At 34.7% G+C, this 144,179-nt stretch overlaps 4 protein-coding genes and 1 pseudogene across 4 annotated transcripts; all 5 read left to right on the forward strand.

Annotated features, from left to right (window-relative positions):
- Window positions 1-27,007: 27,007 nt before the first annotated feature.
- LOC125124554 (olfactory receptor 2M3-like) lies at window positions 27,008-52,414 on the forward strand (annotated as a pseudogene).
- Window positions 52,415-67,435: 15,021 nt separating this feature from the next.
- On the forward strand, window positions 67,436-68,383 carry LOC125124555 (olfactory receptor 2M3-like). The gene has a single exon (XM_047774629.1). The coding sequence runs from the start codon at window positions 67,436-67,438 to the stop codon at window positions 68,381-68,383; it is 948 nt and encodes a 315-aa protein (XP_047630585.1).
- Window positions 68,384-87,488: 19,105 nt separating this feature from the next.
- On the forward strand, window positions 87,489-88,400 carry LOC125124179 (olfactory receptor 14C36-like). The gene has a single exon (XM_047774328.1). It carries the CDS (start codon window positions 87,489-87,491, stop codon window positions 88,398-88,400), a length of 912 nt encoding a protein of 303 aa, XP_047630284.1.
- A 29,712-nt stretch (window positions 88,401-118,112) lies between these two features.
- Window positions 118,113-119,024, forward strand: LOC125124180 (olfactory receptor 14C36-like). Its single transcript, XM_047774329.1, has one exon. It carries the CDS (start codon window positions 118,113-118,115, stop codon window positions 119,022-119,024), a length of 912 nt encoding a protein of 303 aa, XP_047630285.1.
- An 11,622-nt stretch (window positions 119,025-130,646) lies between these two features.
- On the forward strand, window positions 130,647-131,717 carry LOC125124181 (olfactory receptor 2T1-like). The gene is given in 3 exon segments (XM_047774332.1): window positions 130,647-131,310; window positions 131,312-131,418; window positions 131,420-131,717. Coding segments are annotated over 3 exon segments (963 nt in total). The 5' UTR covers window positions 130,647-130,752.
- Window positions 131,718-144,179: the final 12,462 nt, after the last annotated feature.

The following is a 144,179-nucleotide window of genomic DNA, read 5'->3' on the forward strand; positions in this document are numbered from 1 at the left end:
CAAAAAAAAAAAAAACATGAGAGAATACTATGAACAATTGTATACCAACACATTTGACAACCTGGAAGAAATGGACAACTTTCTAGAGATTTACAGCCTGCCAAAACTGGATCAAGAAGAAATAGATCAACTGAACAGACTGATCTCTAGAAATGAAATTGAATATGTGACGCTCCCTACAAATAAAAGTCCAGGACCAGAAGGCTTCACAGGGGAATTCTACCAAACATATAAGGAAGAATTTATACCCATGCTCTTTAAACTTTTTAAAAAGGTTGAAGAAAAAGGAACACTCCCAAAGACATTCTACGACACCACCATCTCCCTAATTCCAAAACCAGACAAGGATACCACCAAAAAACAAAAACAAAAAAACAAACAAAAAAACTATCAGCCAATATCTTTGATGAATATAGATTCAAAAATCAGCCATCTGAATCCAATGATATACCAAAAAGATTGTATGTCATGACCAGGTGGGATTCATCTCAGGTGGAGATGATTCAACATATGCAAATCAAACAACGTCATATACCACATTAACAAAAGAAAAGTCAAAAACCATATGATCATCTCAATAGATGCATAAAAAGCATTTGACAAAGCCCAACATCCATTCATGATAAAAACTCTTACCAAAGTTGGTAGACAGGGACCATACCTTAACATAATCAAAGACATTTAGCAAACATCATACTCAATGGAGAAAAGCTGAAAGCCTTTCCGCTAAAATCCGGAATAAGACAAGGATGTCCACTCACCACTGTTATTCATTGTAGTACTGGAAGTCCTAGTGAGAGCAATGAGACAAACTAAAGAAATAAAAGGCATCCAAATAGGAAGAGAAGAGGTAAAACCATCACTGTATGCAGATGACATGATACTATACATAGAAAAACCTAAGGACTCAACCCAAAAACTAATTGAACTGATCAACAAATTCATCAAATTAGCAGGATATAAGAATAACATTCAGAAATCAGTCGCATTTCTATATACTAACAATGAAACATTAGAGAAGGAATGCAGAAATACAATACCTTTTAAAATTACACCACAAAAAATCAAATACCTGGGAATACACCTGATCAAGGAGGTAAAGGACTTATATGCTGAGCGCTATAAAACATTAATCAAGGAAATGGAAGAGGATTCAAAGAAATGGAAAAATATACCATGCTCCTCGGTTGGAAAAATTAATACTGTAAAAATGGATATACTACTCAAAGCAATCTACAGATTCAATGCAATCCCTATCAAATTACCCATGACATTTTTCACAGAACTAGAACAAACAATCCAAACATTTATACGGAACTGCAAAAGACCCAGAATTGCGAAAGCAACTCTGAGATACAAAAACCAAGCAGGAGACATAACTCTCCCAGCCTTCAGGCAACATTACAAAGCAACAGTCATCAAGACAGTGTGGTACTGGCACCAAAACAGACAGACAGACCAATGGAAAAGACTAAAGAACCCAGAAATAAACCCAGACACCTATGGTCAATTAATCTTTGACAAAGGAGGCAAGAATATAAAAAGGGAAAAATATAGTCTATTTAGTAAGAATTGATGGGAAATCTGGAAAGGTGCAAGCAAACCAATGAAACTAGAACCTACCCTCACACCATGCACAAAAAATAAACTCTAAGTGGCTTAAAGACTTAAATATAAGACAAGATACCATAAAACTCCTGGAAGAAAACATAGGCAAAACATACTCTGACAACAGCCTTATAAATATTTTCTCAGGGCAGTCTCCCAAAGCAACACAAACAAGAGCAAAAATAAACCAATTGGATCTAATCAAACTGACAAGCTTTTGCAAAGCAAAGGAAACCAAAAAGAAAACAAGAAGACACTTTAAAGAATGGGAGAAGGTAGTTTCAAATGATGCAACTTGCAAAGTTTAATCTCTAGAATATACAAGCAACTTATACAACTCAAAAGCATAAAAGCCAACCACCCAATGGACAAATGGACAAAAGACCTGAATAGATAATTTCCATGAAAGATGTACAGATGGCCAACAAGCACATGAAAAAATGCTCAACATCACTGATTATTAGAGAAATGCAAATCCAAACTACCATGAGATACCACCTCACACCAGTCAGAATGGCCATCATGAATAAGTCCACAAATAACAAATGCTGGAGGAAGTGTGGAGAAAAGGGAACCCTCCTGCACTGTTCGCAGGAATGTAAGCTAGTATAACCACTAGGGACAACAGTTTGGAGATACCTTAGAAATCTATACATAGAACTATCATATGATCCAGCAAACCCACTCTTGGGCATATATCCAGACAAAATTTTCCTTAAAAAAACACATGCACCTGCATGTCCATTGCAACTCTATTCACAATAGCCAAGACATGAAACAACCCAAATGTCCACTGATAGATGACTGTATCAGGAAAAAGTGGTATATATACACAATGGAATACTACTCAGCCATAAAAAATAACAAAATAATGTAATTTGCAGCAACATAGGTGGAACTAGAGACTCTCATAATAAGTGAAGTAAGTCATAAAGAGAAAGACAAATGCCATATGATATCACTCATATCTGGTATCTAATATACAGCACAAATGAACCTTTTCACAGAAAAGAAAATCATGGACTTGCCAAATAGACTTGTAGTTGCAAGGGGCAGGGGATGGAATGGGGTGTTTGGGGAACCTGGGGTTAATAGATGCAGACTACTGCCCTCAGAATGGATAAGCAATGACATCCTGCTGTGTAGCACTGGGAACTATGTCTAGTCACTATTGATGGAGTATAATAATGTGAGAGAATAGAATGTGTACATGTATGTGTAACTGGGTTACCATGCTTTACAGTGGAAAAAAATGTATTGGGGAAATAAATATTTAAAAATAGTAATAATAAAAATAATAAAATAGACTACTAGTCAGACATGCAAAGGACATTTGCCTCATGTGTACAAAATATCTGCAATATTTTGTCCATAGCTTCACAAAAAATTCTGTACTTTATTACTGCAATATTCATGTAAAGTTTATAAAAAAACACCATTATCATCTTCTATAAAGCTACAGTCATCAAAACTCTATGGTAATGGCACAAAGACTGAAATATAGATCAGTGGAATAGGATAGAAAGCCCAGCATTAAACCCACACACCTACAGTCATCTAACTTATGCCAAAGGAGGCAAGAATATACAATGGAGAAAGACAGTCCCTTCAATAATGGTGCTGGGAAAACTGGACTGCCACATGTAAAAGAATAAAATTAGAAGACTTCCTAACATCATACACAAAAATAAAATCAAAATGGATTAAAGACCTTAATATAAGACTAGATAATATAAAACTTAGAGGAAAATGGAGGAAAAACACTCTCTGACATAAACAACAGCAGTATCTTCTCAGAATCCTCTCCTAGGGAAATGACAATAAAAACAGAAATGAAAAAAAAGGGACCTAATTAAACGCAAAAGTTTCTCCACAGCAAAGAAAACCCTAAAAAAATGAAAGGAGAACCCACAAAATGGTAGAAAATCTATGCAAATTAAGTGACTGACAAAGGATTAATCTCTAAAACTTATAAAAACCTTCTGCAGCTCAATACCAAAAATCAAACAACCCCATCAACAAATGAGCAGAAGATCTAAAGAGACAATTTTCCAAAGAAGACATACAGATCATCAAAACACACATGAAAAGATGTTAAACATCACTAATTATTAGGCAAATGCAAATCAAAACCACTATGAAGAACCACCTTAAACTGGACAGAATGGCCACCATCAAAAAGTCTACAAAAACTAAATGCTTGTGAGGGTGTGGAGAAAAGGGAACTCTTTTACACTCTCGGTGGGAATGTAAATTGGTGCAACCACTCGAAAACAATATGGAAATTCCTCAGAACACTAAAAATAGAGTTACCATTTGCTCCAGCAATCCCACTCCTGCACATCTATTTAGAGAAAACCATGACTTGAAAAGATGCATGTACCCAAATGTTCAGGGCAGCACTACATATAACAGCCAAGACATGGAAACAACCTAAATGCCAATCAACAGAGGAGTGGATAAAGAAGAAGTGCTTCATATACACAATGGAATATTACTCAGCAATTAAAAGGAAAGAAATAATGGCATTTACAGCAACATGGATGGACATGGAAATTATCCTGCTAAGTGAAGTGAGTCAGACAGTTAGACACCAACGTCAGATGCTATTACTTACATGTGGAATCTAGTAAAAGGATACAATGAACTTCTTTGCAGAATAAATACTGATTCACAGACTTTGAAACACTTATGATTTCCAAATGAGACTGGTTGGGAGCTGGGGGGATGTGATGAAGTTTGGATTGGAAGTGCTATAAAATTTGGATGTGATGTACATTGTACAAATATAAATGTAATAAAATTCTTTGAGTAATAAAAAGAAATCCTGCTAGGCAAAATAGTCAGCTACATGTAAAAAAAAATGAAATTAGAAACTATTTAATATGATCCACTGAAATAAACTCAAAATAGATTAAACACCTAAATGTAAAGCCAGATACTATAAAACTCCTTGAGGTAAACTGCACTGACATTTTAAACTCATTTTCTTTTTGCTCTTCTGATTATTTCCATGATTCTATCTTCCAAATGGCTTGTGTATTCTTCTACATCACATAGTCTCAATTCAGTGATTTCTAGTGGTTTTTTTTTTATTTCAGTTATTATATTCTTAACTTCCCCCTGATTCTATTTTATATTATCCAGGTCTTTGTTAAATTCTTATGGATTTCATCTATTATTTTTCTAGTTGAGTTATTATTCTTATTACTAATTCTCTTTATTTGCTAAATTATTTATCTCTATTTCAATAGTTGTTTTTCTCAGTTTTTTTTTTTTCTTGTTGTTTCCTTAGGAGCAATTTCCTCTCTCATGTCATTTTCTTTTCTTTTTTTTTTTTGTATTTCTGCCTTTTTAGGTTTTCACCTGCAGCATATGGAGGTTCCCAGGCTAGGGGTAAAACTGGTGCTGTAGCCCTGGCCTATGCTAGAGCCACAGCAACATGGTATCCAAGACATGTCTGTGACCTACACTGCTGGTCATGGCACCATGTATTGCCAACCCACTGAGTGAGGACTGGGATTGAACCCACATCCTTATGGAGGCTAGTCAAGTATTTAATCACTGAGACACAACAGAAACTCTTCTTGTCATTTTCTATAAGTTCTTTTATGTCTATAAAATTATGTGACACAAGTACCTACCCCAGTCTTGAAGAGGTGTCCATGTGTGGTAGTGTTTCTATGCAGTCTATGTTTTCTCAGTGTCTTTGGTGGAAGAACTGAGTCAGAAAAATAGGTGCAAATTATTACATGTATAATGGATGGGCAATCTCTTGGGATATAATATGATGGGTGATGACATGAAAAAAAAGATCTCTCTCTCTCTCTCTCTCTCTCTCTCTACTCTCTCTATATATATATATATATATATATATATATATATATATATAATGGGTCACTTTGCAGTACAGCAGAAATTGACACAATAATATAAATAAGTGATACCTTAAAATACAAAATAATACAAAATAAAAAATACAAAAATAATAACAAAATTGATTAACAGAGAGAGAATGGGAGAGAGAGGGAGAGAATGTGTTGGGTTTTCCTCCAGTGTGTGCTGGCAATTCTTAGCTGGGTGGGAAGGTGGCTGGAGATGAAAAGGTTAGAGCCAGGGCTTATACTTCTATGCTCAGTGTCTGTCACTTTCCTATCATGTGCACTGGCTGATGGCTTGATAGCCAAAACACCTGTTGTTACTGATACTGCAGACAATATTTTGCTTCAGAGTGAATAGGCTTGGTCAAATATTTGACCAAATTTGGTATACATTTCATGATCAATTTTGTCCCATGGTACAAAATTGAGATTCATAGACCTATATCAGGCAAGTATTCTGTTGATAGGACACACCATGTGTTATTATTTGTATTACTCTTTGTTGATAATCTAAAATTCTCTGGATCTTCTATCTTACTAGTTTAGTATGATTCCATGAAATGTCTTCCTTGGTTGCTTCTTCCCATGTCTAGAGTTGCACTATTATGAATATATATGTCTATAATTGTAGACATATGTATATGACTATCACAAGATATCATAAATTTTATAGGAGGCCTGTTTACACATTGGGTACTGCAAGAGACAAAAATCCTGTAAAACAGACGGGACATAAGTAATGGAGTCAGAAACATTGATATAGTTATAGCACATCAGAGAGATACACAAGGCATAAATAGCTTGAAAACAGTAAGAGAGAAGAAATTAAAAAAAAGATTAGTATAACTAGTTGTAATATGGTGACAATAAGCCATCAGTTCCACAGGGGAGCCATCTGGAGAAGCCAAATACTGAAAGGATCAGGAAGACAGAAAAAGATGATCTTGTTCATCATTGTTTACAAAAGTTTACTTAAAATGCTGTAGATGATAGCAACAGGGAAACAGTATTTTTTTTTTCTAAAAAACAAGGATAAAAAGCCAGAATATTTCAGAAAAAGCCTTAACATTATAAACCAGTTCTATCAGTTCATTTAGTCCCATGTAATTAATTCCTATTGATCTAGATGAAATTCAGGTTTGCTATTATAGTTTTGTAATGTCTTACCAAGTGAAGTGGTAAAAATCTAAAAGTTATCAGTGACACTGATAGAAATGGGGAAAAGGCTTTATAGCTCAAACTGCTGAAAAGTCTTCCTCACCCAAAATCTAATTCTGAGCCTTCTTAAGTGTTTATAAAGGACAAATAGAAATCTTGTTTTTTTTTTTTTTTTTTTCACGAAGAGCAAAGCCTAAGTAATCTGAGCAAGCAAATTTAACGTATTCCAACAGTTATTTACAAACTAGTAAATTTATATGGTCATATCTGATTCATAACTAAGTTTTTAACGTGAAGCTATGAGATCTCAAGTTTTGCCTGTGCATATGTGTGTCTGTGTACACATTATATATATCAGACAATCTATCTCTGGGAAATACTAAATCAATAAATAAAAAAAAACTGACAAAAGGCTCTACTTACTTTTGAAAACTATGTCAAAAAGTTCTTTTTATGAATCTTCTTGAAGATCTTTATTTTATAAAGGCATGAAAGTCAAAGAGTTTATAAAGAAAAAAAATTTAAATGTAATCGAGAGGAAATGGATAGTTCTCTGACAGACATTATTATTATTTTTATTTTTAGGGCTGCATCCACATCATATGGAAGTTCCCAGGCTATAGGTCAAATTGGAGCTATGGCTGCCAGCCTGTGACACAGCCACAGAAACACAAGAGCTGAGCTGTGTCTGCAACCTACACCATAGCTCACAGCAATGCAAATTCCTTAACCCACTGAGTGAGGCCAGGGATCAAACCAGCATCCTCAAGGATCCAAATTGGTTACATTACCACTCAGCCACAAGATAATTCTGACAGATAATATTTTAAGATAATTAGAATTATGACAGCATAATATCAGATCATATCATATTATTAGTAATTCCATATAAATTTGGAATATCTTATGTTAATGGCATTTACCCATACTTCATAACTGAAAGTTTATCTCCAATCATTTGGCAATGTTTCCCAAGTAACATATCAAACAAATCTGATTAGTTATCATTTCTCTTTAAGATTCCTCAGGGTCCCATTGAATCATACCAGAGTTAACTGGAGGTCCAAAGTACCTTAATCAGTTTGGTAATTGTAAAGTTTGACAAAAGCATAAAAAAAGTTTCAAAACTGGTCAGATAGCATCATAGGTCACTGTGAAACAATACTTTTTATTTATCCAAAGTCACAATAGGTTTAAAAGCAAATAAAGATCATTTGAAAGCAACAAAACTCATACAAACTGTCATCAAAAGCAGTATTCTAAGAAAATTTTGTTCTCTTAAAGAGAAGAACAAAATCCAGTTGTGCACTAGCCTACTTTTAAAAACACAATCCATATCACCTTACACCAGTCAGAATGGCCAACATTAATAAGTCCACAAATAACAAATGCTGGAGGGGGTGTGGAGAAAAGGGAACCCTCCTGCACTGTTGGCAGGAATGTAAGCTGGTATAACCACTAGGGAGAACAGTATGGAGGTACCTTAGAAATCTATACATAGAACTACCGTATGACCCAGAAATCCCACTCTTTACATATACTCAGACAAAACTTTTCTTAAAAAAACACATGCATCATCATGTTCATTGCAGCAGTATTCCCAATAGCCAAGACATGTAATCAACCTAAATGTCCACTGACAGATGATTGGACTAGGAAGATGTGGTATATACACACAATGGAATATTACTCAGCCATAAAAATGAAATAATGCCATTTATAGCAACATGGATGGAACTAGAGACTCTCATACTGTGTGAAGCAAGTCAGAAAGAGAAAGACAAATACCATATTATATCACATATCTGGAATATAATATACAGAACAACAGAAAAGAAAATCTTGGACTTGGAGAAGAGACTTGTGGCTGCTAAGGGGGAAAGGGTGGGAGTGGGATGGACTGGGAGCTTGGCATTAATAGATGCAGACTGTTGCTTTCAGGATGGATTAGCAATGGGATCCTGCTGTGTAGCACCTGGAACTCTTTCTAGTCACTTATGATGGAACTTGCAATGTGAGAAAAAAGAATGTATACATGTATGTGGAACTGGGCCACCGCACTGTACATTAGAAAACAAAATAATAAAAGGATAAAAAAATAAAATAAAATAAAAACACAATCAATTTACCTAATTATATTTAATCTAATTCTAGCTTAACCTTGCAAATATCTCCTTTTCTAGGTCTACCTTTCTATAAACCTTCTGTGAATTTCTGCATTCATATTAGTTTATCCTTTATTTTTTTCTATAGAAACAACCCGTACTAGGACAAAATATTTATATCCTTTTTATTTCCCATACCTTATTTTGTTGATAACACAAATCCTGAATCCCTTGAAAACTGAAATAATTTCCTTATTCTTCCTAATTGATTTAATGACAGAATACAATTCCAACCCTTAACAATCATAATCTATAATGAATACTAATAAAGAGTAAGTAATTTGAAATTGTTTGTCTTATCAGCATTTTCTCTTTGGTGAATTGATAAATATTTCCTAACTTCTAGAAATATACAACTTCTCATAGCATAATTTATTTTCTCAATGTGGTAGAAGATGTGTAATTACCCCAAACATCTTTAGTTATACTCTCATAAGAAGACAAAGAGGTAAATTTAGGTCTGATTAGCAGTTCATGTACCAGTATCATAACTTTTTTGAAATAAACTGGATATTAAATGAATTTCCATTATTTAATTTAAATTGGCAAAGCTAAAGTCACTGAAAATGTGCAGAATCTATTTTAGGTAGTGATACCCCAAATATAGTTACTCCTAAGAATTTCACCTGCAAACTCTTACCATATTCACTTTTATTTTATAACTTATGAAGATATTACCTATTAGTTGGTATCTAAAAACTGGAGGAAGAATACCAAATGGAAGATGTAAACGATCGCATCATCAACGTACCACTCAGGTGCCAAACAAAAAGGAAACAGACCCCAACATGGACAAAGGCCTCAGGACCAGGATAATTAAAGGATCAATTAAACCTCAGAATAAACAGAGCCAAAAGGACTGTTCAAATTCACACTTAATGACATAAATCCTCATTCCCTGTTTGCCCAGCCCCCTTCCTCTTTCTCCATGAGACTAGTGACCTATCACATGAAACTGTAACTATAAAAAAGCCTTTGCCTCAATACCAGGGGGCTCTGAGTTGATCTTGCTCAGTTCTCCCAGCCACTCTAATTGTCAGAAAATCTTGCTTCATATATAATTGCTCTGGTCAATTTTCTTTCCCTACAGTCCTAATATTTTTGTGCTGAAACCCAGGAGGGTTACCTGGCCCTTCCTTTTTGAGACTTCACCAGATGCCCTGACACCAGAAAGGACAACTAAGGACACTACAGGGCTATTCTGTGGGGTGCTCTGAAAGTCTCCTCAAAGCTAAAGGACTAGTAGTTTCATCCCAGAGTGGGTGGGTGTCTCCTGCCTCTTATTCTGTTTTCCTAACTATCCTATGTACTACTGAGGCTTTCAGTGAATGTAGGGAACTCTTTGGGACAACTGAAGACTCAGGTCAGGGAAACTCCCTAGTGAGTTCCAAAGGTCTCTTTGAGTCTCTTTCTAATAAATATTTCTCTTAGGATGAATGTATTTGTTTGATCCCCTGGATACTGTCAAGCTCTGAGATCTCAAGCACACTCCACTTATTCCTGCCACACCATACCCCACACCAACCACCATTTCAAGATGAGTGGAAGGAGAGTAAATACTGTAGTCCCCCACCCCCTACTTTCTTCCTAATCCTGGTCTGATCTCATTGCCCATTTTTAATTTCCTCATTAAAATATGGATGTCCAGTCATTCAGGTTTCTATCTGATCCCAGGGACAAGGTGCTACCCCTTCTCAGGAAAGATGTTTCTTGATCACGAGCGAGCATCATTCAGATCTTAGACTTCACAAGGTGACACTCCTTGACTATATAGGTGATCTATCTCATTCAGATCCTTGGCCCTCTCAGGAGGACACCTGTAAGAGCACCTAGGTAGGTTTTTATCACCCTTATTTAAAACTTCCACTCCCAAATTAACATTATAGGCACCTCCTCCTCTAAAACTCCATTAGATACACCTTAAGAGTGTCTATTCTGCAACCTTTCAACTCTGGCACTCCACCCATATATTAAGCCCAAGTGTCTCATTTTCTTCTCTATAGTGTTCTGGACCCAATATAAGTTATATAATGGGAGTCAATGGCCCAAGAATGGCACTCTCAATTTCCAAATTCAATGCAATATTGAAAAATTTCTCCAACCCAATTGAAAATTGTCAGATGTTCCCTACATCTAATCTTTTATATATTTAAGATCTTGACTCTCTCTTTTCTCTGAGTGTAATTCATACCAGGTACTGTGGTTGAATGAATTCCCTCCTCCCTCTTCATCCTCCTAATTATTTGTCTTCCAAATCTGACTTGATCCTATGGATGCCCCAGCTCCTCCTTAAATCCCTCATAACATAATCCTCCTCCTCCTGCCCCTCCTGAAACCTCCATGACTCCTCCTCCCACTCCCTCTCTTTCTGTGCTTCCACCTTCTACAGCCCCTACACCTTTTCCTTCCATCCCACCATTGTTCTTCCTTCTCCTTCTCCCTGCCCTCGGAATCCTAATTCAGACTCCCAAAATAGAACCACCTCTTATAATAACAACCCCTTTTATTCCCCCTTCATGAGATCTTGATTCACAGTATCACCTGAGGCCCCAATACTTCCTTTAAGGGAGTTTGGATCTGATGGAGATAGACCACCTATATAGTCGAGGAGTGTCACCCTGTGAAATCTAGGATCTGAATGATGCTCGCTCATGATCAAGAAACATCTTTCCTGAGAAGGGGTAGCATCAGGGGAGTTGAGGGAATAATCAGAATTCATGTGCCTTTTTCTTTTGGAGACTTATCCCAAATAGAAAAACAGTTAGGTTCCTTCACCTCACAGCCAACTACCTAAAAAACAACAACAAAAACAAAACAAAAACAAAACAAAAAAAAAGCTCATAACATAACTTAACTTGGCAAGATATTTATGTTATCTTTAGTTCTACTCTCTCCCCCAAGAAAGGGAATGAATTTGGCTAGCAGCCCAAGCACATGCAGAAACCATACATACTCGAGACCCCACTTAAAACTCTAGTTGTCCTTTGTGTGGACCCTAATTGGAACTATCAGATAGACTCCACAGACAAATGTCAGAGGCCAGTCCAACAACCAGGTCCAGCAGCCAGGGTGTGTACGTCCCAATAGGAGATGGACAGCATCGGCATAAGTAATGGAGACAGCCTCTTTGTTCCTTCTTTCAGGGCGTGGGACTGCTCAGACTTTATTGGCATAAGTGGTTGATTATATAGACAGTTTTTCACTACAGGTTACATCATAGTGTTAAAAGTACATCGGTTAACTATTAGGCTTTGTTTTTTGATCACACGGTACAGTAGCAATACATCATGTTTTAAAATCTTTAGCCTAATTAAATTTAGTGAGTACAATTCAAAGACAAACAGACACAAACATATCGTGTGGGAAAGAGGAGACTCAGCACAAATCATCTCATGGCCAGCCAATTCCCACAAACTGAAGAGGCTATAGGCACAAATAACCTTGTCTTTAGATTAATTTCTATCTTCAAAACGTCCTTGGCAGGGAGACAGTGTGAGAAAATACAAATCAACTTAGCTAGCTACTGTTAAAAGTTTCTAAACTCAAGGACAAAACTCACAGTCAAATTTCTTTTGATCATGAATAATATATGTCTAACTTCTATAGACTTCATTAAAATCCTAACTCTAAAGTTTACTGTATAGCTAGTTAGTAGATAAACACTATGTTTTTAATTAAGTTGGATTTAAATAGGGGAAAGTCTTTCAGAATGAAATTCTTATTATATTATTATTGTAATTTTGTTAAACCACAAATCACTACAGGAAAATAAGAATGGGAAATAAGATTAATAAGCAAATAAATAATCAGGAGAGACAGGAAAACCTGAATAGCAAGTGAATAACAGAAAAGACTAAGTTATCCATGGAATAATCCCCACTCAGCAATGCAAAATGGAAATTGCTTCCTGGAAAATTCAGTTCTCCACCAGTGTCAGTGGGCGAGCCTTATTTTCTTCTGGGGCCTGTCTTCGGAATTGCATCCCCTTGTGTAGGAACCTGCCCTCGGAAATGCACCATTCAGACAGGCCCCTCTTCCTGATTAGAAGCCTGTCCTCGGAATTGCACCATTCAGACAACCTCCCTTCCTCGGCTCTTTGAGTCTTCTCGGCTCTCTTCAGACAAATATAAGAGAGGCCACCTTATCTCTTGCCTAACAGAAGGAAAGAAGAAATCCTCATTTAAAATTTTTATTTATGATAAAATTAGAGAAATAATGTAAGAACACCATGAAAATCCAGCCCTTTTTAATGTCCTGGCATACAGAGGTTATTCTTAACTATACTAACCTAAATATAGACAGCGAAGAAGGAAAAACTTATCTGAATCTGCATTTGACTTCCCAGATATTTTTTAAAAAATTACAAAAACTAAAGGATGTTCCTTTGACCCCAAAAAGGATCTCATTAAAGCTGACTTTAAGGTCTTTAACAACAGACAGGAAGAACAAAAGTCCCCCAAATTAAAGGATTCCACAAAGAAATATCAGCTTCTTACTTCTACTATACAGGGAATTCCTCAAAACACAACTGAGGTCCTCCTTCCCCCCAAGGAAAAAAGGTTATAGAATGTTCTCCCCTCTGGGGCCCTGTTTCAAATGTGGCTTAGAGGGGCATTGGGAAAATAAATGCCCTAACCCAAAACTCCTGCCAGGCCCATATCCCCAAATGGACATTGGAAGGTGGACTATGGGAAGCCAGGCAGCCCACCATCCCACAACCTAACAATGGCAGGGAAACTTAGAAGCCTGGGCAGCCTACTGTCTCCCTCATGAAACACACCTTGGAGACTATAGATATGCCCAACCTGTTGGGTCTGGCCATGGAAGACTGATGGGGTCTGAGGGCCCCAGGACCCCATATTCTCACCCCACTTGAGCCTCAGGTATCTGTAAGCAGTAGTAGGTTTCTCCTATCAGGTGGTGTCTCACTTGAATCTCTGAAGAAAAAGGAACCAATATAGAACTTCCCCCAGGAGGCAGATACACAGACAATCTTGGAACAGACCAAACGAGGCATACTTAAAGAGCTGTCTGAATTATGCCATAAAAGGAAACAACTGATAAATGCATTTTAAATTTCTTTGTTGTTGTAATTTTGTTCTGGCTTGTGGCCCTTTCTTAGGCTATAGCTACTTGTCCCTGTTTTAATAATCTTTGTGTTACCCTAGTTAACTCTTAAGTAGACATAATCAAAGTATATGAATACTTATTCTTTTACCAGATTCCTTAATAGCCTCACTTCCATTTTAACTACTTCTGATAGCTCATTGAAATCCTGCTCAAAATTGCTGCTGTTTTTTTCTCACTTCTAGTTATAGGTAGCACTTCTTCAGTTTTCCCACTTGACTGTCGTGCAGTTTTCTTTCATTTTATATATATATATTTAATTAGTTCCTCCTTACATGATTATTTCTTAACTTTAGCTGTTAACAACTATTTTCTTCACAACTACAGAACAACTAGAAATCCATCAATCCCCTGATGTACTGTCTACATATGAAGGAGAGTCAATAACCTTAATAAGCACCATCAACATCCTTAACCTGTGGACCCCATTCAATGGTAAAAGGAAGTAGAAGGTATAGGAGAAATATTTTACTCTTTCAGGAGCACATATTTTCCAAGAGAAATGCCAATTTCAGATAAAACCCAACAAAATAATCTAGATTTTTCCACACATATAATAGAGGTCACCCAGCTAAATAAAGGAAAGTTACTTCTATCTCAAACTGAAAAAAGACAATTCAGAGGACACCATTTCAATGAGGGAACTGGTACAGAGTTAAGAATTAAAGGAAAATGGTTCAGCCTTTTACATCACCACCACTTTCTGCCCACTAATTACCTCCCTATCTCACATTCCTTCCCTAAACTTTCATAAAATTAATTAATAAAATTACACAAAGTTCTACCTCCCATTGTTATATATGCCTCTCTTTTTCAGCTCTGCCCCTTTATTGGCATGGGAACAAATGCCAGGTTTACTCAAAACGAAGAAAGAAGAGGGAATTGACTTCCCTACCTTTCCTAAAACTCGTCTTAATTGGATCCTTTTAAAAATACAATTAAAACCACTTCTCTCCCACACTCTACCGACTACTGGAAGATTGGGGTACTTAGCATACCCCCTAAAAGCCCAAGCCCCTCTGCGTATATCCAGAAAAACACATAGAAACAAAATTTAGGAGATCCTAAAAGTTCATTACAGCCTTTACTCTGTAACCTGACAATTGAACTTCTTCCTCCAGGCTTCCAGGAACACCTAGAATGGAAGAGGAGACAAAACTCATTAAGAACCTCTAAAATATGGGGATCATGGTTAAAACTTAATAGTCAGATTTTTGTAAAGAAAGAGGACTAAAAATTTCAAGTGTTTACCTAAATATTAATATTGAACAAAAGTATAACTCCACCTTGTGCCATGAGCTAAATGTTCCACTCCCTCATAAGGCAAATCTCAACTTGGCTCAATGTAGAATTGATGTTCCTAATCATACATTAGACCAAAATCAAACCTCAGTTTTACAACCCTTGGGAGCTGCCCATCTGGCCATGTCAGTACTGGTTTATTACTCTGGATGAAATTCTTTGCACAAAGAACCAGAAGTACAACCATGCATTCAACATAGACAATGGTTACATTTAAAAACCTATCAGATAGCCAGATACATAGACTATAGTCAAGTCATCATCTTATCTGAAATCAATACCTATGCGCGCCTTCCCACAAAATGGATAGGATCTTGCACTGGCAATATTGCACCACCTGTCATATACACATTATGAGATGACCCCACTTCTGTCCCTGCTACAACACCATTAAGGCCAAATAGGGCCTTCTTCCTTATACCATTGTTAGCAGGACAGAGTATTGCTACAGCAATTAGCACTAAGATGGCAAGCCTAGGGGTAAGGGTACAGAGATATGCCCAAATGACTCAGGAGTTCTCGAAGGCCATAACTGAAATAGCAGGATGAATGACCAATCTACAGGATGAAATAGATTATCTAGATGCAGTAGTCCTTCAAAACTGTAGAGGACTAGACCTACTAACTGTGAAGGAAGGAGGCATTTGTGTAGTCTTACATGAAAACTGTTGTTTTTATGAACATGTATGAGGATTAGTAAGGGAAGGGATTGAAAAAAAAAAACTAAAGGAAAAAGCTACTTGGATAAAACAACAAGAAAATGACACAGGATGATTTAATATTCCACCTTTCTACGCACGGTTAACCCCTATCCTCTCTTCCCTCATATTCTTTCTCTTGATAACTGGACCTCAACTCTTTCATTTGTTTTCTAGTTTCTTGCAGTGCTCTGTGGAATCAACCAGAGATAGACAGGTCAACAATATCCTCACTCTCTATGCATTCCGATACCACCAAATTCCTCCCATCCCTGTCCCTATATGCTCATAATTAGCAGGAAGTAATTCCCAAAGAAGAGACCTTCTCCAAGTTTCCTGTAACAAAGAGGAAGGAATGTTATGTGGTATCTATAAACTGGAGGGAGAATACCAAGTGGAAGACGGAAAACAACCATATCATCAAGATCCCACCCAGACTCCAAAAAAAAAAAAAAAAAGCAGGAAACAGACCCCAGCATGGATGAAGGCCAGAGGACCAAGATAATTTAAGAAGCTGTGAAACCTCATAATAAATAGAGCCAAAAGAACTGTTAAAATTAATGACCTAAATCCTCTTTCCCTCTTTCCCAAGGCCCCTTTCTCTTTCTTCTTGAGACTAAGAAAACTATCACATGAAAACCTATCTATAAAAAAACCTTGCCCTTGTAGCCAGGGTCTCTGAGTTGCTCTTGCTCAGGGCTCCCATCCACTCTGCTGGTGAATAAATCTTGCTTGAGATCTCACTGCTCCAATCAGCTTTCTTTCCCCACTGTCCTACCATTATCATACACAGTTAAATTGTTTTATATCAAAAAATTATGTAAAAGAAATAAGAAATTATTAGTCTTCAGTAAACCTAGGTACAGTAAAAGTGTTATATATCTATCTTGATTAAACCAACAGGATTAAGACAGCTTTATTACTAGGTGCTAATTTAATGTTGAATATTTCCTAGAAGACATGAACCTAGAATTCATTCTGGTCAGTTTCCTTTATATTTAGAAAAATTACACTTGATCTTAGCCAAAATGTTGACAGTGATATACTCAGAAATATTTAATTTGCAAGTGCTAAGTCAATTAAGTAGAGCTGTTTTATAAGATTAATTTTGATATTTCCCAGAGAGAGATAGACACCTATTAGTAAAAATGTGTTCACAGTTGTATGAACATGCAAAACTAGAGATCTCATAGCTTCATTTTAAAGCTTAGTTATGAATCAGATATTACAATATAAACATATTAGTTTGTAAATAACAGTTGGAATGTTAAATTTGCTTGCTCAGATGAGTAGCCTTCGCTGTTTGTGAGAAAAGACTTTTAAATTTTTATTTGTCCTTCATAAATCCTTAAATAGGCTCAGAATTAGATTTTGAGTGGGTGATAAAGCCTTTCCAGTAGATTGAATTATACAGGATTTTTTTTTCATTTCTTGCTTTCAAGTTTCACCTGACTTATCTAATTATATTCAGTCTCAGATCATTGTGGGATATTTACACTCAAGATACTTAGATATTTGTAAGGCAAAGACAGTGGCTTTTCATTCCCCATGGAACTGGTCTGTCACATAAATGATGTTGAAAGATTGATTTATCCAACTATGTTTTAATTTGCTTTTTTATATCATAGGAGAAGTCTGTTCTGGTCCACTTCTTTGGTCACCAAAATCATTTTCTGGAAATAAAAACCAGAAGCACAAGCTAACGGCTGAGAATTATGTTTTATTCGGCAGATTTATTGAAGACTTAAGCCCAGGAGGCAGCCTCTCAGATAGCTCTGTAGGACTGCTCCAAGAGTTAAGGGAGGAGCCAGGATATATAAGAGTGTTGTAATCAGAACCAGGTTTTCTGCAACACCAAATAAGTGCTGTTAATTAAAGAAAACCAGATGTTTCAGGACAGTGAATTTATTGCTTTTCTAAATATAGGAAGACATAAGCATCTGAGCTCATTAAAATCATTCCTTTGATATGTATCTTAAGTATTTAGGCCAGTATCTTATTTTTTTTCCCTTCTTGAATCCCCTCATGTTGCACAGTCAGGGGCACCACCAGTGGCTAATATCTTGATGGCCACAACATTCTTTTTTACTGATATAGCAGACAACATTTGTGTCCACAGAGTACTCTTCCCTTGAACTTTAATATTTTCTAAAGCTCTCATTGACAGTATCCTTGAATAACCTGCTAGTTAAGTTCTTGAGGCCTTTAGGTTTTAATTTTTATGAACTTACTTTTCTATAAAAGTACATGTGATTTAAAGTGTTGTGTCAATTTATGCTGTACAGCATAATGACTGAGTCAAAAATACATGGATTTATATGTATATGCACACACACATACATGTATATATTCATATGTATTACTTTTCTGATGCCTCCTCCATCATGTTCTGTCTCAAGAAATTGGATATAGTTACCTATATCAAATGCAAATATAATATTGATATAAAATTCCAACTTAGGATATATGGAAACAATATGTGTTAAAGGAGGAATTGCATATAAAATGAAAAAATAGCTATTACATGGTATAGGAAAAATTTGCTCTCTCTAATACATTTATATTGCCATTTATATATATAAATATATATATAATGACTTCAGATTGCTTGACTATTTAAATAAGTAGTTACATAATTACTTGAACATAATATAAAATAATATGTTTCTTATGAAAAAGAAGAGACAGATTTATTCACAACAAAAAGTTGAAGGAAATATTATTAAATTATTTTAAAATTAAGAACATTAATTTCCTAAAAGACATTGAAGAAGACAGAAGATAGTTTTCATGCTTAAAACAAACCAATCTCTAAAATTTAATTATTCAAGAAATCCCTATAGGTCACTGATGTGATCTCAGATTAAATAAGCATCAGAGAAATCAAAATTAAATAACAATGAAATATCATTTTGCATTTAAAAATAATAAAAGGAAACTTCAATTAAATAGAATCAGGACAACATAATGGGGAATTTCATGCCCTGAAGTGATAGCAAAGCCCAAAGGGAAAAGAAAGTTCTCTCCTTTATTTCTCTGGCAAAGTTCTCTCCTTTATTTCTCTGGCCAACAAAAGCCATGGACTAGACTTAATATACCCTTCCCAAATTCTTTTTCCTCTTTATAAAATTATTCTCCCTCCTTCATTGTGAAGGGGCTTGTATGTGGCTTGCCGTCATTGCATTGAACTGCAATTCTCTGCTGATCCAGAGTAAACATATCTTGCACCCTATTTGTTTTATGTCAACATATTAAAAAGAACAACAAAATCTCAGAAGCTTAGTAATGTTAAATTATGCAAAAGTTATAGATAGATAATGATTTTCTGAACTTCATTTTGGGACATGGTCTGATGTTGATTTAATCACAAACTATTTATTTTTAAAATAAAAAAAAAATCCCTGGATGAGAGATAAAGTTTATGCCATGATTAATAAATGTTAATAACATTAAAGAATAAAACAAAACAAATGATATTTTCAGTGACCTCAATATTTGGTTTTAAGTCATAGAAATAAAAACCAGGTGTTCTGTAATAAATAAATTAATTCAATTAATGACTTCCGATAGATATGTTCATGTATGGAAGTTTGGTAAAAGATATTAGATGGTATTATGTATTAGCATAGAAAGAGAGTCCAACACAAGACTTGATTATGTGAGTATTGGAAATCTGCATAAAAATATGAAATTGTATTCCTCTCATTTTGCTTTCTCAGGGGATAATAATTATAATTATTCATTGAAGAGAAAATCTGAGTCACCAAGGAAAACTATCCAAATCAGTAATGAAAATGCATATTAACATAAGAGTGAGAAACTGTTTCTCACAAAACAGGTTTTTTTAAACTTGAAAAAAAAAATCAAGTGGTCTAAAATGATCTTTCAAAATGTGATGAAAGAAAATGCTCTGTTTATATAGCTAATGAAAATGTAAAATATTTCAAGCATTCTTATATGCAAGTGAGCAGTATTTTGAAGACCTAGGTATTTCCCTTTTACGATATTGTTCCTATATAGCTCCTAGGTGGGAAACACCATTAATAAGATGGGGAGTTACTAAAAGTTGAAGTTAATATAAAATAGTGGTGGATTCATGGGGTGATAATGATTCAGAGTTAGGCATGGTGAATATAAGATGATGAAAGAATATTGAAAAATATAAATGGCAAGCATATATTAGCACCTGATATTCAGTTAAAAAATATTGAATGAAGACATATAGATACAATAACATACTATGAATGAAAGAGAAAAATAAGAATAAGTCTGAAAATCTTGGGGCCTCAGATTTTTCCATGGTGGAAAAAGAAACTAAGTAAACAGTATTTGGAGTCAGTGACAACACAATCAGTACTAGAATCAAGAAAGAGTGACCACAAATGCAAAGTTTTCAAAACATGAAATAATGTGGAAATCTCAAGTATAGGAAGCTCAAGTCAAATGACTCCAAGGCTGAAACCAACTGAATCATTGGTCTGAAAATAGCGAATTTTAACATAATTCTGTTTAGTGTAAAGAAAGCCCAAAGTCAGGTACAACTTTATTTTATTTATTCTTTATTTGGCAAATATTTTTATTACTTAACATGGTACATAAAGAGAAATTGCGTTTTCAATCAGTAATTTTTTGAACATGAAGAAAATTATTGTTGAAATGAAATCAATACCATAGCCATTATGTTTGCAACAATATGTTTTTTAAAATATTTTTTTTGGTAAAAGAATGTTGTACGTATATCATAGTATTCATAATTCTCTTTTTTCCCCACATATATACACATCCATTTTTTTTTCAGATTCTTCTCCCACATAGATCATTACAGAATATTGCATAGATTCCCTTGTGCTATACAGCAGGTCCCCATTGTCCAGTCATTCTGTGCATCAATACAAAAACAAAACCTATATATATGCTGCCTATATTCATTTTATTTTTATTTAGGTTTTTATTTGTTCTATGATACTTGATTCACATTGTTCTGTTAACTTCTGCTAAAATGTGAATACAACTGCTCATTTGGCACATTGATATTTAATACACAAATAGTTTGAAATTATAAAAGGTAAAAGTACAGTGGACATAGAGTCATTAATACATGAATGAGACAGGAGATAATAGCAAAATTAGGGAACTTATTAATCTATATAAAGTGAAAAATGATCACATTTATCTTAACTATTAAGAAGATTCATACCTTTAAGATCTAAAACATTTTGTATCAGACCCAAGGAGAAAAAGTGAGTGATTCACATACATTACTATAATTAAAGACAAGGGACTGGATAGCCTGGAAGGACTGCAGATCAAAATCCCAGGTGACTTAGCAAAATTGCCTCATGTGGCCTCTCTCTGGATTATTTATTTATTTATTTATTTATTTATTTATTTGAGGGGTAATTATTTATTTTTTAAAATTGTTGTTTCCCTAACGCATTTTTTTTCCACTGTACAGCATGTTGACCCAGTTACACTAAACATAGTTCCCAGTGCTATAAAAGCATGATCTCATTGCTAATAAGAGGTCTTCTATCAAATATAACTAATATATTTCTCTAATTTTACAGAAAATAGGTGGAAAAGTTACAGGACAACATGAAAAATTACCTATGTGGGGGATTTCAAAAAGACAGAACTTCTCATACATAGCTTTTGAATGAAATTGGTTCCGTCTTATTGACTCTAGACGAACTGAGATATTTCAAAATACAGATCATCTCTGTCACACTTACCTTCTAGATGTTTCTAAGAAAACCTGGAATTACATACTAAGAAATTTAATTTAAATGCTTTTACTTCCTTAGTAAGTAGACCCTCTGGAGTCAATAAGATGGAACCAACTTCATCTTGTCCTGTAAGCTTTTCACCTATCTTCTGTAAAATTAGAGAAATAAGTTTCTTATATTTGATAGAAGACTTTTGTAAATATCAAATTAAATAATATCTGTGACAAAGTTAAGTAAATATAGCATATTACTTATAGCAGTATAATAAATGGTAATTTAAAAACCATTACAAGACTCTTCCGTGTTGTGCTTTTAATCACTTATGAGGATTTTATGGACTCTACCTGTGTACAAAAATTTTTTGTTACTAATTGCATAAAAAATAAACATATAGCTTTCTAACCAACAATATAATAAGAGAAACAAAATATTTTTAGTAATAATTGCAAGGAAGTAACAGTGGAGCTTACTGAATGATTACCTCCCCCACTACACACACAAAAAAGATGATGAGTCCAGGGAAAGCAATGGTTACTGAATGAATGCACAGTGTGAGATATGTATCCTGATGAAGAATTTTTTTAAAAATTATAATATTGTATCTTATAACAACTCTGAGTGGAGAAATGAAACAATCTCAGAGAGGTTAATTAACATATTGGTGGTACAGCAAGATTCAAAACTCAGGTTCATCTTATCTGAAGGTCCATAATATTTGCCTTTTATATAGAATGGAGATAGAGGCCACACATCTTCTGTAAATTTAATATATTCAGAACTGCTGTTTACAGAAATAAAAATGAAGTGTGAAGAAAGATGTACCTATGTTAGAACTTGAATAATGTGATTTAGAAAGGTAAAGGATTGTGGAAGAAGGAAGACATTGCAAATAAAAGAAACCCAGAAAAGAGATTCAAGCTCAGATATATGTCTTGTAACTTTAGAATCCTGAAGTAAAAATGCACAGAGATTGTATTGGGAGATCGAGAACAGAAGGCTTGACACAGAGGTTTAAATTATTTTCTGTAATACCTCAAAAACAGGGTCAATAAGATAAAATTTTTTCTGCAAAAAAAAAATTGAGCCATTGAATGAATTTGGGATGGGAGTACACAATACACAAGTGCCATGGGAAGAAACAAAAGTAGTGTGTTGGAGGATTTAGTTTTAACCATAATATCAGGAAGTACAAATGCATGTAATTTATTTTCTGAAGCACTAATAACCTTTTAAAAAATGCATCAGCAATCATTTTTCTGAGAAGTGGTTTGAAGTTTCTATTCGAAGGCGAGGATATTTTTTTGCATGCCATTTATGTATAGTGTTGTGCCTACTCTCTCTGTCTGGGTTTGCAAGTGGGAGTATCTAGGGCAGACCCTTGGGCTCAGTGACCCTAAGCTGCCTTTATCCTACACCCCCATGTCTCATTTTTCTCTCTGTTATTCCTTATTCTTCTCAATTTCTCTCCAACTTCAGGACTGTTGCTTTCATCATTCGTTGCTTTTCCATATTTTGTTGTTGTGCATTCTGTTTACTCAGGCAGCATGACTTTCTTCCTCTCTTCTGCTCACTCCAGTTCCTTTAATTTCCCTTCCATACATTAAATAGATTAATTAATTAATTAATTAATAGATACATTAGCTGTTTAGCCTCAATTGTGTTGTATGTATTTAAAGGTATTGTTGGTAAATAATAGCTCTTTATTCCATACCAACGAAGATCTGATGATATTAATAAGCTTGAGGAAAGTTTTATACAGAATATATATGTGGTGAAATAATATACATTATGTTTTTTCAGTGAATACCATTAACATCTATATGATATGATCCTTTCTCTCTCTGACTAAGGCTTTGCTTAACATAAGTTTCTTTTGGAGGAGTCTGTGTTGACTGTGTTTGGAAATAAGTCCATGACAACCAAATAACATTTTTCACTCTAGTTTCCTGCAGTAGGGCAGTAAGGAGAGTCTGTGGCACTGATTTTGACAAAAAGACAGGTTATACAATACACATAATAAAATAATATTCCTATATCCTTCTATGAATGTTCTATTAAAGTTTAGCTTGAAACAGTAGGAAACCATGCAAAAAATTATAGGACAAAATAGGCTTTACCTCTGTGCTGACTAACAAAAAATATTTTTTTGTTCTATTGAGAAAGAATTAAAAACTCCCTATCTCACTGATCAAAATCCTGAGAGTAATAGAGACTAAGCCATGCGGCTTTTCTGTATGAGGGTTCTAATATTGACTAAGCAAAGAGAGGATTTTAATTATGTGTACAGACCGTGAAGAGTAGGAGTATTAAAATGAACAAGGGAGTTCCCGTTGTGGTTCAATGGGTTAAGAACACCACATAATGTCCGTGAGGCTGCAGGTTCCATCCCTGGCCTCACTTAGTGGGTTGTGGCACAGGCCAGAGATGCATCTGGGATCCTGCATTGCTGTGGCTGTGGTGTAAGCTTGCAGCTGCAACTCCAATTGGACCTCTAGCCAGGGAAATTCCATATGCCACAGATGTACTGTAAAAAGAAAAAAATAAGGTAAATTAAAATGCAACAGAGTTTGCTAATGCACATGGGGTTATGAAATGGTGCTGTGAGAAAAAACTCAGATGGCAAATGAGATCTAATTATAGAGTCAGATCTTGTCATTTGTTAATAATACGGATAAGGGCAACACAGTGCTAAATGATTACAGCAATCCCTTAAGCAATCTCTCCTTTATACGCCACTCCAAAGTAATTTGATTTGGAGGTTGGGATGTAGAGTGAACTTCAAGATAGCAGCAACATTTCAGTTTCTCAGGTGTTTCCAGCCATATGAGTTGAACTGAGCCTTAATAGCACTGTATGGCCCGGATTAGACAGAAAGGTAAACATGAAGACAAGAGTTCCTGTCATGGTGCAGCGGAAAGGAATCCGACTAGGAACCATGAGGTTGCAGGTTTGATCCCTGGCCTCACTCAGTGGGCTAAGGATCCCGCATTGCCATGAGCTGTGGTGTAGGTGACAGACACCGCTCAGATCTGGCACTGCTGTGGCTGTGGCATAGGCTGGCAGCTGCAGCTCTGATTAGACCCCTAGCCAGAACCTCATACGCCGCAGGTACAGCCCTAAAAAAGGACAAAAAGGGCAAAAAAAGACAAATAAAGAAGTATCTGATCAATTTAGTGCCTTTGGCTACTGCATAGCTTTTTTAATCTCTTCATTATAAGTCTACAAGATAGATATTAAACCATAACTTGTGTCTAGAGGGTAACTGATTGTGCTCTTCTGCGAGGAAATCCTTTGGAAACATGGTCATTACATGACCTGCATTGTCATCACATAGGTTTAGACATGTATAAAATCTTATCCACGGTATGTTTAAAATGAATTCATTCCAAAATATGTTTCACTTCTATAAGTATATAAAAATATCAACAGCATAATATCACCATATGGTACATAACCATCCATAATAAAATCAAAATGCACATTTACTGATTATAGATTGAATGCAAATATGTACACAGCAATATATTTTATGCCATAGATATTTATTTCATTATTTTCTATAAGATATTTTCTATAAATTGTTCACATATATGCATATGGTATGGAGGTTCTTGTGGCCTAGAAGTTAGGGATTTGATGTTGTCACTACTGTTGTTGAGTTCAATCCTGAGCCCAGGAACATGCCATGGCTGCAGCCATAAATAAACAATTAATTAATTAATTAATAAGTAAAACTTTCAGCTTGCCAAATTTTTTTTAGTAGCATGGAATCTCTAGATCATATATATACACACACACGTACATAATAAACACATATACACACACACATCGTATTAGACAGTTGAGTAGACATAGATTGGTTGAAATAGTTTGAACGCATTAAAAAAATGCAGTGATTTTTTGAAAAATATGTCCCACACATTTCTGTGTGAGGATTACATGTTCATTACAGATTGATGTATTTTAAATGCAATAGTTTAGAATAATTTCAAGAAATTTTATGCTAATATGATTACTTTTGCAAGACATTACTACAATACAGGAAAAATAATGCAAAATAATAGTTTTTAAATGCACAATTTTAGTAATTTTGGCAGGACAACATGGGTTATTTTTTCCAAAACCGGAACCAAAATACTAGGTACTTCCCAGAGGAAGGAAAGCTTATGCAAAACAAAGAAAGGACGCCAATGCCTTCAACACTTAAGGGTCAGACAAAGAAAGAAAGAAGGAAGGAAGGAAGGAAAGAAAGAAACAAACAAACAAAGAAAGAAAGAAACAAAGAAAAAGAAAAGAAAGAACATTTGACATTAAAATAGAAAATTAAACATATGCTACTGTGTAGCCAAAGAAATCCCCTGGAAGAATTTTGCTGAAGAAATAAAAGAGCTTAATTGATATAAATTAGGGTACTCTAAGCTAAAATAAGAGGCTACTCTTTTCCATCATATTATATTTATTTATTTAAAAATGCTTATATTGTACAAACCATATCCTCAGTAATGTTTGTACATACAGTGTGATCTTATTTAGTCTCAATATAGATAATAAATATACATTAAAAAATTACAGACTAGAAAATAATGCCAGGAGAAATTGTCTAAATTTGTTCAGCTAAAACAATCTGTTCCAGGTGTTTGAACTATAGCTTTGATGCTCATCTAGTCTATTTATCCATGAAAAAAAAAACAAAAAAACAAACTATCCCAGAATATCTCATGGATGTAAGTTATTTTAAGAGATGGAGTGAGTGTTGTATATACTAATGAGCAACTACTTCCACTACAATTCACCATTATTAGCAATAGGCCTAATTTAATGGAATTCTTCATGACCAATGTTTTCTCTTTAGTTGACTAATCCAATCCCATCTCATTTCCACCAGTACATGCTTCCTTGCACACTTTGATAGAAATAATATTATTTGCATCATAGTGTGATCCACTAAGTTCCACAGGAAAAAAAAAATAGAAAATCTCATTCACTTTCCAGTAATTCATGAGTTTTAATAGGACTTAATATATGTCTGAGGGATACTTTACACCACATATGCCATCTGACTGATTGCCAAGTTTATATTTATGATTCTTGAGCAACTTCCTATGTTATAATGATGAAACCAATTAGGAATGTTACTATACACTTTATACAAATCACTCAGGCTAAAAATAAGCTTTACTATCTCTGCTCTACAAATAAAAACTGATGCCCAGAGAAATCATTTCCCTATATGTAGACATTGTATTAGATGTGGTGATTTAGGCTTGAAATCTTTGATATTTCCATAATGTAACTGCAGTCATTTCTCACATACTGTATTCTCCACAGTGAATATATTTATCATGGCATGGGAGAATCAGAGTTTCACTCTGAATGCATCCTGCTAGGAATATTTGATCACACCCTCACCCACATCTTCCTCTTCCATCTGGTCTTAGCCATCTTCACAGTGGCCTTCATGGGAAACACTGTTATGGTTCTCCTCATCTACCTGGACACCCAGCTCCACATCCCCATGTACTTGTTCCTTAGCCAACCCTCCCTCATGGACCTCATGCTTATCTGCACCACTGTAGCCAAGATGGCCTTCAACTACTTGTCTGGAAGGAAGTCCATCTCTTTGGTTGGCTGTGGAACCCAGATATTCTTATATGTGTCCCTTCTTGGAGGTGAACATTTCCTTTTGGCTGCAATGGACTATGAGCTGTGCATTGCCATTTGACACCCATTATGGTACTCTGTTCTCAAGAGCCAGAAGATCTGTTGTCTCATGGCTGTTCCCTCCTGGATTGTTGGCTTTCTTGATGGTGTAATTGTTATTACTGTTGCATTGTCTTTCCCATATTGGGGTGCTTGGGAAATACCCCATTTTTTCTGTGATGTCCCTGCCCTTCTCACACTTTCATGCACTAACACATTACTCTTTGTAAGGTTAGTATTTATTTGCTGTGTAATTATGCTTCTTTTCCTTGTAGCAGTCATCATTCTATCCTATTCTTGTGTTATTCTGGCTGTCATTTGCATGGGATATGGAGAGGTTCACAGCAAATCTTTTGCCTACCATTCCTCCCTCCTCATTATGGTAGGGATGTACTATGGAGCTGCCATATCTATATATTTGTGGCCTGCTTCTGATCATTCCCCCACCAAAGGTAAGATGGTGTCAGCCTTCTATACTATCCTTACTTCCATGCTGAATCCCCTCATCTACAATCTCTGCAACAAGGAAGTGGTCAGAACATTCATAAAGGTATTAAGGCAGGGAAAAATCTATAGAGGAAATTGCCTAATAATTTTTTTCCCTACATTTTTGTTTTATGCTTGAATTTATATATATAACCAACTAAACTTAGCACCCAACACTTACCCATCTTTATAGCAAAAGATTTTTGGAGTTTCCATTTTGGCTCAGCAGTAATGAATCTGACTATTACCCATAACGATGCAGGGTAGATACATGGGCTCACACAGTGTGCTTAGCATTCAACATTGCTGAGCTGTAGTATAGGCTGCAGATGTGGCTCAGATCTGGTTTGCTGAGGCTGTGGTATACACCAGAAACTGTAGCTCTGATTCAGCTCCTAGCCTGGGAACTTCCAGATGCTGCATATGTTTCCTTAAAAAGCTAAAATAAAGATTTATATGGAAGCATGTATTCAAATAGATTATTTCTTTTGTTATGGAAAATTTTAAATATACTATAAGTAAACATTACTCAAGATAATGTGCACAATTGTATATTTTATTTCATAAAATACCACATCAGAAATTAGAGGCATTTATCCAACACAATATGACATAATGCTGTAATTAAACAGAGTACTGATAAATATGTGTTTTTTAACATATAATAGTTTTACCTTTTGCCAACTAAAACATTTTCCTGATCCCAGTTTCATATCTTGGACTGATATTTGTTAAATTGAATGGCAAAGTTAATTAATACAAGATTATAGATTTATTTATGAGATTCTTATGAAATTAATACAATTTATCCAGAAAGAGCAGAAAGGAATTAGTTTTATGGTTAAGCTCATTGAGCCTATTTTGTAATGGAAACTTCCCCTCTTCTGGATATTTAGCATTGGGGACCTCCCATTTACATTCTCTTTCTATAAACGTTATCCTTACATATGAGGAACTGAAAAAGGAGCATGAATCCACATTGCCTCGATTTTTGTTATCCTCAGTTATTTCACTCCTTATATGGATTTTCACTGTAACTACATTAAAAATTTCAATTTTATAAATAGAAAATTCTAGGTTTTACAGCATGATATTTTCTAAAAATTCCATGTTTGACATTGCTGTACATATTGCCATAATGATATTGATATGAAATGTGGAACAATTCTGGAAATTCTTATGTATTTATGAGAAAAAAATCACTATGCCTTAATATGAAAATAACTCATATTTTAAAATGAGTTAAAATTTTAAATGTAACATACTCATTGTATTAGTTGTCCTTTACTGCATAACAAGCTAAGACAAACTTAGGAATTCTAAATAAAAATTATTTATTATGTCACAGTATATATATGGGTAGAAATTATGGCATGGATAAGCTGGGCATTCTACTTAGGATATCACAATGTAGAAATTCACATTCTTGCTGGGGTTATAGTTTCATCTGAGGATCAGGATCATCCTACAAGGTCATGTAGTTGTTGAAATAATTAATGTCTTTGCACCTACATAACTCATATCAGCCTGCTTATTCAATGCTAGGAAGAGAGTCTCTCTGACTTCAGGAAAGGTGGAAGTGGAGTGTCCATCATGGTTCAGAGGTTAGCTATTCATGAACCCCACTAGCACCCATCAGAGTGTGCACTGATTCCTGGCCTCACTCAGCAGGTTAAAGATTTGGCATTGCTTTGAGTTGTGGTGTAGGTTGCAGATGTGACTCAGATCCCTAGTTGCTGTGGCTGTATTGTAGGATGGCAGCTACAGCTCTGATTGTACCCCTAGCCTGGGAATATTCATATACCGTGACTGTGACCCTAAAAAAAATAGTGAAATAAAAAATAAAAATTAAATGTAACATATTTACTGAATTAGGTTTACTTTGCTGCATAAACAAGTAACACAACCTAGGAATTCTAAATAAAATTATTTATTATGTCACAGTATATATGGGTAGAAATTATGGCAGGGATAAGTTGGGTATTCTGCTTAGGGTATCACAAGGCAGAAATCCAGATTCTTGCTGGGGCTACAGTTTCATCTGAGGCTCAGGATCATTTTACAAGCTCATGTAGCTGTTGAAATAATTAATTTATTTGCACCTGGATAACTCATAGTAGTCTGCTTATTCAAGGTTATGAAGAGAGTCTCTTTGACCTCAGGAAAGGCCAATGTCAACTTTTAAAGGTCTCCAATGGATTAAATTAAATCAAATAAAGATAATCTGCCTTAGATTACTTAAAGTCAAATGTTTTGGGGTTTTAATAACTTCTGCACAGTCACTTTACTTTTCCTTTTAAAATTGTTTCAAAAACAAAACAAAAAAAAACAAAAAAACAAAAAAACTGTGGCTCTGGCGTAGGCCGGTGGCTACAGCTCCGATTAGACCCCTAGCCTGGGAACCTCCACATGCCATGGGAGCAGCTCAAGAAAGGCAAAAAGACAAAAAAAAATCATTATAGGAGCAACTCTAGGCAAAGTAGATCATGGGGAAAATTTAGGATCCTGCCTACCACACACACACTGAGATAATTTACCAACCTGTATCTATAAAAGATATTAAATTTCAATAACCTTTCTGTCAGTGATGTGAGAGACATCTGTAACTTCCTAATAAATGACTGAATTATTTCATCTTTTAGAAGTATTTTATATACTCTGTGATTGAGGGGTTTGTGATAGGAAGGTACCAGGTTTTGAGCATGACAATGAATTAAAATAATCACCTTAAAGAAAACCATTGACATATAAGAAAACATAGAAAGGAAAACAAAATAAAATTAGGAAAAAATACATGGCTAAAACAATACATGGATAAAATTCTATGTCTTTGTTTGGCTCGACAAAGATATATAACTAAAAGACACAAGAAGACAGAAATTCTGGAGCTAAAGTATATAACAACTGAACTGAAAACTTAATAGAGAGCTTCTATTGAAAATATAATCAACCAGAAGCAAGAATCACTGTGCTCAAAGAGAGATGTTCTAAAATCAATCATTCAGGAATAACAATAAAATGAGTGAAAGAAAATGAAGAAACCCTTTGTGACTTCAACTTATTATTAACTATTTTGAGAATCATAAAAGAGGCAAAGAAAGAGAAAAGAAAAATGCTTATTTAAAGAGGTCATGAGAGAAAATGTCCCATGCCTTAAGAGAAACATGAATATCCAGATTCATGGAGTCCAATGAACTCCAAATAAGCTCATCCTCAAGAGATGTTCACACAGACATATTAGAGTCATTTTGTCTAAAGTTAAAGGCAAAGAAACTATCTTGAAAATTGCAAGAGAAAAGCAAATCATCATATCAAAGGGTGCCCCCATAAAGCTATAGTGGAGGCCTAGCAAGACCTCCACTGCAAGCTAGGAGCTCATGAGGTGATACTTTCAAAGTACTGAAAGAAGGAAAAAGAAAGCCCCTGCCAACCAAGAATACTAGATGAAGCTCTATTTCAGAAATGAAGGAGAAATATTTTCCCCAAACAAATAGAAGCTGACAGAATCTAACATCATACACCTGAACTATAGGAAATGCTAAAGGGAGTTACATGAAGTGGAAACAAAAGTACACTAAATAGAAACCTGAACACATGAAATTATGAATCTTACTGGTAAGGACAGTATATAGTCAAATTTAGTATACTCTAATAGTGTAATGATGGTGCATTTAAGTTGCTTTTAGGACAGGTATGAAAGTTAAAACACAAATTTATTAAAAAGAACTATCTTCAATATTCAATAATTTAATCATTTTTAAATATAATAAAATGATTGAAATAGTGACATCAATAGCATAAAATATTAAGAGGAGAAAAGTTAAATTTTGTAGGCAATTAAATTTCTTAGCTTAAAACAGACTGTTTTAGTAGAGATGATTTAAGTACACCTTATGGTAATCACTAAGAAAATACATATATAAATATGTAAATATTTATAATGTAAATATCTACATAATTTATAGTAATACACATTTATATATGCATATGCATATCAATGTTTGATACACATATATACATATTTATATATTTTAAGTAGATAAATACGACTGAGATTACGGAATCAAAGCCCTCCCCGAAAATATCATAAAATCACAATGACAGCAAGAGAGGGAGAAAGGAAAAAAAGGGCACACCAAAACAGTCAGGAAATAATTAAAAGAATAAGCCTTTACATATCAATAATTACCTTGAACATAATAGATTATGTTATCCAATTAAAAAACATACAAAGCGACTGAATGGATTAAAAAAAAAAAAAAAGAGTTCCTGCTGTGCAACAGTGGGTTAAGAATCCAAATGCTGCATTAGTTTAGGTCACTGTGTAGTTGCAGGTTTTATTTCTCGCCTGGTGCAGTGGGTTAAAGGACCCAGCATTGCTGCCATTGTGGCATAGTGTGAGCCTGTGGTTCTGTTTCAGTCCCTGACCCCAGAAAATTCATATACCACAGATGTGGCCATTAAAAAAGGACAAAAAAAAAAGAGATTCAACTACATGTGGCCTAAAATAAGAGACTTACTTTTGCTTTAAGGGCACATATTTGAAGAATTAGAAAAAGATAACTCATGTAAAGGTTAAACAAACTAGAGCAACAGTGGCAATACTTAACATCAGACAAAATTGACTTTAAGTTAAAAAATGACATAAGGGACAGAAATGAATTATATAATGATAGATGTGCCATTTCAGAAAGAGGATATAAAAATAGTAAATATGTACATACAAAACATCAGAATACTGAGATATATAAAGCAAATATGTCTAAAGGAAATATAGACGGTAAAATGATAATAATAAGAGAAGACAACCCCACTCTGAACATAAGATAGAAAATTCAGACTGAAAATCAGCAAAGAAACAGCAGACAGGAACAAAGCTATACAGGAAATGGACCTAAAAGACATATGCAAAACCCTCCATCCAACAGCGGATGGGGAGATCTGCAAGCTAAATTATATGTTAGGTCACAAAATAAGTCTCATGAAATACAAAAAGATTGAAAAATACATATATATTGAACCACAATATTATAGAACTACAAATAACAAACAGAAGGAAAATAGAAAAAAAAATTACAGACGTAAATCACACACCTCTGCGCTAGCAATGACTCAAGGAGGAAATCAAAAATAATTTTTTTTAAATGTTGAGACAAACTAAAATGGGAACATGGCATACCATAACTTATGGGATATAGTGAAAAGAATTCTAAGAGTGGAGTTTATCATGATAAATGCCTGCAGGAATTAAAAAAGAAAAGATCTTAAATAAACTACCTCACTTTTTGACTCAAGGAATTTGCAGAAGAAGGAAAAGCAAAACTGAAATTATAAGAAATAAATATAAACATTAGACTAGATATAAATGATGTGGAAAATTGAAAAATGCAATACCTTACCAACAAAATACATTACTTTCAAAATGTAGATCTTTAGCTAGATTAATAAAGAGAGAAGACAAAAGTAAAAAAATAAAAATGAAACAGAAGATATTGTAACTGATGTATTATCAATGGTCATGAGATATTTATAATCAATTACATTCCAATAAACTGGAATTATATTTTATTAATGTAATGTAAACACTTATAGTCAATTAATGTAGTGTACACACTTGCATTCAATAACCTACAAGAGATGAGTTTTCTCAGAAAACTCAATGTAGAATTGCCATGTGATACCGCAATCCCATTCATGGGCATATACCCGGACAAAGCTTTCATTCAAACACACACACACACACACCCTGAATGTTCATTGCTGGACTATTTATTAATAGTGGCCAAGACATGGTGGCAGCCTAGATGTCCACCAAAGAATGATGTATAATGAAATACTAGTCTGCCAAAAAAGAGAAAAAATAATGCCATTGAAGCAACATGGATGCAACTAGACATTAGCATACTGGACTTCCTATCGTGGCACAGCAGAAAAGAATTCAAGCAGGAACCATGAGTTTGCAGGTTCTATCCCTGGCCTCGCTCAGTGGGTTAAGGTTCTGGCATTGTCATGAGTTGTGGTGTAGGTCACAGTCTCAGCTCAGATCTGACTTTGCTGTGGTTGTGGCTTAGGGTGGCAGCTGTAGTTCCAATTAGACCCTAGCCTGGGAAACTCCATATGCTGTGGGTGTGGCCCTAAAAAGCAAAAGCAAAACAAAAACAAAAACAAAAACAAAACAAGATTCTCACACCAAGTGAAATAATAAGTCTGAAGGAAAAGTGTGGATACCGTATTACGTCACTTATATGGGGAATATAATATATGGCACAAATGATTCTATCTGCAAAACAGAAACAAAGTCACAGACATAGTGACTGGACTTGTGGTTGCCAGGAGTAGGGAGCAGGCTGGATGTGGAGTTTGGAAATGGTAGGTACAAACTATTACTTTGGAGTGAATGGGCAATAGGGTCCTGCAGTACAGCACCAGGAACTATCAAATCCCTTGGGATAGAACATGATGGAAGATTGTATGAGAAAATGGATGTATATATGTATGACTGGGTTACTGCACTCTATAGCAAAAATTGACACAACACTGTAAATCAACTATACTTGAAAAAACAAACAAACATAAATCTCCTACATGCGAAAGCCCAGGAATGGATACCATCTCTGGTAAATTCTACCAAACATTTAATGAAAATTTAACATGAATCCTTTTCAAAATTTTCTAAAAATTTGAAAGCAAGAAATACTTCCAAATTCATCTCAAGATGCCAGCATCACTGAGATAGAAAAGGGAGGCAAGGAATCTTAAAAAACCTGACATTATAGACCAATGTTTTTTATGAGCGTAAATGAAAAATACTAACAAAATGGATTCAGTAACATTTTTTTTAATTTTTTTTTGTCTTTTTGCCTTTTCTAGGGCTGCTACCATGGTATACGGAGGTTCCCAGGCTAGGGGTCTAATTGGAGCTGTAGCTGACAGTCTACGCCAGAGCCACAGCAACGCGGGATCCGAGCTGCATCTGTGACCTACACTACAGCTCATGGCAATGTTGGATCCTTAACCCACTGAGCAAGGCCAGGGATTGAACCTGCAACCTCATGGTTCCTAGTCAGATTCATTAACCACTGAGCCATGATGGGAACTCCGTCAACAACACTTTAAATAATCATAAACCATGGTCAAGTGGGATTTATCCCTGTGAGTCAAGCACAGTTAAACATATGCTAATCAAATGATAAGCCACATTAGCAGAAAGAAGGATATAATATATATGATCATCTCAATAGATGCAGAGAAAACATTTGACACAATTCAACATCCTTTTATGATAATAACTCTCAATGAGCTAGATGTGGAAGGAAAGTACCTCAACATGATAAAGGCTGCTTGCAACACACATAGCTATATCTTTCTCAATGATTCAATATATTATTACTAAAATCTACTGTCAGACAAAAGCTGATCTAGGCATTGAGGTTCTAGAGGTCTATTCCATTTAAGCTGTATTTTGCCCAGTAAAACATTTGATAAAATTTACATAAATAACTCACAATGCATTCACTATGTTGCTATATATATATATATATAACAATATACATATTTATAAAACATTGTTTGATATAATTATATATCAACTAATTATTGCCAATATATTTGCTATCACTCTGTTTAACCTAGACAAAAATTCTAAACCAGTGTTTATCAGAAGTCATAATTCTGTATTTCTTTTATTAAGATATGTGTATAGTTGTCTTTTATGTAATGGAGTCCACCACATTTAATATCCCAAAGATAAATTCATATGAACAGCTTAGACTGAAGTGAATATTTATATTAACAATTATCACCTTTACTTGTATTTAATAGTAACAAAATGACTAAATGACTAAAATTTGCATATTATGGTTAATCATAAAGATGAATGAAATTGAAGAATAAATTTTAAAAAATATATGTGTTTTAGGAGTTCCCATCATGGCACAGTGGTTAACGAATCTGACTAGGAACTATGAGGTTGCGGGTTCGATCCCTGCCCTTGCTCAGTGGGTTAACCATCCGGCATTGCCGTGAGCTGGGGTGTAGGTCGCAGACGCGACTCGGATCCCGAGTTGCTGTGGCTCTGGCGTAGGCTGGCAGCTATAGCTCCAATTAGACCCTCCATATGCCGTGGGAGGACCCAAGAAATGGCAAAAAGACAAAATAAATAAATAAATAAAAAATATGTGTTTTATATCATTCCTCTTTACTAACACTATTTCATTTACTATTTCTTGGAGTTCCCATTGTGACTCTGGAAATGAACCTGCCTAGGATCTATGAAGATGAGGATTTGATCCCTGGCATTGTTCAGTTGGTTAAAGATCCAGTGTTGCCGTGACCTGAGGCGTAGGTCACAGATGTGGCTCAGATCACATGTTGCTGTGGCTGTGACATAGGCCAGCAGCTGTAGCTCTGATTTGACCCTACTCCTGGGAAATTCCACATACCACACCTGTGGCCCTAAAAAGCAAAAAAAAAAAAAAATTATTTGTTATTTTTGAATATCAGTTAACTTTTAGCTGAAAAGAGTTCTCCAAAGTGTAAAGGTTTTTAACATATTTTAAAAGAAATAAAACTTTTGAAATATGAGTATTTTGAAGCATAATTTATTAGAATTCACAGAACAAATATTATGCAATTTATATTACCTTGGCTGTTAATTTCTAATACAAAGTTAATAAAATTATGTTTTTATTAAAAAAATCAGAAAATTTTAAAAAAGCATGTGTATGTATTTTACTCTTCTATTAAAGAAAAAAATGTGGGTGCACATTAACTACCAAATGTTGTTTTCATCCATTTTGAACACACTATAAAGCTTGGGAAGTTAGAAATATCACTCTTTAGCTTACTAAAGCATTGGGTAAATTCTCTAAAACATTAGCAACAAAAGTCTATAGAAATGAGTATTGCACATGAAAAGACAGTATCTTTAATAAATGGTGCTCAGACAGCTGAACAGTTGCATATAAAGGAATGAAATTCTAACACTCTCTTACATCATACACAAAAATACACTAAAACTTGATTACAGACCTTAATGTAAGACCATACACTATAAAACTCTTAGAGGAAATCATAGGCAGAACACTCTTTGTCATAAATTGCAGCAGTATGTTTTTTGGTCTACTTCCTAGTAATGAAAATAAAAACAAAAATAAATGTGATCTAATTAAACTGAAAAGATTTGGAACAGCAAAATAAACTATTAAAATAACGAAAAAACAACCAAAGATGGGAGAAAATCTCTGCAAAATTTGCAACTGGAAAAGGCCTAATCTCTAATATATATAAACAACTCATAGAACCCAGCAATTAAAAAAAAAATCCAATTAAAAAAAATGGTCAGGAAACTTAAATTGACATTTCTCCAAAGAAGACACACAGATGGCTGGAGTGTTCATGCAAATATGTTCAAAATCACTAATTGTTAGAGAAAGGCAAATCAAAACTAAAATGAGGTACCACCTCACACCAGTCAGTATGGCCATCATTAACATGTCTATAAATAACAAATGCTGGAGAGGGTGTGGAGAAAAGGGAACCCTTCTTCATTGTTGGTGGGAATATAAACTGGTACAATGACTATGGAAAATACTGAACATAGAACTGCCATAGATCCAGAAAGCCTACTCCTTGGCATATATCCAGAGAAAATCATAATTCAAAAAGGACACATGAGAGTTCCCCTTGAGGCTCAACAGGTTTAAAACCTGTCATAGTGTCTGCAAGGATATAGGTTGGATTCTTGGCCTTGCTCAGTGGGTTAATGATCCAGCATCACAGCAAACTGAAGAGCAGATGCAGGTCAAATCTGGTGTTACCACGGGCTATGGCTGAGGCCAATAGCTGCAGAAATGATATGATCCCTGGCTTGGGAACTTACATAGGCCACAGGCCATAAAAAGAAAAAAAAAATGATACATGCCCCCTGATGTCCATTGCATCACTATTTATTATAGTCATAACATAAAAGTAAACTAAATGTCCATTGACAAAGTAATAAAGAAAATGAGAGACATATATGCAATTAAATGTTACTCGGCCATAAAAAATGCCCTGTACAGCAACATGTATGGACCTAGAAATTACCATATTAAATGAAGTTAGTCAGGCAGAGCAGGATGAATGTCATGAGATCACTAATATGCGGAAACTAATAATAATGATATAAAAGAACTTATTTACAAGACAGAATCAGACTCAATGATTTCAGAATCAAACTTATGGTAACCAAAGGGGAGACACAGGGGAGAGGGAAAAATTATGCGGTTCAGATTAAAATGTATACACTACTATATATAACACAGATAACAAGGATCCACTGTATGTAGCACAGGGAACATTCCTCAACATTCTATAACCTAGATGGAAAATAATCTGAAAATGTATGGATATAAATATATCCCAGGTTCCCTGTTTAGGGGTTGAATTGGAGTTATAATCGCTGATCTGCACCACAGCCACAGCAGTGGAGGATCCGAGCCTCTTCTGTGACCTATACCACAGCTCACAGAAACACCTGATCCTTAACCCACTGAGCAAGGCTGGGGATCAAACCTGTGTCCTTATGGATGCTAGTCTGAGTAATTTCCCTTTGAGCCATGATGGGAACTACCCAATTTTTCCTTCACTTTTGACAGTTTTAGAATGGGTATAATTGTATAGATCCTATAGATATTTATAAAATAAAGAAGTAAATAATAACTATTGCTATAATTGTATAGATCCTGTAAATATTTAGTAAAATATATGAAGTAAATAATAAAATAAAGGAAGTAAATAATAGAGGAAGTAAATAATTGAAATTAGAAAGCCAAGAATTTAAAGCCCATATATGACACATTTTCCCGCTTAATACCTTTTGAGAGATCACAAAACTTACTAAGCCTTGGTTCCCAAATCTCTTAAAAAGCACAGGGAATAAAACTCACCTTTAAAATATTATGGGAAGAGTTGCCATGCAGCACAGTGGAAATGAATATGGCTAGGATCCAGGAGGATGTAGGTTCAATCCCTGGCCTTGCTGAGTGGGTCAGGGATTCAGCATTGCCATTGGCAGTAGTGTAGGTTGCAGACATGCTCAGATCCTGTGTTGCTGTGGCTGTGTTATAGGCCTGCAGCTACAGCTCCAATTAGACACCTAGCCTGTGGCTGTGAAAAAAAAAAGAAAAGAAAAAGAGAAAATAATAAAAAATAAATAAATATTATGGGAGATTTTCCATTGTGGCTCAGTGGTAACAGACCTGATTAATATCTATGAAGTTGTGTTTTTGATCCCTTGGCTTTGCTCAGTGGGTTAAGGATCTGGTGTTCTGGTGATCTGCAGTGTAAGAAACAGAATCAGCTGTGATCTGGAGTTGCTGTGGTTGTGGCATAGGCTGACAGCTGCAGCTCCAATTCAACTCCAAGCCTGGGAATTTCCACATACTGCAGGTGTAGCCCTAACAAGCAAAAGAAAAAAAAAAGTGTTATGTGTACCAATCTAAAAACATTACATTAACTCTTTTGTTTCTTATAAAAGCAAAAAGTATCTCCTAAAAAGTGATGGCTATGTTTAACATATACGATTGTTAGTATTTTGAGGTGTGTGACTTTTGGTCAAATATCTTTCTATGGTCTTTAAGGATGATCATTGACCATTACAAGATTTTACTTGGCAGAACTCACAGGGAAAAGTTGTCATCTCTGCACCAGAATGATACACAGATAATGCTTTGCAGTCTCTCTAAAAGCTTGAGTCAATGGCCATATCTATATTTTGGCCCCAATGTATTTATTTTTACATCTCTTGTAAATGAGATCTTCATCTAAAAGGACCTTTATCAGGCTCTTTATTCCCTTTATTGAGGGAAGTGGAGAAATCTGCAAGACAATTTCCTCTACTTCTTTTACATACTTTCTAGTCCTGCTCCTTCCTTCACTTCCCCTCTCTGGTCCAGGCCCCAAATACTGCAAGAACATTTTGTTTGGGTTCCCTGGGAAGAGCTAGGACCTCCACATCTGTGCTGATTCTTCTGACCCTTAAACAATGCTCATAAAAATAGAATAGTCCATTCATGCTTTCTCCATTTTATATCTTATTTGTACCATCACAGTAAATGATTAAAGACTTAACTCTATTTTAATTTTTGGCTCACTGCTATTTAATATCTGGCATTTTAGCTTTCAATCCATCTCAGCCATCTCATTTTTCTCACTTGAACATGACATATATAAATAATTATATTCTACCAAGCCAGTGATGGAGTTCACATCATTTACACAGACCAAGGCAGACAAAAAATTGTCTGGGAATGTGGAACAGAAAAGAGAAAAAGACTGAATAGACTCAAACAAATCTGGGACAATACCCAACACCCATATTATAGAGGTTCCAGAAAGAGAAGAGAGAGAGAAAGGGACAGTAAAAAATATTTGAAAAGATAATATTCAAAAATTCCCTAACATGGGAAAGGAACCAGTCACACAAATCCATGAAGCACAATGAATACCATATAAAATAAACCAAAGGAGGAACACTCTGAGACTCATAGTAATCAAACTGACCAAAATTAAAGACAAAGTGAAAATATTGAAAACATCTAAGGAAAAGAAGGGAACCCCAATATGGTTATTGGTAAATTTTTCAGGAAAAACTCTGCAGGCCAGAAGTAAGTGGCATGAAACACTTAACATGACAATAGGGAAAAAACCTCCAAGCAAGATTGCTATACCCAGCAAGGCTCACATTCAGATTTGAAGGAGAAATCAAAAGCTTTAAAGATAACCAAAGCTAAGAGAATTCAGCAACATTAAAACAGCTTTACAACAAATACTAAAGGAACTTCTCTAGTTAGAAAAGAAAAGACCATAACTAGAAATAAAAATATGGCAAGTGACAAGGCTCACCAGTAAAGGCACATATGAAGTCAAGGTTGGAAATCTTCCATACACAAATATGTTACCAAAATCAGACATTGTGAGAAGAGGGTACAAATGCTGAACACTGGACATGCACTTGCATTTAAGTGACCAACAGAGTAAAACAATGCTGACATGGAGCAGCAGAAATGAATCCTACCAGGAGCCATGAGGTTTCAGGTCTGATACCTGGCCTTGCTCAATGGGTTAAGGATCCAGCATTGTTGCGCACTCTGGTGTAGGTCACAGATGTGGCTCAGATTGGGCATTGCTGTGGCTGTGGTGTAAGGTAGCAGCTATAACTCCAATTAGACCCCTAGCCTGGGAACCTCAATATGCTGTAGGTATGGACCTAAAACAAACAAACAAAAAAACACACAAAGAATAATTTTGTATATATATATGACTCCTGTACCAAAGCTGAAGGGTAACTGAAGAAGAAAAATATACAATTGATACAAACACAAATAGGAAAAAACAACTCAAATATGACAGTAAAGTTAGTCATAAAACCACAGCAGGAGAGAACAAGAGAAGATCAGAAGAAAAGAAAGCAACAAAAACCAATCCAAAACAGTTAGTAAAATGGCAATAAGAACAAACATATCAATAATGATCTTAAGTGTAAAGGGACTAAATACCCCAACAAAAAGACATAGACTGGCTGAATGTATATGAAAACAAGATTCATGTATATGCTGTTATCAAGAGACCCACTTCATTTCTAGGGACAAATACAAATTAAAAGTGGGAGGTTGGAAGAAGATATTCCATGCAAATGGGAATCATAAGAAAGCTGGAGTACCAATATTCATATCAGAAAAAAATAGACCTTAAATAGAGAATATCATGAGACAAAGAAGGACATTACATAATGATCAAAGGAAAATCCAAAAAGAAGATATAACTTTTGTAAATATATATGTACTAGACATAGGATAACCTCAATATATAAGGCACTACTAATACCATTAAAATGAGAAATTGACAATAACACAATAATAGTGGGGGAATTTAACACCCCACTTGCAGCAATGGACAGATCATCCAGAGAGAAAATCAATGAAGAAACATAGGCCCTAAATGAAGCATTAGATTGGATAGACTTAATAGATATTTATAGGACATTCCATTCAAAAGAAGCAGAATAAAAATCCTTCTCAAGTGCACATGGAACATTTCCTATGATTAATTACACTCTGGGCCATAAATCAAGACTCAGTCACTTTAAGATTATTGAAATAATATCAAACATGTTTTCTGACCACAATGCTATACAACTAGACAACAACAACATGAAAATGAATGCAAAAAACACAAGCATGTAGAGATGAAACAACATGCTACTCAACAACCAAAGAAACATTGAATAAATCAAAGAGGAAATTAAAAACTACCTAGAACTGAATGAAACAAAGATACAATACTCCAAAAGCTATGGGATTCATCAAAAGCTGTTCTAAGACGGAAGTTTATAGCAATACAAGACTACATCAGGAAACAAGAAAAAACTCAAATAAACAAACTAACTTCACATCTAAAGCACATAGAGAGAGAAAATAGACAAGACCTAAAGTTAGCAGAAGAAAGGAAAACATTAAAATCAGAGCAGACATAAATGATATAGAAATGAAGAAAAACATAAGAAAGATTGATGAAACTAAAAGATAATTCTTTGAAAAGATCAACAAAATTGATAAATACTTAGCCAGACTTATCAAGAAAGAGTGATAACTCAAATCGATAAAATTAGAAATGAAAAAGTAGATGTTATACAGACATTGCAGAAAGACAAATGATCATAAGAGATGACTAAATGCAATCATATGCCAACAAAATGGAAAACCTATAAGAAATGGACACATTCTTAGAAAAGTACAATTTTCCAAGACTAAACCAAGACGAAATAGAAACGATCATTGGACCAATCTTAAGTGAAATTGAAACTTCGATTAAAAAATTTCCAACAAACAAAAGTCCAGGACCAGATGGCTTCACAGGTAAATTCTATCAAATATTTAGAGAAGAGCTAACACATATCCTTCTGAAACTATTCCAAAAAATTGCAGTAGAAGGAATACTCCCAAATTCATTCCATAAAGCCACCATGTCCCAGACACCAAAACCAGACAAAAAAAGAAAATTACAGGCCAATTTCACTGATGAACAAGACACAAAAATCCTCTAAAAATTATTAGCAAACCGAATCCAACAATACTTTAAAAGGTTTGTAGATCATGATCAAATAGGTTTTATCCAGGGATGCCAGGATTTTTCAATATACTCAAGTCAATCAGTGTGATACCACATTAACAATCTAAAGAATAAAAATCCTATGATCCTCTCGATGAATGCTGAAAAAGCCTTTGACACAATCCAATCCCATTTCTGATAAAAATCTTTCAGACTTAGAGGGAAACCTACTCAACATAATAAAGGATATATATTAAAAACATACAACTAACATCACTCTCAATGGTGAAAAGCAGAAAGAATTCCCTCTGAGATCAGGAACAAGACAAGAATGTCTGCTCTCACCACTACAATTCAACATAGCTTTGGAAGTCCTAGCCATGGAAATCAGAGTAGAAAAGCATATAAAAGAAACCCAAATTGGAAATGAAAAATGAAAACTACCACTATTTGGAGATGACTTGATTGATATTTCTCCTAGAAAAATCCTAAATACTCTACTAGAAAATGGTTAGAACTCATCTATGAATTTGGCAAAGCCACAGGATACAAAATTAATACAGTGAAATTGACTATAATTCTCTACTCTAACAATGAATATCAGAAAGAGAAATTAGGGAAACAATCACTATTACCATCACATTTAAAAGACTAAAATACTTAGGAATAAACCCTCCTAAAGAGACAAAAGACCTGAACTCTGAAATCTACTAGACACTGATGAAAGAAATCAAAGATGACACAAAACGATGGAAAGACATACTCGGCTCTTGGATTGGAAGAATCAATATTATCAAAATGACTATGTTGCCCAAGGCTATCTACAAGTCAATGAAATCTCTTTCAAATTATCATAGAAGTAGAAAAAAAAAATTAAATTTGTTTGGAAGGGCAAAATACCCAGAAAAGCCAAAGCCATCCTGATAAAGAGAAATGGAGCTGGAGGAATCAGGCTCCCTGACTTAAGACTATATTACAAAGTTACAGTCATTAAAACGTATGGTACTGGCACAAAGACTGAAACATAGATCAGTGGGACAGGATAGAAAACCCAGAATTAAAACCCACACACCTACAGCCATCTAATTTATGACAAAAGAGGCAAGAATATACATCAATAAGTGATGCTGGGTAAAATGGACTGCCACATGTAAAAGAATAAAGTTAGAAGACTTCCTAACACCATATAAAAAATAAACTCAAAGTGGATTAAAGACCTAAATATAAAACCAGATATTAAAACACTTAGAGGAAAACAAAGGCCAAATACTCTCTGACATAAGTCACAGCAATATCTTCTCAGATACCCCTCTTAGGGTAATGGCAACAAAAACAAAAATAAACAAATGGGACTTAAACTTAAAAGTTTCTGCAAAGCAAAGTAAACCCTAAACAAAATTAAAAGACAACTCACAGAATGGGAGAACATATTTGCAAATTAAGTGACTAACAAGGGAATAAACTCCAGAATTTATAAAAACCTTCTTCAGCTTAATACCAAAAAAAATCAAAAAACTCCATCAAAAAATGAGCAGAAGATCTAAACAGACAATTCTCCAAAGAAGACATGAGGATGGCAAAAAAACACATGAAAATATGTTCAACATAACTAGTTATTTGATTAGCAAATCAAAACCACTATGAGGTACCACCTTACATAGGTTAGAATGGCCACCATCAAAGAATCTCCAAACATAAATGCAGGGCAGGGTGTGGAGAAAAGGGAACCCTATTACACTGTTGGTGGGAATGTAAATCGGTTCAACCACTCTGGAAAACAATATGGAGATTCCTAAGAAAATTAAGAATAGAGTTACCATTTGATCCAGCAATCCCATACCTGGGCATCTATTCAGAGAATACCATGACTTGAAAAAATACATGTACTCCAATGTTCATTGCAGCACTATATAAAATAACCAAAACTTGGAAACCACCTAAATGCCCATCGACAGAGGCATAGATAAGAAGATGTGGTTCATATACACAATGGAATATTACTCAGTCATTAAAAGGAAAGAAATAATGGCATTTACAGCAACATGGATGGATCTGGAAGCTAAGTGAAGTGAGTCAGACAGTGAGATACCAACATCATATGCTATCACATGTGGAATCTAACAAAACAATACAATGAACTTCTTTGCAGAACAGATACTGACTCACAGACTTTGAAACACTTATGGTTTCCAAATGAGACAGGTTGGGAGGTGGGGGTTTGTGCTGAGGTTTGGGATGGAAATGATATAAAATTGGGATGTGATGTTCATTGTACAAATATAAATGTAATAAAATTCATTGAGTAATGTAAATAAAAAAAAAGTCCTGCTAGGAAAACTGTTCAGCTACATGTAAAAAAAAATGAAATTAGAAATTATTTAACATTATCCACTGAAATAAACTCAAAATAGTTTAAAGATCCAAATCTAAAGCCAGATACTATAAAACCCCTTGAGGTAAACTGCACTCACATTTTAAATTAATTTTCTTTTTGCTCTGCTGACTATACCCATTATTCTGTCTTCCAAATGTCTCATGTATTCTTCCGCATCACATAGTCTGAATTTAACGATTTCTAGTGGTTTTTCATTTGTTATTATATCCTTAACCTCTGCCAAAGTCTATTTTATATTATCTAATTCCTTGTAAAAATTCTTACGGATTTCATCTATTCTTTTTTCTAGTTGAGTTATTATTCTTATTACTAATTATTTTTATTTGCTAAATTATTTATCTCTATTTCAATGGTTGTGTCAGTTTTATTTTTTCTTGTTCTTTCCTTAGGAGCAACTTCCTCTCATCCTTTTCTTTTCTTCCCTTTTTTTGTAGGTTTCTGTCTTTTTAGGGCCACACCATTGGCACATGGATGTTCCTAGGCTTGGGTCCAATTGGAGCTGCAGATGCTGGACTATGTTAGAGCCACAACAACATGGGACCCAAGCTGCATCTGTGACATATACTGCAGCTCATGGCAATACTGGATCCCCAACCCACTGAGTGAGGCCAGGATCGAACCCATATCCTCATGGATGCTATTTGGATTCATTAACCACTGAGCCACAATGGAAACCCTTCCTGTCACTTTCTTTAAATTCCTTTATGTCCATAATATTATGTGACATAAGCACCTACCCAAGTCTTGAAGAGGTTTCATGTGTGGTAGTGTTGATGGACATTCTCTTGGAATAGAATATGATGGGAGCTGATGTGAAAAAGAGAAAAAGAGAATACACACACATATACACATACACTATAACATTTTTATGTATATATATATATACATAACATTTTTATGTATATATATATACATGTATATATATACATGTGTATATATATATAACATGTATATATATACACATAACATTTTTATGTATATATATACACATATATATATATGAATGATCAATTGCAGTTCAATTGGCAGAATATTGCAAATAAATGGTACCTTAAAAATGCAAAAAAATACCAAAATAGATTATAAGAGAGAGAGTGGGAGAGAATGAGTTAGATCTTCTGCCAGTGTGTGCTGGCATTTCTCAGCTGGGTGGGATGTTGGCTGGAGATGGAAGGGATAGAGCCAGGGTTTGTACTTCTACTATGCTCAGTTGTTGTCACTTTCCTACCATCTGTACTTGCTAATAGCTCAATAGCTGAAACACCTCTTCTTTACTGGTATAGCAGACAATATTTTTCGTTCACAGTTACTAAGCTTGGTCAAAATTTTGACCAATTTGGGGAGGCATTTCATGAAAAATTTTGTCCCATGGTAATAGAGAGCCTTAGTCCTAGATCAGGCAAAGATTCTGTTGATAGGACAGTCTGTGTGTTATTTTTTGCATTAGATTTGTCGATAAACTAATAGTCTCTTGATTTTCTATCTTACTAGTTTAGCATGATTCCAGAATATGTCTTCCCTTGTGGCTTCTTCCTATGTCTAATGTTGAACTATTACAAATATATGTCTACAGTTGTAGACATATGTATATGACTATCACAAGATATCATAAATTTTATAGGAATCCTGTTTACACATTGCATACTGCAAGAGACAAAAATTTTATAAAACAGACAGGACATAAGTAATGGAGCCAGAAACACTGATACAGTCATAGTACATCAAAGAGATACACAAGGCATAAATAGTTTGAAAACAATAAGAGAGAAGAAATTAAAACCATGATCAGTGTAACTAGTTGTAATATGGTCACAATAAGCAATAAGTTCCACTGCTGAGCCAGCTAGAGAAGCCAAATTCTGGAAAGATCAGGAAGACAGAAAAAGATGAGTGTGTTCATCTTTGTTTACAAAAGTATACTTAAAATGCTGTAGGTGATAATAAAAGGGAAACTTTTTTTCTGAAAAACAAAGATAGGGATCCAGATATTTCAGAAATAAGCCTTAACATTATAAATCATTTCTATCAGTTCATTTAGTCCCATGTAATTAATTCCTGCTGCTGTAGATGAAATTCAGGTTTGCTGTTATAGTTTTGTAATGTCTTACCAAGTGAAGTGGTAAAAATCTAAAAGTTATCAGTGACACTGATAGAAATGGGGAAAAGGCTTTATAGCTCAAACTGCTGAAAAGTCTTCCTCACCCAAAACCTAACTCTTAGCCTCCTTCAGGGTTTATGAAGGACAAATAGAAAACTTAAGTTTTTTTTGTTTTTCTTTGTTTGTCTGTTTGTTTGTTTTTTTCACAAACAGCAAAGCCTGAGTAATCTGAGCAAGCAAATTTAACTTATTCCAACTGTTATTTATAAACTAGTAAATTTATATTGTGATATCTGATTAATAACCAAGTTGTTACAATGAAGCTATGAGATCTCAAGTTTTGCCTGTGCATATGTATGTCTGTGTACATATTATACATATCAGACAATCTATCTCTGGGAAATACTAAAAAAATAATAAATAAACTTTCAAAGGGCTCTACTTATTTACTTTTGAAAGCTATTGTCAAAAAGTCATTTTTATGAATCTTGAAGATCTTCACTTTATAAAGGCTTGAAATGAAAACAGTGGTGGTATTTAGAGAAAAAGTCTTAAAATATAATTACAGGAAATTTGGATAATTCTGTGACAGACATTGTTTTTTTTCTTTTTATGGCCATATCCACAACATATGGAAGTTCCCAGGCAGTGGTAAAATTGGAGATATGGCTGCCAGCCTATGCCACAGCCACAGCAAAACAAGAGCCAAACTATTTCTGCAACCTACACCACACCTCACAACAATGCAAGATCCTTAACCCTTGAGTGAAGCTAGTGATCAAATTAGCATCCTCTTGGATCCAAGTTGGTTTCATTACTGCTCAGCCACAATGGTTTTCCATCAGAGAACACTTTAAGATAATTAGAATTAACAGTAATAACATAATATCAGATGTGTCATATTTTTAGAATTCCGTATAAATTTGGAATATGTTATGTTGATGACTTTTACCCATACTTCGTAACTGAAAGTTTATCTCCAGTCACTTGGCAATGTTTCTCAAGTAACATATCAAACAATTCTTATTAGTTTAACGTTTCTCTTTAAGGTTCCTCAGGGTCCGTTTGAATCATGCCAGAGTTAAATGGAGGTCAAAGGAACTTTAATCAATTTGGTAATTGTAAAGTTTTACAAAAGCATCAAAAATGTTTCAAAACTGGTCAGATAGCATCACAGGTCACTGTGAAACCATACTTTTTTTTATTTATCCAAAGTCACAATAGGTTTAAAAGCAAACACAGATCATTTAAAAGCAAAGAAACTCACACAAACTGTTATCAAAAGCAGTATTCCAATAAAATTTTGTTCTCTTAAAACAAAGAGAAGAACCAAATCCAGTCTTGCACCAGCCTACTCTTAAAAACACAATGCATTTACCTAATTTGATTTAATCTAATTCTAGCCTATTTTTGCACAAATCTCATTTTTAGGACTCAGTTTCTATAAACAGTCCACAAATTTCTGTATGCATATTAGTTTATCCTTTATTTTTTTCTATAAAAACAACTAGTTCTAGGATAAAATATTTATATCCTTTTTATTTCTCGTAACTTTTTTTTTTGCTGAAAACATAAATCCTGCATCCCTTGAATACTGAAATAGTTACCTTACACTTTTTAGTTGATTTATTGACACAATTCTGACATTTAATAATCATAATCTTTAGTCAAAAAAAATAAGCAGTAAGTAATTTGAAATTGTTCTATGTGCATTTTCTGTTTGGCAAATTAATAAATATCATATAAATTCTAGAAAAATACATTTTCCAATAGCATAAGTTATTTTCTCAATGTGGAATAAAACATGTGTAATTAACTCAGACTTCTTCAGTTTTCCTCTCATAAGAAGACAAATTGGTAAATTTAGGTCTGTATAGCAGTTCATGTGCCAGTAATTTATTTGAAATAAACTCAATATTAAATGAATCCCCATCATTTAAATTGGCAAAGCTCAAGTTTCTGAAAATGTGAAGAATCTATTTTAGGTAGTCATACTCCAAACATATTTGCTCCTAAAAATTTTACCTGAAAGCTCTTATCTCACCTACCTTTATTTTATATCTTATGAAGATATAACCTGTAAGGTGGTATCTATAAACCGGAGGGAGAATACCAACTGGAGAATGTAAAACAACCACATCATCAACACACCTTCCAGACACCAAACAGGAAACAGACCCCAGCATGATGAAGGCCACAGGACCAAGATAATTTAAGGAGCTATTAAACCTCAGAATAAACCGAGCCAAAAGTACTATTCAAATTCATGATTAATGACCTAAATCCTCTTTCCCTGTTTTCCAAGCCCCCTTCCTCTTTCTCCTTGTGACTAGTGACCTATCACATGAAACCCTAACTATAAAAATGCACTTGCCCCAATACCATGGGGCTCTGAGTTCCTCTTGCTCAGTGGTCCTGGCCTCTGTGCTTGTCAGTAAATCTTGCTTGAGATCTCACTGTCCTAGTCAAATTTCTTTCCCCACTGTCCTATATTTTAGTGCTTAAACCTGCGAGGTTTATCTGGCCCTTCTTTTTTGGAGATTTCCATGAATAGCCGTATAACAGAAAGTATAACTGAGAACACTCCAAGGCTATTCTGTTTGGTCCCCTCAAAGCTAAAGGACTAGTACTTTCATCCCAGAACTGTGGAATTCTCTTGCCTCTTATTCTGTTTTCCTAACTGTCTTTGCACTACTGAGGCTTTCAGTGAATGGAGGGAATTCTCTGAGACAACTGAAGACTCAGGCCAGGGCAACTCCCTGGTGAGTTCCAAAGGTCTCTTTGAATCTCATTCTAAGTAACTGTTGCTCTTATGGTGAAAGTCTTTCTTTGATCCCCTGGATACTGTCAAAATCTGAGATCTCAAACATGCTCCAACAATTCTTGTCACACCATACCCCATACCAGCTTCCATTTCAAGATGAATGGAAGGTGAACAAATACTGCAGTTACCCCCACCTACTTCCTTCCCAATCCCAGTCTGATCTCATTGACCATTTTCAATTTCCTCATTAAAATCTGGATGTCCAGTCATTCAGGTTTCTATCTGGTCCCAGGTTCCAGGTGCTCCCCATTCTCAGGAAAGATGTTTCTTGATCAGGTGCAAGCATCATTCAGATCCTAGACTTCACAGAGGGACACCACACTGAATGTCTAGGTGGCCTGTCTCATTCAGATCCTGGGCCCTCTCAGGCGGATGACTCTCAGAGCACAAAAGTGGATATTTAGGCTCCTTATTTAAAACTTCCCTTCACAAATTAACACTATGGGCATCTCCTCCTCTCTAACTCCCCGAGATACAACTTTAGGATATCTTCTCTGAAATCTCTCAACTCTGGTACTCCAGCCAGATATTAAGCACAAGTGACTCATTTTCTTCTGTATAATGGTCTGGCCACAGTATAAGTTGGACAATTGGAGCCAGTGGCCCTTGTGATTTCTTAATTCAACATGATATTGAGAATTTTCTCCAACACAATAGAAAATTGTCAGAGGTTCCCTACATCTAAGCTTTTATCTGTTTAGGATCTCCACTCTCTCTTTGCTCTGAGTGTAATTCATAGCACATTCTTCGGTTAAATGAATGCCCTCCTCCCTCTCCACCCCCCTTATCTGTCTTCCAAGTATGATTTTGATCCAATGTATGCCTCAGCCCCTCCTTCGATCCCTCATAACTTAATCCTCCTCCTCCTGCTCTTCCTACAACATCCATGGCTCTTCCTACCACTCCCCCACTTCTGTGCTTCCAGATCCAACTTCTATATCCTTCCCACAATTGCTCTTCCTCCTCTTCCTCCATGCCCACAGAATCCTAATTCAGACACCCAAAATACAGTCCCCTCTTATAACAACAACCAAATTTATTCCCCCCATGATATATCAATTTGAAATACCACCTGAATCCCTGATTCTTCCTATAGGAAAGGTTGACCGATTTGAGGGAATAGTCAGAATTCATGTGCCTTTTTCTTTGGGAGAACTATCCCAAATAGAAAAACACTTAGGTTCTTTTACCTCAGACTCAACTATCTACACAAAGGCTTCCAATATCTTATTCAATCCTATGACTTAACTTGGCAAGATATTTGTGTTATCCTTGGCTGTACTCTCTCCCCCAAGAAAGGGAATGAATTTCGCTGGCAGCCCAGCCCATGCAGACACATCACATACACAACATCCCACTAAGAGTTCTGTTGGAACACTACCTGTCCCTCATGTTGACCCTATTTGGAACTATCAGGTAGACTATCCAGACAGAAGCAAGAGACGCCACCTTACCTATTGTCTAAGAGAAAGAATGAAGAAACCCTCATTAAAAACATTTAATTATGATAAAATTAGAGAAATAATAGAAGAATGCCAAGAAATTCCAGTGCTTTTTATGTCCACGCTTACAGAATTTATTCTCAAGCATACTAAACTAAATCTAGACAGTAAGGAAGGAAAATATATCTCCATATGCATTCATTTCCCATTCAGAACCAGATAATAAAAAAAATTACAAAAACTAGAGGGTGGTCCTATGACCTCACAAAAGGATCTCATTAAAGCTGACATTAAGGTCTTTAACAATAGAGGGGAAGAACATAAGACCCCAAAGGTAAAGGATTCCATGACAAAATATCAGCTTGCTTCTGACATACAGGCAACTCCTCAAAAACAAACCAAGGACCCTAATTTCCCCAAGGCACACAAGTTTATAGAATTACCTCTCCTCAGGAAGACTGCTTCAAATGTGGCTTAGAGGGGCATTGGGAAAATAAATACCCTAAACCAAAATCCCCACCAGACCCTTGTCCCAAAAGCAGTTACACTGGACATTGGAAGGTGGACTATGGGAAGCCAGGCAACCCACCATCCCCCCAACCAAACAATTGCAAAGAACTTGGGAAGCTGGGGCAGCCCACTGTCTTCCTCACAAAACCCACTTTGGAGACCACAGACATGCCCAACATGTTGGGTCTGGCAATGGAAGATTGATGATGTATGAGGCCACCAGGCTCCCACATTCCCACCACCAATCTGTAGTCTCAGGTGTCTATAGCAGTAGCAGGTTTCTTCTACCAGGTGGTGTCTCACTTCAATCGCAAAGGAAAAAGGAACCAATATAGAACTTCCCTCAGGAGGCAGAAACAAAGACAATATTGGAACAGACCAAACTAGGCCTACTTAAACAGCTGTCTGAATTATGCCATCAAGGTAAACAATTGATAAGTGCATTTTGAATTTCCTTATTGTTTTTTCTCTAGTTTGTGACCTTTATTGGGCCATAGTTACTTGTCATTGTTTTCATAATCCTTGTGTTACCTTAAATAACTCTTAAGTACACATAATCAAAGTATATGAATACTTACTCATTTGCCAAATTAATTAATAGCTTCATTTTAAATTTAACACCTTCTGCTATGTCACTGAAATCCTACTCAAACTTGCTGCTATTTATTTCTGAACTCTGGTTACAGGGAATACTTCTGGATTTTCCCCCTTGACTGTCATGCAGTTTTCCTTCATTTGATATATATTTTTTAAAATTGGTTCCTTCTTACATGATGATGGCAGTACTTTTACTGTTAACAACAATTATCTTCACAACCATGGAACAACTAGAAATCCATCAATCCCTTGATGTCCTTTCCACATATGAAGCAGAGTCAATAACCCTAACCAGCCCCATGAACATCCTTACACCCGTCTCCCCCTTTTGATGGTATAAGGAAGTTGAAGGAATAAGAGAAATATGTTACTCTTTCAGTAGTACATATTTTCCAAGAGAAATTCCAATTTCACATAAAAGCCAACAAAATAGCTTAGATTTTTCCATACATATAATAGAGATCACCCAGCTAGACTAAGGAACATACTTCTGCATCAAACTACAAAAGGAGAAGTCAGAGGACACTGTTTATAAAGAGGGAACTGGTACAGATTTAAAAAGAAAAATGATCTGACCTATTACATCTTCACCCAATTTCTGCCTGCTAATTTCCTCCCTGTCTCATTTCCCTCCCATAAAATTCTATAAAATTAATTAATGAAATTACATACAATTCAACCTCCCATTGCCGCATATGCCTCCCTTTTTCAGCTCCTGTCTTTCAGGCGCATCTGGCCACCATTTGGCATGGGAAAAAAACCCGTTTTCTCAAAATGAAGGAAGAAGATACAATTGACTTCTTTCACTTTCCTAAAATTCATCTTAATTGGATCCTTTTTACGACACAATTAAAACCACTTCTTTCACACTCTCTACCAATTACTGGAAGATTGGGATACTTAACATCCCCCTAAAGGCCCAAGCCCCTCTGTGTATATCCAGAAAAACACATAGAAACAAAATCTTAGGAAATCCCAAAGACTTATTACAGCCTTCACCCTGTAACCTGACAATTTAACTTCATATTAGGAATATGAAACAAGAATGGAATAGGGGATGAAAATCACTAAGACCCTCTAAAATTTGGGGATCATGGTTAAAACTTAATACTCAGATTCTTGTAAAGAAAGAGGACTAAAAATTTCAAGTGATTACCTAGATACTAACATTGAAGAAAAGTATAACTCCACCCTCTGTCATGAGCTGAATATTCACCCCCTCATAAGGCATGTCTTAATTTGGCATAGAATTGATGTTCTTAATCATACATCAGACAAAAATCAAACCTCAGCTTTACAATCCCTGAGAGCTGCCCATCTGCCCATGTCTGTACTGGTTTATTACTCTGGATGCAATTCTCTGCACAAAGAAGAACCAGAAGTACAAACATGCATTCAACATAGACAGTGGTAACGTGTAAAAACCTATCATCTAGCCAGATATTTAGACTACAGTCAGGTCTTCATCTTCTAATGTGAAATCAATACCTATGCATGTCTTCTAACACATTGCATAAGATCTTGCACTCTGGCTTATTTGGCACCACTTGTCATATATACATTATAAAATGACCCCAATCCTGTCCCTGTTACAACACTCTTAAGGCCAGATAGGGTCTTCTTCCTTATACCATTGATGTCAAGTCTGGGTTAAAGCATTTAATTGGCACTAAGATTTCAAGCCTAGGGGTTTGCTTTACATTTAGAAATATTTGATAGGCAAATGCTTAACTTAAGTCAGTTAAGTAGAGCTCTTTTAGAAGTTTAATTTTTATATTTCCCATAGGTAAAGACTCTAATATATAAAATGTGTACGTAGACCTACAAAAAGGAAAAACTAGAGAACTCATAGCTTCATTTTAAAAACTTAGTTATGAATCAGAGATTATTAGTTTGTGAATAATAGTAGGAATAAGTTAAATGTGCTTGCTCAGATGACTAGCCTTTGCTATTTGTGAGAAAAGATTTTAAGATTTGTATTTCTCCTTTATAAACACTTAAATAGGCTCAGAATTAGATTTTGGGTGGGTGATAAATCCTTTCCAGCAGATTGAATTATAAAGCCTTTTTCTTTTCATTTCTTGCTTTCAAGTTTTACCTGATTGAGCTAATTAGACTCAGTCTCAGATTATTGTGGGATGTTTACACTTATGATACTTAGATATTTGTAAGACAAAAACAGTTGGCTTTTCATTCCCCATGGAACTGGTCTGTCACATAAATGATATTTTAAAAAAGCACAAGCTAACAGCTGAGAATTATGCTTTATTTGGCAGATTTATTGAAGACTTAAGCCCAGGAGGCAACCTCTCAGATAGCTCTGTAGGACGTTCCAAGAGGTAAGAGAGGAGCCAGGATATATAGGAATTTCACAACCAGAACCAGGTTGTCTGCAACAACAAAAGATTGCCATTAATTAAAGAAAACCAGATGTCTCAATTTAGTGAATTTAGTGCTTTTCTAAGTATATGAAGACATAAGCATATGAAGTCATTAAAATCATTCCTTTGATATGCATCTTAACTATCTAGGCCAGTATCTTTTTTTTTTTTTTAATTTTTGCCATCTTGATTTCCCTTATAGTTCAGAGTTACATGCATCAGTGGCTAATAGCTTCATGGCCACAACATTTTTTTTTCCCCCACTGTACAGCAAGGGAATCAAGATATCCTTATATGTATATATTTTTCCCCCACCCTTTGTTCTGTTGCAATATGGGTAGACATAGTTCTCAATGCTACTCAGAAGGATCTCCTTGTAAATCTATTCTAAGTTGTGTCTGATAACCCCAAGCACCCAATGCCTCCCACTCCCTCCCTCTCCCATCAGGCAGCCACAAGTCTATTTTCCAAGTCCATGATGTTCTTTTCTGAGGAGATGTTCATTTGTGCTGGATATTAGATTCCAGTTATAAGTGATATCATATGCTATTTGTCTTTTTCTTTCTGACTCATTTCACTCAGGATGAGAGTCTCTAGTTCCATCCATGTTGCTGCAAATGGCATTATGTCATTCTTTTTTTATGGCTGAGTCGTATTCCATTGTGTATATACACCACCTCTTCCAAATCCAATCATCTGTCGATGGACATTTGGGTTGTTTCCATGACCTGGCTATTGTGAATAGTGCTGCAATGAACATGCGGGTGCATGTGTCTCTTTTAAGTAGAGTTTTGTCCGGATAGGTGCCCAAGAGTGGGATTGCGGGGTCATATGGAAGTTCTATGTATAGATTTCTAAGGTATCTCCAAACTGTTCTCCATAGTGGCTGTACCAGTTTATATTCCCACCAACAGTGCAGGAGGGTTCCCTTTTCTCCACAGCCCCTCCAGCACTTGTTATTTGTGGATCTATTAATGATGGCCATTCTGACTGGTGTGAGGTGGTATCTCATGGTAGTTTTGATTTGCATTTCTCTAATAATCAGGGATGTTAAGCATTTTTTCATGTGTTTGTTGGCCATCTGTATATCTTCCTTGGAGAACAGTCTATTCAGGTCTTTTGCCCATTTTTCCATTGATTGATTGGCTTTTTTGCTGCTGGGTTGTATAAGTTGCTTATATATTCTAGAGATTAAGCCCTTGTCAGTTGCATCATTTGAAACTATTTTCTCCCATTCTGTAAGTTGTCTTTTTGTTTTCTTTTGGGTTTCCTTTGCTGTGGAAAAGCTTTTCAGTTTGATTAGGTCCCATGGGTTTATTTTTGCTCTTATATCCATTGCTTGGGTGGACTAACCTGAGAAAATATTGATGAGGCTGATGTGAGAGAATGTTTTGCCTATGTTCTCTTCTAGGAGTTTGATGGTGTCTTATCTTACATTTAAGTCTTTAAACCATTTTGAGTTTATTTTTGTGCATGGTGTGAGGGTGTGTTCTAGTTTCATTGCTTTGCATGAAGCTGTCCAGGTTTCCCAGCAATGCTTGCTGAATAGACTTTCTTTTTCCCATTTGATGTTCTTGCCTCCCTTGTCAAAGATTAATTGTCCATAGGTGTCAGGGTTTATTTCTGGGTTCTCTATTCTGTTCCATTGGTCTGTCTGTCTGTTTTGATACCAGTACCACACTCTTTTGATGACTGTGGCTTTGTAGTATTTCTTGAAGTCTGGGAGGGTTATGCCTCCTGCTTGGTTTTTGCTTGTCAGGATTGCTTTGGCGATTCTGGGTCTTTTGTGGTTCCATATAAATGTTTGGATTGTTTGTTCCAGTTCTGTGAAAAATGTCATGGGTAATTTGATAGGGATTGCATTGAATCTGTAGATTGCTTTGGGTAGTATGGCCATTTTTACAATATTGATTTTCCCAATCCAGGAACATGGAATATCTTTCCATTTCTTTACATCTTCTTTGGTTTCTTTGATTAAAGTTTTATAGTTCTCGGCATATAAGTCCTTTACCTCCTTGGTCAGGTGTATTCCGAGGTATTTGATTTTGTGAGGTGCAATTTGAAAAGGTATTGTATTCTTGTATTCCTTTTCTAATATTTCATTACTGGTATACAGAAATGCAACTGACTTCTGAATGTTAATCTTATCTCCTGCTACTTTGCTTAATTCATTGATCAGTTCAAGGAGTTTGAGTCCTTAGGGTTTTCTATGTATAGTATCATGTCGTCTGCGTATAGTGACAGTTTTATCTCTTCCCTTCCTATATGGATGACTTTTATTTCTTTGGTTTGTCTAATTGCTGTGGCTAGGACTTCCAAAACTATGTTGAAGAGCAGTGGTGAGAGTGGGCATCCTTGTCTTGTTCCAGATTTGAATGAGAAGGCTTTCAGTTTTTCCCCATTGAGTATTATATTTGCTGTGGGTTTATCATAAATGACAACATTCATTTTTACTGATATTCCAGACAACATTTTTTATCCACAGGGTCCCATTTCCTTGAATTTTAATAATAACTTCCTTTATTTTATAAAGCTTTCTGTGATGGTATCCTTGAATAACCTGCTAATTATGTCTTTGAGGCCCTTTAGGCTTTCCTAAATTTTATTAATTTTCTTTTTTTTATAAAAGTATATTTGACTTAAAGTGTTGTGTCAATTCCTGCTTTAAAGCAAAGTGACCAAGTCAAACATACATCTATGTGTTTATATATATACATATATGTATAGAAATTACATTTCTCATGCTCTCCTCCATCATGTTCTATCCCAAGAAATTGGATATAATATCTTTTCTGTACAGTAGGGCCTCATTGCTTATCCATTCTACATGTAGTAGTTTGCATCTACCAAGCAAAAGTGACTAGATACAGTCACTGACTTCAGATTGCTTAAATATTAAAATAAGTAGTGTTATGTAATTATTTGTACATAATGTTAAGTAACATTATGAAATAAAGAGACAGATTTATTCAAAACAAAAGCTTAGGGTAATATTATTTAATTATGTTAAAATTAAGAACATTCATTTCCTAAATATATTGAAGAAGATAGAAATAGTTTCCATGCTTAAAACAAACCAATCACTAAATTCTAAAATATTTAAGAAATGTCCATAGGTCATTGAAGTGATCTCAGATTAAATAAACATCAGGGAAGTCAAAATTAAATAACAATGAAATATCATTTCGCATTTAAAAATTAATAAACGGAAACTTCAGTTAAATAGAATCAGGAGACCATAATGGGGACCTTTGCTGCCCTGAAGAGATGGTAAAGCCCAAAAGGAAAAAGAAAGGCTTCTCTTATTTTCTACCAATGAAAAGATTCTACCAATGAAAGCCATGGACTTGACTTACAGTAACCTCCCAAATTCTTTTTCCTCTGTAAAAAAGTGTTCTCCTTCCTATGTTGTTCAGGGACGTGTATGTGACGTGTCATCATTGCAGACCTTGAACTGCAATTCTCTGCTGATCCAAAGTGAAAATATTTGCAACTTGTTTGTTTTAGGTCAACATATTGAAAAGAATAGCAAAAGTTCAGAAGCTTAGTAATGTTAAATTATGCAAAGGTTCTGGGCAGATAAGAGTTTTCTGAACTTCATTTTGGGACATGGTCTGATGTTGGCATCCTTGGGAATGATCTGCTGATATCTAATTAATTTATATTTGCAGATAAATTAGGAGTCTGCAATTTGCTCATGCCATTTGCACAAAATAAATTCTCAGAAATATTCAGAAAAAAGGAATCAATCCAAGTAACTTAGATTTGCTTTTAGTAATGAACAATAGGATCCCTAACATATGTGATTTAATCCAAATTACTTATTTTTTAACTAAAAAGAAATCCCTGGATGAGAGATAAAGTTGTAGCAGCGCTTAATAAATGCTCATGAAATAAAAGAATAAAACAAGACAAATGACATTTTCAATGACGTCAAGATTTGGTTTTAAGTCCTAGAAATAAAAAAAAAAGACATTCTGTAATAAATAAATTAATTCAATTAATAACTTCAGATAGATACATTTATGTATGGAAATTTAGCAAATGATATTAGAATTATGAATTAGTGTAGAAAGAGAGTCCAACACAAGACTTGATTATGTGAGTATTGAAATCTGCATAAAAATAAGAAATTTTTTCCTTTCATTTTGATTTCACAGGGGATAATAATTTTAATAATTCATTGAAAAGAAAATCTGAATCACCAAGGAAACTACCCAAATCGGTAATCGAAAATGCATATTAACATAATCATGAGAAACCATTTCTCACAACATAGGTTTCAAAAGAAAAAAAAAATTGGTCTAAAATGATCTGTGAGAATGTGATGAAAGAAATGTTCTGTTTACATAGCCAATGATAATATAAAATAGTTCCAGCATTCTCACCTGTAATTAGGCATTACTTTTGAAAACCTAGATGTTTCTCTTTGAGGATATTGTTCCTTTCCTACATAGCTCCTAGGTGGGGAATGCAATTAATAAGACGGAGACTAACTTAAAAGTTGAAGTTAGTATATAAAAAGAGTGGTAGATTCCTGGGGTGATGATTCAGAGTTAGGCATGGTGAATATAAGATTAAGAAAGAATATTGAAAAATTTAAATAGCAAGCATTTGTTAGCAACTGACAATCAGTATAAAATATTGAATGAAGACATATAGATACAATGAACATAATATGAATGAAAGAGAAAAATAAGAATAAGTCTAAAAATCTTGGGGCCTCAAATTATACCACGGAGGAAAAAGTAAATAAGTATATAGTATCTGGAGGCAGTGACAACACAATCTAACATACAACACAAATGAACTTTTCCACAGAAAAGAAAACCATGGACTTGCAGAATAGACTCCTGGTTGACTTAATGGAAAAGGGAGGGGATCGGATGGATTGGTAACTTGGTGTTAATAGATGAGGACTTTTGCCTTTGGAATGTATAAGCAATGAGATCCTGCTGTGTAGCACTGGGAACTGTATCTAGTCACTTATGGTGGGGATGATAATGTGAGAAAAAATAATCTGTACATGTATGTGTAACTGGGTCACCATGCTGTACAGTAGAAAATTGACAGAACACTGTAAATCAGGTATAATGGAAAAAAAAATCAGTATATATAAGGAAAAAAGAAAAAACAATCAGTAGTAGAATAAAGAAAAAGTGATCACAAGTGCCAAGTTTTCAATACATCAAAATAATGTGGATTCTCCACCACTGGAAGCTCTAGTCAAATGACTCCAAGTTTGAAAACAATCGAATCATCAGATTGAAACGATTGAATTTTAACAGGATTCTGTTTAGAGTTAAGAAAGCCCAAAGTCCAGTATATCTTTATATTTACCTTATTTTATTTATCCTTTATTTGGCAAATATTTTTATTACTTAACAAATTGTACTTCAACAGAAACTGCATTTTAAATCACTAATTTTTTGAACATAAAGAAATAACATTGTTGCAATGAAAACAATACCATGGCTATTATGATGGTAAGAATATTTTTTAAATTTTTTTGCCAAAAGAATGTTTTATGTTTATATTAACATTCATAAGCCTATTTTTTTTCACTCATACACACATCCATTATTTTTTCAGATTCCTCCCCCACATAGATCATCACAGAATATTGCACAGAGTTCACTGTACTATACAGCAGGTCCCCATTGGCCAGCCATTTCCTGAATCAATACAAAAACAAGACCCCTGTACATGCTACCTATATTCATTTTATTTTATTTTTTTGGGAGGGGTTAATTTTTCTGTGATATTTGACTTACACTGTTCTGTTAATTTCTACTAAAATGTGATTACAACTGCTCATTTGGCACTATACATTTAATACACAAATAGTGTGAAATTATAAAAGATAAAATGACAGTGACTATATAGTCATTAATACATTAATGAAGCAGGAGATAACAGGAGAAAAAATTGGATTTCTTTTATTAATCTAGAAAGTGACCAATGATTGTATTTATCTTAAATATTAAGAAGATTCATACTTTCAAGATATAAAACATTTCATATGTGGCCCAAGAAGAAAAAAGGGAGTGATTCACATATATTACTGTAATTAAAGACAAGGGACTGTGTAACCTGGAGGAATTGCAAATCAAAATCCCAGGTGACTTAGCAAAATTGCCTTATTTAGCTTTTCTCTAGAAATTTAAATGCTTTTAGTTCCTTAGTAAGTAGTTCCATGTCTTCCTAGGAACATCTAGAAGGTAAGTGTGACAGAGATGATCTGTATTTCAAAATATCTCAGTTCCTCTGGAGTCAACGAGACAGACCAATTTCATTCAAAAGCTGTATATTAGAAGTTCTGTCTTTTTGAAATCCCCCACATAGGAAGATAATTTTCCATGTTGACCTGCAACTTGTTTCACATATTTTCTGTAGAAGTAGAGTAATATGTTTCTTGTATTTGATACAGGGCCTTTGTAAATATCAAATTAAATAATATCTGTGACAAAGTTAAGTAAATATAACATGTTATTTACAGCAGTTTAATAAATGATAATTTAAAAAGTATTGAAACACTCTTCAGTGTTGTGCTTTTAATCAGTTATGAGGACTTTATGGACTCTACCTGTGTGTAAATATTTTTGGTTACTAATTGCATAAAAATAAACATACAGCTTAATAACCAACAATGTAATAAAAAAGGCAAAATATATTTAGAAACAATTGCAAGGAAGGAACAGTGGAGTTTACTGAAGATTAACCCCCCACACAAAAAGTAATGAGTCCAGTGAAAGTAATGGTCATCTAATGAATGCACAGCATGAGATAAGTATCCTGATAAAGAATTTATAAAAAAAAATATATAATATTGTATCTTAACACAACTCTATGAGTGGAGAAATGAAACAATCTCGGAGAGGTTAATTAACAGATTGGTGGTTCAGCAAGACTGGAAACTCTTATCTAAGGTTTATCTTATCTAAGGGTCTACAAATATTTGCCTTTTATATAGAATGGAGGTAGAGGCCACACATCTTCTATAAATTTAATATATTCAGAACTTGCTGTCTATAGAATTGAAAAAGTGTGAAGAAAGATGCATGTATGCTGGAACTTGAATAATGTAATTTTAGAAATGTAAAGGATTGTGGAAGAAGGAAGACATCGCAAATAGAAGAAACCCCCAGAAAAGAGACTCAAGCTCAGATACATGTCTTGTAACTCTGGGATCCTGAAGTAAAAATGCACAGAGATTGTACTGGGAGATCAAGAACAGATGGCTTGACACAGAGGCTTTCTGTAATACCTCAAAAACAGGGTCAGCAAGTTGAAATCTTGTTCTGGAAAAAAAAAAAAAAATGAGCCATTGTATGAATTTGGGAAGGGGAGTACACAATCCACTAGTGCTATGGGAAGAACACAAAGTCGTGTGTTGGATGACTATTAGTTTAATCCATAATGTCAGGCAGTACAAATGCAAGTATTCTTTTTCAGAAGCACTAATAATCTTTTTAAGAAATGCATCAGCAGTCATTTCTCTGAGAAGTGGTTTGAAGTTTCTACCAGGAGGCAAGGACATTTTTTTGCACGCCATGTTATGTATAGTGTAGTGCCTACTCTCTCTGTCTGGGTTTGCAAGTGCGAGCATCTAGAGCAGACAGTTGGGCTCAGTGATCACAAGCTGCCTTTGACCAACACCCCCATGCTTCATTTTTCTCTTCCTTTTTCCTTATTCCTCTCAATTTCTCTTCAACTTCAGGACTGTTTCCTTCATCATTCATTGCTTTTCAATATTGTGTTGTTGTGTATCGTATTTACTCAGCCAACATGACTTTATTCCTCTCTTCTGCTCACTCCAGTTCCTTTAATTTCCCTTCCAAACATTAAGTACAAGGATAAAATAAATAAATAAACATTAAAAATAAAATAAAATTTAAAAATAAGTAGATTAATAAATACATACATTAACTGTTTAGCCTCAGTTGTGCTGTATGTTTTTAAAGGTATTGGTAGTAAAAAATGGCTCTTTAGTCCATACCAATGAAGATTTGATGGGAAGTCATGATATTAATAAGACTGAGAAAATTTTTACACCATATATATATTGTGAATACCTTACCATCTATACAAAGATATTATTCTCTCTCTCTCCCCTTCTCTCTCCCACTCTCTCTCTCTCTCTCTCTCTCTCTCTCTCTCTCTCTATATATATATATATATATATATATATATATATATATATATATATATATCACAACTGACTAAGGCTTTGCTTAACCTAAGTTTCATTTGGAGGCGTCTGTGTTGACTGTATTTCGAAGTAAGTGCCATGCCAATCACAAAATGTTTTTCCCTCTAGTTTCCTTCAGTAGGGTAGTAAGGAGAGTTTGTGGCACTGATAGAGAAAAAAGTCAGGTTATACAATATATATAATAAAATAATATTCCTATATCATTCTATGAATATTCTATTAACGTTTAGATTGAAACAATAGGAAACCATGGAAAAATCATAGGACAACATAGGCTTCACCACTGTGCTTACTAACTTTAAATATTTTGTTGCTCTATTGAGAAATAATTTAAAACTACAAATCTCATTGTTGAAAATTCTGAGAGTAATAGAGACTAAGAAGTCTTGATTCATTTTATTGTCCCACACTACTTTTCTTTATGAGGGTCCAAATATTGACTAAGTGAAGACAGGATTTTACTTATGTGTACAGACTATGAAGAGCCAGAGTATTAAAATAAACAAGAGAATGCCCATTGTGGCTCAATGCATTGAAAGCTCCACCTAGTGTCCATGAATCTGCAGGTTCCATCCCTAGCCTCACTTAGTGGGCTGTGGCATAGGCCACAGACGCATCTGGGATCCTGCATTGCTGTGGCTGTGGCATAAGGTTGCAGCTGCAACTCCAATTGGACCTCTAGCCTGGGAAATTCCATATGCCACAGGTATACTGTAAAAAGAAAGAAAAAATTAAAATAAAATACAACAGAGTTTGTTAATGAACACAGGGTTATGAAATAATGCTATTAGCAAAAACTCAGATGGAAAATGAGACCTAACTATAGAGTCAGGTCTTGTCATTTGTTAATAACAGGGACAAGGGCAACAGAGTGCTCAATGGTTACAGCAATCACTTAAGCAATCTCTCCTTTATCAAACTACTCCAAAGAAATTTGATTTGGAGGTTAGGAGATAGAGTGAACTGTAGGATGGCAGCAAATTTTCAGTTTCTCAGGTGATGTCAGCCATATGAATGGGACTGAGGCTTAATAGCACTGTATGGTCCTGATTAGACAAAAAGGTAAACAAGAAGTCAAATACAGGTAAAGAAGTATCTCATCCATTGAGCTCCTTTGGCTAATGTATTGCTTTCATGGCGCTCTTAATCACTTCATTTAAAGACTATTTAATTTTCTAATTAAAACATGAAAGAGTTGTCAATCTTATATATTTTTCTATAACTCAAGAATGAAGTATGTTTGCTTGGAAACTTACTTTGTAGAAAAGAAAAGAAAATGGAAAAAATAAAAACCAGGAGGTGATCTGATGTATCTTAATTCCCTAAATATTTTTACATAGCATTTACATTTCAAAACAGAGTTTTGAAAAAAAAATTAGGCATCTACACATAAAAACATGAGAGAAATCAAAATAGAAAATACATAGTGTTTATATGGGCAGTAATTACACAGACTCAAGTGGGATACATTGAGTTCCTTCTGGGCAGTATATTTCAATCCATAAGCTGACTATGACTCATTAAATCTCTGTTTTTATGAAATTTATATCCTAATGAGGAGAGACAAACAAAAACAAATAAGTTAATATAGTCTCAGATGGCAGAAATAATAAAGAGAAGGAGAAAAAAGAAAGAAAAAAAAGGCAAGGTAATTAACATATTTAGAGAGAGGACATAAATATTTATTAAGTAGAAAAGAGCATTTGAGTAAGAGCTTAAAAGCAGTGAAGAACTTGGTCTAAGGAATAGAGGATGGTCAGAGGGAACTTCCGGTATAAAAACACACAGATTAGGAATCTGATTCAGAAACAAGGAAGTCAATGTGGCTAGGAATGAACTGAGTCAATGAGTGAGCTACAGAGCATCAGGGTAGGGGTGTGATTGGTTCTTGTTTTATAAAAACAAAAGAGAACACACTGTATGATTTATGTCAGCTCAAAAACAGGTAAAACAAAAGCCTGCAAGACAGATATTAAACTATAGGTTGTGTCTGGAGGGTAACTGATTGTGCTCTACTGTGAGGAAATCCTTTGGAAACACGGTCATCACATGACCTGCATTGTCATCACATAGGTTTAGACATGTATGAAATCTTATCCATGGAACATTTAAAATGAATTCATTCCATACATAAATATGTTTCACTTCCATAAGAAGTATATAAAAATATCAACAGTGTAATATTGCCAGTTAATATATAACCATCCCTAATAAAATCAAAATGCACATTTATCAGTTATAGATTGAAAGCAAATATGTATGCCAAAATGTATATGCCATAGACATTTATTTCATTATTTTCTATAAAATATTTTCTATAAATTGTTCTCATATAAAAGCATATGGTATGGAAGTCCCTGGTGACTTAGAATTTAAGGATTTAATAATAATAAAAAACTAAATAAGTAAGTAAAATTTATGGCAGGCCAACTTTTTATAAATATTTAGTAGCATGGAATATTTTAATCATGTATATACCTATCTATATATGCACACACATAAGTACATATATACACACACACACACATCCTATGAGCGAGTTGAGTAGACATTGATTGGTTGAAATAGTTTGAGTGCATTGAAAAAATTCAGTGATCTTTTGGAAAATATGTTCCACACTTATTTGTGTGGATTACATGTTCATTACCATTTGTTTGATTTTACATCTAACAGTGTAGGAACACTTCAAGTGGTTTTAGGCTAATATGATTACTTTTACAAGGTGTTAGTAATAAACAGGTAAAATCATGCATAATAATATTGTTTTTAAATGCACATTTTTAGAAATTTTGGCAGGGCCACATGGATTATTTTTTCCAAAGCCAAGACAAATATGCTAGGTACTCCTCTAAGTTATTTCCAGAGGAGGGAAAGCTTATGGCAAAACAAAGAAAGGAAGACAATGCCCTCATGACTTAAGAGAGAAGAAAGAAAGAAAGAAAGAAAGGAAGAAGGAAGGATGGAAGAAAGAAGGAAAGAAAGAAAGAAAGAAAAGTTGACATGAAAATTAAAAATTAATATATGCTACTGTGTAGCCAAAAATATCCCCTGAAAGAATTTTGCTGGTGAAATAGAAGAGCTGAATTGATATAGACTAGGATAGGCCAAGCTAAAGTTAGAGCCTTATCTCTTCCATCATATTATATTTATTTATTTAAAAAATAATTATATTGTACAAACTATATCCATGGGAATGTTCATACATTACAGTGTGATCTTATTTAGTCTTAACATACATAAAAATATATTTAAAAATTACAGAGTAGAAAATAATGCTTGGAGGAATTAATTGTCTAAATTTGCCAGCTATGATAATCAGTTCCAGGTGTTTGAAGTAAGGTATTGGGTGCTCATTTAGTCTGTTTATCCAGGAAAAAAAATAAAAACCTATACCAGAATATCTCAAGGATACACCTTAATATAAAAGATGCAGTGAGGGCTGTGTATATTAATGAGCAACTACTTCCACTACAATTCAACATTATTAACAATAGACCTAATTTAATGGAATTATTCATGATCAATGTCTTCTCATTACTTGACATGTGACTGATAAAATCCAGGCTCATTTCTACCAGTACATGCTTCCTTCCAAACTTGATAGAAATAATGTTAGAATCATAGTGTGATCTGCAAAGTCCCACATGGGAAAAAAAAGAACAGAAAATCTCATTCACTTCTCAGCAGTTCATGAGTCCTGATAGGATTTAATGTATTTCTGAGGGATAATTTACACCACATATGTCATCTGACTGATTGCCAAATTTATATTTATGATTCTTGAGCAACTTCCTATGTTAGAAAGATGAAACTAATTAGGAATGTTACTATATGCTTTATACAAATCACTCAGGCTAAAAATAAGCTTTACTATCTCTGCTCTACAAATAAAACGTGATGCCCAGAGATATAATTTTCCCGTATGTAGATACTGTATTAGATGTGGTGATTTAGGCTTGAAATCATTGCTATTTCCATAAATGTAATTGCAATCATTTCTCACATACTGTATTCTCCACAGTGAATATATTTATCATGGCATGGGAGAATCAGAGTTTCAACTCTGAATTCATCCTACTGGGAATATTTGATCACAGCCCCACACACATCTTCCTCTTCTGTCTTGTCTTGAGCATCTTCACAGTGGCCTTCATGGGAAACACTGTTATGGTTCTCCTCATCTACCTGGACACCCAGCTCCATATCCCCATGTACTTGTTCCTCAGCCAACTCTCCCTCATGGACCTTATGCTTATCTGTACCACTGTACCCAAGATGGCCTTCAACTACTTGTCTGGAAGGAAGTCCATCTCTTTTGCTGGCTGTGGAACCCAGATGTTCTTATTTGTGTCCCTGCTTGGATCTGAATGTTTCCTGTTGGCTGCAATGGCCTATGACCGGTACATAGCCATTTGCCACCCATTACGGTACTCTGTTCTCATGAGCCAGAAGATCTGCTGTCTCATGGCTGTTCCCTCCTGGATCATTGGCCTTCTTGATGGTGTAATTGTTATTGCTGTTGCATTGTCTTTCCCATATTGTGGTGCTCGGGAAATACCCCATTTTTTCTGTGATGTCCCTGCCCTTCTCACTCTTTCATGCACTAACACATTGCTCTTTGAAAGGTTAATGTTTATTTGCTGTGTAATCATGCTTCTTTTCCCTGTAGCAGTCATCATTGCATCCTACGCTCATGTTATTCTGGCTGTCATTCGCATGAGATCTGGAGAGGGTCGCAGCAGAGCCTTTGCCACCTGTTCCTCCCACCTCATGGTGGTGGGGATGTACTATGGAGCTGCCATGTTCATATATATGCGACCTGTTTCTGATCGTTCCCCGACGGAGGACAGGATGGTGTCAGCCTTCTACACTATCCTCACTCCCATGCTGAATCCCATCATCTACAGTCTCCGCAACAAGGAAGTGTATAGAGCATTCATCAAGGTATTAAGGAAGGGAAAATCTGGAGAGAAAATTGCCTAATAATTTTTTTCCCTATAGTTTTGCTTTATGCTTACATTTATATATTTAACAATTGAATTTAACACCCCAAACATAACCATCTTTACAGCAAGAGATTTTGGGAGTTTCCATTGTGGCTCAGCAGTACTGAATCCCACTTGTAACCACATGGATGCAAGTTTGATCCCTGGCCTCACTCAGTGGGTTAAGGATCAGGCATTGCTGTGAGCTGTAGCGTAAGTTGCAGATGCGGCTCCGATCTGGTTTGCAGAGGCTGTGGTGTAGGCCAGAAACTGTAGCTCTGATTCAGCCCTAGCCTTGGAACTTTCATATGCTGTACATATGGTCTTAAAAGAATATTTTATAGGCAAGCATGTGTTCATTATATTTCTTTTGTTATAGGACATTCAATATATGACTCTTAGTAAATATGTGCTGCAAGAATATGTGCACAATTGTATATTTTATTTCATACAATAACACTTCAGACATTAGAGGCATTTACCTAATATTGCATAATGCCATAATTCAACAGAGCACTGATAAATGTTCTGTGTTTTTGAACATGTAGTAGGTTTACCTTTTGCCAACCAAAACATTCTCCTGATCCCAATTTCATATCTTGGATTGATCATTTTGTTAATTTGAATAACCAAGTTAATTATATACAAGGTTATGAATTTGTTTATAAGATTATTATGAAATTAATACACTTTACCTGCAAAGGGCAGAAAGAAATTAGTTTTACGGTTAAGTTTATTGAGTCTATTAGGTAATGGAAACTTCCCCTCTTCTGGATATTGTAGAACTGGGACCTACTACTTATTTTCTCTCTCTATAGACATTAGCCTTATGCATGGGAAACCAAAATAAGAACATGAATCCACAATGCTTGGATTTTATCCTCAGATATCTCAGTCCTTGTACGGATTTGCACTGTGATTATATTAAAATTTTTCAATTTTATAAATAGAAAAATCTAAGTTTTCCAGCATGATATTTTGTAAAAATTCCGTGTGTGACATTGTGCTAGATTTGTAGTAATGATATTGATATGAAGTATAGCAAAATTTTGGAGATTCCTGTGTATTTATGAGAAAAAAATCAATATGTTTTAATATGAATACTATTAATTTTAAATTTCAATGTGACATACCCACTGTATTAGGTTTCCTTTGCTGCATAACAAAATAAGACAAACTTAGGAAATCTAAATAATATTTATTAAGTCACAATATATATGGGTAGAAGTTATGGCATGGATAAGCTGTGTATTCTGTTTAGGGTATCACAAGGTAGAACTCCAGATTTCTTCTGGGGCTGCAGTTTCATCTGATGATCAGAATCATTTTACAAGCTCATGTAATTGTTGAAATAATGTCTTTGCACCTACATAACTCATATCAGTCTGCTTATTCAAGGTTAGGAAGAGAGTCTCTCTTACCTCAGGAAAGTGGAACTGTAGTTCCCATCATGGCTCAGAGGTTAGAGGTTAGCAAATCCCCACTGCACCCATGAGGGTGTGGTTTCAATCCCTGGCCTTGCTCAGTGGGTTAAGGATCCAGCATTGCTTTGATCTGTGGTGTAGGTTACAGATGTGACTTGGATCCCTAGTTGCTGTGGCTGTGGTGTAGGCTGGCAGCGATAGCTCCAATTGTATCCCTAGCCTGTGAACCTCCACATGCCATAGGTGCCATCTTAAAAAAAAAACCAAAAAAATGGAAAAGGTAAAAATTAAATGTAATATATTCACTATATTAGGTTTACTTTGCTGCAAAAAAGTAACAGGACCTAGGAATTCTAAGTAAAATTATTTATTATGTCACAGTATATATGGGTAGAAATTATGGCATGGATAAGCTGGGTATTCTGCTTACGGTATCATAAGGTAGAAATCCACATTCTTGCTTGAGTTGCTGTTTCACCTGATGATCAGGATCATTTTATGAGCTCATATAGTTTTTGAAATAATTAATTTCTTTGCACCTGAATAACTCACATCAGCCTGCTTATTCAAGGCTAGGAAGTGAGTTTCTCTGACCTCAGCAAAACCAGAAGTCCTCTTTTTAAAATTTTTTAAAAAATCTTTTGCTTTTTTACGGCTGCAGCCATGTCACATGGAGGTGCCCAGACTAGGTATCCAGTCGGAGCTGTAGCTGTCGGCCTATGCCAGAGCCACAGCAACGTGGTGGTATCCAAGACGCATCTGTGACCTACATCACAGCACACAGCAATGACAGATCCTTAAAGCACTGAGGGAAGCCAGTGATCGAACCTACAACCTCATGGCAGAAGTCCTCTTTTAAAGGTCTCTGACAGATTAAGTCAAATCTACTCTGGATAATCTCCCTTAGATTACTTAAAGATGATTGCTTTTGGGTTGTAATGACTTCTGAACAGTCACTTTATTTTGCCTCATGGAATAACTTCATTATAGGAGCAACTCTAGGGAATACAGATCATGGGGAAAATTTCGGATCCTGCTTAACACACTTACTAAGATAACTGATCAATTCTTATCTATAAGAGATATTAAAATACAATTTCAATAACCTTTCTGTCAGTAATGTGAGAAACATCTGTAACTTCCTAATAATTACTGAATTATTTCATCTTTTAGAAAATATTTCATATACGCTGAGGTTGAGGTGTTTGTGATGAGGGTGGATATCTAAAATTAGGAATGTACCAGGTTTGAACCTGATAAAGAATTCAAAATAATCATCTTAAAGAAAACCACTGACATAAAAGAAACATAGTAAAGACAACAAAATAAAATTAGGAAAACAATACATGGATAAAGTTTTATGTCTTTGTTTTTGTTCCACAAAGACATTTAACTTAAATGCACAAGAAAACACAAATTCTAGAGCTGAATTATATAACAACTGAGGCAGAAACTTAATAGAGAACTTCTGTAGCAGATATGGTCAAGTAGAAGAAGGAATTACTGAGCTCAAAGAGAGATGATTTAAAATCATTCAGTCACAGGAACAGCAATAAAGTGAGTGAAAGAGAATGAAGAAACCCTATGTGACTTAGACATATCATTGACTATTCTGAGAATCATAAAAGGAGCAAAGAAAGAGAAAAGACAAATCCTTATTTAATGAGGTCATGAGAATCTGCCTCCATAGCACAGTAGGCAGCACTTTAATCTCATAAAGAGGTCATGAGAAAAGATGTCCCATATCTTAAGAGAGACATGAATAATAGATTCATGAAGTCCAATGAAATCCAAAATAGCTCATCAGCAAGAGATGTTCACATAGACACATTAGACTCAATTTGTCTAAAGTTAAAAGCAAAGAGATTTTCCTGAATATTGCAAAAGAAAAGTAACATCACATCAAATGATGCCTCCATAAGGCTATCAGTGGAGGTCTAGCAAGAAGAACCTGGCAAGCTAGGAGAGCAAGAGATAATATTTTAAAAGTACCGAAAGAGGAGTTCCCATCGTGGCGCAGTGGTTAACGAATCCGACTAGGAACCATGAGGTTGAGGGTTCGGTCCCTGCCCTTGCTCAGTGGGTTAACCATCCGGCGTTGCCGTGAGCTGTGGTGTAGGTTGCAGACGCGGCTCGGATCCAGCCTTGCTGTGGCTCTGGCGTAGGCCGGTGGCTGCAGCTCTGATTCGACCCCTAACCTGGGAACCTCCATATGCCGCGAGAGCGGCCCAAGAAATAGCAAAAAGACAAAAAATAAAAAAATAAAAATAAAAAAAAAATAAATAAAAGTACCGAAAGAAGGAGAAAGAAAGCCCCTGCCAACCAAGAATACTAGCTGAAGCTCTATCTCAAAAAATGAAGGAGAAATATTTTTCCAAACACATAAAAGCTGAGAGAATTTAACACCACTGACCTGACTTACAGGAAATGCTAAAGGGTGTTTTAAAAATGGATACAAAAGCTTGTTAAATAGAAACCTGAACACATGAAAGTATGAAACCTACTGGTAAGGACAGTATATAGTCAAATTTAGGATACTAATACTGTAATGATGGTGCATATAAATTGTTTTAGGACAGGTATGAAAGTTAAACACAAATTTATTCAAAAGAGCTATCATCAATAGTCAACAATTTAACAATGTTTGGCTATTAGAAAATGTTTGAAATAGTGACATTAATAGCCTAAAATATTAAGAGGGGAAAAATTATAATATTTTATGCAATTAATTTTCTTAGTTTAAAATAGATTGTTTTAGTATAGATGATTTATGTATGCATCATGGTAATCATTAAAAAACATAATAAATATATACATATTTATAATGTAAATATATACATTTATAACACATACATATTTATATGTGCATATGCATATCAGTGTCTGATACATATATACATATTTATCTATTTTATATAGATAAATATGAATAAGATTAAGGAATTAAAGCATTCATCAAAAAACTTCATAAAATCACAAAGACAGCAAGAGAGTCAGAAAGGAAACAAGGGAAACAAAAACAGTCAGGGAAAAATTAAAAAATAAGCATTTTCATATCGATAATTACTTTAAACATAATAGATTATATTATCCAATTAATAAGTATAGAAAAAGACTGAATGGAAAAAAAAAAAAAAAGAGTTCCCGCTGTGCAACAGTGGGTTAAGAATCCAAATGCTGCAGCAGCTTGGGTCAATGTGTAGTCGCAGGTTTGATCCCCGGCCTGGTGCAGTGGTTTAAGGATGCAGCATATTTACAGTTGTGGCATAGTGTGCACCTATAGCTCTGTTTCAATCCCTGACCCCAGAAAATTCATGTTGCACAGGTGTTTCCATTAAAAAAAAGAAAAAAAAAAGATTAAACTACATGTGGCCTAAAATAAAAGACTTATTTAGCTTTAAGGGCATACATTTGCTGAAAATGAAGGATTAGAAAAAGATAACCCATATAAATATAAAGAAAATAGAGCAACAGTAGCAATATGTAATATCAGACAAAATTGACTCTAAGTTAAAAAATGTCACAATGGACATAAATTAATTATTTAATGATAGACATATCAATTCATAAACAGGATATAATAATGGTAAATATATATGTAACAAGCATCATAACACAGAAATATATAAGGCAAATATGTCTAAAGGAAAGATAGAGAGTAGAGATAACAATCCACTCTGACCATAAGATTGGTCATTTAGACAGAAAATCAGCTAAGGAACAGCAGACATGAACAAAGCTATACATGAAATGGACCTAAAAGACGTGCAAAACATTCCATCCAACAGCAGATGGACAAAACTGCAAGCTAAATCATAGGTTAGGTCACAAAATAAGTCTTATGAAATATAAGGAGACTGAAAAAAATATATATTTCAAACTACAATGTTATAAAACTAGAAATAACAAACAGAAGGAAAATAGAAAAAAAAAATCACCAACATAAATCACATACTTCTGCACTAGCAATGATTCAAGAGGAAATCAGTAAGAAAATTTAAAATGTTGAGACAAACTAAAATGGAAACATGGCACACCAAAACTTATGGGATACAGTGAAAACAGTTCTAAGAGGGGAGTTTATCATGATAAATGCCTGCATTAAGAAAGAAAGGATTGTAAATTATCTACCTCACTTTATGCCTCAAGGGACTTGCAAAAGAAGGAAAACCAAAGCCAAAATTAGAAGAAATAAATACAAGCATTTGACCAGAAATAAAAAAATGGAAAATTAAAAAACACAATACATTATCAACAAAATAAATTATTTTCAAAATGTAGATCTTTAGCTAGATTAATAAAGAAAGAGTAGAACCATAATAAAATTAAAGTGAAATAGGAAATTTTGTAGCTGATGAAATTTAAATGGTCATGAGGTATCTATGAACATTTACATTCCAATAAAATGGAATTACATTTTATTAATGTGATGTAAACAATTATATTCAATTAATATAGTGTAAAAAATTACAATTACCTACAAGAGATGAGTTTTCTCAGAAAACTCAATGTAGAATTTCCACGTAACACAGCAATTCTACTCATGGGCATATATCCAAACAAAACTTTCATTCATAAACATACATACACCCCCTATGTTCATTGCAGGACAATTAACAGTGGCCAAGACATGGTGGCAGTCTAGATGTCCATCAAAGACTGATGTATAATGGAATACTTGTCAGCCAAAAAGGGACAAAATAATGCATTGAAGCAACATGGAGGCATCTAGAGATTCTCATACTGGAGTTCCCACTGTGGCACAGTGGAAACAAATCCAAGTAGGAGACATTAGTTTACAGGTTCGACCCCTGGCCTTGCTTAATGGGTTAAGGTTCTGGCATTGCCACGAGCTGTGGTGTAGGTCAGAGACTTGGCTCGGATATGGCGTTGCTGTGGCTGTGGTTTAGGCCAGCAGATGTAGCTCCAAATACACCACTAGCCTGGGAACCTCCTTAGGCTGTGGGTGTGGCACTAACAAAAACAAAAAGAAAAAAGATTCTTATACTAAGTGAAATAAGTCAAATAAATCCAAAAGAGAGGAGTGCATACCATGTGACGTCACTTAAATACAGAATCTAAAATATGGCACAAATGATCCTATCTACAAAACAGAAACCAAATAACAGACATAGAGAATGGACTTGAGGTTGCCAGGAGTAGGGAGCAGGATGGATGGGGACTTTGGTGATGGTTGGTACAAACTATTACATTGGAGTGGATGGACAGATGGGGTCCTGCAGTACAGCACAGGGATCTATCCAATCTCTTGGGATAGAACATGATGGAGGATAGTATGAGAAAACGGATGCATATATGTATGACTGGGTTACTGTGCTCTACAACAGAAAGTGACACAAACTGTAAATCGAGCATACTCTAAAAAACAACCCAAAAACTCCTACAGGTGAAAGCTCAGGAATGGATACCATCACTGGTAAATTCTATCAAACATTTAATGATAATTTAACATGAATCCTTTTCAAAATCTTCTAAAAATGTGAAAAGCAAGAAATGCTTTCAAATGCATTTCATGATGCTAGCATTACTGTGATGCAAAAGTCAGGCAAGGACTATAAAAAGTATATATATATATATATATATATTTATTTATTTATTTATTTATTTATTTATTTATTTATACCAATATTCTTTATGAGCCTAAATGAAAAATTTCTCAAAATATACTAACAAAATGAATTCAACAATACTTTAAATAATCATAAACCATGGTCAAGTGGGATTTATCTCTGGGAGTCGAGCATAGTTAAACATATGCCAATCAAATGATAAGCCACATTAACAGAAAGGATAAAGTATATATGATCATCTCAATGGATGCAGAGAAAACATCTGACAAAATTCAACATCCTTTTATGATAATAACTCTCAGTAAACTAGGTATGGAATGAATGTACCTCAACATATTAAAGACCATATGCAAGACACATAGCTAAATCATACTCAATTATTACTACTAAATATATATTGTCTGACAAGAGCTGATCTAGGCATTGAGGTTCTAGAGGTCTTATTCAATATAAGCTTTATTTGCCCAGTAAATTGTTTTATAAAATTTACATAAATAATTCACAAAGTATTCACTATTTTTTTATATAAGTATATATATATATAACAAATTATACATATTTATAAAACATTGATATAATTATATATCAACTAATTACTGCCAATATATATGATAAAACTCTGAATATCACTTAACATTTAGATGAAATGAGTACTTCATAAATGGAATGATTTCTAACATATTTTAAATGAAATAAATACTCCAAAATGTATTTTTAAGCATAAAGTATCAGAATTCACAGAATAAGTAGTATGCATCTTATATCACCATGGTTGTTAATTTATAACACAAAATAAATAAGATTGTAACATTTTATTAAAAATCAGAAATGTTAAAAAAAAAGCATGTCTATCTATATTTTCTCATCTATTTAAGAAAACATGTGGATGCACATTAACTACTAAATATTGTTTTCACCCATTTTTTTCTGTCTTTTTGTCTTTTAGGAACATAGCCACGGCATATAGAGGTTCCCAGGCTAGGGGTCCAATCAGAGCTGTAGCCACCAACCTATGCCACAGCCACAGCAATGCCAGATCCAAGTCGAGTCTGAGACTCACACTACAGCTCACAACAATGCTGGATACTTAACCCACTGAGCATGGCCATGGATCAAACCAGCATCCTCATGGATGCTGGTTAGGTTAGTTAACCGCTCCGCCATGATGGGAACTCCTGTATTCGTCCATGTTGAACACAGTATATAGATTGGGCAGTGATAAATATTTCTCTTTAGCTTGCAAGAGCATTGGGTAGATTCTCTAAAACATTAGAAACAGATGACTATTGAATGAATATTTCACAAAAAAAGAGTATTTTCAATAAGTGGTGCTAGGAGAACAGAATAGTTACATATAAAAGAATGAAATTAGAACATTCTCTAACATGATACACAACAATATTCTAAAACTTGATTACAGACCTTAATGCAAGGTCATACACTATAAAACTCTTAGAGGAATGCATAGACAGAACACTCTTTGTTATAAATTGCAGCAGTACCTTTTTTGGTCCACTTCCTAGTAATGAAAATAAAAACAAAAATAAACGAGACCTAATTAAATGGAAAAGATATTCACAGCAAAAGAAACTATTAAATAATGAAAAGATAACCCACAGAATGGGAGAAAATCTTTGCAAGAGTTACAACTGGAAAAGGCCAATCTCCAATACATATACACAACTCATAGAACTCATAAATTAAAAAAAAAATCAAGTAAAAAAAAGGCAGGAGACAAATAGACATTTCTCCAAAGAAGACATACAGATGGCTGGAATGTTCATGAAAAGATAGTCAACATCACTAATTATTAGAGAAAGGCAAATCAAATTGTCTTCATTAACAAGTCTATAAATACCAAAAGCTGGAGAGGGTATGGAGAAAAGGGAACCCTCCTTCACTGTTGGTGGGAATGTAAATTGGTACAACCACTATGGAAAACAGTATGGAGGTTCCTTCAAACCTGAACATGGAACTGCCATGTGATCCAGAAACCCCACTCCTTGGAATATATCCAGAGGAAATCATAATTCAAAAGGACACATGAGAGTTCCCCTTGTGGCTCAACAGGTTAAAAACCTGACATAGCATCTGCGAGGATATGGGTTGGCTTCTTGGCCTTGCTCAGTGAGTTAATGATACAGCATCACAGAAAACTGAGGAGCAGATGCAGCTCAAATCCTGTGTTACCGTGGCCGTGGCTTAGGCCAATAGCTGCAGCAATGATATGATTCCTGGCTTGGGAATTTACATATGCTACAGGTGTGGCCATAAAAAGAAAAAAAAGGATACATGCACCCTGATGTCCATTGCATCACTGTTTGTTATAGTCAAAACATAGAAGTAAACTAAATGTCCATTGATAAAGTAATAAAATTGAGATACAGTGGAATATTCCTCAGCCATAAAAAATATCATTTGGAACATCATGGATGGACCCAAATATTATCATACTAGATGAATAAGTGAGGCAGACCAAGACAAATATCATGAGATCACTAATATGTGGAATGTAATAATATAATAAGAACTTATTTACAAAACAGAATCAGACTCAAAGATATCAAAATCAAACTTATGGTAGCCAAAGGGGAGATATAGGGGAGATGGAAAAATTAGGAGCTTTGGATTAAAATGTATACACAACTATATATAACATAGACAACTAATAATTATCTACTGTATAGCACAGGATACCTTCCTCAACCTTTTATAAAATAAATGGGGAAAAAATAGTGGATATATGTATATGTATAATTGATTCACCTTGCTATACATCTGAAAGTAAAGCAATACTGTACGTCAAATTTATTGTCAAAGTCTTCAGTACAAATTGTTTATTTTGGCTTACATGATCTATTGTATTTACAGAGAGTTATATTTAAAAAATCAAATAAATGTCAATACTATCCAAATTTATGTTCAATTTTTATATTTTGTATTTTCAGGGCTCCACCTGTGGCATACGGAGATTCTCAGGCTAGGGGTTCAATCAGAGTTGTAGCCACTGGCCTAAGCAACAGCCATAGCCACAGCCACAGCAGTGCAGGTTCTGAGCTGCATCTGTGACCTATACCACAGCTCATGGCAATGCCAGATTATTAATGCACTGAGCAAGGCAGGGGATCGAACCTGCGTCCTCATGGATGCTAGTCTGATTCATTTCTCCTGAGCCATGTTAGGAACTCCCCAATTTTAACTGTTTTAGTATGGCTATAATTGTATAGATCCTATAAATATTTAGTAAAATAAAGAAATTAAAAATAAGATGCCATAGTATACTAAGTGCTGCAGACAGAAAGCCAGGAATCTAAAGACCGTATTTGACCATTAATAACTTTTGGGAGATCATTAACTCACTAAGCCTTGTTTCCGAAATCTCAGAAAAAGCACAAGCAATAAAACTCATCTTTTAAAATATTATGGGGGGAGTTCCTGTCATGGTTCAGTGATTAACAAATCTGACTAGGAACCATGAGGTGGCAGGTTCGATCCCTGGCCTTCATCAGTGGGTTAAGGATCCGGTGTTGCTGTGCACTGTGGTGTAGGTCGCAGACGTGGCTCAGATCCCCCATTGCTGTGGCTCTGGTGTAGGCCGGCGGCTATAGCTCCAATTTGACCCTTAGCGTGGGAACCTCCATATGCCACAGAAGCAGCCCTAGAAAAGGCAAACAAACAAACAAACAAAAAATACAAAATAAAAATAAATAAATAAATTATTATGGGGAGGATTTGCCATTGCAACACAGTGGAAATTTATCTGAGTAGGATCCATGAAGATGCAGGTTCGATCCCTGGTGTCTCTCAATGGGTGAAGGATTCAGCATTGCCATGGGCTGTGTTGTAGGTTGCAGACAAGGCTCAGATCCTGCATTGCTGTGGCTGTGGCATAGGCCTGCAGATATAGCTCTGATTATACACCTATCCTGGGCAATACTATATGCTGCAGATGCAGTCCTAAAAAAAAGAAAAAAAAATTTAAAAAGAACTATTATGGGGGAGTTTCCATTGTGGCTCAGTGGTAAGAAACCCAACTAGTATCTCTGAGAATGTGGATTTGATCCCTGGCCTTGCTCAGTGGGTTAAGCAACAGGCATTGCTGTGAGCTGTGGTGTAAGTCAGAGATGAGGCTGGGATCTGGAGTTGCTGTGGCTGTGGTTTAGGCTGACAGCTGCAACTCTGATTCAACTCCAAGCCTGGTGTAGCCCTAACAACCAAAAAATAAATAAAGAAATAAATAAGTAAAATAAAATAAAATAAAAATTAAAAAGTGTATTATGTGTACTTATCTACAAAGATCATGTTAACCAATTTGTTTCCCATAAAAGCCTAAATTAACATCTAAAATGTGAAGGCTATTATTAACATACATGGTTGTCAGTATTTTGAGGAGTCTAGCTTTTGATCAAATATCTATGTGGTGGTCTTACAGAATGATCATTGACCATTACAAGATTTTACTTGGAAGAACTCACAGGGAAATGTTGTCATCTCTGCACCATAATGACAGACAGATAATGCATGACATTCTCTGTAAAGGCCTGAGTTAATGGCTCAGATGGAGTCCATATCTATATTTTGGCCTTAATGCATTTATTTTTACATCTCTGTAAATGGGATTGTCAGCTAAATTTATCCTTATCAGGTTCATTATTTGGGAAGTAAGTGGAGAAATCTTCAAGACAATTTTCTCTACTATAAGTACTCCATACTTTCTAATTCCACTCCTTCCTTCCCTTCCTCTTTATGGTCCAGGCCTACAATACTGCACGAACATTTTTGGTCCCCTGGGAAGAGCTAGGACATCCACATCTGTGCTGATTCTTCTGACTCTTTAAACAATAGACTTGAAAATAGAACAGTCCATTTATGCTTTCTCCATTTTATATCTTATTTGTACCATAACAGTAAATGATTAAAGGCTTAACACAATTTCCACCTCTGGCTTATTGCTATTTAATATCTGGCACTTTAGCTTTCAATCCATCTATGAAATTTGACATAGTCATCTCAGTTTCTGTCACTTGAACGTGATAGATAGAAATATTTAAGGAAGCCAGTGATTGCAATCATGTCAATTGCTCAGACCAAGGCACACACAAAGATGTCTAAGGTCCTTAAAATATATAATAATATTCCTGAGATCACAGAGAGGCGCCCAAAGAAAATGTTCAATTGTAAAGATGAATGTGTGTTCCCTAATTATTTTATTTAATAATTACTTATTTACACATATTTATTGGTAACATTCTTCATAGCTCATCAACCCTTGTCTTCATTCTCTAATTGCATCTCATTTTAATTGAATCTTACTCGCCTGTGCTCTAGAGATTGCTATCTTAAAATCACCCTTGGGCAACTGACCAAAACTCAGTCACAACAATCATTTTCCCAGAAGATTTAAAGGTGATGAAACAGCTATGCCCATATCTTTAGATAAAACAGAAAATAATTAGCCTGCTTCTACAACCTAAAAATGGACTTTCATCATATGAGGAGGTTCTCAAAGATTGTCTGCATAATAAATTTGGCTAAATAATCTTAAAGACATTGATTTGGAAAAAATAACAAAAGAAATATTTGTTCCCTCATAGATTAAGAACATATATTGCTCAAGAGTAAGTACATTTTGATTACAATTTTTTCTCAAATCCTTCTAATTTCCTTACTTTCTGGTCATATTCTGTTTCTTCGTGACATTTTTGCTTTGTTTTGTAATTTTATTTTTGTTTTAGATATGGACTTGTGTCATAATTGAAAGTGTGCTTAGAGTATCAATGCAGTGGCCCAAATAATTTTATTCTCTGATATAATTAATACTTTCATTAAAAGAATAAACTGGCCCATTAAAAGAATAGGAGCAAGCACAGAGAATTCTTACCAAATGTTTTATAGTAATTGTTATAATTTCTTGTTTCACAATAGTTGTATCAGGAAGTGGGATGGACTCATGTTTAACATAAAAATAAAGTATAGCTGACAGTTTTTTTCTATATATTGTTAATCAATTTAAAATTCTAATTTTCAGGAGTTCCCATTGTGGCACAGTGGAAACAAATCCGACTAGGAACCATGAGTTTGTAGGTTCAATCTCTCCACTTGCTCAGTGGGTTATGGCTCTTGCATTGCCGTGAGCTGTGGTGTAGGTTGCAGACACGGCTTAGATCTTGCATTGCTGTGGTTGTGGCATAGGACCCCTAGGCTGGGAACCTCCATATGCTGCGTGGGTGAAGCCCTTAAATGACAAAAAAGACAAATCATAAAATAAAATAAAATTAAATTAAATTAAATTAAATTAAATTAAATTAAATTCTTACTTTCAAATATTTATATACCCTATTCTTGGAAAATCATCAGAACTATGGATAAAGTTCCAGAGGAGCTAAAGAAAGAATCATACTAAGGTAAAAAGAAAATATAAATCAGCCTGAATATATCTAATGTTTATCTTTGCAAATAGATGATTTGATATACATATCCATTGTAGATTGATTACCAAAATCAAGGTCATACATTCATCATCTCAACTAATTACCTTTTTTTTCTATGACAACTCTTAAGATCAACTCTAAGCACCTTTTAAGTATAAAATAACATTAAGTATAGTCACTACACTGTGCACTAGATCTTTAAAACTTATTATAAATAAAAGTTTGTACCCTTTGACTCACTTCACCCTGATCTAGCCCTGGAATCCACCACTCTATTCTTTATTTCTATGAAATTTACTTTTTAATTAGATTTCACGTGTAAGTGAGACCATATGGCTGTTATATTTCTATATCTGGCTTATTTCACATAGCATTCATTTATGTTATTGCAAATTGAAGGATATTCTTTTTCATTTCCTTTGGATACATTCTAAGAAGAAGGAATTTTAAAACTATAATTAAATTGTAGGTTTTTATTAAAATGACAGTTGTATCATAAAATTACATTTATATTTAATCTGTTGAAATTACTTGATGTCTTAACTGAAAGTATGAAAAATAGTCAAATGAAGAAATGAATTTTCAAGTTGTAATTTTGTCACATATACAAAAGATTGCATCTATTAAGCTCAGGTCAAACTACTGAATAATTTATTAACTTCCACTGGAAACACAAATAGTGGTGACTTCATGTCTCTTTAGTTCTATGTCACCTTGAAGGTTTCAAAAACATATCTTACCTTTTCACCTAATATTTTGGAAAAGGGATAAGTCATAGATTCTCTTCTAGTATTTTCCTTAGGATCCATTTTTTTCTGAAGTTAAAAAAATATTCATTTGTGTTTTTAAGAATTGTAATTTATCCTTAGGGGAATCAAGTACCTAAAATAAAGCAATAGTTTCTTTTTTTTTTTACAGAACTCCCAGTGTCTGGAATAGTTTTAAAATGGTTGTGGGTGAACAGTTTAAAAAATATATTGCTAGATTAACACTTAGTTTATACTTCTTTCATGTTGGCATGAATTTTATTATTTTTGAATTATATGAAATATTAAAGGTGACTGATAAAAAATATAATTCCCTTTGGAGATAGTTATCTGTAAAAATAGCATTGAGAAGAATGTTAGTAGTCAGTTACCTTAGAATGCATCTTTTTATTAATAATGCTTGCACCTATAAGCAAAATTATAAAAAGTTCTGGATGTATTTTGAGTTTGAGAAGGTCACTGAGGTTAGAACTTTGATATCACACCAGGGAAAAATGTAAAATGTAACAGTGTGTAAAATTGTGTATACATATTACAAAAGCACTGAAAATTCATATTTATGTAAAATATAATATATAAATACTTGCTAAGAATAACACAACTTTGAGAAAAATTTATTTTCTGTTATGCTCTAGAAAAAAAAATTGATGGGAAAAGTTCATCCCATGGGGGAGATTTTGGTCCACAATGTGAGATGATATTTAAGAAAGAAGCATTTAAGAAGTACAGAGAAAATAACCATACAGACTTCTTGCAGACCTATAATGACTTAAAACTATTCCAGAAATGATATAATTTGTAGAGCTAAAATTATAATAGAAAGTACAGATACAGAGTTACCATTATGGCTCAGTGATTAGCGAACCCGACCAACATCCTTTAGGATGTGGGTTCAATCCCTGGCTTTGCTCAGCGGGTTATGGATCCAGCTTTGCCATAAATTGTGGTGTAGGTCACAGATGTGGCATGGATCCTGCATTGCTGTGGCTGTGGAGTAGATCAGTGGTTTCCCGTGGGTGCTTTAGCTCTGATTGGACACCTAGCCTGGAACCTCCATATGCCTCAAGTGCAGCCCTAAAGAGACAACAACAAATAAAAGATCAAAAAAAAAAAAGAGAGAGCGAGATAAAATACAGATAGTACTCTTTTTCTGATTTCTAGTATTATTTTATATTAAATTAGGATAATGAGAATGGAGACAAAAGCAATCAAAAAATCAACAAGACCAAGACAAACCACTTTGTAGATGAAAACCTAAGCTACCTGTAGGTAAAAGCATTGAGACAAAATCTCCATTACTAATTGTTCATATTATTGAAAATATATAATTTTTGGGGGGTAAGATATTTTTCTCTATAGAAAACATACCAAATCATAGTGTGTATTACTAATTTTCTCATGCGATATTAAAATGTTAAAAATGTAAATCAATAATCATTTTGTTAACCTGCTAAAATAATAATAATATGTTAGTGAGAAGTGAAAGCAAATAATAAGGAATTTGTGCTTACAATGTAAAATTTTCAGATTTTTGTTCTGTGGAAGGAAAAATTTTGTGCGATCAGTGCCAAAATTCATAGTAAATATATTTCTTTTAAATGACCACACCCATGGCATGTGGAAGTTCCAATTCCAGGGAGAGAATCCAAGCCACAGCTGTGAGCTGAACTGCAGCTGCAACAATGCCGATACTATAACCAACTGTGCTGAACCAGGGATCAAAACTACACTTTCACAGCAACCCAAATTTGTGCAGTCAGATTCTTAATGCACTGTGCCAAAGGGGAAACTCCTAATAGTAACTTCATTTTATTATTAATTAATTAATTAATTTTGCTTTTGAAGGCTGAATCTGCAGCATGTGGAAGTTCCCAGGCTAGTGGCTGAGTTGGAACTGCAGCTGCTGGCCTATGCTTCAGAAAGAAATATGGGATCTGAGCTGCATCTGTGAACTACAGCACAGTTCATGGCAATGCCAGATCCTCCACCCATTGAGAGGGGCCAGAGATCAAAGTGAGGTCCTCATGGATAATTGCTGTGTTCATTACAACTGAGCCACAATGGGAACTACTATTTTATTTTTTAGTTTATTTTTTATTAATTTCTATTCTTTTATTAGAGTATATTTAGTTGATTTACAGGGTTGTGTTGGTTTCTCCTGTACAGAAAATGGCCCAGTCATACATACATACGCATTGTTTTGTCATACTATCTTTGATCATGTTCTACCCCAAGAGATTGGATATATTTCATTACGATATAGAGTAGGACTTCACTGCTTATTCATTCAAAATGTAAGTTTATGTGTTCCAACCTCAAACTCCATGTCTATCCCATTTCCTCCCCAACCCCCTTGGCAACCACAAGTCAGCTCTCTATATCTGTGATCTGTCTCTGTGTTGTATATAGGATAGTTTGAGCACCGTAATTTAGATTCCACATATAAATGAAACCTTATGGTATTTGTATTTCTCTTTCTTTCTTCATTCAATATGAGCATCTCTAGTTGCATTCATGTTTCTGCAAATGGCATTATTTGGTTTTTGATGGCTGAGTAGTATTCCACTTTATATATGTATCACAACTTCTTAATCCATTCATCTCTTGGTCAATATTTAAGTTGTTTCCAGGTCTTTGCTATTTTAAATTGTGCCACAAAGAATATAGGGGTGCATGTATCTTCTTTGAAATAAGAAATTGTTCAATATATGGCCAGGAGTTGGATTGCCAGATCATATGGTAGTTCTATAGTTAGTTTCCTGGGGAATCTCCATACTGTTCCATAGTGGTTATAATAAATTACATTCTCATCAACAGTGAAGAAAGTTCCGTTTTCTCCAACACTCTGCAGCATTTGTTATGTGTAGACATGTTAATGATGACCATTCTGACTGGTGTGAGTGGGTACCTGATTGTAGTTTTTATTTACATTTCTTTAATAATTAGTGATGTTGACAATTTTTCTCATATGCCTATGGGCCATCCATATGTTTTCTTTGGAGAAATGTCTATTTAGGTCTTCTGCCCATTTTTCATTTGGGTTGTTTGCATTTTTTTGCTGCTGGGTTGTAGGAGTTTTTTGTATATTTTGTATTAGACCCTTTTCTGTTGCATCCTTTGCAAATATTTTCTTCTATTCTGTGTGTCTCTTTGTTTTGTTTTGTTTCTTTAATATTCTTCTTTGCTGTGCAAAGATTTTGAGTTTAAGTAGGAAAAAGTAACATTGAGAAAGAAAAATCAAACTAGAGAAATCAGGATCCCTTACTTCAGATTATACTTAAAAACTTCCATTATCAAAACAATATGGTCCTGGCTCAAAACCAGAAATCTAGTTTAATGAAACAGTATAGATACCCCATAAATTAACCTAAGCACTTATAGTCAACTAGTATATGACAAAGGGGGTAAGAATGTACAGTGGAGCAAGGACAAGTCTCTTCAATAAATGCTGCTGCAAAAATTGGACAGCTACACGTACAAAAATGAAATTAGAACACTCTCTAACGCCATACACAAAATTAAAATGTATTGAAGAACCAAACATAAGGCAAGTATGATAAAACTCTTGGAGGAAAACTTAGGCAGAATAATATTTGATATAAATCATAGCAACATCTTGTTTGATCCATCATGACAACAAAAACAAAAGTAAACAATGCATAAAATAACAAAAATGAAAAGTTCTACTGACTAATGAATATGAATAATGACAATAAAAAAAAAATAAGCCAATGGGATCTAATAGTAAATTTAAATAGCAATGTAATTGTAAAAGACATTGTATTTCTAAGATGAAACCTACATTCAAAATAAAAGCACAGAAATATACTTCCACTTATTTTATTTCTAATAAATAAGATTTAACAATATTTACTTATGGTCGAATAGAAGTGTAGACAAATCATTTAAAAAAGGTATACTAGTAAAATTTATTATGTATTTTTTCACATAATTGTATAGAAATTTTTTTTTACTGAAGTTTATGTCATCTAGACCAGTGTCACTTGAAATAGCTATTATGAAGACTAATTTTATATTTCCTCCAAATGTTTGAGTACTACTTTGAGATAATTAAATAAATTTCTAGAAAAATAATACTTTAAAATGACACTCAAAATAAAAGTGCAGAAATAAGTTATTTTTTGATGGGGGCTGCTCCTATATCATATGAATGTTCCCAGGCTAGGAGTAAAATCGGAGTTACAGCTGATAGCCTATGCCACCACCATACAACATCACAGGTTTAAGCTGAAACTGTGACCTACACCACAGATCAGAGCCACATCAAATCCTTAACCAACTGAGGGTGGCCAGGGATTGAACACACATCTTCATGGATCCTAGTCAGGTTTAAGCCGCAATGGGAACTTCCAAAGATGTGGAAATTCTTTATCTCAATTTCTGTACTTATGTATTAAAGCTAATTTGAAGATATTATGTACTCTTGCTGATTCTCCATCATCATTTTGTAGAATACTAAACTACACTTCAACTGTGTGTCAATATCCATCTGAAAATGGTATACACTCAAAGAAAAAAACTTAAAGACTGTCATTGAGAATTGACTCTGAAATTTTGATATCTAGCTATCTATGAATTGATGAAACTGATGTATAAGTGATGATGTTTAATAGAGTAATAAAACTAAATGTTATAATCAGAGTATGGGATTAAAAATCCCATCCTTAGCTCTTTGCTTTGTTAAAAACTCAGTAGTGATAATAAGCTGAATAGATCAAAAGGCTAATCACAAACTTTCTTTACACACAACCCACTTTCAAATAAAATATTTAAGATAATTTCCTTAATTTTTTATGAATCATGCATTTTACATTTGATCTTTTTTTTTCTTTATTTACATTCCAGGTCAAACATCATCATTTCCAAAATATGAGCAATTCTACCATGATGACTGAATTTCTCCTCATAAGCTTTGCTGATACACCGAAGTTAAGGGTCCTGCACTCCATGTTGTTCCTTTTCATATACTTGGCTACCTTGTTAGGGAATCTTCTCATTGTCACTGTCACCACATTTGACCAGAAACTTAACACACCCATGTACTTCTTCCTCAGAAATCTGTCTGTCTTAGATATGTGCTACATTACTGTCACTGTACCCAATACCTGTGTCTATTTTCTCACTGGTAACAGAACCATTTCCGTGGCTGCTTGTGCCACCCAGGTATTCTTGGTCATTTACTTTGCCTATGTGGAGATTCTGTTCCTCACCATTATGGCTCAAGACCGCTATGTGGCCATCTGCCAGCCACTCCATTACACAATTACTATGAACAGAAAAATCTGTATCCAAATGACCCTTGTCTCCCTGCTCAGTGGGCTTGTGTATTCAGGTGTGCACACAGGTAAAACATTCCAGTTGACCTTCTGTCGGTCCAATGTGATCCATCAGTTCTTCTGTGATCTCCCGTCTCTGCTGAGGATCTCCTGCTCTGACACCTCCAGCAACTTCACTTTACTTCTTGTATCTGTCATTGTGGTTGGTGGGTTCTGCTTTATCTTCATTACTGTGTCATATATTAACATATTTAGAACTATGCTAAAATTTTCAATTAGGGAGCAAAGAAAAGCCTTTTCCACCTGTGTCCCTCACATCTTTGTGTTGACTGTCTTTCTCAGTTCCATCATCTCTGTATATCTAAGGCCATCAGTAACATCAGAAACTATTAAGGACATGATTCTTTCTGCATTTTATACCATGGTTCCTCCATTTTTAAATCCTATCATCTACAGTCTTAGAAACACACAGATAAAGGAAGCTGTAAGGAGAGTAATATTTTAAACATTTTATTCTGGAAAACAATAAAAATCTGCTTCAGTTGTATCTTAATGTCACTGAATGAGATTCAAACTTCTATAAAATAACCTCTTGTCTGGTTTTTATGCATTAGACTGCTCACCCCAAAATCATTCTCTAGATACCTGTGTAATTAATATATAATCATTATGCACAAATCATCCTTTCAATTTGTTCTCTATAAAATTAGCAACACTATTTTAATGGATGAATATGACCCAAAATGTTTGATAGAATCAAGTTTTAGATTATGTAGGTTTGTGATTCATCAACTGTTACTGTCAACAATAATGCCTTAGAGGAATCCTTAGCAAGTAAATATGGACACAATTTATCTGAATTCAGGTAGTTAAATTTGAAATAATTATATAAATAATATGCTACATAATTATAGACACTTCTGTAAAACTTATAAGTAAATGATAGTCTAAGATATATGTGGAATGAAAATCAATATACAATATATTAGGAAAGTAAAGAGAAATTCCACAAAATATAAAAGAAATAAAGTGTGATTCTAGTCTCCTTAATTATTGATAGTGGAATTTCCTTTTCTTTGCTGTTAATGGGGAGACTTTAACTCCCTTGGTTTAGTCTTTTTTGCAATTACTTTAGCAACTTCATTCTGAATGATCCATTTTCAGGTGACAAAACTTGCTGCTGGGCTAAAGGTAAATGAAATGCCTTCTTTTTATCTTTTATATGTTATTTGATTTTTTTTCCTGTGCTGTATAAAGTGTGGAAGTTCTGTAATTATGACCCCTAAATTGTGGCCTAATTTTTAACATATGTCAGTTTCTAAATTCATTTTAGTTTATTTGGAAAACATAACAAAATTATATCTCTACTTGGAGCTCCATTTTTCGTAAATAATTCATCTTAATTAGGCACATTAATTTTTCCTAAACTTTTTGTTCCCAAACTACCATATGCTTTTGCCTCATTGTTTCATAATGACTTTTGTACATGCTAAGGATTAAATTGTCTAAGGAATTTTGTATAACAGACAATAGCAAATAACTTGTTTTATAAATTCATTAAGTTATAGAACTAATGAAGATTTCAGAAAAATTATATTTTGACACCTTGGTGACAAAAAAAATAAATGAGTATATTACTTAAGATACATCTTTAAAATAGCCAAAATATAATGTCATTTCATTATATTTTTGTCTCTATTGATTTAATTACCCTAATTCATGCAAGTGGAGTCATAGAGTATTTGTCTTTTTGTGAATGGCTTATTTCACTTAGCATAATGTCCTCAAGTTTCATCCATCCTAGAGCATATCTTAGAATAGTCTTCCTATTTACACCTAATAATACGTCTCTTATATAAGCCACATTTTCTTTATCCATTCATCTTTGGATGGGCCCATGTGTTACATCTATCTTCTGGTTGTTTTCTTGTTTTAATTATCTGTGGTCCAAGAATGTGGCTGTATATAATTCATTCTTTGGAATACACTGAAATTTTCAATGAGGCTGATGATTTTATATTCTGAGAAAAATTCAAAACTTTTCATTAACCTTATTGTTCAATGTTGTAAATTTTATCCTCTTTCCTATGAAGGCACACACACACACACACACACATGCGCACACACGCACACACACACACATATATATCTCACAAAGGTGCAAATAGTGAGATGTTTTTTATTGTTTCATAGGAATATATAGACGTGTCTTTTTTATTTAGAAGGAAAGATCCAGACATCATTGTTATAGACAGGCTTACAAAGGGAGCAATGATTTGCAATGACTGTGATGTGATTGTCATAAAATGTGTAAGTCTACATTTACTCTTTCATATCAGGCAAGAAGTTTGACCATATTAATCCAGTACATTTAAATCTATTTCTATATCCAGAGTTTCTATTGCCATTTGCCTTTGTTTTCTTGCAGTTGTTAAAAACAGAGAGGGAGACTTTTGGTTAAATATATTTTCAACTGAGCATATTGAAGATATAATTTTGTAACCAGAACAGTTTTCACTCTACTCTTTATTTTTTCAAATTGAAGCAAAATAAAAGATAACATAAAATTTACCATTTTAACCCTTTTAAAGTGCACAGTTGTGTGCCGTGAAATACATTCACAGTTGTGAAGCCATTACCAACATCCATCTCCAGAACTCTTTTTATCTTATTAAAATTGAAATTCTAGACCTATCAAACAATGAGAAATTAATTTCTTAGTTTCAGCCTTCAGGGATACGGCGCCCAATATGTGGTTCTAACCCTGTACTGCCCAGGGGGTATCTCTGATATCCACATTCACTACTGTGTCCCCTGTTAGCAAATCAGATCCCAATCTGCTCTCATCTCCTCCCTTCCAACTGATCCTGTGTGGATGTTTCTTTATACCCTTGGTTGTAGAAGAAACTTTCTGTTATTCTCCACTTTATATTCAGCAAAAGTAGCTTCGCATTTAGATGTAATTTTTGATGTGTTCTTGGGGAGAGATGTGTTCAACATCCTTTTATCCCACCATCCTTAGATCTCCCTTTTCTAGGTTTGCTTTATGAGAATTTTTAATTGTTGCATTTCTATATAAGACAACTCCTCTTTTTTACTACCCCTTTCCAGGAAATAAGAAGCAAGAATATCAGTTTCTTGACTATATGTGAGATTTGTCAATGTGTTCCACATGTACACAAATGAAAAAAAGTACCAGATAATTTTAGAAACTACCAGGGTATATGTTTTAGAAATTTGAAATACCATATAAACCTAGCCTCGATAATAGTGCTTCCTCTTTCAAAAGCTTATGGTGTGGAACAGTATTACCAGAAGCACCACCTCCAAATGTGTTAGCTACTTCTGAAGGATCCTAGCATCGTCATATTCAAATGCATCTAAATTTACACTAAAAGAGACTACTAGTCAGGGATGCAAAGGGCATTTGCCTTATGTGTTATGGTACTTTTTGCAATATTTTGTTCATAGCTTTGCAAAATAGTCTGTCTTTATGACTGTGATAGTCGTGTAAAATTTATACACAACACCATTGTTATCCTTCATTCCTTTTAGAAATACTGCTAGGTGTGTTTAATTTTTTCATATATTCCCTCACATTTTTATCTCAAAATTGCTTGGTTAATAAAATTAGTCTAGAAAATATCAGGATTATAAGTATTATTACCAATTGTGGGCAAATCAAATTTGGGGAAAATCCATAAATTAAAACCTAACAAATTGCAAATTAGGAGTTCACGTTGGGGCTTAGTGGGTTAAGAACATGACATAGTGTCTGTGAAGATATAGGTTTGACCCTGCTCTTGCTATTGCTAATTGGGTTAAGAATCTGCTGTTGCTGCAAGCAGTGACATAAGTCACTCCAGTACAGGAAATTACATAGTCCATAGGCGAGGCCACAAAATGAAAAAAAAAATTAAAAATGCATCTGGTTACTATTGTTAGTAAAGTAATATGATAAATAAATAGCATTTCTGTAGTCTGGAAAAATGGTCAAACTCCATCTTTATATATATTTTTGACTACAACTAAGGCTTTATTAAATAACAGATGAGTAACTACATGAAGGATTTGTTATGAGTAAAATAATCAAAAGAGTAAACATAAAAGTAATGTGTGAAATCAAAAACATATTAAACACTAACCATCTAGACCTATTAATGATCATCAGTCTTGCTTTTAATTTTATGTATTTTAGCCTGCTTTGAGATGTTTTATCACAATGAAACTTGCAGCATCAGGAGATGGGAATTAATACAATCCTATAGCAAAACCTTACACACTTTATTACCTAGCTAATGTTAGAAAATGCAAAAGCCTTGAAGCTGACTCCTCTGAAGGAAAAGAAAGGGAATACCAGAAGAAAATTAAATGTTAAAAGACCTTCATTTACATAATGTCATATATCTTGCACAATTTTTACTGAGTCTTTTAGATGAAAGAAATATTTTGAGAGATTACTAAAATATTTATAATATATTTCATAAATTACACTAATTTTTACTCTTACACAGACAGCTATTATTTTTATAAAATTTAAATTATTTTAATATTTTATAAATTAAACTCATTGAAAGGGATATTTGATGAGACAGTGTTGGTTCCTGGATATTTACGAGAAGAAGGGCACCAATTAACAGCAAGAACAAAATATATCTTTGACCAGTTTATAAGCACTAACCTATCCTCACTATTGTCATTCAAATCCAATACCAATCATTGAAGAAACTAGTGATTTGTGTTATACCACAACACCTCTATAATATTTTCTCATGGTAGAGATTTGGTATCTCTATGATTTGTCTGTATCAGATGACAACATGTATAGTAGAAAATTCATTGAGATAAGGTCATTTTTAAAAATGACTTACCTAAGAGGACTCACTTGTAAAATATTCCAAGGTTAAAGAACTCCATCTTTAAACTCTCTATCTGTTTATAATTGTATAATTCCTACAATTGGCTAATAATTAAAATAATTATTAATTTAAAAACAATTTCCAGTCTCTTCAGTGTTGTGCTTTTAATCAGTTATGAGGACTTTATGGACTCTATCTGTGTATATATATTTTAGTTACTAATTGTATAAAAAATATAGCTTAATAACCAATAATGTAATAAAAAATACAAATATATTTAGAAATAATTGCAAGAAAATAACAGTGGAATTTACTGGAGATTATACCCCCCCACAAAAAAAGTGATAAGTCCCGTGAAAGTAATGGTTATCTAATGAAAGCACAGTGTGAGATAAGTATCCTGATGCAGAATTTGTAAAAATTATAATATTGTACCTTATAACAACACTCTGAGAGGAGAAATGAAAACAATCTCAGAGAAGTTAATTAACAGATTGGTGGTACAGCAATATTCAAAACTCAGGTCCATCTTATCTGAAGGTCCATAATATTTGCCTTTTATATAGAATAGAGGTAGAGGCCACACATCTTCCATAAATTTAATATATTCATAACTTGCTGTCTACAGAACTGAAAAAGAAGAATGAAGAAAGATTCATGTGTGCTGGAACTTGAATAATGTGATTTAGAAAGGTAAAGGATTGTGGAAGAGGGAAGACATTGCAAACAAAAGAAACCTCCAGAAAAGAGACTCAAGCTCAGATACATGTCTTGGGATCTTGAAGTAAAAATGCACAGAGATTGTGTTGGGAGATCGAGAACAGATGGCTTGACACAGAGGTTTAAAGTAATTTCTGTAATACCTCAAAAGCAGGGTCAACAAGTTGAAATCTTGTTCTGGAAAAAAAAAAAGGAGCCATTGTATGAATTTGGGAAGGGGAGTACACAATCGACTATTGCTATGGGAAGAATACCCAAAGTAGCATGTTGGCTGAATATTTATTTAATACATAATGTCAGGAGGTGCAAATGCAAGTAATTTTTTTAAAAGCGCTGATAAGCTTTTTAAAAATGCATCAGCAATCATTTTTCTGAGAAGTGGTTTGAAGTTTCTACCAGGAGGCAAGGACATTTTTTTGCATGCCATTTTATCTACAGTGAACTGCCTACTCTGTCTGGGTTTGCAAGTGGGAGCTTCTAGGGCAGACACTTGGGCTCAGTGGTCCCAAGCTGCATTTAATCAAACCCCATGCCTCATTTTTCTCTCTCTTATTCCTTATTCTTCTCAATTTCTCTCCAACTTCAGGACTGTTGCCCTCATCATTCATTGCTTTTCAATATTTTGTTGTTGTGTATTGTATTTGCTCAGCCAACATCACTTTCCTCCTCTCTTCTTCTCACTCCAGTTCCCTTAATTTCCCTTCCAAACATTAAGTACAAGGATAAAATAGATACATACATACATTAGCTGTTTAGCCTCAATCGTGCTGTATGTTTTTAAAGGTATTGGTAGTAAAAAATGGCTCTTTAGTCCATACCAATGAAGATTTAATGGAAAGTCATGATATTAATAAGCTTGTGGAAATTTTTATACAATATATATATGTATATATGGTTAAAAAAGGTACATTATGTTTTTTCAGTCAAAACCTTTAAAATCTATATGAAGATATCATCCTCTCTCTCTCTCTCTCTATATATATATATATATATATATATACAATATGCACATATATGGTGAAAAAAGGTACATTGCTTTTTCAGTGAATACCTTTAAAATCTATATGAATATATTATCCTTTCTCTGTCTGTCTGTCTGTCTCTCTCTCTCTCTCTCTCTCTCTATATATATATATATATATATATAAACACATACATACATATGTTTGGAAATAAGTGCCATGACAACCACAAAATGTTTTTAACTCTAGTTTCCTGTAGTAGGGCAGTAAAGAGAGTTTGTGGCACTGATTTTGACAAAAAGACAGGTTATACAATATACATAATAAAATAATTTTCCTATATCCTTCTATGAATGTTCTAGTAAAGTTTAGATTAAAACAATATTTTGTTGCTCTATTGAGAAATGATTCAAAACTACATATCTCATTGCTCAAAATCCTGAGAGTAGTAGAGACTAAGAAGTCTTGATTCATTTTATTGTCCCACACTACTTTTCTTTATGAGAGTTCTAATGTTGACTAAGTGAAGATAGGATTTTACTTGTTTATACAGACCATGAAGAGTCAGAATATTAAAATAAATGGGAGAATTCCCATTGTGGCTTAATGGGTTAACATCTCTACATATAGTCTGTGAGGCTGCTGGTTCCATCTCTGGCCTCACTTAGTGGCTGTGGCATAGGCCACAGATGCATTTGGGATCATGCATTGCTGTGGCTGTGGCATAAGCTTGTAGCTGCAACTCCAATTGGACCTCTAGGCTGGGAAATTCCATATGCCACCGTTGTGCTGTGAAAGAAAAAAAATTAATTAAAATAACATGTAGCAGAGTTTGTAATGCACACAGGGTTATGAAATGGTGCTGTGAGCAAAAACTCAGATGGAAAATGAGACCTAACTATAGAGTCAGGTCTTGTCATTTGTTGATAACAGGGACAAGGGCAATAGAGTGCTCAATGGTTACAGCAATCCCTTAAGCAATCTCTCCTTTATCAACTACTACAAAGAAATTTGATTTAAATGTCAGGACTATAGGATGGTAGCAGCTTTTCAGTTTCTTAGGTGATTCCAGCCATATGAATGGGACTGAGGCTTAATAGCACCATACAGCCCTGATTAGACCAAAAGGTAAATAAGAAGTTAAATACAGGTAAAGAAGTATCTGATGCATTGAGTCCCTTTGGCTTATGTATAGCTTTCTTGGCACTCTTAATCTCTTCATTTAAAGATAATTCTACAAATAAAACTTGAAAGAGTAATCAATCTAATACATTTTATTTGTAACTCAAGAATGAAGTATGACTTTTTTTTTTGTTTGTCTTTTTAGGGCTACACTTGCAGCATATGGAGGTTCCCAGGCTAGGGGTCAAATCAGAACTACAGCTGCCGGCCTATGCCAGAGCCATAGCAACGCCAGATCTGTGCCACAGCTCAAGGCAACACCAGATCCTTAACCCACAAGTGAGGCCAGGGATGGAACCTGCAATCTCATGGTTCCTAGTCAGATTCGTTTCCACTGCACCATGGTGGGACCTCCAAGAATGAAGTATGGTTGCTTGGAAACTTACTTTGTAGAAAAGAAAAAAAATGGAAAAAAATAAAAATCAGGAGGTGATCTGATGTATCTTAATTCCCTAAATATTTTTACATAGCATTTACATTTCAAAACAGAGTTTTGAAAAAAAAAACATTTAGTAAAAACATTTAGCAAAAACATGAGAGAAATAAAATAGTAAATACATGGTTTTTATATGGGCAGTAATTACACTGACTCAAGTGGGATACATTGACTTCCTTCTGGGCAATATACTTCAATCCATAAGCTTACTCGTTAAATTTCTTCTTTTATGAAATTTATATCCTAATGAGGGAGACAAACAAAAACTAAACGAATTAATATAATTATAAAAAGAAGGGGAAAAATAAAAACTTAAGACAAGGTAATCAACATATTTAGACAGAGAACATAAATCTTTATTAAGTAGAAAGCATTTGAGTAAGAGTCTAAAAGCAGTGAGGGACTTGGTGTAAGGAATAGAAGATGGTCAGAGGGAACATCCAGTATAAACACAAGAATTAGAAATCTGTTACAGAGACAAAAAAATCAATGTGGCTAGGAAGCTGAGTCAATGAGTTAGCTACAGAGGATGAGGATAGGGGTGTGATTGGTTCTAGTTTTATAAACACAAAAGAGAACACACTGTATGATTTATGTCAGCTCAAAAATAGGTAAAACAAAAGCCTAGAAGATAGATATTAAACTGTAGGTTGTGTCTGGAGGATAACTGATTGTGCTCTTCTGCGAGGAAATCCTTTGGAAACAGTCACCACATGACCTGCATTGATATCACATAGGTTTAGACATGTATAAAATCTTATCCATGGTACATTTAAAATAGATTCTTTCCACATGTAAATATTTCACTTCCATAAGAAGTATATAAAATATCAAAAGCATAATATTGCCATATAATATATAACCATCCCTAATGAAATCAAAATGTGTATTTACTGTTTATAGATTGAAAGCAAATATGTATGCAGCAATACATATTCCATAGATATTTACTCCATTATATCCTATAAAATATTTTCTATAAATTATTCACATGTAAGGCATATGTTATGGAGTTCCCTGGTGGCCTATACATTAAGGATTTGGTGTTGTCACTGCTGTGGCTCAAGTTCAACCCTGGGCCCATAATATCTGTTGTCTCATGGCTGTTCCCTCCTGGATCATTGGCCTTCTTGATGGTGTAATTGTTATTGCTGTTGCATTGTCTTTCCCATATTGGGGTGCTCAGGAAATACCCCATTTTTTCTGTGATGTCCCTGCCCTTCTCACTCTTTCATGCACTGACACATTGCTCTTTGAAAGGTTAATGTTTATTTACTGTGTAATTTTGCTTCTTCGTTCTGTAGCAGTCATCATTGCATCCTATGCTTGTGTTATTGTGGCTATCGTTCACATGGGATCTGGAGATGGTCACAGCAAACCTTTTGCCACCTGTTCCTCCCACCTCATGGTTGTGGGGATGTACTGTGGAGTTGCCATGTTCATATGTATGCGACCTGTTTCTGATCATTCCTGCATCCAAGACAAAATGGTGTCAGCCTTCTACACTATCCTCACTCCCATGCTGAATCCCATCATCTACAGTCTCCACAACAAGGAAGTGGTTACCACACTCATGAAGGTATTAAGGAAGGGAAAATCTGGAGAGCAAATTGCCTAATTATTTTTTCCCTACATTTTTGCTTTAAGCTTAAATTTATATATTTAACAAATTGAATTCAGAATCCAAAACATAACCATCTTTATAGCAAAAGATTTTGGGAGTTTGCTTTGTGGCTCAGCAGTACTGAATCCCACTAGTAATCATATGGATGCAAGTTCGATCCCTGGCCTCACTCAGTGTGTAAGGATCTAGCAGTGCTGTGAGCTGTGATGTAGGTTGCAGTGGTGGCTTGGATCTTGTTTGCTGAGGCTATAGTGTAAACAGGTGCCTTTAGCTCTGATTCATCCCCTGGTCTATGAATTTCAATATGCTGCACATATGGCCTTAAAATAAAGAAAAAACTTTTATAAGCAAGCATATCTTCAGGCAGTATATTTCTTTTGTTATTTGACATTCAATATATGACTATAAGTAAATATGTGCTGCAAGAATATGTGCACAATTGTACATTTTATTTTGTACAATACCACTTCAGAAATTAGAGGCATTTACCCAATATTGCATAATGCCATAATTCAACAGAGCACTGATAAATGTTCTGTGTTTTTGAACATGTAGTAGGTTTACCTTTTGCCAACCAAAACATTCTCCTGATCCCAATTTCATATCTTGGATTGATCATTTTGTTAATTTGAATAACCAAGTTAATTATATACAAGGTTATGAATTTGTTTATAAGATTATTATGAAATTAATACACTTTACCTGCAAAGGGCAGAAAGAAATTAGTTTTACGGTTAAGTTTATTGAGTCTATTAGGTAATGGAAACTTCCCCTCTTCTGGATATTGTAGAACGGGGGACCTACCATTTATTTTCTCTCTATATAGATATTAGCCTTATGCATGGGAAACCAAAATAAGAACATGAATCCACAATGCTTGGATTTTATCCTCAGATATCTCAGTCCTTGTACGGATTTGCACTGTGATTATATTAAAATTTTTCAATTTTATAAATAGAAAAATCTAAGTTTTCCAGCATGATATTTTGTAAAAATTCCGTGTGTGACATTGTGCTAGGTTTGTCATAATGATATTGATATGAAATATAGCACAACTCTGGAGATTCCTGTGTAATTATGAGAGAAAAATCACTATGCCTTAATATGAATACTAACTATGCATTTAAAATTTCAACATAACATACCCACTTATTAGGTTTTTTTGTTGCATAACAAAGACAAATTTAGGAAATTCAAATAATTATTTATTTTGTCACAATATATATGGGTAGAAGTTATGGCATAGATAAGCTGGGTGTTCTGCTTAGGGTATCACAAGGTAGAAATCCACATCTTTCTGGAGCCTGCAGTTTCATCTGAGGATCAGGATCATTTTATGAGCTCATATAGTTTTTGAAATAATTAATTTCTTTGCACCTGAATAACTCACATCAGCCTGCTTATTCAAGGCTGTGAGTCTCTCTGACCAAGTCATTTAAAAAAAAAAAAAAGGAAAGCAAGTCCTCTTAAAAAAAAAAAACATAGAATTTTTTTGCTTTCTTAGGCCTGCACCCATGGCATATGGAGGCTCCCAGACTAGGAGTCCAATCAGAGCTGTAGCTGCTGGCCTTTGCCAGAGCCAAAGCAGCGCAATATCAGAGCCACATCTGCAACCTACATCACAGCTCACAGCAATGCCAGATCCTTAAAACACTGAGGGAGGCCAGGGATCGAACCTGCAACCTCATGGCAGAAGTCCTCTTTTAAAGGTCTCTGACAAATTAAGTCAAATCTACTCAGGATAATCTCCCTTAGATTGCTTAAATACAAGTGTGTTTATGTTTTAATGACTCCTGCATGGTCACTTTACTTTTGCTTCATGGGATAACTTCATTATAGGAGCAACTCTAGGGAATACAGATCATGGGGAAAATTTCGGATCCTGCTTACCACACATACTTACCAACCCTTATCTACAAGAAATATTGAAATACAATTTCTATAACCTGTCACTGATGCAAGAAACATCTGTACCTTCCTAATAATTACTGAATTATTTCATCTTTTAGAAAATATTTTATATATGCTGAGGTTGAGGTGTTTGTGGTGAGGGTGAAAGTCCAAAATTAGGAATGTACCAGGTTTGAACCTGATAAAGAATTCAAAATAATCATCTTAAAGAAAACCACTGACATGCAAGAAAACATAGAAACGACAACATAATAAAATTAGGAAAACAGTACATGGGTAAAGTTTTATGTCTTTGTTTTTGTTCCACAAAGACATGTAACTTAAGCACACAAGAAACATAGAAATTCTGGAGCTAAATTATACAACAACTGAGCTGAAACTTAATAGAGAACTTCTATAGCAAGTAGAAGCAAGAATCACTGAGCTCAAAGAAATATGTTTCAAAATCATTCAGTCACAGGAACATCAATAAAATGAGTGAAAGAGAATGAAGAAACCCTATGTGACTTAGACATATCATTGACTATTTTGAGAATCATAAAAGGAGCAAAGAAAGAGAAAAGATAAATGCTTATTTAAAGAGGTCATGAGAATCTTCCTCCTTAGCTCAGTAGGCAGCATGTTAGTCTCATAAAGAGGTCATGAGAGAAGATGTCCCATATCATAAGAGAAACATGACTATCTAGATTCATGAAGTCCATTGAAATCCAAATTAGCTCATCAGCAAGAGATGTTCCCATAGACACATTAGAGTCAATTTGTCTAAATTTAAAGGTAAAGAAACTACCTTGAATATTGCAAGAGAAAAGCAATTTATCACATCAAAGTGTGCCTCCATAAGGCTATCAGTGGAGGTCTAGCAAGAAGAACCTGGCAAGCTAGGAGAGCATGAGATGATTTTCCAAAGTACTGAAAAAAGAAAGAGAAAGCCTCTGACAACCAAGAATACTAGCTGAAGCTCTATTTCAAAAAATGAAGTAGAAATATTTTCTCCAAAAAAACAAAAGCTGAGAAAATTTAACACCATTGACCTGAACTGAAGGAAATGCCAAAGGAACTTATACAAAGTGGAAACAAAAGTTGACTAAATAGAAACCTGAACACATGAAATTATGAATCCTACTGGTAAGGACAGTATATAGTCAAATTTAGGACACTTTAATACTGTAATGATGGTTCATAAATTGCTTTTAGGGCAGGTATGAAAGGTAAAACAATTTTTTTTAAAAAAGAACCATCTTGAATATTCAATAATTTAATAATGTTTAACTATTAGAAAATGTTTGAAATAGTGACATCAATAGCATAAAATATTAAGAGGGAAAAAATGAAAATATTGTATGCAATTAAGTTTCTTAATTTAAAATAGGCTCCTTTAGTACAAATGATTTACGTTACACTCATGGTAATCACTAAGAAAATACATATGTAAATGTATAATATTTATGATATAAATATATCATATATAATACATATTTATATGTGCATAAGAATATCAATATTTAATATATATATTCATATTTATTTTATGTAGAGAAATATGACTAATTTTAAGAAATAAAAGCCCCCATTAAAAAATATCATAAAATCACAATGACAGCAAGAGAAGCAGAAAGGAACAAAGAGAAACCAAAATATTCAGGGAAAAATTTAAAAAGTAAGCATTTTCATATCAATAATTACTTTTAATATAATAGATAATATTATCCAATTAAAAAGCATGCAAAGACACTGAATGGATAAACAAACAAAAATAGAGTTCCTGCTATGACACAGTGGGTTAAGAATCCAAATGCTGCAGCAGCTTGGGTCAGTGTGTACTTGCAGGTTTGATCCCTGGCCTGGTACTGTGGGTTAAAGGATTCAGCATTTCTGCAGTTGTGGCATAGTGTGCACCTGTGGCAATGTTCCAATCCCTGACCCCAGAAAATTCATATCCCACAAGTGCGGCCATTAAAAAAAAAAAAAGAAAAAAATAAGATTCAAATACATGTGTCCTAAAATAAGAGACTTATTTTAGTTTTAAGGACACACAATTGCTGAAAGTGAAGGATTAGAAAAAGAAACCCATGTAAATTATAAACAAAATAGAGAAACAGTGCCAATACTTAATATCAGAAAAAATCAACTCTAAGTTAAAAAGTGTCACAAGGGACAGAAACTAATTATATAATGATAGATGTATCAATTCATAATGAGGATACAAGAATGGTAAATATATACGTACCAAATATCAGAATACGGGAAAACATAAATCAAATATGTCTAAAGGAAACATATACAGAAAAATGATAACACAAAGAGAAGAAAACCCCACTCCGAACATAAGATAGATCATTCGGACAGAAAAATCAGCAAAGAAATAGCAGACATGAACAAAGCTATACATGAAATGGACCTAAAAGACATATGCAAAACATTCCATCCAATAGCAGATGGACAAATCTTCAAGCTACATCGTAGGTTAGGTCACAAAATAAGTCTCATGAAATATCAGAAGACTGAAAAATATTCCTATTTCAAACCAGAGTGTTATAAAACCAGAAATAACAAACAGAAGGAAAATAGAAAAAAAAAAATCACCAACATTAATCACACACCTCTGCACTAGTAATGAGTCAAGGAGGAAATCAAAAACAAATGATTTTAAAATGTTGAGACAAACTAAAATGGAAACATGGCATACTAAAACATATGGGATACAGTGAAAAGAATTCTAAGAGGGGAGATTATCATGATAAATGCCTGCATTAAGAAAAAAGAAGGGATCTTAAATAAACTACCTCACTTTATGCCTCAAGGAACTTGCAAAAGAAGGAAAAACAAAGCCAAAATTAGAAGAAATAAACAAACTGTTGACTAGATATAAGTGAAATGGAAAATTAAAAAAACACAATAGGAGTTCCCGTCGTGGCGCAGTGGTTAACGAATCTGACTAGGAACCATGAGGTTGCAGGTTCAGTCCCTGTCCTTGCTCAGTGGGTTAACGATCCGGCATTGCTGTGAGGTGTGGTGTAGGTTGCAGACGCAGCTCGGATCCCGCGTTGCTGTGGCTCTGGCGTAGGCTGGTGGCTACAGCTCCGATTGGACCCCCTAGTCTGGGAATTTCCATATGCCGCGGGAGCGGCCCAAGAAATAGCAAAAAAGACCAAAAAAAAAATACATTATCAACAAGATAAATTATTTTGAATATGCAGATCTTTAGCTAGATTAATAATGGAAGAAGACAAACGTAATAAAATTAAGGTGAAACAGGAAATATTGAAACTGATGAAATTTAAATGGTCCTGAGGTATCTATGAACATTTACATTCCAATAACCTGGAATTACATTTTATTAATGTAATATACACACATATTCGATTAATGTAGTGTACACAATTGCATTCAATTACCTACAAGAGAAGAGTTTTCTCAGAAAACTCAGTGTAGAATTGTCCATGTGATACAGCAGTCCCATTCATGAGCATATATCCAGACAAAACTTTCATTCAAAAACATACATGCACCCCTATGTTCACTGTAGGACTAGTTAACAGTGTCCAAGACATGGTGGCAGCCTAGATGTCCATCAAAGAATGCTGTATAATGGAATACTAGTCAGCTGAAAAAGGGACAAAATAATGCCAAAGCAGCAACCTGGAGGCAACTAGAGATTCTCAAACTGGAGTTCCCACTGTGGCACAGCATAAACAAATCCAGGTAGGAACCATAAGTATGCAGGCTTGATCCCTGTCCTTGATCAGTGGCTTAAGGATCTGGCATTGCCATGAGCTGTGGTGCAGGTTGCAGAATTGGCTTAGATCTGGCATTGCTGTGGCTGTGGTGTAGCTCCAATTAGACCCCTAGCCTAGGAACCTCCTTATGCTGTGGGTGTGGCCCTAACTACCAAAAAAAAAAAAAAATCTTATGCTAAGTCAAATAGGTGAAATATGTCAGAAAGAGAAGAGTGGATACCATATGATGTCACTTATATGGGAAATCTAAATTATGGCTCAAATGATCCTATCTACAAAACAGAAACGAAATCACTGACATAGAGAATGGACTTGTGGTTAAGGGCAAGGCATTTGGGCAAAAGGTTGGAGCAGATTTCCTGTTCTGGAATTAGTCGTGACAAGGGTTGTGAGAAGCCCTTTCTGGAGAGCCTTAAATGTGAGGCTGAGATGTTTCCGTGTTTTCCTGCTGTGCATAGGGTGTGTGTGTGCGTGTGTGTGTGTGTGTGTGTGTGTGTGTGTGTGTGTTTGTGGCGGGCAGTGGAGATTCAGAGCTAAGTAAAGTAGGGTCCCTTCACAAGAATGGGTATGAAAACCAGCCCATCTTGGTTGTCATGTCATTGACAACCTGAAGGAAAAAGCATTGCGGGCCCTAGGGTAGGAGTTGACTGAGAGGAGCTGCAGCCAGGCTGCAGGATGCTAAGCTCACATATTGCAGATCTGGCCTTGGTTCACTGTGCCATGAATGGTGCCACCCCATGGGCTGCCCTGGTAGCTTCTGCCAGAAGACTTCCTCATGGTGCCAAACTCTGGTCCCTTTTAGCTGGCCTCTCTGCTTCCTCTCTTGGCCACACTACACTGTGTTCTCAGCCTCGCAGCCAGTGTGATCCTTTTCAATCACAAGTCAGATCATGTTCTTCTCTTCACTCAAATGCATGGTAACTCTCATTGTCCTCAGATAAAAGCCAGGGTCCTCACCATGGGCCACAAGGCGCCCCAGCCATTACATCTCTGCTCTCATCTCCTATGTTGCACATTCCGCTCTGGCCACCCTGGCCTCCTGGTTGTTCTCAGAACCGCCCAGATGCGCCTCTTGAGGCCTTGCCCCTGCACGTCTCCAAGGCCAACCTCCGACCTCCTTGAGGTCTGCTCACAGGTTCCCTGACCACCCGACTGAAAATGCAGCCTATCCCCAAACCGCACCACCGGTTCTCTCCACCCCCTCAACCCTCCTCTTTCCATGACACTAATTACCTTCAAACACGATACATCATTTATTGTTATTATTAATAATTGTTTCTTGTCAGACCCTCCCACACTCTTCTCCCACTGTCCCCCTTTAAAAGCAGGAATCTTCATTTGTTCTGTTAATAGGTTCTTGATATCTCACAAATGCTTAGAACAGTGCCTGGTATAAAGTAGAAGCTGGTCAATATTTGTTGAACGTATTGTGATTTATCTGCTATTACTCATAAGGCCCCGCCACCTTTTTTTTTCCTGTTAAATGGAGTTGGACCTTGGGGAAGAATGGTGGGTGCTGTGACAGTCCAAATTTTTGAGTTGTTTTATCCCGTTTTTGTTTTCCTTCAAATAGCCCATTATCTCTGAAAGGTTGCCAGGAGTAGGGAGCAGGATGGATGGGGAGTTTGGGGATGCTAGATGCCAACTATTACTTGGGGTTGATAGACATTTGGGGTCCTGCAGTACAGAACAGGGAACTATCCAATCTCTTGGGATAGAAAATGATAGAAGGTAGTATGAGAAAATGGATGTATATATGTATAACTGGGTAACTGTGCTCTACAGCAGAAATTGACACAACACTGTGAATCAACCATATTCTAAAAAACAAACAAACAAAAACTCCTATAGGTGAAAGCTCAGGAATGGATATCATCACTGGTAAATTCTACCAAACATTTAATGAAAATTTAACATGAATCATTTTCAAAATCTTCTAAAAACACGAAAAGCAAGAAATGCTTCCAAACTCATTTTATGATGCTAGCATCACTGTGATACAAAAGGCAGATGAGGACTCTTAAAAAAAAAAAAGAAAATTATAGACCAATATTCTTCATGAGCCTAAATGAAAAATTCCTCAAAAAATACTAACAAAATGAAATGGATAACACTTTAAATGATCATACACCATGGTCAAGTGCGATATATCCCTGGGAGTCAAGCATAGTTCAACATATGCCAATCAAATTATAAGCCACATTAGCAGAAAGAATGATAAATATACATATGCTCATCTCAATAGATGAAGAAAAAATTTTGACAAAATTCAGCATCTTTTTATCATAATAACTCTTAATAAACCAGGTATGGAAGGAATGTACCTCAACATGATAAAGGCCATATGCAACACACATAGCTAAATTCTCAATGATTCAATATATTATTACTAAATATCTATTGTCAGACAAGAGTTGACCTAGGTATTGAGGTTCTAGAGGTCTTATTCAGTATAAGCTTTATTTTCGCATTAAATTGTTTGATAAAATTTACACAAAGTTTTCACTATCTTATTTTATATATATAACAAAATATACACTTTTATAAAACATTGTTTGATATAATTATATATCAACTAATTGCTGCCAATATATTTGATAACACTCTATGTTTAACCTAGACAAAAATTCTAAAGCAGTGTTTGTCACAAGTCATAATTCTGTATTTCTTATATGTGGATACTTGTCTTTTATATAATGGAGTCCACCACCTTTAACATCCCAAAGATAAATTCATATGACCACCTTAGACTGAAGTGAGTATTTATGTTAACAATTATTCTACTTATTTGTATGTAATAGTAACACAATGACTAGATGATTATAATTTGTATATTATGGTTAAACACAATGACAAATGAAACTGAAGAATCTGTTTTGAAAAAATATGTGTTTTATATCATTCCTCTACTTATCAGTATTTAACTTTTGATCATTGTATTTACTATTTCTTGGAGTTCCCATTGTGGCTCAGTGATAATGAACCTGACTAGGATCCATGAGGATTTGATCCCTGGCATGCTTAGTGGGTTAAGGAATCAGCATTGCCGTGAGTTGTGGTGTAGGCCTCAGAGGTTGCTCAGACCTCAAGTGGCTTTTGCTGTGGTGTAGGCTGGCAACTGTAGCTCTGATTTGACCTCTATCTTGGGAACTTCCACATACCACACCTGTGGCCCTAAAAAGAAAAGAAAAAAAAAAATATATATATATATTTGTTATTTCTGTATATCAGTTAACTTTTAGATGAAATGAGTTTTCCAAAAGTGGAATGGCTTCCAACATATTTTACATGAAAGAAACACTCCAAAATGTGAGTATTTTTAAGCATAAAGTATTTGAATTCACAGAGAAAAAAATTATGCAATTTATGTCACCTTGGTTGTTAAATTCTAATACAAAGTAAATAAAATTATAACTTTTAATTAAAAAATCATAAAAAATTTAAAAAGCATGTCTATTAAAAAATGTGGGTACACATTAACTACTAAATATTGTTTTCATGCATTTTTTTGGCTTTTTGTCTTTTTTGGCCAAACCTGTGACATATGGAGTTTCCCAGGGCAGGGGTCCTATCAGAGCTATAGCCTTAGGCCTATGGCACAGCCTCAGGAGCAACAAATCTGAGCAGAGTCTGTGACCTACGCTATGGATCACAGCAATGCTGGATCCTTAACCCACTGAGTGAGGCCAGGGATAGAACCCACATCCTCATGGATGCTAGTCGGGTTTATTAACTATAAGCCACAATGGGAACTCCTGTTTTCATTCATTTGAACAAACTATAAAGCTGGGGCATTGAGCATTATCACTCTTTAGCTAAATAAATAATTGGGTAGAGTCTCAAAAATGTTAGCAACAAATGTCTGTAGAAATGAACATTGCACATGAAAAAAATAATATATTCTATAAATGGTGCTAGGAGAACTGAACTGTTACATATAAAGAATAAGAACATTCTCTAAAAACATACACAAAAATACATTAAAAATTGATTACAGAACTTAATGTAAGACCATATACTATAAAACTCTTAGAGGAAAATATAGGCAGAACAGTTTTTGTCATAAATTGCAGCAGTAACTTTTTTGATACACTTCCTAGTGATGAAAATAAAAACAAAAATAAATGAGACCTAATTACACTGAAAAGATTTTGCACAGCAAAGGAAACTTAAATAATGAAAAGACAGCCCACAGAATGGGAGAAAATCTTTGCAAAAGTTGCAACTAGAAAAGGCCAACCTCCAATACATACAAACAACTCATAGAACCCAACAATTTTAAAAAAATCCAATGAAAAAGTGGGCAGGAGACTTAAATTGACATTTCTCCAAAGAAGACATACAGATGGATGGAATGCTCATGAAAAATAGTCAACATCACTAATTATTAGAGAAAGGCAAATCAAAACTACAATGAGGTACCACCTCATGCCAGTCTGTATAGCCATCATAAACGAGTCTGTATATAACAAAAGCTGGAGAGGGTATGGAGAAAAGGGAACCCTCCTTCACTGTTGGTGGGAATTTAAATTGGTACAACCACTTTGGAAAACAGTATGGAGGTTCCTTCAAACCTGAACAGAGAACTGCCACATGATCCCGAAACCCCACTCCTTGGCATATATCAAGAGAAAATAATTCAAAAGGACACATGAGTGTTCCCCTTGTTGCTCACCAGATTAAAAAACTGATATAGCATCTGTGAGGATATAGGTTGGATTTTTGGCCTTGCTCAGTGAGTCAATGATTCAGCATCACAGTAAGCTGAGGAGCAGATGCAGGTCAAATCTGGTGTTACCATGGCTGTTGCTTAGCCAATAGCTGCAGCAATGATATGATTCCTGGCTTGGGAATTTACATATGCTACAAGTGTGGCCATAAAAAGGAAAAAAAAGGGTACATGCACCCTGATGTCCACTCCATCACTATTGATTATAGTCATAACATAGAAGAAAACTAAATGTCCATCAACTAAGTAACAAAGAAAATGAGATACATATATACAGTGTTATAAAACTCAGCCATAAAAAATGTCACTTGGAGCATCATGTATGGACCCAAATGTTATCATACTAGATGAAGTAAGTCAGGCAAAGAAAACAAATATCTTGAGATCACTGTTGAAAGTAATAATAATGATATAAAAGAACTTATTTACAAAACAGAATCAGACACCTAGTTTTTAAAATCAAACTTATGGTAACCAAGGAGACATATAGGGGAGAGGGAAAATTGAGGAAGTTTGGATTAAAATGTTACACTACATAATTAACATAGATAAGTAACAATGATCTACTGTATAGCACAGGGAACTTTCCTCAACATTCTCTAACATAGTTGGGAAAAGAATCTGAAAAAGAGTGGATATATGTATAACTGATTCATTTTGCTAAACATCTGAAAGTAAAACAACATTGTAAGTCAACTATATTCCAATATATTCTAAAAAGCCATACAAATTTATAAAAATGAAAAACAGAAAAATAGAAAACAATTTCTGTAACAATCTGATGGATTAAGTACCGAGGTTTGGGTAAAAATGTCAAAATCCTCAAATAAGACACACATTAAGCTTGATAGGAGAACAAATGAAGATAGACAGATACAAACAGATATATAAATAGACACATCTACACAGAGAGAGAAACTAGACAATTTCATGTACAATGGGGAATACATATGAGTGCATGTGTGAGTTTGCGTGTGTGTGTGTATATTTTCAGAACATAATTTACAAAAGATATGTGGTATATTGTATGCTGTGTTGATTGTTCTCTCAATATCCCATACACACACACACACACACACACATAGAAAAAAGGGAAATTTATTGTCAAAGTCTTAAGTACAAATTGCTTATTTTGGCTTACATGATCTATTGGATTTATAGAGCACTACATTTGTTTGTTTGTTTTAAATCAAATTAATGTCAATATTCAATCCAATTTTTCACTCAACTTTTATTTTTTGTCTTTTCAGTGCCACAACTCTGGCATATGGAAGTTCCCAGGCTAAGGGGTGAATTGAAGTTGGAGCCACTGGCCAAAGACACAGCCACAGCAATGCAGGTTTTGAGCTGTGTCTGTGACCTACACCACAGCTCATGGCAATGCCAGACCCATAAACCACTGAACAAGGCAGGGAATTGAACCTGCATCCTCATGGATGCTAGTCTGAGTCATTTCCCCTGAGCCATGATGGGAAATCCCCAGTTTTCCCTTGTGTTTTGACAGTTTTAGTATAGCTATAACTGTATATATCCTATAAATATTTAGTAAAATAAAGGAAGTAAAAAATAAGATGCCATAGTATAGTAAGTGTTGTAGTTAGAAAGCCAGGAATTTAAAGCCTTTGTATGACCATTTTTCCCCCTTAATAACTTTTGGGAGATCATTTAACTCACTAAGCCTTGGTTCCAAAGTCTCATAAAAAGCACAGGCAATAAAACTCATCTTTTAAAATATTATGGGGAGGAGTTGCCATTGCAACACAGTGGAAATGAATCTGACTAGGATCCATGAGGATGAGGGTTTGATCCCTGGCGTTGCTCAGTGGGTAAAGGATTCGGCATTGTCTTGGACTGTGGTGTAGGTTACAGACAAGCTTGGATCCTGCATTGCTCTGGCTGTAGTGCAGGCCTGAAGCTATAGCTCTGATTATACACCTAGCCTGGAGACTTGTATATGCTGTGGACGCAACCCTAAAAAAAGAAAAAGAAAAAATATATAAAAGAAGTATTATGGAGGAGTTTCCATTGTGACTTAATGGTAAGGAACACAATTATTATTTCTGAGGATATGGATTTGAACCCTGGCTTTGATCCGGCATTCCTGTGAGTTGTGGTGTAAGTCACAGATGAGGCATGGATCTGGAGTTGCAGTGGCTGTGGCATAGGCTGACAGCTGCAACTCTGATTCAACTCCAAGCCTGAGAATTTCCACACATAGTGGGTGTTTCCTTAAAAAGCAAAAAACGAAAACAAAAACAAAAACAAAACAAAAACAAACAAAAAGATATTAAGTATCAGTATGTATTTAGATTATGTACTAATCTACAAATATTATATTAACTTATTTGTTTCTCATAAAAGCCCAAATTAACTTCTAAAAAGTGAAGGTTATGATTAACATACATGGTTGTCAGTATTTTGAGGAGTCTAGCTTTTGGTCAAATATCTATGTGTGGTCTTGCAGGATGATCATTGACCATTACAAGATTTCCTTGGCAGAAATCACAGGGAAAAGCTGTCAACTCTGCCCCAGAATGATACACAGATAATGCATTGCAGTCTCTGTAAAAGCTTGAGTCAATGTCTCAGATGGAGTCCATATCTATATTTTGGCCTTAATGCATTTATTTTTACATCTCTGTAAAAGGGATATTCAGCTAAATTGACCCTTATCAGGTTCATTATTTGGGAAGTAAGTGAAGAAATCTTCAAGACAATTTTCTCTAATTATTCCATACTTTCTAATCCTGCTCCTTTCTTCATTTCTGCTCTCTGGTCTAGGCCCACAATACTGCAAGAACATTTTGTTTGGGTTCCCTGGGAAGAGTTAGGACCTCCACATCTGTGCTGATTCTTCTGACTCTTAAACAATGGACATGAAAATAGAATAGTCCATTCATGCTTTCTCCACTTTACATCTTATTTGTAACATCACAGTTAATGACTAAAGGCCTAACTCTATTTTCATTTTTGGCTCATTCTTTTTTAATATCAGTAACTTGAGCTTTCAATCCATCTCAGTGGAACTTTGACATAGTCATCTCAATTTATCCCACTTTTTCATGATGGATATAAATAACTATATTTTCCCAAGCCAGTGATTGCGGTCATGTCATTTCCTGACACCAAGGCAGATGCAAAGTTATCTGGGGTCATTAAAATATGTAAGAGATCACAGAGCTGCACCCAAAGAAAATATTCAATAAAGATACATGCATATTCTGTAATTTTATTATTTTATTAAAATATTGTTTATTTACACATATTTATGGGTAACATTCTTCCTAGCTCATCAACCCTTGTCTTCATTCTCTATTTGTGTCTCATTTTAATTGAGTCTCAGTCACCTGTGCTCTAGAGATTGTTGCCTTCTTAAAATCACCCTTGGGCAACTAACCAAAACTCAGTCACAAGGATCATTTTCCCAGAAGATTTAAAGGTGATGAAACAGCTATGCCCATATCTTTAGACAAAGCAGAAAGTGATTGGCCTACTGCCACAACCTAAAAATGGTACTTTCATCATATGAAGAGGTTCTCAATGCTGATCTGCATAAGAAAATTTGGCTAAACCATCTTAAAGACCTTGATTTGGAAAAATTAATGGAAGAAATATTTGTTCCCTCATAGGTTAAGAATATACAATACTCAAGAGTAAGTCCTTTGTGATTACTATTTTTGTCAATGTCCTCTAGTTTCCTTACTTTCTGGTCATACTCTGTTTTTTCATGACATTTTTGCTTTGATTTGTAGTTTTATTTTTGTTTTAGAAGTGGACTTGTGTCATAATTGAAAGTGTGCTTAGAGTATCAATGAAATGACCCAATAGATTTTATTCTCTGAAACAATGAATACTTTCATTAAATGAATAAACTGGCCCACTAAAAGAATAAGAACAAGCACGGAGAATTCTTATCAAATGTTTTATAGTAGTTGCTGTAATTCCTAGGGTTAAAATAGTTGTATCAGGAAGTGTGATTGAATCATGTTTAACATTTAAAAATGAATCATAGCTGGCAGTTTTTTTTCTTTGTATTGTTGCCATTGATTTAAAATTCTTATTTTCAAATCTTTATGTATCATATTCTTGGAAAATCCTCATAACCATGTATACAGAAATTCCAGAGGAGCTGAAGGAGGAATCAATACTAAGATAAACAAATAATATAAGTTAGCCTGATTATATCTAGTATTTATCTGTGCAAATAGATGATTTGATATACATATCCATTGTAGATTGATTGCCAAAATCAAGGTAAATCATACATTAATCATTTCATGTAGTTGGCTTTTTTTTCTATGACAACTCTTAAGATCTACTCTCAGCAACTTATAGGTATACGATAACACTAACTATAGTCGCTATGCTGTACGCTGGATCTTTAAAACTTCTTCTTGTAATTAAAAGTTTGTACCCTTTAACTCACTTCACCCTGCTCTAGCCCTGGCAACCACCTTTCTATTCTTTATTTCTTTTCTTTCCCCCCCCTTTTTTTTGTCTTTTTTTTCCCTTTTCTAGAGCCGAAGCCAGGGTATATGGAGGTTCCCAGGCTAGGGGTCCAATCAGAGATACAGCTGCTGGCCTACACCAGAGACACAGCAATGCGGGATCCGAGCCGTGCCTGTGACCTGCAACACTGGATCTTTAACTGGCTGAGCGAGGCCAGGGATTGAACCTGAAATCTCATGGTTCCTCGTTGGTTTCGTTAACCACTGAACCACCACGGGAACTCCCTATTCTTTATTTCTATGAAATGTATTTTTTAATTAGATTTCACATGGAAATGATACCATATCTCATTTATCTTCCTATACCTGGTTTATTTACATAGTATAATTCCCTCCAGGTTCATTTATGTTATAGCAAATTGAAGGATGTTCTTTTTCATTTTCTTTGGATATATTCTAAGGAAGAATAATATTTTTAAGTGTAATTAAAATATAATTAAACCACATTTTTATTAAAATATGACAGTTTTATCAAGAAATTACATTCATATTTTATCTGTTGAGATAATGTGTGGTCTGAACTGAAAGTATGCAAAATAGTCTAGTGAAGATAGGAATTTTCAAATTGTAATTTTGTTACACAAACAAGAGAGTGCATCTATTAAAGTCAGTTCAAGCTAGTGAGTAATTTATTAACTTCCATGGGAAAGAAAAATAGTTGGTGACTTAATGTATCTTTAGTTCTATGTCGCCTTGTAGATTTCAAAAACATGTCTTACCTTCTCTCTTAATATTTTGTAAAATGGTGGGGTCGTAGATTCTCTATTAATATTTTCTTTACAGTCCATTATTTTCTGAACTTTAAAAAGTATTCATTTGTGTTTTTAAGAATTATAATTTATCCTTATTGGAATCAAGTACTTAAAATAAAGCAACAGTTTGTTTCATTCACTGAAATGCCAGTGTCTGGAATAACTTTGAAATGGATGTGGATGATCACTTTAAAAACTTTATTGCTGGATTAGAAGTTCCCATCATGGCTCAGTGGTTAATGAATCTGACTAGGAACCATGAGGTTGTGGGTTCGATCCCTGGCCTTGCCCACTTGGTTAAGGATCCAGGATTGCCGTGAACTGTAGTGCAGGTTGCAGATGCAGCTTGGATCCTGTGTTGCTGTGGCTGTGGCATAGGCCGTCAGCTACAGCTCCGATTAGACCCCTAGCCTGGGAACCTCCATATGTTGCACTGCAGCCCTAGAAAAGACTATCTATCTATCTATCTATCTATCTATCTATCTATCTATCTATCTATCTATAGCTACATTAACACAACTTATACTTCTCTCATGTTGGCATGAGTTTTACTATTTTTGAATTATATGAAATTTATTAATTTAAGGTAACTGATAAAAAACGTAATTCCTTTTGGAGCTAGTTATCTCTAAAACAGCATTGAGAAGAATGTTAGCAGTCAGTTATCTCAGAATATGATGCATGCACCTGTAAGCAAAATTATAAAAAGTTCTGGATGTATTTTGGGATTCAGAAGGTCAATCTAATTTTACACAGGGGAAAAATGTAAAATGTAACATCATATAAGATTATGTATACATTTTGCAAAAGCACTAAAATTTCATATTTCTGCACAATGTAAAATATAAATACTTGCTAAGAATAACACAAACTTGGAGAAACATGTATTTTATGATATGCTCTAGAAAAAAAATAGATGAGAAAAGTAGATTCCGGGTGGGGAGATTTTGGTTCACAATGTGAGATGATGTTTAGGAAAGAAACATTTAAGGAATATTGATGAAATAACCAGATAGACTTCTGGCAGAACTATAATTACTCAAAACTATTTCAGAAATGACATAATTTTTGGAGCTAAAATTGCAATAGAAATTACAGATAATACATTTAAAATAAATTATCACAATGAGAATGGGGAAAAAAGCAATGAAAAAATTCAATGAGACCAAGACAAACCACTTTCTAGCTGAAAACCTAAGCTACCTGTAGGTAAAAGCATTGAGACAAAATCTTCATTAGTAATTGTTCATATTATTGGAAATACTTATTTTTTGTGTGTTAAGAATATTTTTCTATATAGAAAACTTACCAAATTATAGCATGTATTACTAATTTTCACATGTGATATTAAAATGATAAAACTGTAAATCAACTAATAATTTTTTAATCTGCTAAAATAGTAATAATGTGTTAGGGAGAAATAAAGGTAAATAATAAGTAACTTATGATTAAAATGTAAAATTTTCAGATTTTTGTTCTGTGAAAAAAAAAAAAAAAACTTCATGTGATCAGTACCAAAATTCATAGTAATTCTATTTTTTAAAATGGTACCACCATGGCATTTGGAAGTTCCCAGGGCAGGGGCAGAACCCAAACCACAGCTTGAGTTTCACTGTAGATGCAGCAATTCCAGATCCCGTAACCTACTGTGTTAAGCCAGGGATCAAAACTACACCTCCACAGTAACCAGACATGGTACAGTAAGATTTTTAACCCACTGTACCACAAGGGCAACTCCTAATAGTAACTTTATCTTATTTATTTATTTTGCTTTTTAAGTCTGCACCTGTGGAATATGGAAGCTCCAGGTTGGGAGTTGAATTGAAACTGCAGCTGCTGGCCTACACCACAGGCCCAGGATTGTGGGATCTGCACCGCAACTGTGACCTACAGCACAGCTTATGGCATTGCCAGATCCTTAACACACTGTGTGGGGCCAAGCATCAAACAGATGTCCTCATTGATACTTGCTGTGTTCATTACCACTAAGCCACTATGGAAACTTTTGTTATTTTTTAATTCATTTTCTATTAATTTCCATTCTGTTATAGGGCTATAGTTGATTTACTGTGTTATGTGAAATTCTGCTGTACAGCAAAGTGACCCAGTAATGCATATATACACATTTTTTACTCATACTATCTTCCATCATGTTCTACCCCAAGAGATTGGATATATTTCCCTATGCTATATAGTAGGACTTCACTGCTTAACTATTCAAAATGTAATAGTTGCATTTCCTAACCCCAAAATCCATGTCTATCCCACTTCCTCCCCCATCCTGCTTGGCAACCTCAAGTCTGCTCTCATGTCTGTGATCTGTTTCTATATTGTAGATAGGATCAGTTGTGCCATATTTTAGAATCCACGTGTAAACAAAGCCATGTGGTTTGTTTTTCTCTTTCTGTCTTCATTCAGTATGAGCATCACTAGGTACATTCATGTTGCTGCTAATGTCATTATTTGTTCTTTTTCTGGCAGAGTAGTATTCCACCTTATGTGTGTACCATGTCTTCTTAATCCCTTCATCTGTTGGTGGATATTTAAATTGTTTCCAGGTCTTGGCTATTGTAAAGAGTGCCACAAAGAACATAGCTGTGCATAAATCTTTTATGAAATTAAATTGTGTTCAGTATATGCCCAGGAGTTGGATTGCCAGATCATATGGTAGTTCTATATTTAGTTTCCTGAGGAATCTCCATAGTGGTTGTAACAATTTACATTCCCATCAACAGTAGAGAAGTTCCCTTTTCTCCAACATTGTGCAGCATTTGTTATGTGTAGACTTTTTAATGACAGCCATTCTGACTGATATGAGGGGTAATTGATTGCAGTTTTGATTTACATTTCTTTAATAATTAGTGATGTTGAGCATTTTTCTCACATGCCCGTGGGCCATCCATAAGGTGTTTTTTTTTTTTTTTCTTGAGAAATTTCTATTTAGGTCTCTGCCAATTTTTCAGTTGGGTTGTTTGCATTTTTTGTTGTTAAGTTGTGTAAGTTGTTTGTATATTTTGGGTATTAGGCCCTTTTCTGTTACATTTTTGCAAAGATTTTTTCCCATTCTGTGTGTTGTCTTTTTGTTTTTTTGATTTTTAGTGTTTTTCTGTGCTGTGCAAAAACTTTTGAGTTTATTAGGAGAAAGTAATATTGAAAAAGTAAAATGGAACTGGAGGAATCAGGCTATACTAAAAATACAAAACAAAACAAAAAACAAACAAAAAACTAGCATTGAAGTAGTATGGTCCTGGCTCAAAATGAGAAATATAGTTTAATGGAACAGGATAGAAACCCCATAAATGAACCCATTTCAACTAGTCTATGACAAAGGAGATAAGAATATACAGTGGAGGAAGAACAAGTCTTTACAATAAGTGCTGCAGGGAAAAGTGGACAGCTACATGGAAAAGAATGAAATTAGAACACTCTCTAACACTGTACACAAAAATAAAATCACAATGTAATTAAGACCTAAATGTAAGGCAGGTACTATAAAACTCTTAGAGGAAAACTTAGGCAGAATGATCTTTGACATAAAAAATAGCAACATCTTGTTTGATCCATATCCTAGATATAATGACAGTAAAAACAAAAATAAACCAATGGAATCTTATAATAAATTTAAATAGCCATGCAATTGTGTAAGAAGTTAAATTTCTAAGATGAAAACTACATTCAAAAGATAAACACAGAAATACAGTTACAGTGTTTAACTTCTACTATACAAGATTTAACAATATTTACTTAAGGTTGAATAGGAGTGTAAACCAATGAATTACAAATGGTATACTGGTAAAATTTAGTCTCTATTTTTTTCACGTTACTGTATACAAACTTTCTTTACTAAAGTTTAATTCATCTAGACCAGTGTCTCTTGAAATAAATACTATGAAATCTATTTTTATTTTCCTCCAAATTTTTGAGTAATACTTTGAGATAAATAGAGTAAATTTCTAGAAAAGATACTTTAAAATGATGCTCAAAATAAAAGTGGGGAAATTCTTTTTTGGGGCAGGGAGGAGCTTCTCCCATGGCATGTGAAAATCACAGGCTAGGGAGCAAAACGGAACTACAGCTCACAGCCTATGCCACCACCACAGCAATGCAGGATCCAAGCTGCATCTGTGACCTAAAAACCTACAACATATGTCACAGCAACACCAGATCCTTAACCAACTGAGCATGGCTAGGAATCAAACCCACATCCTCTTGGGTCCTAATCAGGGTTTTTACTATTGAGCCACATTGGGAACTCCCAAAAATGTGGAACTCCTTAATCTCAGTTTGTATGCTTATCTTTGAAGGTGGATTTGAAGAAATTATGGACTCCTGCTGATCCACCATCACCATTTTATAGAACATTAAGCTACACTCCAACTGTGTGTCATTATCCAACAGAACATGGTATAAAACACACACAAAAAAATAAAATAATCTTAAAGACTATCATTGAGAATCGACTCTGAAGTTTTTATGTCTAGCCATCTATGAATTGATGAAATAACTGATGTTGATGTATAATTGATGCTGTTAAATAAAGTAATAAAGCTACATATTATAATCAGAGGATGGGATTGACAAGCCCTATCCTTAGCACTTGTTAAAAACACAGTAGTGATCATAAGCTGAATAGATCCCCAAAAGAATAATCACAGACTTTCCCCACATACAAACCACTTTCAAATAAAATATTTAAGTTAATTTCATTAATTATCTTTTAAGGAAGTTGCATATCATATTTTATCCTTTGTTTTTTTCTTTTTTACTTTCCAGGTCAAACATCATCATTTCCAAAATATGAGCAATTCTACCATGGTGACTGAGTTTCTCCTCATAAGCTTTGCTGATACACCGAAGTTAAGGGTCCTGCACTCCATGTTGTTCCTTTTCATATATTTGGCTACCTTGTTAGGGAATCTTCTCATTGTCACTGTCACCACATTTGACCAGAAACTTAACACACCCATGTACTTCTTCCTCAGAAATCTGTCTGTCTTAGATATGTGCTACATTACTGTCACTGTACCCAGTGCCTGTGTCTATTTTCTCACTGGTAACAGAACCATTTCCGTGGCTGCTTGTGCCACCCAGGTATTCTTGGTCATTTACTTTGCCTATGTGGAGATTCTGTTCCTCACCCTTATGGCTCAAGACCGCTATGTGGCCATCTGCCAGCCACTCCATTACACAATTACTATGAACAACAAAGTCTGTATCCAAATGACCCTTGTCTCCCTGCTCAGTGGGCTTGTGTATTCAGGTGTGCACACAGGTAAAACATTCCAGTTGACCTTCTGTCGGTCCAATGTGATCCATCAGTTCTTCTGTGATGTCCCGTCTCTGCTGAGGATCTCCTGCTCTGACACCTCCAGTAACTTCATTTTACTTCTTCTATCTGCCATTATGGTTTGTGGGATCTGCTTTATCTTTATTACTGTGTCATATATTAACATACTTAGAGCTATGCTAAAGTTTTCAATTAGGGAGCAAAGAAAAGCCTTTTCTACCTGTGTCCCTCATATCCTTGTGTTGTCTATCTTTCTCAGTTCCATCATCTCCGTGTACCTAAGGCCATCAGTAACATCAGAAACTATTAAGGACATGATTCTTTCTGCATTTTATACCATGGTTCCTCCATTTTTAAATCCTATCATCTACAGTCTTAGAAACACACAGATAAAGGAAGCTGTAAGGAGATTAGTATTTTAAACATTTTATTCTGGAAAACAATAAAAATCTACTTCAATTTTATCCTAATGTCACTGAATGAGATCCAAACTTCTATAAAATAACATTTTTTCTGGGTTTTATGCATTAGATTGCTCACTCCAAAATCATTCTAGTATTACCTGTGTACTTAAAGTGTAATCACTGTGTTATATTAGCCTTTCAATTTATTCTCTATAAAATTAGCAACTCTACTTTAATGAATGAATATGATCCAAGATATTTGATGAGAATCAAATTTTTTATTATATAGGTTTGTGATTCCTTAACTACTAAAGTTATCAATATAGCTTCAAGGAATCCTTGGCAAGTAAAATATGGATGTAATTTATCTGAAGTCAGTCAGTGTAATTTGAAATAAGCATATAAATAATATGCTACATAATTGTAAACACGTAAAAATCAAAAATAAACAATAGTCTATAATATATATGAAATGAAAACCAATATACTATATATCTGGAAAGTAAAGAAAAATTCCACAAAATATAAATGAAATGACCTGTGATTTTAGCATCAATTAATTATTGATAGTGGAATTTCCTTTTATTTGCTGCAACAGTGTAGACTTCAATTCCCTTGTCTTTGTCTTTTTTGCAATTACATCAGCAAGTCCATTATGAATGATCCATTTTAGGGTGAAACATTTGCTGCTGGGTTAAAGGTAAAAGTTTCTCTCTTATGTTCTATATGTTATTATTTTTTTTTTCTCTTGTGTGGTATCAAGTCTGGCAGTTCTGTGATATGACCCCTATTTTGTGGTCTAATTGTCAACCTATTTCAATTATTAAATTAATTTCAGTTTATTTGGAAATCATAACATAAAATTCTATCTCTATTTTCTCTTAATTTTTTATAAATACTTCTTCATCTTGGATAATTTCTCCTACACTTTTTGTTCCTAAACTACCATATGCTTTTGCCTACTTGGTTCATAACACCTTTTGTACATACTCAGGATTAAATTGTCTAAGGAATTTTGTATAACGGACAAAAGCCAAATACCTGTTTTATAAATTCATTAAGTTGTGGAAGAAATGACAATTTCAGAAAATATATTTTGACACATCGGTGAGTATATTACTTAAAATAGCCAAAATATGCTGCCGTATCATTCTATTCTTTGTCCCTATGGATTTAATTACTCTGAGTAATTCATACAAGTGAAATCATAGAGTATTTGTCTTTTTGTGAATGGCTTATTTCACTTAGTATAATGTGCTCAAGTTTCATCCATCCTAAAGCATATGTTAGAATAGTCTTCCTATTTAAAGCTAATAATTTTTCTGTGTATGTAATCCACAGTTCCATTACCCGTTCATCTTTGGTTGAGGCTTTGTGCTATGTCTACATTCTGATTATTTTTCTGTATTAATTAATCATGGTCCAAGAATGTGGACTGTATAATTCATACTTGGTGTAACACACTTAAATATTCTACGAGGCTGAAGAGTTTATATTCTGAGAAAAATTCAAAGCTTTCTATTAAGCTTATTTTTTAAGGTTTTAAATTTCCATTCCTCTCTCCTGTAAACACACACACACACACACACACACGCACACATCTTTTTTTTTCAGAAGGAAAGATCCAGACATCATTGTTATAGAGAGGTTTACGAAGGGACCAGTGATTTGTAATGACTGTGTGGGGTTGTCATAACATGCATAAGGGTCTACTTTTACTCTTTCATCTCAGGCAAGAAGGTTGACTATATTGACCTAGTACATTTAAATCTATTTATATATCCACAATTTCTCTTGCTATTTGCCTTTGTTCTCTTGCAGTTGTTAAAAACAGAGAGGGAGTCGTTTGGTTAAATAAATTTCTACTGATATATAATTGTGTAACCAGAATATCTTTTACTCTACTCTTTCTTTTTTTAAATTGAAGCAAAATATAGATAACATAAAATTTACCATATTAACCATTTAAAGTGCACAGTTGTGTAGCATGAAGTACATTCATATTGTTGTGAAGCCATTACCAACATCTATCTCCAGAATCTTTTCATCTTACAAAACTGAAATTCTGGAACCAGCAACCAATGGGTATTTGATTTCACAGTTTCAGTTCTCAGGGATAGGGTGCCCAGTATGTGGTTCTAACCCTGCACTTCCCAGGGAGTGTCTCTGATATCCCTTTCCTCTACTAGGAATGCAGATCCCAATCTAATCACATCACTTCCTTTCCTACCTGATTAAGTGTGGCTATTTCTTTATACCCTTGATTGTAGAAGAACCTTTCTGTCATTCTCCAGTTTGTTTTCAGCAAATGTTTGCCACATGTGGATGAATTTTTTGATGTGTTCTTGGGGAGAGATGTGTTCAACATCTTCTTATCACAGCATCCTTAGATCTCTTTTTTTCTAGGTTTGCTTTGACTGCTATTTATGAGAATTTTAAAATGTAGCATTTCTATTTATGACCACTCCTCTTTTTTACTACCCCCTTTCCCAAGAAATAAGAAGCAATGAAAATCCATTTCTTGATCTACCTAGAGACTTGCTCATGTGTTCAACATGTACACAAATGAAAAAATATAATTTTAGAAATTACCAGTGTATAAAAGTGTTCGAAATTTGAAATACCATATAAGCCTATCCTAGATGATAGGCTGCTTCCTCTTTCAAGGGCTTATAGTGTGGAACAATATTATCAGAAGCACCACCTCCAAATGTGATAGCTACTTCTGAAGGATCTTAGCATCTTCATATTCAAATGAATCTACATTTACAATAGAAGAGACTATTAGACATGCAAAGGACATTTGCCTCCGGAGTTACGGTACTGTCTGCAATATTTTGTACATAGTTTACAAAAAAATCCTGTCCTTTATGACTGTGATAGTCATGTAATATTTATAAACAACATTATTAACTTTAATACCTTTTAGAAATATGGCTAGGTTTGTTTAATTTTTGCATATTTTCCCTCGAAATTGCTTGAGTAGTAAAATTAGTCCAGAAAATATCAGGATTATAAGTATTATTATCAATTGTGTACAAATCAAAAAGGGGGAAAAATTAAAATTGCATCAAGAGGAGTTCACGTTTTCTGTGAGGATGCAATTTTGATCCCTGGCCTTCCTCTTTGTGTTTAGGATCCAGTGTTGTTTCAAGCTGTGGGGAAGTTCACCCTAGCCCGGGAAATTTGATATGCCACAGGGCATAATCAAGAAAGTAAATTTGGAGTTTCTGTCATGGCTCAGTGTTTAACAAATCCGACTAGGAAACATGAGGTTGCAGGTTCAATCCCTGACTTCGCTAAGGGGGTTAAGGATCTGGCGTTGCTGTGTGCTGTGGTGTAGGCCACAGATGTGGCTCGGATCCTATGTTGCTGTGGCTCTGGCTGTAGGCCAGTGGCTACAGCTCCGATTCGATCCCTAGCCGGGAAACTGCCATATGCCACAGGTCTGGCCCTAGAAAATATTAAAAAGAAAAAAAAAAAGAAAGTAAATCTGAAGCATTTCCAACTTATACAATCAATATAGGAATATCTTGAAATATTTTATCATAATTTTCTTGATTAAAATGTTATTTTTCACACATTTTCTTACAGACTCTTTTGTCTGCTGGTTTCTTAGAAAATGGAAGAAAGTGTTCAAGAAAACAGGAACAAATAAATAGAATACAGAATTTACCAGTTATAAGTAAGTTAGAATTTGGCTTTACATATATAGCATCAGCTGACAAAGGCTTTCACCACAATACTGTGAGGCACTTAAGTGGAAAACTTTTCTTCACTCTTTTTTTTTTTGTCTTTTCTAGGGCCACACCCACTGCATATGGAGGTTCCCAGGCTAGGTGTCTAATCAGAGCTGTAGCTGCCAGCCTATACCAAAGACAGCAACAAAGGATCCAAGCCTTGTCTGCAAACTACACCACAGCTCCCAGCAATGCCAGATCCTTAACCCACCGAGAGAGGCCAGGGATCAAATCTGCAACCTCATGATTCCTAGTCAGATTCATTAACCACTGAGCTATGATGGGAACTCCTCTTCACTCTCTTCTTGTTGGAAACTTACAGTAGAAAATTTGCAAATATAAGACATAATAAGGAAGGTAAAGGTGCCACCACAAATTTCTATCACAAAGGCAAGAATTACAATTTCATTGCTGAAATGGTTAGTGCAGGATAGTATGAAGAACAGTGGCATCTTGTTTAGACTGAGGGTTCATGATCACAGAGGAGTGGAGGGACCGCCAGATTGTCACTTTGTGGTCATAGGCCATAACAGTGAGAGAAAGAGATGTTCAAGTTTCAAAGTGGAGCAGACAGTAAAAAAAATCCTTTCTACCTGTGTCTCTCTACATCCGTGTGGTGTTTTTCTTCCTCAGCACTGGGTTTTACATACACCTGAGGCCATCTGAAATCTCTGCTGTGATTCAGAATACGATCCTTTCTGATTTTGATTCCATAATTCCCCACTCTTCAGCACTATTATATACATTCTTAGAAATAAATAAATAAAATGTTCTATTAAGAAATTCATAAAAAGAATATTTAATTCAAGAAATATGATGGAAACTGAAGAGGATCATCCTAATTTATTGAGTAAAATTCTTGTTTTAGGTAATAAACTGAGATCAAAGTTTGGGATTATATTGGAATAATTTATGCCAATTAAATAGTGTCATTATCATATCTCATTTATCAAAATCTTTCCTTTGGAATGTTTTGAATTTTCTGAATATGCCACTAGGTAAAAGATCCTCTGTTGCAAGTAGATGGTCCCTATTAACAAGTTGATAGCCCTCAAAAAACTTTTCAGTCTGAAAAAAAATCATTCTTAGAAATATTTATGTTAAGATTCTGCTTTATATTTACCCAATCTTCAAATATAAAAACTTATAATTAAAACAGCATAGGTTAATTTCAAAAAGCCAAACATTGGGAGTTCTCATTGTGACTCAGAAACAAGGAACCTGACTAGTTTCCATGAGGACACAGTTTCAATACCTGGCCTCACTCATTCAGTTAAGGATCCAGCATTGCTGTGAGCTATGGTATAGGTTGCAGAAGTGGCTTGGATGCTGCAGCTGTGGCTATATTATGGACTGGCAACTGTGGCTATGTTGTAGACTGGCAGATGCAGTTCTGATTCTACCCCAAGTCTGGGAACTTCCATATTCCAAAAGTTGCACCCCCCAAAAAATGAAAAAAGCCAAAGGTGATATTATAGAGGAGATTAAAAACATTTTCACTTAGTTTTTCATGAGTACATGTGAAGGAATTCCTTCCAGCTTGGATGACTTTTATTTATTTATTTTTCAATTGCTGTTGTATGACTTCCAAAACTATATTAAATAGTTTCATTAATATATTAAATAGTTTCATCAATAAATAAAAGTATACATTTTATATACATATAAAATATCCCCACATATCCCATCATAATAAAAAGAATACATGAAAAACAGCTAACGTCATCGTAGGTCATGAAAGATGAAAAATCAGCTGATAGTCTTATAGGAGTTAACTTGTACATGACTGTTGGTTTTTCTATTGCTGTCCTTAGAATTCTCTCATCGTCTTTAATCAATAAGTAAATTAATATTGTTAAAGTTGCATCTGGAGGTGTTCACGTTGTGGCTCAGTGGGTTAAGAACATGATATGGTGTCTGCGAGGATGCAGGTTTGATCCCTGGCCTTGCTCAGTGGGTAAGGATCTGGTGTTGCTGCAACAGTGGCGTAGGTCACCCTAGCCAAGAAAATTCCATATGCCACAAGTGCAGCCATAAAAAGAAAATAAAATACAAAAAAATTGCATTTGGTTAATATTTTTAGTAGAATATCATGATAAATAAATAGGAGTATTCCGTAGTCTAGAAAAATGGGTCAAATTCCATCTTTATATATATATATATATTTGAATATAACTAAGGCTTTACTAAATAATAAATGAGTAACTTCATGAAGGATTTGTTATGAATAAAATAATCAAAAAAGTAAATGTAAAAGTAATATGTGAAATGAAAAACAAATTAAATGTTAACCACCTAGCCCTATTAATGATCATCAGTCTTGATTAGAATTTTGTATATTTTAGTCTACTTTGAGATGTCATCCTAATGGAACTTGTAGCATCAGGAGATGGGAATTACAATCCTGTAGCAAAGGCTTCCTCACTTTATTACTCATCTGACCTTAGAGAATGCAAAACCCTTGAAGGTGACTCCTCTGAAGGCAAAGAAAGAGAATACCAGAAGAAAATTAAATGTTAAAAGACCTTCGCTTATATAATGTCACATAATTTTTACAGTTTTTTAAACTGAATCTTTTAGATGAAAGATATTCTCAGGGATTACTAAGATATTTATTATATATTACATAGGCTACACTGATTTTTACTTTTACACAAAGACTTAGATTTTATTTTTATAAACATTTCAATTATTTTATTTTTTTATAAATAAAACTCATGAAAAGTGATATTTGATGGGCCAATATTGGTTCTTGGATATTTACAAGATGAAGGGCGCCAATTAACAGCAAGAAAAAAATATTTCTGACCAGTTTATAAGCACTAACCCATACTCACTATTGTCATTCAAATCAAATACCAATCATTGAAGAAACTAATGATTCATGTTATACCAAAACACCTCTATGATATTGTCTCATGGTAGAGGTTTGCTATCTCTGTCTATGATTCCTCTGTATCAGATGGCAACACTTATCGTAGAAAGTTCCTTAAGATAATGCAGTTTTTAAAAATAGCTTACTTAGGAGGAATCCCTTGTAAAATATTCCAAGGTTAAAGAACTCCATCTTTAAACTCTCTATCTGTGGATAACTGTATGATTCGTACAAAATTGGATAATAGTTGTTATTGTATTACAAATAGGAATAGATTATCCTAGGTGTCACTGGATAAGATATTTAGACTTTGTGCCAGGTTGTTGGTTGTGGTGATGTAAACAGGATTTATGCAAGCTTACTCTTAGAACATAGAGATAAGGTCATCAACAACTCATGGGCTGCAAACTTCAGGTACAAGATCAATGAGGAAATGACTGCTCCATGGCCTCCATCCCAACTGCAAGTTCATCCAGAAACAAAATAATGAGTACTTGATTATTTCTGGGGCTGATATAGAGTATGTGGTACAAATCTTCGATTTTAAGTGTGCAATGAAATGGAAGAGTGGAATAAATCTTCCTTTCTATAAATATTTCTTTATGCCTCTCTGTGCTTAATTTTAGTAAAACATTTACTCCTTTTTCTTAAAAAAAAATAATAGTTTAAGAAAACCTTAGATGGAATAAGGACTAAAGGGCTAAATGAAAAAAATGCACTGATTTTTATGGATGAAGACACTGAAGGCTGAAGAATTGGAGGTACTTGCCTTAAGGGAACATAGGCAGACTTGAGTAGGTCTTGTAACTTATAGCCTTGCTGTCAGTGGTACAAGCATTTTACATATCACTTTTCTGTAAAAATTATAAAAAATACATGGGCACCTGCGTTCCTTGAATCCACTCTGCAAATTATTTACAAGCAATGCTTTTGTGATCACCATATTGAAACACAGAAGAAACTCCCATCAGAAACAGTGGGTCTCCCTAGTCGTGGGGCTTATTGAAGTACGTGATTTCTTTAGGGGTCCTGGCAGGCAAAGTATATGGTTAACAAAAGGATTTGGTTCTGAATGAGTCCCTGGAATGGTGTCCCAGACAGTAATGAATATTTGATGAAACTGACTAACTGCATTAGCATTTTACTATCTAATAATTGTGTGATATATTTCCCTTTGATTTAATCATTCCAGCTTTTTGAAATGCTAACCACAATTTCACAATACAAAGAAGATGTAGAGACATATGTAAAGGTTTGCATTTATTTTCAAAATTGAACAAGCATAGTTAGGGCTTGCTTGAGGACGTCTCATGAGAAAATACAACTGAAGCTATAATTTGTATATAATGAGCAGACAGTGTAACAAGTGTGATACAAAAACAAAAAATATTTCCAGGGTATTCTATTCTGGAAACTTTGGCCTAGAGTAATCTTTTGAAACTGAGATATTGCATTTTAAAAATAGACATTGCCAAAGAGAATCCTAAATTAATACCTGAAACTTCAGTACTTTGAAAAGAAATATATAGATTAATGCACATAAGAATTGAAAAGCACTTTCTTATATAAAGAAGGATGCAAAAAGACTCTGTAGTCCTGCTCACATTATGAAAGCCTGGATGTCAAAAATGGAAGAAAGGATTTCCCATTGTGGCTTAGCGGTTAATAAACCCAACTAGTATCCATGAAGAGGCAGGTTCTAACCTGGCCTTGCTCAGTCGGTTAAGGCAGCTACAAATCCGATTCAAGCCTGGGAACCTCCATATGCCGTGGGTGCTGCCCTAGGAAGACAAAAAAAAAATTTTTAAAAAATGGAAGAAGTTGCCTCTGAGTGTTTCCAGAGGGCAAACAGAGGAGGTTTTACGAACAGCTTTTAATCCAAGTGAACAGAAAAATTCCTAGTAAAGGGGCTGTTGCACTGAAGTAGCATAGATCACACTCTTTAATTTGTCAGAAAGTTCACCAGTGGTACAAGCAGGGGAGGGCTGAAGATACAACCTTGAGATTCCATTGTCACTTGATTTAAAGGAAAGGCTTGCTAACCATCATAGTCTTAGGCAGAAGTCGGTGGTATAGTATAATAAAAAGTAATTTAAGTAAGCTTAAATATAATTTCACTAAATAAAATCATGTCAAATTTGCCCAATAACTTTTAGTTTTTTGCTACGGTCTCACAATTTGCAGGCCAAGCATAACTATGGTTTTCAAAGACATTAGGTTTTATCAAACTTAAATGTGATGCACGTGTTTTTCTGAGAATTTATGCAATAAAGTATTTACTTCCAAAAAGGAATATCTTGGGAAAAATACAGAATCTAAATGCTGAATAATCTCCACCAGGAGTGCCAGAGTTTATAGACCAGATATTCAAGAGGTATCTGCAATTCAAATTCATAGATTTTACTTGGACATGTAAATTGCTTAGTGAGAAATTGGGACTTTTCTCACATTTACCAGTAGTTTTGAAATAGCAAATATGTATGTGTATAATATTAGCATTTTACTTTGCATTATATAAAATATTTTCACCTGTCACGCTGAATTTCTTATTTGATCTATAGAGCAGTCTTGAATGTTATATCATCTAAATTTAATATAAATGAAAACTGAGGCTCAGAGAGTTTAGGGAGAAAAGCCAGTGTCACAGAATTGATTTATGTCATAGCCAGGAGAACTTATTTTTGCTGATTCAAAAATTTTTTTAGGGTGTACCCTTGGACTCAGCAATAACAAGCCCATCTAGTATTCATCAAGATGTGGGTTCCATTCCTGGACTCGCTCAGGGGTTTAAGGATCTGGATCTGGCATTGCCATGAGCTGTGGCGTGGCTTGCAGACACAGCTGAGACCTGGTGTTGCTGTGGCTGTGGTGTAGGCTAGTGGCTGTATCTCCAATTGGATCCCTAGCCTGGGAACTTCCATATGCCCTGGGCGTGACCCTAAAAAAGACAAAAATTTGTTTTACTGTGTATCTATTACATCATGTCTGAAGCAAATTCTTGATAAAGTCACTGAATCATTTCAGACACTTTCCAATAATTCTCATTTGTACTAAATCATAGCAAAAAGCAATACAATCTGTGCCCAGTATAAAGTCAAGAATATCCATCTCAAAATATCCCCCCATAATGAGATAGCAGATAAAATTAACCTAACTGGGCTTGCTCTCATAAATTAGAGTTTTTATGTGTAGTCAAGAAGGTAAGACCAATTAGCTGCAAAATGTAAAAGCCTTTGGAGTTGCCTTTGTTATTACTGGAACTATAAAGCCAGGTAGGAAAAAAAAATAGTACGCCAGAAAAAAATGTTAAAGATTCAGGAATGAATGTGAATGGACTGCAAAGAGAGTTATTTGATTTGTAAAGCAACATACAATTTTCCTTCTGTTAGTGGTGACTTAGAACATGAAAAAATTAAACCTTAAATGTGGGAGGTGTGGAACTAATTAAAATATTAATATTTAGGCCTTTCCATAAATTGCACAGGATTTTTCCTTTAGATTCATATTTTAAGGAGATCTATTAATTGAAAGTCAAACAGCAAAAGAAAAATGAGGCAGGTTGTAAATGATGATGAAGTTGTACATGGTGTCAGGCAAATTTGTGAGACCTGGTGCAAAGATTCTGAAATTAGCCAAATAAAAAGGATAGATATGAAAAAGAGAGTTGTTTACTCTCTTAAAATCAGCAGTACAGATTATAATTAATGTGGTATTGCCTGATTCTGACTAATTTCACTAGTCACATTAATGATTACATTAATTAAAAATTTAACTATACATGTTTAATGATTCACACTGTTGGCATGTTTTATTTTATAATCACAATAAATGTCTAGTCATTTTTCTGGGCTATAAGAGCAAAAAATGATATGAGATTGCTTGGTCCAAAAATCCCTGCCATCAACAGCCTGTATGACCATGGGAATATTACTCTCAAATATGCCATCAGTGAAAGAGGGTTTTATAACTCATCACTTAAGTTTACTGTGAAACTCAATGTGTCAAGAGACATGAAGCACTTGGCACAACGTAAACTCTCTGCAATATCATAATTGTTCTTAATAGTAATTTTTCTGTGCACTTGGCTCAAATGCTTTTATTTTAAATATATTTAGAGGAGTACAGACTAGTTTGATCAGTTTAACTTCCAAACATATTGGTTGGAAAACCAATATAGCTTGCTCTGACATATTTAACATTAAACATATGGAAAACCATCTTTAACTTTCAAAAAGTTCATTGTGGATTTTTTTTTTCTTTATCATCATCTGAGATTGTATAAAACACAGTCAATGAGTTTTTCTTAATTACAAATTACTCTGATATAATTCCAGTTTCCAAAAATAATAGATATAATATATATGTCCTCATGATAGTATCTCTGGATCTTAACTGCTAATGATAAATGCTAATGCCTACCATAATCCTAATGCTACTTACACATCATCCTAAAATGTAAATGTCTTTTAAAAAATAAACAAAAATAATTCTGGAGCACTGAAAACCTCTTGTACATCTGGGTTTGCAAGAGTAATTTCCAATCCTCCCTTTACTTCATTCAATTTTGTCTGCCATGTAAATTAACATATAGCAAGAGAACATTGCTAGACAGTGATTTGTAGCTCAAATACGGTAATCCAGAAATACGGTATATCACCCATATTTGTGGCTAAATGGCAGACATAAATATAATCAACAGCTAGTCCTGACATGTGAAGATGGAGGTGATAAAGATAATAAAGATGGGTGGAGAAGGATACCAGTTTAAAAGAATCCAAAGTAGTATGTTTGCACACACAGATGCCCACACACTCTAGACAAGGATATATTTCACAACTTTATAGCATGATGTTCACCCTTAAATGTTGTTAACATGTATCACTGTAGTACAATATCATCTGCTGACATTATCTTGTCCAATGATTTTAAAGACTTCTTGATTTAAAATTATCAGTTTTACCTAAAAAACATACCAGGATAAATCAGTTGCTAAGTATCAGTAGCAAAGTAATACAAAAACATTTTTTAAATGTTTTCTACCAACTTTTAGAAATTTACTTCCTAAACATCAAATTGTATACTATCCTAATTCCCTGCAAAAATCATTTTTTATGGAAGATTCTAGGCTATCATGGGATCAATGGAAGGGTACAACATATCTTCCGTGGAATTTACCTTCATGGGGTTGTTCAACAGAAAGGACATATCAGGCCTTCTTTTTGCCATCATCTCTACCATCTTTTTTACCGCGTTGATAGCCAACGGAGTCATGATATTCTTGATCCGCACAGACTCACGCCTCCACACCCCCATGTACTTCCTACTCAGCCACCTCTCCTTCATTGACATGATGTACATCTCTACCATTGTGCCCAAAATGCTGATGGATTTTCTTCTGGATCAAAGGACCATTTCCTTTGTGGGGTGCACAGCTCAACACTTCCTCTGTCTCACCCTTGTGGGAGTTGAGTTCTTCCTCCTGGGCCTCATGGCCTACGATCGCTACGTGGCCATCTGTAACCCCCTCCGCTATCCTATCCTCATGAGCCACCGTGTTTGTTGGATGATTATAGCAGGTTCCTGGTTTGGGGGCTCTTTGGATGGATTTTTTCTAACCCCCATCACCATGAGTTTCCCCTTTTGCAGTTCCCGGGAGATTAACCATTTCTTCTGTGAGGCACCTGCAGTTCCTGAAATTGGCTTGTGCAGACACAGGTCTCTATGAGACAGTGATGTATGTGTGCTGTGTTTTGATGCTTCTGATTCCTTTCTCAGTGGTGATTGCTTCCTATGCCCAAAATGACCACCATCCACCGCATGAGCTCAGTGGAGGGGAGGAAGAAAGCATTTGCCACCTGCTCATCTCACATGACAGTGGTGACCCTGTTCTATGGGGCTGCCATGTACACCTACATGCTGCCACACTCTTACCACAGGCCAGAGCAAGACAAAGTTTTCTCTGTGTTCTACACCATCCTCACACCCATGCTTAACCCACTCATCTACAGTTTGAGGAACAAGGATGTGACTGGAGCTATGAAGAGGGCACTGGGCAGGTTCAAGGGTAAACAAAGGGTGTCAGGGGATACATTTTAACACTTGGCTCTTACCATGCAGATGGTCGTTGGAAGCCTCTGTGGTCAGTGTGGCCATGCTCTCAATGAAAGATTAAACTGGAGGGTAGGTTTAACTGAGCAGGAAACAATTATTTATAAAAAGTGTGACCTCTTGGTATCCTTTTCTGTATCTCTTCTTTCCTTTTTTAATATCTTCAATTTATCCTGCCCCATTCACATGTATTCAAAATAAATGCTCAGTGATTTCCAGAAACAAATTAAAATATATTGCTCTGCTAGTTTGCCTTTTGGAGAAGTAAAATAAATTGCATGTCATTTTAAATGGCGTGAACTATGTTAAGGAGTGCAGGAGGCTTTATTTGAGGGTGTATGATACTGCTGTATAACTCTAGTTCACCATTTAAGGATAAGACAATTATTTTTTCTGTTTTTTAGAGAAATACTCTGATCCAGCAGTTTAGGAAGACAGTTGAATAGCTAGCTATATATTCCAATTTGTCAGGTGATAGGAAAGTCACTGAATGTATTTTTCTTGAAAAGTTATTATTCTCATGACAATCGCTAGGTGATTTTTAAATTATATGTACAAACAGTGTATAATTTTGTTGTTATTAACATATTAGTAAAAAACATTTTTCAGATAAGTTAAAATTGGTGGATGAGAGCAAAGGATATTGCCCAGAGGAAACACCATGACAGGACTGGTGTCTGAAAACATTTCAAAGATGTTGGAGAAATATACAGGGGTGTGAGTTGGGAGAATACTAAAATAATTTTCAAATATGTCACAAAGTCATCTAGGTTAAGCATAAATTAGCCAGGTGATAGAAGTTAGCTCATAGTTTATACCCTTTACCCACATGGATCCAGGACTTGAACACAGAAAAGAGATGGCAAATCATGTTCAATGTCCTATTTGATTATGTCAGATGTTCATTTTTAAGATCATAATCATATTGGCCAATCTATCTAAAACTTAGCAATTTAAATACCTGTCCCTAGCAACCTCATCGTAAATAAAGCAATCATTATGAGGTCCAATTTACTGATGAGAACAGTGAGGGTCAGGGATATAAGGGACTTCTTTAAGGTATGTTTTAAAATTATTGCCTTAGATTGTAGGTTTTCAAGAAATGCGATTGAGGGAATACTGCATCTTTCAGACACGGCTTCTTCATTCATTCATTCATTCTTCATAACTATAAGAAAAATAGAGCACCTTCCACTCAATAAGTTTGCATTACAATAGTGGAAAGACAATGAAAAGAAAACACAAGCAAAAAAACAAGCAAACAATGTAAATTCCACCACATCGTATGTAACAGCAACTATTAAAACTGAACATATCCATAACTTGTGCCCTAGGAGGTACACACTTGAGTGAATTTCTAACAGACATGTATGCATAAGCTTCACCAAAAGCCATGTGATTAAAAAAAATCAGAAGCTACCTCAAAATTCACCTGTGGTGAAATGAAAAAATAAATCATGAAATAATCAATACAATAAGAATAGGTGTTTTAATACTACTAGCAGCAGTGGACTAATTTCAAAAACAATGTTGAAGCTAGTCAAAAAAGAGTGTGTTTATATAAAGTACAGACTCAGCAAGACAAACCTATTCATTGGGAAAATTAGTAGCTGAAAGGGTGCATAGAAAGTCTTCTGGGGTTCTGATAGTTTTCTATTTTCTTATGTGGCTACATGATACACTCTTTACTTTGAAAAAAAATGGTCAAGTACAATTTTTTCTATTTCTGAGGATAGTGGGAAAGTTCCTTTTGTTTTTTTGTTTGTTTGTTTTATGGCCTCATCCAAGGCCTGTGGAAGTTCCCTGGCCAGGGATTGAATCTAAGCAGCAGTGGCTACCTACGCCGCAACTGCAGCAACTCTTGATCATTAACCCACAGCACCTGGGCTTGGGATTGAACACACCTCTGCAATGACCTGAGCCACTGCAATCAAGTTAACCCACTGTGCCACAATTTGAACTCTAAGTTCCTCCTGATTTTGAGAGCTACTGTCTGTGTCAACCTACTGATTTAAATGGCTTTTCAGTCCAGGGAAGGTCAACTTGAGCTAACTGAAGCTTCTGCATAGAATCCAAGCCCCTAACCCTCAGTTCAGTCTGCACTTTCCCATTTGATTGGAATCCTCAGGCCTTGGTTCTGTCCTCAGACTTCACATCAGGGTTTGCTGGTATTTCAGTCTGCAGTATGGAATTTGATTGGAATCCCAGTCAAAGTCCCATTTTTTGTAGTCTGCAGATTCAGATCATTTCTTAGTCTCCATTTTCACACTGTAAATTGCTAAGGGTATTCATAGGCCTACTGACTGGTCAATTTACAGTAATCTCCCTTTGGTTTCTGCTCATTTATTAAATGTACACATGAGGTAAGTTTGTTAGAATGGGTCCACCTCTTACTTAGACTCTTTGTTATGATACGTTGGTAATGGAATGGGTTAAATTGACACAAGGCCACTGCCACCTCAAGAAAATTCCTGTGCAATGATGTATACTATAAAACATCACAAAATCCTCAACCTAATGTTATATGCTGTTTAGGTATTAGTTTGAGTTCGGTGCCCAGAGACTCCAGTCTTAACTAAGGAATTGGGATCCTCGAGCTGCAAAGACCTGAGCATGCCACTTTCCAGCACACCTGTTAATTTATGTCTAAGAACTGTGGTCCCAGAAGCTGTGGGTATCTACAGCAAATGATGATATTTTGTGAGAAAATCAAAAAGTACAAGGCCATTATAAGGAAGGTTCTGATGAGACAAGATCTTTCATTTAAGATGTGTGCTTAAAAACCAAGGACTCCAAAGTAAAATAAAGTAAAATAAAATAATGTTATAGAAATTCTGTTAGCACACAGACGCTTCCAAAAAGCTTCAAAACTCCAGGACTTCCCATGTGGCTTGCAGCAAAAAGCTTTAAAACTCCAAAATAGCTTCATTGAAATATTTGCTGCAAAACGCTAGTTAAAAATTAAAGATAGCAGTACTCTTGTGGGGAAGTGGGTTAAGGATCTAGCTTTATCACTAAGCAGCCCTGATTGCTGCCATTGTGCAGTTTCAAAATCTGGCCAGGGAATTTCAACATGTCATGGGTACAGCTAATAAAAGAAAAAAAAAATTGCAGACAAATGTAGTACCTAAAATAAAAGACGTAGAGTCATGTAATGCCTACTCCTTTCCTCTATCCTCCTTTACTTGAGTACTCAGTCTACAGTTAAATAACAAAAAATAACTGCAAATTTTAAATATCTTATTGGTTTTATTCAGTGATTCATGAATCAAGCAACATACAATATCATTTAGCTGATAGAAAGGAGCTCAGAAAAGGTGCGCAAAATTAAAGACTTTTATAGGCAAGAGCTGAGGCAAGAATTACAGCAAGTAAGAGTAGTAGTTTAGGGTGAGGTCACATTCCTTTAGGGGCCTGTAGCTCTCTCAGGCAGCTTACCTCACTAGTGTTGACCAAATGATTCCAGATTGATTAGTTTAAAATCCCATTCCTGGGAAAGGCTGAAACTATAATCAAGTTAGGTATTAAGCTGGTGAAATCAAGCTTAGCATAAGTGATATCATTTGTTGTCTCTCTTTTTTTAAACAAATCCTATTACTCTGCTTAACTGAAGGATGTGATCAACATTTGAGACACTACTCCCAGCTACCGACCAGATGTTCTTACAGATTTTGCTGTACTTCTGTGTGGTATTCACAGGCCATGACCTCTTTTTTATTTTATTTTTTTTTTTTATAACTATCTGTGGTATTCACACACCATGACTTCAGGTTCATGTGTTTTAAGTCAGTCATTGTTCTTGTCCTTTTTATAAGAGATAATTACCACTTCGGTGAGGTCTTTATTCAAATTATTTGATTTTTGATTGACTTCAATCTTTGGGACCATGGATCCAAGGTGTACCCCAGACACTGGGATTTTTATCTTATTATAATAACTAGTCTCTCTGGTGCACTGCAGTCTCTCAAAAGCTTTGAATACAGGTTTGTGGCCACTAATAACTAAGAAAATAATCCTCCTAATACTAGACTATCAGAAAAAGGACACAGCCCATTTGAAAGGTTTGATTCTGGATAGGAGCTGAAACACTTCCCAACCAAAAGCAAGACTAAATGTAATAAATTAGGGAAAAATAAAATTGAAAATCTTTAATAGTTGCCTCATTTCCATTATTTCTCCTATTTCATCATTGTTTTACAGCTACCTGTATATTGCTTCTTTCAACACATTCTTAACAAATGGATTGCTATTGTTGTGCAGACACTGCTTACCAGAGCCAAATATTGGATGAAAATGTTTATCATCTCATGAAGCTGCCTAAACTAAAACTGTATATAAGATTGTTTTAAACAGATATATGTAAACATTTCTAAATTCCATCAATTGTAAACTCATAAGTTTTTTGACACTTTTCCCTTCTGTTTTTGACCTGTCTCATTTTCTGGGTACTCAGAGCAAATCTCACATAATTGAGGGAACATGATGGGAGATAATATGAGAAACAAAAAAATGTATGTACAAGTATAACAGGGTCACTTTGCTATACAGCAGAAATTGACAGAACACTAAAAATCAACTAAAATATTTGTTTTTTAAATCTCACATAATCTGCCATTCATCTACAGTGCTGTTTGGTTGGAATTTCTGAATTTCTGTCTTCCTGTGGTTAGCATCATTCCAGAAGACTGTGATGGTTGGCTAAACTGTGTCAATACACACAGAATAATTCTTTGCTTTGGTCTGAGTAGATTGGATATGATCTGGCTATCTAATGGCCAACTAGTTTTCCTTTTTGTTTTAATCTTCATAGCAATATCACTTAGATATATATATACCCCTAAAGTAGAGCTCATTAGTGCCTATTTTTGAACTTAAAAAATAGTGTTACACTGAATATATTGCTTTGGCATTTGTTTCCTCTGCTGCATATTACATTTGTGATAGTAATCACTTTTTTGGTATAGATATTTATTATTTTTTCCTTAATCTTTGGCATTCCATTGAACAACTATATCCCAGTTTATATATATATATATACATATATATATATATATTCTATGATTATTAGGTATATGTTTTGTTTATAGTTTTTGACTACAGGGAATTATTTTGCTATTTACATTTCTCTACCTGTGTCCTCATACAAAAATCGAAGAAAAACAGGGTGTATTCTAAAGAGTAAAAATGATGGAAAACAAAGTTTTCTCACCTTGAAATATATTACAATCTGTATTTCAAAAAAGCTGTATCAATTTGTACTCCCTCTATCAATGCAGTTTACATTTGACCAAAATTTGGTACTAAATAAGCTTTTATTATTTGCATATGACTTGGGTATAGAATACCACCCAGTATGACTTTAATATCTATTTTTGGATTTCTAATAAGGTTGAGTAAATTTTCAATGTTTTTTCAGTCACTTAGAATTCCTCTTTTGTAAAATGCCTGGTATTTACTCATTTTCTATTAAATTTCTACATATTTTAAAGATGCATAAAAATGTAAAAATTATTTTTATTTTAGTTCATTATACAATGTGCATTTGTGACACAGCCTTGTATTTAAAATCTGTTTTATATAAATAAAATTATCAATATTTTGTTAATGTTAGTGCTTTCTGTTTATTGTATAATTCATTTATAACACTAAAGTCATGAAGATATTCTCTTATATTCACATTTTCCTCTTTAACCACCTAGAACATATTTGTATAATACAGGAAACATATTTTTCATTTTCCACATGAACAAATTTTCCTGCAAAATGAATTAATGCATTTTTCATTTTCTCTAATAGGCCGTGATGCCTTTGTCCCTTTTGAAATCACACTCTTCAAAAGTTTTCTCTCTCTTCTTGATGTCAGCAATTTCTGACCTCCAATTTTTTATTTTTTGGACTGGTTTTGGATTCGAGCCACAGATCTGAAAACTCAGAATCTTTCACCACTAGACCACCAGAATTCCAGTCCCCCCATTCTTTCACATGAGCTCTCTATTCAGGATTCACACCTGATCACTTCAGTGACCTTCTTGTGGGTACATTCAATGATTAATTCTCAGGCTTCATTGTATTTGACCCTTCCATAGCATTTGGCCATCAGTTAAGATGTGGGTGTTTTGTTGATGTTTGTTTCTGTTTAGTTTGGTTTCAAGTACACCAGATAGAGACGGTTTTATTCCTACCTCACTCATTCATTGTTTACTTTTCATTCTAATTTTTTTTCCTGGGTTTATATATTCCAGCTTATTTTGTAATATTGGAGTGCCTCCAGTTCAGTTATAGACCCTCTTATCTTTTCTATATCTATTTTCTGATACTCTCATCTAGGTTCTTGGTTTATTTATATAATTTCCATAGAATGATGAATCCAGTTCAGACTCCTTCCTGAACTCCAGACCTACCCATTCAATTGCTTACTTGATATGTCTGCTTGGGTTTCTACCGTGTTTTCAATTATGCCATTCATCACACTGAATAGATGTAGACTTTCCTAGGCACGCTGATGGCAGCTAATTCTTTCTAGTTTCCCTATGCGACCTCTTTGGAGTATGACTGAAACTTTTCCTTCTCTCTATACCCACATCCAATTAGTGAACAAATTTTTTTAGTTCTATTTTCAGAAAACATCTAGTCTCTAGCCACTTCTGAAATAAGCTCCAGTTTTCTTAGTCTCCTAAGGGCTATTTCCAAGGCAGCTGCTAATGTGATGGCAAATCACATCATGTCACTTCTCGGTTAAAACCCTGCCATAGTTTGCTGTTTTACTGGAAGTGCAATCTAAAGTCCTTGTGATTAACTTCAAGGACCCCTCCAATACACCCTTTTCCATTATCACTTGATACCTGCTTCTGCTACTCTCTCCATCACTTACCATGATCCAGCTCCCTGGTTGTATTGTTCTTTCTTGAACAGGCTAAGCACAATCTTACCTTGGGATTGTCCCACTGGATTTGCTCTCTGCCATTCTCTTTTCCCAACTATCTTCATGATGGCTATATTCCTTACATCTTTAAGACTTTGCTAAAATATCCCCCCTAAAATGGTGTATGCTGTCAATATTTCTATTTATTTATTTTTTAGGGCCACAACTGTGGCATATGTAGGTTCCCAGGCAAGGGGTCAAATCAGAGCTGTAGCTGCCAGCCTATGTCATAGACACAGAAACACCAGATCCAAGCAGTGTCTACAACCTACACCACAGCTCATGGCAACACCTGATCATTAACCCACTGAGTGGGGCAGGGATCTAACCCTCATCCTTGGGTTAATTACCAATGAGCCACAATAGAAACTCCGTGGATAATAGTTTTTAAAGCAGCAAATACTACCTCATCCTCAATAATTCATTTCCTCCTTTACTCTGTTTTTTCTTTTTTCTTTTTCCATAGTATTTAAAAATGTATATCACATTATACTGTTTTTGTTTGTTTTGTTTAGTTTCTTTCTTTCTTTCATTTTTTTTTTTTGTCTTTTTGACTTTTCTAGGGCTGTTCCCATGGCATATGGAGGTTCCCAGGCTAGGGGTCGAATCGGAGCTATAGCTGCCGGCCTACACCAGAGCCACAGCAACTCGGGATCCAAGCCTTGTCTGCAACCTACACCACAGCTCACAGCAACGCCAGATCCTTAACCCACTGAGTGAGGCCAGGGATTGAACCCAAAACCTCATGGTTCCTAGTCAGATTTGTTAACCACTGAGCCACAACAGGAAATCTTGTTTGGTTTCGTTTTTATAGTTTTATTGAAATATAGTTGATTTATTATCTTGTGATAATTTATGCTGTACAACAAAGTAATTCCATTATACGTGTGTACACATTCATTCTCTTTCAGATTCTTTTCCCACATAGGTTATCCCAGAACACAGGGTAGAGTTCTCTGTTCCATACAGGAGGTTCTCATTGGCCAATCATTCCGTATACCTCAGTATGCATATGTCAATCACAAACCCCCAGTCCATCCCTCCCCCTACCTATTTTTAAAGAAGTCTGTGAGTCTGTTTTTGCTCTGCAAATAAGTTCATTTTTAACTTTTTTTTTAGATTTCACATATAAATGATCTCATATGATATTTGTCTTTCACAGTCTAACTTCACTTAGTATGATAATCTCTAGGTCCATCCATGTTGCTGCAGATGGCATTATTTCATTCTTTTTATGGGTAATATTCCATTGTATATAGAAAATTACAATTTGAAAAGATACATGAACCCCAATGTTCATTGTAGCACAATTTGTAATAGCCAAGACATGGAAGCAACCTAAATATCCATTGACAGAGGGATAGATAAAGATGTAATACACATATACAATGGAATATTACTCAGCTATAACACTATTTTGTTCACTTAATTTAGAGATTTGTGTTGGCAAGGATTTCTAGAAGTGAAACCAATATCATGGGGAGAAAAAAGAAAAAATAGCTAAATAGGACTATATCATATTTTTAAATGTATTGGTATCAAATGATGCTATCAACAGAGTAAAGAACCAATGCAAAAGATGAGAATGTTGATTTAAAAAAATGCTAAGATGCATCTGACCTGACTTCTCCAGGATCTCTTAGAGGGAATTTCCAGATGGTCATGGTGACTGCCAACACAACAGATCATCTTAACACCGGCTCTCTCTTTTTCTTGCTTTAACCCTCACTTCTCTCTCTCCCTTTGGTTCCCTGGATTACATTCTTTTTTTTTTTTTTGTCTTTTTGCTATTTCTTTGGGCCGCTCCCTTGGCATATGGAGGTTCCCAGACTAGGGGGTCTAATCGGAACTGTAGCCGCCAGCCTACGCCAGAGCCACAGCAACGCAGGATCCGAGCTGCGTCAGCAACCTACACCACAGCTCACGGCAACGCCGGATCGTTAACCCACTGAGCAAGGGCAGGGACCGAACCTGCAACCTCATGGTTCCTAGTCGGATTTGTTAACCACTGCGCCACGACGGGAACTCCCATATTCTTCAAGAAAAACATTATAACTCAGTTTTTATTTTCTAAGATCAAATTTCTGGCAAGCTCAGGTGAAGACGGGTTATATATGAAAGTAACTTAATAGCAGTTATCTCAAATTGGACCACAATTCTGAAAATGTAGAAGATACATAAATTTTATAAAGTATCAAAATTAATTTAAAAAAAAAACCTCAGCCAACCATACTAGAATAATTGAATTATCTTTCTCTTTTCTTTATAGAAAACACCATTGTCTTATAAAGTGCAATCATAAAAGTTCCTGTCACAGCTCAGCGCTTAACGAATCTGACTAGCATCCATAAGGACACAGGTTTGATCCCTGCTTCGCTCAGGGGGTTAAGGATCCAGCTTTGCCCTCAGCTGTGGTGTAGGTCACAGACACGGCTTAGATCTGCATTGCTGTGGCTGTGGCTGTGGCCATTAGCTACAGCTCTGATTGGACCCCTAGCCTGGGAACCTCCATATGCCATTGGTGCCACCCTGAAAAACAAAACAAAACAAAAAGTGTAATCACAGAATATGCAGCCAGAAATTGTTGGAAAAATGGTTATTAAAGTCATGTGTCAAACAATTAGATGGCAATATTATGTTAGTTGGGACATTTATTAGCTTTTTCTTTTTAAAATTTTATTGGGACATAGTTGACTTAAAATGTTGTATTAGAGTCATGTTTACAGCAAAGTGGATCAGTTGTACATATATATTACATAGACTTCAGGCTCGAAAAATCTAAATTCCAACCTTTATTTATCTAAAAAGCACGGAGCATAAAATATGAATTGCATAATAAAGAGTCAACAGAGGGAGAACATACAACACAGCCCCTTGGCCAAAGATATTTTTTCCCCCAAGGGTAGAGTGTAGGCACTTGTGAGAATATTGGAAAAGAGTGGGAAGAGAGCTTTATATTTTAAGTAACTCAAAGATTTTTTTTCTTATTGTTTTTAGATGTTTCAGTTATAAATTTTGAATATATTTTGTATATTTTGAATGTTTTTCAGTGCTAAAAGTTTCCTTATAACTAATTACAAGTTAGGGTAGGTATAAAATGTAGCATCTTTACCAAGAGAGTGCTTATTAGGGCTGGATTTTTCTCCTTAACCGTGGTAAAGAGGAATGCATAAGGATTTGAAATGTAAAAAGTGAAGAATGGTCCAAAATAATGCCATGAAAAAAGTTTTTTTTTTTTCTTTTAAGGTAATTAAGTGCAGAATACCACAGCCTGATTTATCTAAGGACCACTTAATAACTGCAATTTGTTTGAAAATTTAAAGATTACAACTTTATGAATTAAAAATAAAGGTGAATGAACTTTTCACACTTTCATAAACTGTGTAACAGTAGATTAGGAAGAAAGTGCCCCAGGGACTGATATTCTGATGTTAATTATTCTTCCAAATGAGAGTACTGGGCTACCCTGATAATTCAAGCTCTCTTATTTAAATTGCTTGGTTTTTTTCTTGTGCCAGCCTACATAAAGTAGCTGGTGCCAACTTTCCTTGTTCCATCTTTATTAGTCATTTAAGGAATTGGTTTGACTATCTCTAGGTTCTTAATCTATTTGCTTATTCCTGTGTGTTTTGAAAGTATCTCACATTGATTGGGACTGGCCCCTAACCAAGCTAATGTAACATTTTGGTTGTTGAATCCATAGCCATTTGTGCCTTCATATACTTCCTTCTCTTCTTTGCTTCCATTCCGAATACCAGCTCTCAGATTGAAAGTTCTGATTAATGTCTCTTAGTTACCCACGCTTACTTAAAAATTGCTGAGGAATTCCTACTTCAGTTCTGTATGATTTTTCTCTGGACAGTAGGTATTTGATCTTCAGTTCAGACCATCAGATCTGGGGAAGGCTACAGTGTGAGGTAAGTAAATTTGAGGATGTTTTTATTAACTAATTATGTGATATTTGCAATAGTATCCAATTCTGGACTTACTGGGAAGCTATTTAAAATTAGGAGTCTATTAGGGAAACTTGAGGTTGATAGAACTCAATATTCAAATTATAGGTACTCGAATCAGTGTACTCAGAAATTTTATACCTTTTGATCAAATTTCTTTTCACAGATGATATAATAGACTCAATTCTCCATTGTATACATTAGGATGTAGGTGATTTCTCTGCTCAAGAAAATTCTATACAGATTCGTTTCACTCTAAGCCTTTAAGAAAGTTCACATTGTTATTCATTTATAAATTTTTGAAGTATTTATAAGAATAGTTTATCTAACTTTTTTCCACTATTCCATATCCTCAGGTAACTTATGAATATCTTTAAAAATAATTTAGATAGTAAAATCCTCCATACCCTGCACTGAAAAACTGACCCATTACACTTTCTTATTTTATACATAGAAAGTATTTGAGACAGAACAGAAAATATGAGTGGTTTGCTCAATATCCATAAGTTTATACGTGATGAAGATAAAGAAAAGATGTGAAAAAATGTTTATGATCCCCAATTTTTTTTAATGTATACACTATTACACACAAAATGCCAAGAAAATAGATTTCAAAGGTGAGGAGAGGAGAATGGCATCTTCTTCTATCTATTTTAATTTTTTCTTAAGATTTAGCTGAGAAGGTGTTTAGGGCATTTTGGTCTGCTTTCAGAATAAAGGATATCTTTTGCTTTTATCAAAATTTCTCTACCTTTCTAAAGATTCTCCAAATTATTTCCCTTTAGAAAAAGGTTAAACAAGTTAGAAAAAAAAAAAAAAATTCCACAATTAAAAGTGAGGCTTTATATGAAAACTCTGCTAGGAAAGAAACATAATGGATTAGATTATAAAGAGGATTAAATGGCTTATACTGAGCACCAAATTTTATCTCTGTTTTCTCATAGTTCCCATTTATGCCAGCTGTCATTATGTTCTATATGACTTAAACTCTTAGTGCTCTCAAACATCTTCTGAATTAAATGATCACTTAGGATTTTTCCAGTCTTACACAGAGTAGAGTTTAAGAAGAAGGTGGCAGTTTGAAAAACAAAACAAAACAAAAATGTAGCTATATTCTATTGTATCTGCTATTGTTGGAGAGAAAAGATTTGGAAAGCACTGTTTGAGATTTCGGAATTTAACTTTCACTGCTGTTACAGTTTTGCTTAAGACTAACCTAAAACACATCTGTTTTTTAAATATCCATATTTTGTGCAAACATTTACATATGCAACATGGGTTGAAATCTGTTTCATTTGCATGTTGTTTCCTTTATCAGCAGAGAGAAGTGGTGGACCTCAGTGAGATCATGCTTATTCTTCATTTGCATTTAGACTCCACATATTTGAATAAGTGGAAATTAGGGCTCATAGCAAGATCTGAAAGGACAAATTTATATATTTGGCCTTGTAGAGAAAACTATAGTCCTAAAGTTTCCAAGAGCAAAATAGATAATATTTTTATTAAAATACTTCATTTTGAAATATTTTGATAGCTTGATAAATACAATTAAATATATCTTAATCACAGACCTGT

The sequence above is a fragment of the Phacochoerus africanus genome, chromosome 4 (genome assembly GCF_016906955.1).
Source record: "Phacochoerus africanus isolate WHEZ1 chromosome 4, ROS_Pafr_v1, whole genome shotgun sequence".
In the NCBI taxonomy this organism is placed as follows: Eukaryota; Metazoa; Chordata; class Mammalia; order Artiodactyla; family Suidae; genus Phacochoerus; species Phacochoerus africanus.

Coding starts and splice junctions, on each gene's coding strand:
- LOC125124555 (XM_047774629.1), top strand. CDS start 67,436: ATGGCATGGGAGAATCAGAGTTTCAACTCTGAATTCATCCTACTGGGA.
- LOC125124180 (XM_047774329.1), top strand. CDS start 118,113: ATGAGCAATTCTACCATGGTGACTGAGTTTCTCCTCATAAGCTTTGCT.
- LOC125124179 (XM_047774328.1), top strand. CDS start 87,489: ATGAGCAATTCTACCATGATGACTGAATTTCTCCTCATAAGCTTTGCT.